Consider the following 144,179-nt stretch of genomic DNA (forward strand, 5'->3'; position numbering starts at 1 on the left):
CTAGGGTATGCTATACCATCACATCTCCAGTACGCTCCGTCAAACCCTGAGTTAGTTCCATCACAAGTGCAGGCACGCCCTGCCACACTCCAGGCATGCTCCAGCACTGGAGCACTGGAGGGCTACAGGATTTCCTTCTGATACACTCTTTCTGTTTCTGTTCTTTCCCAACACTGGTGCTCTGATGATAACCCGGTAGGGCCAGGCGCACAGAAAATTCAAATAACAAATGCATATTATGTAAAAAGTCTTTTTAAAAGTACCCTTGGAATATTTAGAGAATGTAGAGAGGTAAGTATCCCAGATTATTACACATCGTTTTTGACGTCTTAAAAGATGAAAATCTCATGAGATGAAACAAAAAAACCGTGGTGCTTCTAGAGACTCAGACTGGGGGGTGCTCAGAGCTAAGTCCAGGCTTCTTCATCTTATATATTCGTGTGTAATATAAGTAACTATAATAAATAAAAATAGGCTTCAACTTTAGAGTTGAGGGCATGGGAGGGGCAGGAGGAGAAAGAGAAAGGGGGTGATATATTTTAATTAAAGTGTATTTTAAAAATTAAAAAAAAATGAATCACTAACTCAGGTTAGGGAATAGCAAGAGACTAACAAAAGAACAAGAAATTTATTGAAATGGGAATCAATTAATGAAAAAGCAAATGTCACTGAACATATGACACAGCACACAAAAAGAAATAGGTAGACTTTCTAATGTATACCCCCACCCTACCCCACCCCCCTTTTTAAGGGCATGATTTTGTTATGTTGCTCAGGCTGACTCAAACTTATGAACTCAACTGACCCCGGAACTCGGTTTCCTGAGTAGATATGACTACAGGCATGTGGCCCAACCTAGAGAAGTAATTTACTCAGGAATGCAAGGATGGTTCACATTTGGACTGGAGGAGAGGAATTAGATGTGCTTCACTGAAACATGGATGTCGAAAGGCAGGTGATAAAGGTCAGCATGCATCCTTCAAACTGCTTTAAAATCGGGCTCAATGGGCACTTCTTCAATAGGATCACCTTTATCTAAACCAAGTTCAGGGCAGCCCTGTCACTTAACGCTAGTTTAGAGGTATTAAACCATTCAGTTAAAGAAGAGCTGTGTTAACTGGGAGAAAACTGCTTATCGATGTTTGTAGAGGATTCTGTAACCGAAACACACACACACACACACACACACACACACACACTTAACTGAACTACTGTGAGCTGTGAGGAAATAAAGACAAATGGTGGCTGGTAGGAGTCTGACCTAACAGATCATCAGCCAGTATGTGCATAAATAGGTTAAAAGGAGAGATGGAAAGGATGTCATTGATAACAGCAACCTGAAAAAAATCTGTAAACAATTCTTAACAAAATGTTCCTGTAAAGTAAAATGCAAAGTACATCAAAAAGACCTAACAAAGGCTGCCGATTTTTGGAGGGCACTAATTTAGATGAACAATTTAACATAATGATGCTGAACTGAAGTTAACTGCAAAATTAAAATAGTCTAGAAGGAGTAAAAAGAAACAAGTGAAAGTAAGCAAAGATAACTGCACTGTACAGAGGGCATTCTCAGACTTTAAAACTTTATCATTATTTTAAAGAAGTCAGAGAACGGTGTGCAGGCGGCTCATGCGTTGGCACGAAATAAAGAGAAAAATGGCAGTGACCACCACAGCAGGAACAACCACTGTCCCTTCTGCTGCCTCTGCTACTAAAGGTCATCTCAGGAGGCGAAGGGGAGGGTGGGGGAGAGGAGGAGAGGAAGGAGGGATTCTTGAACTGTGTTTTAAAATGGCAGTTGTCAAAAATAATGTAGTTAGTACTGGTTCAGAAAGGCAGGCAGACCAACTGGAGAGACAGTCTAGGAATGTACAGTGTGGCACTGTTCTTTATAAAAGTTCCATTTCAAATTAGTTAAGGGATGATGATTAGTAGCTGTGGGAAAAGGAGTAGCCTTAGGGAGGGGGATCAGTTGTGAACCCTTAAATTTAGGGTGGATCACTGATTTAAAGGTTAAAAAAAATCAAATAAAAGACATCCAACTTTTTGTATTACAACTCTAATGATGAGTTTGTACTTGAGGGAGGGCAAAGGATGTCCACACAGGGCAACATGCATTCTGATTGTTAGAAGTTAATATACAGGTGGGTACCTTATAATATTTCTGGAGAGATGCACAAGAAACTGGTACTGGTACGTATCTTTCTAAATAGAACTAAATGATGGGTGTCAGGGTAGAAGAGAGACTACTACATTGTTACTGCTTGAACCAGGAAGTCATGTAAGTCAATTAAAAAATAAAGTAAAACATATGCCAGCAGCATGGACAAGGCCTGATTCCCAGAACCACAAAACCAAACCAAACCTGAAGCAAAAAGAAAATCAGGAAACGAACCCTAGAGTTCCAGCTGCTAGTAGCATTATCAGGACCTAAAGAAGGTTAATTTGCTATGCCGAATTTTCAAATCAGTGGCCTGGACAAGAGTTACCAAGCAAGAGGCAGCTGTCTTAAAGGGGAAATGCTCCCAGCCGAGGGGAATTTTCCTGGAATACTGGGCATGAACTACCCAGTACCGTAGCTCCGGTGACTACAGCTTCGGCTGTATTACCTATGGCCTGAGTCGGTATATGAACTGAGGGTCAACACAAATAAAGAACAACTTTGGTTTAAAAAGTACCTCAAGGCAATAAAAAAATTATTTTAATTTTTGATACATATTAAAACATTTTAGTCAGGTCTTCCTGACTGCATAACAGGACAGATACACAAGACCCCAAACATGCTTTAAAATGACATTCAGCAAAGTATTCAAAAATGTAATAAATAGCAATAATCACATACAAACACGTCTTCATACTCAATCATTAAGCTACTAAAACAGACAGCTAAAGAATAAATAAACAAGAATTGACACTAAAAAAATGAGGTTTTGTGACTCACTCTACTAAAAGAGGGGGGTAATCCAAACAATTTCTTAATTTGCTTTTCAGTATTATACTGGTGACTCCCCCCACCCCGAGAATAAAATATACTGGAAAAAAAATCACTCTTACAATAATGTAGTTTTTAAATATAACAAATAAATATGAAACCAGCAAAGCAAGTTCAAGTTGTAATAAAAATGGTCCCCACCCCCAAAACTATGGAAATATATAGTCACTGTGGTAGCAAATGATAGCATCTGAAGTGATAGTGCCTGAGCACGAAGCTGTCTGAGAACCTGTAGGACTTTAGTGCAAACCCCTAGGGTCAACTCGAGCAAACCCCTGTACTAGAGAAAGACATTACCAGGTGGAACTTAGCACGTACAATTTCTGTACGTATTTTATAAAGTTCAAAATTTAATGCATAGTAGAGTATCTTCATCTGCTTACTTCTGTCCCTAAATCGAGATGAAAACAGAAATGTCTTGGGATTTTACCATTTGGTCTGTACCATGTTAGAGTATTAAAGTCAGCATTAGAAAATCTATAAAAGTTTGTTTTCTGACAGCAATCTATCTAACTCTACGTAAGTTTTACATCGTTGTGTGTTAAACGTAAGAGGAAGTTCTCTTCCCTCGGACAGGTCCGTATGATGAAATCCGGTAGCAGACATTGTTATGCAAATAGAGAGGTGATTACAAGGGTTTGTTTTCTTTTTGTACATTAACAACCTTAGCATCTAGTATAATAAATTACATGATGTCAAAGAGCATAAAGGATTCCATTAAAAGAAGGTGCTACTTTGTACAAACAAACCTTTTAACGTAAGATAGATAAAATGACAGTGAAATAAAGCAGCCATATTTCTACTATTAAACTAAAGTACCAGGATTTAAAATAAAGTGAGGAGAAACAAATGGAAGAACATGACCGAAGAATACAAATACATTTTTAGCTGCTAAACCAGTCAACTCTAGTTCATAGAGTTACATGTTGTTTCATTTAACCATGCAGGCTAACATATTAAAAAAAAAATCACCCTGCATCTTTTCATTTTAAACTAAAACTAGTTTAATTGTGAAGTTACAAAACAGTGAATGGATATTGCTCCAGCTTGTACACAGTCTCTCTGAGGAGTCCATTCTAACACAGCAGCAAAGCCTCGTCATCGCTCGGTTCGTTTTTCATTGTGGCTTCTAAGCAAGTGTCTGGAATCTGGGCGGTGTGCACAATGCCACAGCGCTCGCAGGGGCCATCGCGGTTACTTGTTCTGACTCCAGGGATGGGGGCACTGTGGGGCTGCCTAAACCCTTGGTCTGAGGCAAGATCAAGAAGGGGTCGCGAGCAGTCACTGGCGTCAATGTCTGAGGCCCCATCAGAAACTGGGATTAGCATTTCCACATCATCGTCGTCTTCTCGCCCACTCACCCCGCTATCGAGCTGTCTCAAAGGACTCTGGTGCTGGTTAGAGGAGCTCGCCCGACCTAGCGTGAACCGGACCCAGCGCAGGCCCTGAGTCATGCGACTGAAAGCACTGGTGAGCTGGTGCCGGGCCGGGCTCACACTCGGGGCTTCCACACTTGCCACATCCCTTCCGTCTCCATGGCCACCTCGGGCGCTCGGGGCCGAGGAATTCCCACCGGCCCCCACCGCGGCGGCTTCCACGGCGGTCGTGGGAGGGACTTTCTGGGGCAGGGGCGCTGCCACGCCCCCAGACGCTCCTGCCGCATCCCGTCTCTCACTCTCCGTGTCCGTGTCGTCCGACTCCACGGAAAACAAGCTTCTGTGCAGATGACTCCTTTCCGTTTCTCTGCTGCTGTTCTGACTCGGGACCACCTCGTCTCCATCTGCCGAGACCAGAGCCAGCGATCCGGAACGACGTGATCTTGCGAAATTAAAAATACGATTCCAAATGCTGCTGGATCTGCCTGTCATGGGAAGCCTGATGGATGTGAGTCCCAGCTGAGACCGGACAGCTAGCCTCAGGTTTTCTAAAACCGAAGCCTGCAAAGTTAAGAAAAAAAGGTAGACCACTAAGAACCAAGTATCAAGATGAAGACCAGTCTTTGACTGTTGTCAGTAGGGGCGGGGATGAAGTAATCCCCTCTGTTCTACAGGTCCACTCTGGAGAATCTAATCTAACTTAAGTTTCTACTTTACAGTGATACTTACGTAATTACAAGTTATTTTATTTCAAACCTCAATAATAATCCAATTCTAAACCTGTACCAAGTGTAGAAAGCAGATATCTTTACAACCAAAACGGCTGACAGATCTCTACTGTAGATCACTAAGTGACCTGGTATCTTTTATGTTTACGATCCTCTATCAAACTCTTACACAAATACAGTTAGCCTTGATTTACAAGGCTGAACTGTCCTGTCAATGTGGGAATTACATTTCACAGAGCTCCTTTCCAGAACTGGGTGAACGAATACTGAGGATTCAGTTATATTGTCATGTACAAAGGACTGAACATACTTGTAATACAGAAATCAAAAGTTTACATTGGGATTCCTTCTCAAGTTTAAGAATTAAGCTTTTGTTCAGTTTAGGATTAAACAAATCATATTAGCCTTTAAAAACTGGTAATTTGAACAAATTTACAGACTTTAAAGTATGGATTGCTTCATTAATTAATTAGCACATAATGAAAGTATCTTGCTCAACTAAAAGAAAACCTAGGGGCCAGCGAGACGGCTTATCATGTGAAGGAATGGGCCGCCAATCCTGGAGCCCAGCAGACTCACGCATGCTGTCCTCTGACCTTCCCAGGATGGCACACAGTAAGCATGCACCCTCTTCCAAATACAATAGCAAAGAAATGTAATTAAAGGTAAACTCTTGTTCTAGAAGGAAGTGTTAGGTTACTTTTTAAAATGTGCAGCATTTAAACAGTCTTTAAGCTCCACCTAGTGGTTATGGAGTTGGAACAAACAGCTCTAATGAACCCGGATTGAGCATTTAAAATAATACGTATCTTAGCAAAGATTAGCTGACCTACTCCTTACAGAACAGTCTCCCCTGCCAAGGCCCGGCTTCTGGCTCTTCCTCTCACAGAAACAAAAGGGAAGTGACCAGGGAAGATATGCTAGCTTCTGCTCTCCACCTGTGTCTGTCATGTCCATATAATTATACATGTATAGTCTGAAAACAGTTCAGCAAATGCTAGATGCCACCATTACAGGCGCACTTCCTAGCCTAGCTTTAGGAAAGAAAATACACGCCACCAGTAAGACGTTTGGCTATCAGCACACAGGGACTTTCAGTACAAAATGTGTAAGATTTTCTCACAATTGGTGAGAAAATTAAGTATCTAACTACAAAATTACAACAAATAAATAGTTCAGACCCAGTGTGTTCAAGCCACAGTCCAGGTTAAACGGCAGAGCGGTGAGCAGTGGCTGGCCGACCCTTGGCACGCTTTACAGCAACTTTATCTCTCTAGTCTGCACAGCCAATCAGGAGCCATTCTCTACTCAGTTAACAGCCTGCTAAGAAAGTTGCCAATTTAACATGACATTCTATAAGGAAATATCATGGGTGTTTGCTGGACAGCTGGCTACAGTTTAATTTGTGAAGCAGCAAAAACTCCCCAGAAAGCATTTCCTATTTTATACTAGGCGGCAAATTACAAAACTACTTTCTTTTAAAAACTTGTGGAAAGATGATAATTTGTTGCCAGAAATTTCAACTTGAGAGTCTGGCCTCATTAAGCAAAGTCTAGTTTACTGTTCAAGAACACATTTCATTTAAAAGGTTATTTAACCAGAATCCCCTCACAAAGGTAATTTACAGCTCTAGAGAATGGAGCTCTGTGGAGCAAAGAACTCAGCCTTACCTGAAGCCTCTGTCTGACCTTGACCCCTGAAGGTCATGACTGACAGAATAAGGCATCTCCCGGGACTGGCAGGCAGCTCCAATGCTGTGACTTAGGGTGGGGCTCTGGCAGGTCAGGGTGAGGTGATGGTTTCTGTGAGTCGGGGAAGGGGGCTGGGGAGGGAGTGTGCTGGGCTGGTAACAGGATGGAATACTGCCACACAGGTGTAAACAGAACTAAGTTCTGTCACCGGGCTGCCTGAACTCTGCCTCTTTTAATCTGTGCCCTCCACAGGCAAACAGCTCCCATCGAGCCCTTCAAATCCTTTTAGTGAGCTAGAAAACCAGAGGGAGCTGGGGAAGCCCAGCACTTGCAAATGGTCCCAGCAGTGGGCAGTCCCGTGGTCTGTGTTCCCACCACTTCACAGAGCACAGTGGGGAGGAGGGTGATGGGAGGGAGCAGTGGGCTGAGTCAACCATGGTCTGTCTCCTTCCTTCCAAGAAACTCTGACTGTGGCTGGGCCACCAATACAAAGAAAACTACAATTTAGTTTTTTCCATCTTACACCCCAAATTTTGGCCAGTATAAATTCAGAATTATAAATTACATCTGGAAAAATGTTCAAAACCTACAAATTCTCACCAAGGACTTGCTAAACACTTAAATGCGGTGACATGTGCCAGAAGTGAATTGGTGTTCTATTTTTAAAGAGTTAAGTCACTGAGAAAATACCATTTTTTTTAGTTCTAATTCTGAGAATCATTTTTATAAACATTTGTGAATACATTTGAAATCTAAATGCATATAATCCATCTGACTAAAATGAACCCTGGTATATTTTCACAGCTTGTAAAGTTTTAAAAACCTTACTGAGAAATTTGAAGAAAAAAGAAACATGAGTTACAACCCAAAGACAGTGGACCAAATTCTTAAACACTGTAAAACTCAGCTTGAAGTTGTTCCTCAAATGAGGGATAAACAACTTCTCTTCAGTTCCTTCTACTTCACACTGGTTAAGTAACAATGTCAGTACATTAATTTTAGTATTCATTCTTAAATCTCTAAGTGTTCAGTTCAATCAGAAAATTGGTCGAAGTTTTTAAATTTCATTGCACTCACTATTATCAAAAGCAAAATGTCTAATGACTATCATATAATCATAAAAATTAGAGTCTTACAGATTCTGTTTAAAATACAATAAAAACTTACAAATACAATTCTCTTTCTATTTAATATCTTCTTGACTGTGAACATTCCTAAAGTTAAGGGTTCCTGCTTTACCACACACAGACTTTGAAGACGGTGACACGGGTTGAATCCGCACTCTACCTGACTAGGCGAGCAGACAGGAAAGTCCTCCACGGGCGGGATCAAGCCCTGCGCGATCAGCTGTCCGTAAGAGGGAGGAGCTTCTCTGCGCAGCAGTTCGGCCTCCACTCGAGACAGCTGGGTCTCAAAGGATCTTTGTAAACGGGAAGAAAAGTCAGAAGAAGGCAAGTGGCAATGTTCTACCATCAAGCCACTAACTCAACTGGGAACCCACTCCACTCTGGGAACACTACTCTCAGCAAGGCTGAAGCAGACCGTGTGTCCAGGGGAGCTTTATGCCAGCAAGGACCTAGATTACTGTTTTAACAGACTGGAAACGTCTGTAAATAAAATAAATAAATCAATAAAACCCAAAGGCCCTACCCTCCAGGGGACAACTGTTGAAAGGTCTCAGAGACACGTTTTTTTTCCAGAAAGGACTCCCAGTACACCCCCTGCAGCAGTGGACGGCTGACTCTCCACTGTGTTCTTCTGCTGAAGTATGGTCAAGTTTTTCAACGAGTTACATTTGCTCAAAGAGAGGATGCAGCGATGGCTGATACGGCCTGTGCATCTGCGCACCATCTGTGATCTTTAGCTGTTTGGCTTGTTCTTTGTTAATTGATAATTAGTTAGGACTGAAGGCAGCTGTCCCCACAACAGCCTCTTGGGAGACGTCTCTACCATGAACTTCTTTCAATTTATCTTATACCACACTGAAAGCTGCTGTCCCTGTGCTCCACCCTCCTTGTGGCTAAACTGGGAACCTTAGTCCTTCGGGTGTTTCCACGGCTCCAGACCAAAGGAACTATGTCCTTATTCTTGGAGAAGGCTGGGCATCCCTACACTCTGCCCCAGAGAAAGCCCCTCTAGTATCTTCTCTACAGCCTATTCACATACTTCAAAAGGTGCCTCAGGAGTAAGGACTTCCGCACGCTGCCAGCATGAGGGCTTGCACACTGTTTCAGAGACTTTAGGTCACTCATGGTTCTCAGCTTACCCCACCCCCCAAGTCCCTCCTTGCTGTGAGCCTGCCTTGTGAAACTATGACTCATTTTCTTCTCACCTGCAGAATGCTAGAAACACTGGAGGCTCTCTGATATGTGGAATTATTGAATATTTATAAAAACAAGATAAAACTGTAACTGAGAATAACAGTTTTCAAAATCCTCTCAAGACAGGAACCTAGTAAATATATTTCTTATCTCATAAAGCTAAATAATATTCTGTACTACATTTATCTTTGATTATTGGGCTTTTCATCCTAATTTTATATATTCTGGACATTTACATATCTCTAAACCACACAGAAAGGACTTATGGCAAACATTTGGGCCACACTTTTAAATCTGTTCTCTTTTTACATTTGTACGTGTGCATGAGTTGAAGTTCCTGTGTGCAGGTGGCGGCCAGAGGTCAACCTTGGGTGTCCAGTAACCATCCACCATGTTTACGGAGACAAGGCCTCTCACCGAAACCTGGAGCTTCAAATTAGGCTAGGCCGGCCGGCCAGTGGACCCCAGGGGTCCTCGTGTCTCTACTAGCACTGGAAATACACGTGTGTTCACTACCATGTTTAATTCTGTGTGTGAGTACGGGCAGGTTTGTGTGGCAAGTGTCTTGCCGACCGAGCTACCTGACCGCAGGGACAGTTTGTCTCGATACTGACCTCCGTTCAAACATTCTCAGAGAATAAAGCTTGCACGTGCACCCCAAGGCGATGACGAGGAGCAGGCCACAGATGAGGCTCCCTATGACAGCTGCTGTTATGACTCTGGTGGGCACGATAACCGGGCAGTTCTCCTCATCACTGCCGTCACCGCAGTCATCCTGGGAGTCACACACCCAGCTTTCAAACACACAGCGGTTGTTTTTACAATGAAAATTCCCTGGCTGGCAAAAGAAGCAGTTTTTCTCATCGGACCCATTTGGGCAATGATTTTGGTAGTTACAGCGGTCAGAGCGAGGATAACAGACACCATTTCGGGAACACGGGAACTCTTCCTTTTGGCACATGGTACAGTTGATTTCATCCCTTCCATTCGGGCAATGCCAGTACCCATCACAGCGCTGCTGATCAGTGTAACAGCCCCAGTTCCCTCCACAGGGTATTTCCCACGGCAAGCAGAAGCCATCTACTTGGTAAGTGGCATTAAAGCCCCTGGCAGCATTGACTTTGTCAGCACAAAAATGCACTCTTATCTGCCCAGAGGAAGAAACGACCGTAAGAGGGGCGTGAGAATCGAAAGCGGTTAACACACGCAAAAGCTTGCGAGGATTCTCCTCTAGCCCGTCATATATTTTGACATAATCCCCGTAACCAGTACCATCAAGTTTAAAGTCGGTGAAGCGTAAAATGACTTTCCGATGATCACCAGTATCTATCAGCCAGGTGCAGTTACTTCCTGGAGGATAAAAGTCTGGGTAGTTCGGAGAACTGAAAGTACCGTAAAAGTATTTTAGCCACTGTCCACATGTTGGCACGTCACAGTCTATCTCGTCACCTAGGTCCAGGCAGTCAATGTTCCCATCACATTTTAAAGACTCGGGGAGGCAAGTGTAAACTTTGGTGTAGCGGGACAGACACTGGAACTGGCTGTAGGCGCAGGGCTGGAACGCAGCAGCTGTTGGGGGGTTAGCGTCCTTGGCACAGACCTCCTCGTCAGAACGATCTCCACACTCATCCATGCTATTACACTTCCAGGCTTCTGGAATACACTTTCCATTACCACAACGGAACTGGTCACAGGCACAGTTTGGCTCCTCAGATTTCCCTGGGAGAACGTGGGCAGGGGAAAAACGAAGAGGGAAAAAGAAAAATAAAACATCCACACCACAAAATACAGGGAGTGCATGTTTGTATAATAATGATAATTAAGCTCAAGTTAAGGCTTTTTACTGGCATTACACACTCAACAAGTCCATCTAGTGAATGTTTGCTCCTTTCCCACCAAGTCCCCTGCACTTCCACCTAAAGATGAAGGGATCATCTGTTTTGTGGATAACTATTTCTCTGCAGAACATTTCGTAAAGTGATTTACGACCCATGAGCCAAAGGATTTGCTGCCTAAGAATTTAACATTTTGTAAACTAAAACATGAGGCATGCTTAAAGCAAGAAAAGTCGCCCAGGCGACCACTCTGCAGGTATTTTCCACATTCTCCTATCCTTCCTGTCTCTGTCCTCATACTCAGCAGTATTTTGCTATGCACACTGTAGTGTATTTTACAATTTAGACTTGCTTTCGATAAACTGTCACCTTAAAGTTGTTTATGCTTCATGTAATCATGATGAAACACTTCCATTTTACACTTCTATGTTGAAAACAATTGCAAGTAGTTCACCAAGTGACTTCAAGACGAGCACCAGTGTCTGTTACCAGGTGCAGCTGCTGTCGGGAGCATGGAAATCTGGGGAGTTTGGAGAACTGTTCATTAAGGACAGGAAAAAGAGGGCTGGAGAGGTGGCTCAGAGGTTAAGAGCACTGGCTGTTCTTTCAGAGGTTCTGAGTTCAATTCCCAGTAACCACATGGTGGCTCACAACCATCTGTAATGAGATCTGGTGCCCTCTTCTGTACACATAATAAATGAATCTTTAAAAAAAGACAGGAAAAAGAGTGTTTAGGGAATTCTAATTATTTCAGTACACCATGTCAACTATTCCACAGGAGCAAGAGAAACGAAGCAGACCCTGGTGATCCTAGCAGACCCTAGCAATCCTAGGGCCACCGCTGGCAACAGGCTGAGCTGTTGGTGTCTGTCCACTGACAACTCACTTATGGGTAAGGAGGCGGCAGAAATACTCAAGCTGAGTGGATGCTACAAAGGTGCTGATGATAAGAAAAAGGCACCCCTAGTGCTCTAAATTGTCCACATGTGTATGACCTGGTCATGTTTGGAAACGGTTTAGGAAAAGAAAAATTAAGAAGTCCAAGACTGTAAACCGCGCTAGTGGAATGGGTTGTGTCTTTTGCTTAAGATGTAATGAAAACAGTAATTCACACACCGAAAACAGACTCTGATGTAACCTCTGAGACACGGGCAAAAGCTTCGAGAACAGCCTACTTTCAAAACAATTATATTGAAGATGTTTTAAAAGACGGGCCTTACTTCATGAAATTTATCATTTCATTATGGTTATATAAACATTGGATACTTAGTCTTAACACAGCTGACAGTCTCCACTCCTCATCTCAGTGGCCTGGAGGGCTGACACAGGCCTAAATGGACACTGTTCAGAAAACTTAGTAAAGGTGATCGGGCATTAACACCACAAGATGTGGTTCAGCACATTTCTTTTCAAACACACACCTGAAAAATACGCCAGTCTGAAGCCTTTCCTGGACACGCTATCATCCGAATGGAACCTGATCCAGACATGGTCTTGGGAGGAGATGTACGGGGGCGGGACTGTGGACCCACAAGCTCTGTAACTTTCAATATTCTTGTACGTTTCTATTGTCAGCCAGTCCAAACTGCACCTTCTGGAGCCCTGGATATCAAAGTCCTGAAAACTAAAGCAAGAGAACGTTGGAAGAGGCTGTTCATAAAAATGGGATGTAACCGAAGACAAACCTCCAAGTCCCCGCTCCTTCTGCCCCAGCAGACAGGCGCATCATCAGCAATCACACATCTGCTTCTCTGGTCCTTAGGCCTGCATCTGCCTGCGTTGCTCCCTGAGCTTCCAGGAGAGGATTTCTCTTCATAAGGTGATAGCAGACTCCAGAACCATGCTGAACGCCAGGAGCTAGCACTTGCTCCTTTGTTTATCTACTTAGGAAATCCCTTCCAATCCTGATCACCCTACAGTTCTTCATGCTTGAGTCAGAAACTCAAGCATGGAGGAAGCCTGAGAAAGGAACCCTTCTTCTCTCCAGTTAGACTGGGCCACCCACTTCCTTAAGGCAGCTCCAGCTAACATTTCCAGAACAGCAAATCAGAAACATAAAGGAGAGGGGGAGGGGAAGGAGGGGGAGAGGGAGGAGGGGGAGGAAGGGAAGGAGGGGGAAGGGAAGGAGGGGGAGGAGGGGGAGAAAGGGAAGGAGGGGGAAGGAAGGAGGGGGAAGGGAAGGAGGGGGAAGGGAAGGAGGGGGAGAAAGGGAAGGAGGGGAGGAGGGGAGGAAAGGGAAGGAGGGGGAAGGGAAGGAGGGGGAGAAAGGGAAGGAGGGGGAGGGAGAGGAGGGGGAGAAAGGGAAGGAGGGGGAAGGGGAGGAGGCAGAGGGGAAGGGAAGGGGGGGGAGGGGGAGAAAACAGGAGTGCCATCTTCTGTGAAAGGTCCTGAGTTTGGGAACACTCTTTCATATAGAGCACTGGATAGTTACATGATCAGGTAGTTCCTAAAATAGGGCACAAGTAAATGGTAAAAAGTCAAACACGAACAGGAGAGCAGCCACTGCTTAGTAGAAACGAGAAATCCAATTTTGCTTCCAACATCTCAACATGGCTTGTTAACAAATGAAAATTTGGCTTTGTCTCTTTGCCTTTGCTTTAAACCAAGTGACAAGGAAGTTAACTGCAAGGATTGTTAGGCTATTTTCTCTTTAAACACTCTGAATAACTAACTCAGGCTGGTACTTGTCTCTTGCCTTCCATTATGATGTACAACACTTTCAGAGATCTCTATGTATATGCATCTCTTATAAGAAGTCAGAGTTTCATATTACATTTAAGTTTTTAGTAGTCTAAAAATATTATTTGCACTGAAAGTACTTATATTTTAGTACTCTGTAATGTGATGTGTTTTATGAATTAAGAAACGTTTATAGATTGACCAGATTCCAGCTCTGGTGGTGTTTCTGTAGACCTCAGCAGTACATACCTGCTGTCAATCAGGAAGTCAGGCACATTTGAAAGTTCCAGGAAAGGTGCCCTGGAGAAGGGGAGACTAGAGAGAAAAGTATGTACCTCACAAGTGTGGTTTCGTCTCCACAGAAGAAACGTGGAATGGGAGGCAGTTACATTTCTCAAGAGACTGGTTCTCTTATTAGGTAAGAATATACAACAAGTAGACCAAGTTTACCCACTTTATTTTAAAAAATGTAAAAGGAGGGATTTGAGGCTGTATTCTAGAAAGCACCTTTTAAATCTAAAAGCTTGACATCTGCAAGGCTGTTCAAGAGTCTGGGTTCCAGCAGAACACCACCTCTGTGAAGGGAGGGTGCCCTCCCTGGGTTTCAGCTTCCACTGGTTCTCTGCTTAGGCACATTCTTTCCCCTTAGATAAAAGGAGTTTCCCCTAACAGTCCTGACACACTGTCAGTGAGACAGCATCAGCAGCTTACTCAACAGCCACCCTCTAATATCTTACTCTCACAGTTATTCTCTACAAATAGTTAAACACTTTAAGTTAATTTAACCTTTTTCTATAATATTTACATTAGACTACGAGGCTGATGGTGACTGTTCATAGAAATGTCTTATATGGGAACTATAGAGACGGCTCTGGAGTTACAAGCACTTACTGCTCTTGCAGAGAACTAGGTTTGTTTCTTAGCATCTACACGGTATCTCACAAGCACCTGTAACTCCAGCTTCAAGGGACTGATGACTTTTTCTGACCTCCCAGGGCACCAGGCACACACATGGCACACAGACATTTATGTAGGCAAAACACTCATACACATAAAAATTGCCTTCCATCCTCGTGTCTGTTTGTCTACAGTGCCAGGGTCAAGCCCATGACCTTACCTGAGCAAGCCCCTTACCCCGAACTGCACCTGTAGCCCTTGCTTTAGTCTTCTGCATTTTAGTTAGTGTAGTTATCCTACAAGTTTTCAATCACTTTCTAGATGCATGGGTCATGTGTGCAATGTACATGTTCCTGGGGGTGCATGTACACATACATGTACATGTGGCTAGAGGTCAACTTCATTTGGGGTTTGCTCTTCAGACTCTGCTCACCGTGATTTCTGAGAGTCTCCACCTGGATTGGAGTTTGTCAAATGGGTGGTCTGGCTATTCAAACTCGGGTTTTCATGCTTGTGTGACACACGCTTTTTCTGACTGGAGTCTCCCCAGCCCTCACTTTGTATTCTTCAACAATGTTACTTTGCTTCTAAACTATAAAAGGCGGCTGAGGAGATGTCTCTGTGAGCAAAGTGCTTCCTGTGCAAACATGAGGACCTGAGTTTGGATAACCAGAACCCATATGGCATGGTGGCACATGTCTGTAGGCCTAGTACTTAGAGGGGTCAGGGGTACAGGCTCATGCCCAAAGCTCACCGGCCACTAGTCTAGCTAAAAGGCAGCTAGCTCCAGGCTCAGTGAGAGACTCTTCTAAAAGAAAAAAAGTGCAAAGTAATAGAGGAATACATCTAACATTAGCCTCTGGCCTCCATATGTGCAAATATGGGTGAACACATCTGCAACACACACAAATCACACACCACAGAAAGCAAAAAAATGAAGATATGCTTAATAGCACGTTTACAGTTTTATGAGCACACACATGTCCACCTACAATTGTATTTAACTTCTGTAAAGTAGGGGAGTCAACGAATGAGGCTGAGGTTATGGCATGAATCTCTGAGGCTTTGTTTGTCTACACCCTGTAAAGGTCATTCTTGACCCTAATAAGCTATTGAGCAAATTACATTTTTGTTAAGAAGTAGTTACAATAGCTGGGTGTAGTGGATTATATTTTACATGATGTGTTTATCCTGGATACAGGAGAGGGAATCCAGCACTCTGGAGGCTGAGGCAAGAGGATTCCCAGCTCAGGACAGCATGCTGTCAGCAATAGAAAATACTGAAAACACAAGTTAGTTAGTAGGATGTTGCTTACTTTTAAAACTGTAACTTATGTTCTGCAGGATATTTTTATATTACTGTACCTATGGCAATGACAATTAGAAACTTTATATTTTAAATAAAAGACTAACAATGTGAAAAGTATCAGAATTACCTTATAGTAATGATTTCCCCTGGGTTTGCCCTTATGAGCCAGCTACAGTTGACTTTGGCAGGATACTCAGAAGGCCAGCCTGGACTCGTGATTATTCCACTCGGGGCTCGGATTTGTTCTGGAGTCTCTCCACAAGCTGGAAGATAGCCAAAGCGACCTTAGCTAATCACTACATCCCAATGAGAAAACAGCATTTCTTAAAACAAAAACAAAAACAAAAAGCAAACACTTCAGAAGTAAAATCGCATGCAGGAAGATGTGGTTCAGCTCAGAGAGCCTCTCTAGTCCACTCTGCTATTTTATTTTCTTCCCCTTTAGAAAAAGAAGCTTATCCGTACTTGGATATTACTGGCAGGCAAGGGAATTTTCCAATTAGATCACTCAGGCATCAGAGTTTTAGGTTTAAGTAGAGAGATCAATCAATTCCCCCATCGATCTTTTCTCAAATTTATCTTTTAAATTCATTTTATTGGTGAGCTACCTAAAGTCCAATACTTATTCAGTAAATGTACTTAGATCTTTAGGATCATCAAGTTGTTTTCTGTGAGCTTTAAATAACCATAAGATACTGAACTGCAGTTTTTGATACAGTAAGCCACTGGATAAAGACAGTAAGACATTAAAATACTGCACAACTGTCCCTGCACTTACTCCATTAATAATCTCGGGCATAATCACAGGGTTGTGATTTGAATGAGAATACCTCCACAGGCTCAGAGGTACCTGGTCCCCAGCCTGTGGCATTATTTGGGGAGGTTTAGGAAGTGTGCCTGTTGGAAGAGGAATATGTCAAAAGCTTCGTGCCAGTCCCAGCTCACCTTTCCCTCCTGTTTGTGGAGAGGTGAGCCCTCAGCTCTCAGCCTGCTGGTCTGGCCACCCTGCCTCCTGTGGCCTTACCATCCACCCTCACCACTCTGAACCACAGGTACCCCCAAACCCTTCCCTTCTCTAAGTTGCCTGGGTCATGGTGTTTTTAATCACAATAAGAGAAAAATAATGAAGACGAGGGTCTTGAAAGAGTCCTAAATGATTGAAAAATATCTGAACACCACAAAAGAAAACATTCATGCCCATACATGCTTTTACTTAACCAGAATCATGCTGATAACCTGACATTGTATTTTTTCCCACTAAAAATAAAAACACTTGGCTAGACAGGAAAAAGACAAAGAAAGAACAAAAGAAAGGTTTTAGTAGAACTGAAACCTTGTAAACTATTATTTCATACAATTTTAATCAATTATATTTGCTGATGTTTAAAGCAGTAGCTGACAAGGTCACATAAGGAGTTATTAGAAATCCTGGGACAATTTTCAGAAAAAAAAAATGATAAAAGGTATATATCAAATTACAAAAACCCCGACGAGCACTATGTTCCAATTAATTAATCAGTATATATACCTATAAAAAGCATAGGACGAAATGAGTGAGTATAAGCAATGCACTTGGTATCACATATAGCCTGAACTCTGACAGTTTAAAAGATCAGGTGGCCAGACTTGTAGACAGCCAAATACCCTCACTGCAGCTACAACTGGATAAAATCTTTCCTTTTAAACAGAGATTGATGTCCACTTAATTTAGGTCAAGGATGACAGGAAATAAACTGTAGTTAAAGAAATCTCATTGATGGTGTTCAAACTGTCAAATTCTTGTCTACAGAATTCACTGTCTGTAGAAAACCCACATCCATGTTTTAAAGTATGTTCTACTGCAGAGTACAGGCTCAAGCCTTGAGGAAACCAGAATGCACTGCCCAAGGGTCAGATGTAAACCACTTTTAGAACATGGGGAGTCATGGCTCAGAATACAGGCACTTACACCAAGGGCTCCCTCTGCCTTCATGCCCAGTCACAATCAAGTTCCTCTCTTACTGACTGATCAGCTAGTTCCAGACTGCCATCGCTAAGCTTCATTACTACTAAATTTCTTGAGTTGGGCATGGTGGACGCTCCTCCAGTCCCAGCGCTTGGGAGGCAGAGGCAAAGGATCAGGCATCTCTGATGACACCGAAGAATAAATGCCCTCCTTACAAGGAAAAAGACTGATTTTAATGAATGATGATTCAGAAAAAGACTCAATTTCTCCAATGTAATTCTATTATGAAAACTTATTGAAAATAAAGTACAGCTTTGTTTCCATTTCATTAAGACAACCACAACAATCTCATGGAAAAAAATTCTAAAGACCTTCTTGCTGTTACTTGTTACCAAAGCATTCTGGAACTCTGGATGGAGTCAATTGTGACACATCATTAAAACCTCCAACTTTGAAATAAACACCAGATTAACTTTAGGGAAGAACTAGAAGGATTAATTTATTATTAGTCTTTTTTTTTTTTAAATTAGATTTTAAGAAAAAGAAATCCAAGTACATGAGAAACCAATAGGTGGTGCTCACATACCAAAAAATTAAACTTTTGTGTGGACACAGGACACATGTAAATATGTATAAACACACACGAACATATATGAACATGCTTGATCACACCCGAATACACATGAACAACTGCACAAAGCTGAGCCACGCCGCTGATGACAGGGTTGATTATTTTAATACTTATTACACTTATACTTCTAGCCGTATTCTTAGTGACATTATTTTAAGGCATACATCATTGCCCTCAGTAAATACAAAACTAAATTACAGTATCAAAGATTTTCCTTGAATTCATTTTGGATACTCTGACTTTGTTTTGCACATTTGCAACATGCCAGAACTTGGCATTTTGTCACAGTGGCTTTTAAAGAACCTATGTTAATGAAATTCCACGTGAATACACATATCATTGTATAAACTTTAAGTCAGTGTTAAAATATCACCCCCTCAAACATTTACCATTCTTTTTGGTGACCCATGCCATTTTAGTCAAGTCGCTCAAGTGCAGTGTATTGGCTACATAGATAAACTCTAGCACAATCATAACATGGCCTCCTATACCTAAGAAAGAATGCATTAAATTGCTAAAACAAACTATTAAAATCTTCCTCTTTGGTTTCAGTGAAGAGTTTGTACTGCACTGACAAACTGAACCAGCTCTCTCTCATCTGCCATACTGGCTTGGCTACGGCATAAAGTACAGTATAAACTTACTTTTAATTCCTCCATGTTAACAAGGAGTTACTCCTCGACTGCCTCCAATATCTACTTCAGCCCTCTTGCCCCATCTCTTTTTCTGTGGTGCATTTCCAAACGCTACCCAGGATAAGCAAAGCTTTTCCTTGTGTCCCTCTGATCTATTAAAATCAGACTTTCAATCCTAACCTTGGCCATAGAAACGGCACTCACACACCACTCACTGCCAAGTCCAGTGGGTCCCCAGTTCCCAAGATTTTTCTAGAGCACCTGGCATTAACTTTTCTTTTTTGCTTCTTGTTAGGGTCTACTCCCTTGACTGGCTGACACACATCTTCTGTAGGTTTCTGGGATTCCTTCCCCTTCCCGGCCACTCTGGTCAGGCAGTGTTCGTGGTGTGTCCAGGGCCTCTCTTCTCTTCACTCTTCCACACACTCTTACAATCTCAGCTACAATCTACAGGTTAAGGCTTAAACTCTGGAGCCAGGGTCTCTGCATGGTCAAGGGCTCACTGGACGTTCCAAGCTCACATTCAGTATGGTCAGAACTGTGTGTTTCCCAAATCCTCTTTACTCTATATTCTACATCTTTACTTGGTTTCAGCATCATTTGGTCAAGAGAAAAGGCAGGTGAGTAAAATGGAAACTCAATTCAAGAATACCACAGGTCATCTCAAAAAATTCAAAAATAAGATTTGCTAATGAGAAATGGAGGGTTCAGTTGGAAGTCAAACTTGCTTTCACGACCTGTCACCAAAGCCCAGCCTTATAGTGTCTTTCAACCCCATTTCTTTCATTATGTTAGATTATGTTAGCACTTTATACATGCCCCCAATCCCTTCTCATCCCAACACTTCAGCACTGATGTTTAACATCAACTAATTTGAAGTGGTTTATTGTATTTAATGTAATCAAATTTAAGCTGCTATTTTCTTGCTTTTAAATGGGTATTTAAATAACTAACACCAAGCAAAGGGTACTGAAGGTATAAACATAATTATTTTGATAAAGGAATTCTAATGCTTTGATTGGCTATAGTATGGTCAGTGAATAATATCACACATGCCAACTCAGATTGGTGAACAGTAAAGCCTGGACTGCTCCAGGAGCTAGACTTGGCTCAGCAGGAAGGAGGGCAGAGGGAATGAAAAAGCACTTTGTAAACTGAGTTGCTGGATGAAAGTCGGGATGAGGATGGGGGTAGGACACATACCCCTCAAACTTCAGATTTGTAACTTTTTTAAAAAGTTTATTCATTTTTTAAAAAAAGTTCACATACATTGGTGTTTTGCCTGTATGTATATCTGTGTGAGGAGAGTGTTAGATCCCTTGGAACTGAAGTTACAGACAGTTGTGTTGCCATGTGAGTACTCAGAATTGAACCTGACTCCTCTGGAAGAGCAGCCAGTGCTCTTAACTGCTGAGCCATCTCTCTAGCCCCCACATTTATAACTTTTTTGTTTTAAAACAAAACGCTTGTATTTTTAGCTTGTTTAAACCTCACCTTTCTAGATTTTAACAGAACTCTCAATTTATATTTCAATCTTGATCTTCTTTTCCTATATTCATTCAATCCATGCCTTCTCTATTGCTTATACATAATTATTTTAGCTACAGTCTAGTTAATTCTTTGGTAAGAGTGTAATGAATTGGCATACAATAAGAATGTATGTAATTGACAATGGGAGGAATTTTGTCAGTATAATGTAAAGTGGTATGGAAAATTTCCCGGCATGCTAATGATCTGAAGTAGGAGTTTTAGTTAAGAAAAGTATTAAAAAAGGCTGAGAAGCACCCTCCTTTACGAATAGGAGCAGCACTTTGGCACCTACAGAGCTGTCTGTTTTCTTGTGGATGCTCACCCTGGGAAGCTGCAAAGCCACCCCTCTGTGAAAACAAACACCTTCCCAGAGAAGACTTTGTCTGAATCATGTTTGTTTGCTTTAGTGTATCAGACTGTGTAGTGGGTAGCCATCCCAGCATTGGCCTGGAAGTTCCAACCCCCACTGAGGCTTTGGTAATGGTCACGCCCACAAGGCGGGGCAGAGGAGGAAGCGGAAGACGAAGGATCGGGAAGTACTCACTCTCTTGGTTCCCGGACTCTGGACGCTGGAGGTAGACCGAGCAGAGTTCTCCAGAGAACAACGCCGGATTGTGCTATACCCTTGCCAGACCCTGTAACCTACCCCCTCATTTGTAAGTACCCCACAAAATAAACCTCCCTTTTAACTACGTGGAGTGGCCTTAATAATTTCACCAATAAGACTGTTTGAAACAAATGTCCTGAAGAGACAAGCACCCGAGTCTCGGCCTATGTGGCTGCCTCAAACAGACCACGTCTAGGTACAAAATGCCCTTGGATATTTGACCACTTTAGTATTCTGACTGGTATTTCATTTGTTTTTTCTATAATTATAAAGTTAAATAGTTCTAAAAGATCTGTACCAACACCACTTTTCTCAAAAGTCCTGCTATTTTAGTATGTGATTTGTAAAGCACGAGGTGTCCAAGAACACACACAGACACAGACACAGACACACACACACACACCATATCAAAAATTGCTATTATTTAGTCTTTGTTCATTTTGCTTTCTTAATTAGCAACATCAATTGTTTGTTCTTTGAACACAAACAACAACCCCTCCCCCCAATCCCAAATCTACTTAATTTACTTTGATGGGCACTGTTACCATAAATAAAATTCATGCACAAATGATGACACACATCTACAGTTTTTACAAATCTTGATTAACTCTAGGAATAGAACCCTGCCCCACATAAACGGCTCCTAACTGTTCATTAAAAAGACAGCAACTCGATAGGGTTGGTGGCCTTCACACTTGGGAGGTGGAGTCAGGAAGACTGGGATATGGAAGCCTACTTAGGCTGCATAGCAAGACCCAGCTCAGAAAGCTACACTAAAGTCAAGTAAACAAAAAGAAGAAATAAGCAACAAGAGTAACATGACGGCAGCTTCCAGCTCGGGCCACATCATCTTTGTAGGCACACAGAGTGACCAGGTCACAAGCCTTCAAAGTCTAGTGTTCATTCCAAGGATGAAAGACAATTGCTAGACGGTCTTATTAATAAAAACCCGGAGCCAGATATTGGGGTGAAAAACTGAGAGATCAGAGAAATTGGACAAGCCACAGCCAACCTCACCTCACCAACACCTGTCTCCAAAGGCAGCTACTTCCTGTCTACCCACGCCTATATGACTTTCTGTTCTGCCATCTCATTTCCTCTGTCCGCCCAGCTGTCACTTCCTGTCAGACTGAACAGACCTCCAGACCTTTATGGTTAGTGCTGGGATTAAAGGTATGTACCACCATGCCTGGCTCTGTTCTCGGTGTGGCCTTGAACTTACAGAGATCCAGATAGATCCCTGCTTCCCAAATGCTAGGATTAAAGGCGTGTGCTTCCATTGCCTGCCCTCTATGTTTACTACAGTGGCTGGCTTTTTCCTCTGATCCTCAGATAAACTTTATTAGGGTGCACAATATATTGAGGACATAATACATCACCACAAAATGGTATCTAGTATCAGGACATCTGCACTGACTCAGAGAAAACAATGACATGTTTCCAATCCTGGTGGCTAAGGTTCACCAGGCTTAACTATGAACTGCTTCTATTTATCATGCATGCATTGTTTCTCAGAAGAGAATTTACTGAAGAATGAGTAGGTTGAGAGGTCCTTTGATGGCTTTCTTACTAAGATTTTGATATTAGATTCCCAGTTTAAAATAAAGTTATCTTTTTATGACTTAAAAATTAAGCAAAACTAGTAAGAATACAAGATTTTAGGTTTCTATTGATATGTCAATAATCTTACAGTAAAAGCAGAGACCTGTGGTTGGAAAAGGAGATTAATATAGGTCTATTTTTTTTTTTTTTATAGAAGTCATTCAAAAGTGGAAGGTTCACATGACTTTTACTAAGATGAGGATGGGAGAGAAGAGATCATGTCAAAAAAAATCTTTCAATTTCAGATTTCAAAGTTTTTAAAGCTTGGAAAAAGAAGTTAGCAATGAAATTTATGATTAGACCTAAAGTACTTGTTCAAGAAAATGTACTATTCCCTGTTCAATGGATAAAAAACCAGGTTTCTTTTCAGAACTGACAAGCGTTGATACTTTATGGCAGTAAATAGTCGAGATTCAGAGGGACATGAAATGTATGTGGTTCTGGGTTTTATAAATCACAAAACTGAACTACAAGTTAGTAAATTACACTCACGGGCTACTAAATTTCACAAGACAAATATCAAGGGCATGAAAAAGAAATGATATTCCATGGAAATAATAGCTGGGAAGGATGTACAATTATTAGCTAAATCTAAGAAACACAACAGCTACTATAGGAAATATGTAATAAGGTGGGTATGGTGGTACACGCCTTTAATCCCAGCAGAGGATTAATCAGGAGGCAGAGGCAGGTGGGTCTCTGTAAATCCAAGGCTAACTTGGTCTACAAAGTGAGTTCCAGGACAGCCAGGGCTGTTACACAGAGAAACCCTGTTTTTGGGGCAAAATGTAATAAATACAGGGCTAAATGATGTCATATGTATTTGAAGTAACTTAAAGAAAATGCCATACATACTTAGAGAAAGATAAACAAACATGGTATAAAGCATGTCCAAATACTCTTGACAAGATAATCTGAGTGCATCCTTCCCTGTTTGTGAGTCTGTCTTGGCTAGTGTGGATGAAATGACATCACTGCGTTCTTCTAGCTGCTTCAGAACCTGCCTTTTCCTGTATCTACTTGCATATCCTTCTCTATACTTTCATAGTTCAGGAGGCTTTTGTAAAGTCCTTGCCGCCCCCCCCTCCGCCTCCCCGTTCAATAATACCATGTGTGTAACTCCATGTGTGGGAAGAAAAAAGATAAGCTGAAAAAGAAAACATGTAAGCAAATACTGTTTAGAGGGGTTGATTCCAAAAAAAGAGATACATTTTGAAAAAACAAACAAACAAACAAAAGCCATCCTTGGGGCTGGGGAGACAGCTCAGTTGGTCAAGTGGGTGCTTTGTGAGCACAGGCCCGGAGCTCACTCTCTAGTGCCCGTGTGAAGATAGGTGTGGAGGTGTGCAATTACTCAATCTCTTCGCTGCGGAGGCAGAGACGTGCACCCCTGATGCTCACTGGCTGGCCATCGGTCTATCTTCCTCCACAGACTCCAGGGCAACTAGAGATCCTATCTCCAATGGCAAATAAGCGCTGGTGGAGTGCTCAGTGACCGTATGTATCACAGGCCATCACGGTTCAAGGCACATCATGGACAACAGATCAGAAAGACTGTAGGGGCCAGAGGTTGTGGGGAATTGCTGTGGAACAGTGTCCTCTGGACAGGACAGAACACTCATGAGTTACAGTCATAAACTCATGCCTGCATAAGACCTGCACATCCTCAAGCCAGTGGACACTCCAGACTAGGTAGAGGAGAAGCTCCTGAACCTTAGCCCTAACTAGATGACAGCTGGGAGAGGCAGATTCTTTAAGGGTGTAGCTTCAAGTAGGTTACCCATGCTGTAGTGCATGGCCTCACACCCATGTGCATATGGGCTGTATTAACTTGACTCAGTGGGCAATTAAAAAAGGGAGGGAGGGGTTGGAGATTTAGCTCAGTGGTAGAGCGCTTGCCTAGCAAGTGCAAGGCCCTGGGTTCAGTCCTCAGCTGGGGGGGGCATGGAGTTGGGAGGGGGTATTTTGGGAAGAGATGAAGGCACACAATAGTAGATTAAATTACACTGCACACACACACACACACACACACACACACACACACACAATTTTCAAAGAATTAAATATTTTTTAAAAACCAAAGGGAATGGCTTCTGAGTATAGCTTACGCAAAATGACCTCTGGCTTCAAGATACAGGTATGCACAGGTATGTGAATCATTAAACACATGGCAAGTACTGTGACCATGCAAGTCAAAATCAATGAATGTGGAAAAACAGAACATACTGTTAAATAATTAGCATACAAATCAGATACCTACTGACCCACTGCCAATTTAGAACAGTAGCAGTATGAAAACTTAAAGCCATAGGCCCTTTGAGAAGCCATAAGGCAGCATACTACCGTAGAAGCTTCCTAAAACATATACATACATGAGAGGAATTTAAATGGAGTCACCATATAAAGGGACATAATGCCCCAACTAGATATCCAGTAAAACCTCCAGTGCCAGTAATGGGTTATAGCTTGGTAAGTTGTTGGCCAAAGGAGTCCCACAGACTCCCCTAAACACCACAGCTCTGGCCATGGAGTGACACTGGGTATATAAACCAGATACCAGGGCAGGCCTCATGCCCAGGAGGAAGTGGCCATCACAAAACCAACCCCACCTTGTTTGTTTGCACCTCTGTTTTATTATTGTCTGGTTATTACTTTCCTTTCCCTTCTTTCTTTCCTTCCTTAGTTTGTTTTGATTTTTCTTTTGTGGGGCTGGGTTCCTGGTTTTGTTTGTGGGGAAGAAGTTGGGGCAGAAAAATATGATAAAAATATTGCATGAAAAATCTTAAATAAAATTTTCTTTAAAAAAGTTAGTTTACAGTGCTGAGGATGAGACTTTTGTTCCAAGTCAGAAGTTTACAGTTCACAAGACCTTTGAAAATCATCAACATGAAAAGTAAGCTGACTTTAGCCTAGATCCCATAGCTATAATAGCATTAAAACCCGGGGAATATACGTAGTTTTACAGTTTCTAAAGAGTGAACCCTATTTGTAAAAACTCATCTAGAAGAAGCGATCAGCTCTAAATTATTTCCTTCAAAATTAACGATAGGGAACTCCCACCTGGACCAGAGGTGAGTGCCTGGGGTCACACCCAGAGAGGCTCGAACCTAGGTCCCAGCCCTGGACACCAGCCATCCCGGGGAAGACCTGCCCAACTTGACCTCAGTTTCTGGCCATCTGGTGGGCCCTGCAGGAAGGTTCCCCTTTTCTAAGACCACAGGCAGACCCTGCAATCTCCACACCTGGCCCCCACACCCATCTGCCCAAGACCCCAGCCACTTCCTGAGACTCAAAGACCAGCCCCTAGCTCCCATCCCGCCCGGAGCTCCCATCTGGACAAGATACTGAGACCCTAGCCACTTCCTGAGACTCAGAGACCACCCCAGCTCCCATCCAGCTTACAGCTTCCATCTGGACCAGAGAGAGGCTCCCTAAATCTGTCAGTTCTGTCTGGACCAAGTGTGCTGATAAGACCAAAAATGAATCCTTAAGGAGATGGGCAGACGTCAAGGCAGAAGAACATACAAGAAAATAAAGAGCAATACACCATCACCAGAACTTAGCCCTCCTCCAACAGCTAGACCTGAACATCACAGAATGGAAGAAGCAGAAGAAAACAACCTCATGTATAACATCATGAAGAGGCTAGAGCCATATATAGAAGAAATAAAAAATGAAGTGGAGGAACAGACAAACAAAAAATGGGAAGAACGTTATAAAAAACTAGAGGAAAGGACAATTAAAGCAGAAGAAAACAGTAAGTCCCTGAAAGAAAACCATGAAAAAGCAATGAAACAGATGAGGGAAACAGTCCAAGACCTGAAAAGGAAAATAGAAAAAATGAAGAAGACACAAGCAGAGGGAATGCTGGAAATAGAAAATCTGAGTAAACAAACAGGAACTTCAGATGCAAGTATAACCAACAGAATGCAAGAGATGGAAGAGAGGATCTCTGGTGTTGAAGATACGGTAGAAGAAATAGATTCATCAGTCAAAGAAAACACTAAAGCCAACAAAGTCATGACCCAAAATGTCCAAGAAATTTGGGACACCATGAAAAGACCAAACCTACGAATAATAGGGATAGAGGAAGGAGAAGAATACCAACTCAAAGGCACAGAAAATATATTTAACAAGATCATAGAAGAAAACTTTCCCAACTTAAAGAAGGAAATGCCTATGAAGATACAAGAAGCCTATAGAACACCAAACAGACTAGACTCCCCCAAAAAGTCCCCTCGCACATAATAATTAAACAACTAAATGTACAGAATAAAGAAAGAATATTAAGAGCAGCAAAGGAAAAAGGCCAAGTGACTTATAAAGGCAAACCCATCAGAATAACACCCGATTTCTCAATGGAGACTTTGAAAGCCAGAAGGACCTGGACAGATATAATGCAGACACTAAGAAACCATGGATGCCAGCCTAGACTAATATACCCAGAAAAACTTTCAATCATCATAGATAGACTGAACAAGACCTTCCAAGACAAAGCCAGATTTAAACAATACTTATCCACAAACCCAGTCCTACAGAAAGCACTAGAAGGAAAATTCCAACCTAAGGAAGTCAGATACACCCTCGAAAACACAGGCAACAGATAACACCACAGCAGTAAACCCCAAAGAAGAGAAGTACAGATATACTACCACCAACCCCCCCCCCCCAAAACAACAACAACCAGCAATGAACAATCACTGGTCATTAATATACCTTAATATCAATGGGCTTAATTCACCTATAAAAAGACAGACTAACAGAATGGATATGAAAGCAGGGCCCATCTTTCTGCTGCATACAAGAAACACACCTCAAATTCAAAGATTGACACTACCTAAGAACAAAAGGCTGGGAAAAGACTGTCCAATCAAATGGTCCTAAAAAGCAAGCTGGTGTAGCCAGCAAAATAGACTTCAAAAGAGATCAAGAAGGACATTACATACTCATCGCAGTAAAGACCCACCAAGATGAAGTTTCAATTCTGAACATTTATGCCCCAAACATAAGGGTACCCACATATGTAAAAGAAATATTACTAAAGCTTAAATCACATATAAAACCCCACACATTAATAGTGGGAGACTTCAACATCCCACTCTGGACAGATCTGCCAAATTGAAACTTAACAGAGAAATAAAGGACTTAACTGATGTTATGACTCAAATGGACTTAATTGATATCTACAGAACATTCCATCTGAACAAAAAAGAATATACCTTCTTTTCAGCATCCCATGGAACTCTAAAATCGACCACATACTTGGCCACAAAGCAAATCTCAACAGATACAAAACAATTGGAATAACCTCCTGCATTCTATCAGACCACCATGGTTTAAAGTTAGATTTCAACAACAACAAAAACTACAGAAAACCTACAATTTCATGGAAACTGAATAATGCTCAACTGAATCACCAATGGGTTAAGGAAGAAATTAAAGACTTCCTAGAGATCAACGAAAATGAATATTCCACATACCCAAACTTATGGGACACTATGAAAAGCAGTGCTAAGAGGGAAATTCATAGCACTAAATGCCCACATAAAGAAGTTGGAGAAATCTCACACTAGTGACTTAACAGCACACCTGAAAGCTCTAGAATAAGAAGAAGCAAAGTCTCCCAGGAAGAACAGACTCCAGGAAATTATCAAATTGAGAGCTGAAATCAATAAAATAGAAATAGAGAATACAAAGGATTAATGAAACAAAGAGTTGGTTCTTTGAGAAAATCAACAAGATAGACAAGCCCTTATCCAAACTAACCAAAAGACACAGAGAGAGCATCCAAATTAACAAAATCAGAAATGAAAAGGAGGACATAAGAACAGACAATGAGGAAATCCAGCGATTCACCAGGTCATATTTCAAAAACCTCTACTCCACAAAACTTGAAATTCTAAAAGAAATGGATAATTTTCTGGACAGGTACCATATACCTAAGTTAAATCAAGACCAGATAAACCATTTAAATAGTCCAATAACCCCTAAGGAAATAGAATCAGTCATTAAGTCTCCCAACCAAAAAAAGCCCAGGATCAGATGGTTTCACTGCAGAATTCTACCAGATCTTTACAGAAGACTTAATACCAATACTCTTTAAATTGTTCTACACAATAGAAACAGAAGGAATATTACCAAACTCCTTCTATGAGGCTACAATTACCCTGATTCCTAAACCAAACAAAGATGCAACAAATAAAGAGAACTACAGACCGATCTCCCTCATGAACATTGATGCAAAGATACTCAATAAAATACTGGCAAACAGACTCCAAGAACACATCAAAACAATTATCCACCATGATCAAGTAGGCTTCATCCCAGGGATACAAGGGTGGTTCAACATACAAAAGTCTGTAAATGTAATACACAATATAAACAAACTCAAAGGAAAAAAAAAAAAAACCACATGATCATCTCACTACACGCAGAAAAGGCATTTGACAAAATCCAACACCCCTTCATGATAAAGGTCTTGGAGTGATCAGGAATACAGGGAACATACCTAAACACAATAAAGGCAATTTACAGCAAGCCAACAGCCAACATTAAATGGAGAGAAACTTAAAGCAATACCACTAAAATCAGGAACAAGGCAAGGCTGTTCCCTCTCCCCATACTTATTCAATATAGTACTTGAAGTTCTAGGCAGAGCAATAAGACAACATAAGGAGATTAAGGGAATACAAATTGGAAAGGAAGAAGTCAAGCTTTCCTTATTTGCAGATGACATGATAGAATACATGAGTGACCCCAAAAATTCAACCAAGGAACTGATACAGCTAATAAAAACCTTCAACAACATAGCAGGATACAAGATCAACTCAAAAAAATCAGTAGCCCTTATATACACAATAGACAAACAGGCTGAGAAGGAAATCAGAGATACATCACCCTTTACAATAGCCACAAATGATATGAAATACCTTGGGGTTACTCTAACTAAGCAAGTGAAGGGCCTATATGACAAGAACTTTAAGTCCCTGAAAAAAGAAATTAAGGAAGACGCCAGAAAATGGAAAGATCTTCCATGCTCATGGATAGGCAGGATAGTAAAGCATAGTAAAAATGGCGCTCTTACCAAAAGCAATCTACAAATTCAATGCAATCTCCATCAAAATCCCAACACAATTCTTCACAGACCTGTAAAGAATAATACTCAACTTCATATGGAAAAACAAAAAACCCAGGATAGCCAAAAGAATCCTGTACAATAAAACAACCTCTGGAGGCATCACAATCCCTGACCTCAAGCTCTGCTATAGAGGTAACGTAATAAAAACAGCTTGGCACTGGCATAAAAACCAACATGTGGACCAATGAATCAAATTGAAGACCCTGACAATAATCCGCACACCTATGAACATATAATTTTTGAAAAAGAAGCAAAAACTGTACAATGGAAAAAAGAAAGCATCTTCAATAAATGGTGCTGGCATAACTGGATGCCAAAGTGTAGAAGGCTGTAAATAGATCCATATCTGTCACCGTGCACAAAACTTAAGTCCAAGTGGATCAAAGACCTCAACATAAATCCAGTTACTCTGAACCTGATAGAACAGAAAGTAGGAAGTAGTCTTGAATGCATTGGCACAGGAGATCACTTCCTAAATATAACACCAGTAGCACAGACACTGAGAGAAACAATCAATCAATGGGACCTGTTGAAACTGAGAAGCTTTTGTAGAGCAAAGGACACGGTCAACAAGACAAAGCCACAGCCTACAGAATGGGAAAAGGTCTTCACCAACAACACATCTGACAGAGGGCTGATATCCAGAATATATAAAGAACTCAAGAAATTAGACATCAAAATGCCCAACAGTACAATTAAGAAATGGGCTATAGAACTAAATAGAGGAAGCTCAAATGGCTGAAAGACATTTGAGGAATTGCTCAACATCCCTAATTATCTGGGAAATGCAAATCAAAATGACTCTGAGATACTACCTTATACCTGTCAGAATGGCTAAGATCAAAAATACTGAAGACAGCTTATGCTGGAGAGGATGTAGAGCAAGGGGAACTCTCCTCCATTGCTGGTGGGAATGCAAGCTTGTACAGCCACTTTGGAAATCAATACGGCACTTCCTTAGAAAATTGGGAATCAATTTTCCCCAAGTCCCAGCTGTAGCACTCTTGGGCATATACCCGAGAAATGCTCAATCATACCACAAGGGCATTTGCTCAGCTATGTTCGTATCAGCGTTGTTTGTAATAGCCAGAACCTGGAAACAACCTAGATGCCCTTCAACTGAAGAATGGATCAAGAAAATGTGGTACATATACACAATGGAGTAGTACTCAGCAGAGAAAAACAATGACATCATGAGGTTTGCAGGCAAATGGATGGATCTAGAAAAAAATCATCCTGAGTGAGGTAACCCAGACTCAGAAAGACAAACATGGTATGTACTCACTCATAGGAGGATACTAGATATTAAACAAAGATGACTAGACTGCTACTCACAACTCCAGGGAGGCTACCTAGAAAATAGGACCCTAAGAAAGATACAGGGATCGCCCAATGACAGAGAAATGGATGAGATCTACATGAACAACCTGGACGTGAGTGGGGGTAATGAAGGGCAAGGTTTGAGGGAAAGAGAGCTTAGTGGAGCAGATCCCAGCTGGATCAAGAACAGAAAGGGAGAACAAGGAATAACAGACCATGATAAATGAAGACCACATGAGAATAGGAAGAAGCAAAGTGCTAGAGAGGTCCCCAGAAATCCACAATGATATCTCCACTGTAGACTACTGGCAATGGTCAAGAGAAAGCCCCAACTGACCTAGTCTGGAGATCGGATGGCCAAACACCCTGTCGTGCTAGAACTCTCATCCAATAACTGATGGAAATGGATACAGAGATCCTCGGCCAGATCCCAGGTGGAGCTCCAGGAGTCCAATTGTTGAGAAAGAGGAGGGACTGTAAGAGTGTGAATTGTTGAGACCAAGATTGGAAAAGCACAGGGACAAATAGCCAAACTAATGGAAATGCATGAACTATGAACCAAAGCTGTGGAGCCCCCAACTGGATCAGGCCTGTAGTTGGAGAGCTTCTCTCCAGGTTCCACCAAGCCCCCGTGGTCCCACAACCCACGTATAAAATAATCACACAGACACTTATATTATTTAAACTGCTTGACCATTAGCTCAGGCCTACCATTGTCTAGCTCTTACTCTTATATTTAGCCCATTTCTGATAGTCTATACTTTGCCACATGGCTTGTGGCTTACTAGTGTCTTTACATGTTGCTTCTCATGGCAGCGGCTGGCAGTGTTTCCTCCCAGCCTTCCTGTTCCCAGCCTTCTCCTCTTCCTTGTCCCGCCTGCCCTATCCTTCCTGCCTGGCTACTAGCCAATCAGCACTTTATTTATAATTTATACAGAGTGATATCCACAGCACAGGCCCTCTGGATAAGTGAGACAATTGAATAGCTTGAACTGTTTGGGAGGCATCCAGGCAGTGGGACCCAGACCTGTCCTTAGTGCATGAGCTGGCTGTTTGGAACCTTGGGCTTACACAGGGACACTTTGCTCAGCCTGGAAGGAGGGGACTGGATCTGCCCGTACTGAATCCACCAGGTTTATCCCCAGGGGAGTCTTGGCCCTGGAGGAGGTGGGAATGGAGGGGAGGGGCTGGGGGTAAGGTGGGGTCGGGTTCGGGAGGGGGGAGGACAGGGGAACCCATGGCTGATACGTAAAATTTAATTAAATTAAAAAAAGAATTAATGATTGCATCATGCTTGGAACAGGTGTCCCCCGCTCTCCTGGCTTACCCTTTCAAGGCTCAGCCTGTGGCAGCACTGGGAAGCTGGGGGTCTCTAGGAAGGGAGGAGAAACTCTGCCTGCAGACCATCCCTTCTGCCCTCGTCCTGGCAGTCACAGTCACAGCTGAGCAGATTCCTCCACTGTGAAGTGCTGTCTTGCCACAGGCACAACTCAACAGGTCCAAGTGACTATCAAATGAAACCTTAAACCATGAGGCTAAGTAACTGTTTCTACCTGTGAGATGACGAACACAGTGAGAGAAGGCTGACCAAAACAACACCCGAGATTCTCCATTTGATGGTAAAGAGAACGTACATGCAGGTACCCATGGGTAAGATGCTGGCGGCATGGAGCAGAATAGCCGCAAGGAAGCTGAGGAGGTTCTCCAGATTCTCAAAACAACAACAAAAGAACAAAACATTCTTTTGAAGAGAAACAGAGGAGACAGCAGATAAGGCTGGAAGAATGAAGCATTCTCAAAGACGGGAACAGAGGATGGAGAGTCAATCTGGAGAGCAAACATGCTAAACCTATGGGCCACTGAGAACACAGGGCAAATGAGCTAACGTGTGGGAATCTGCATGGCATTGGAGTGGTCCTCTGTGAGATGTCATGTGAGGATGATGATGATGGTCCTCTGTGAGATGTCATGTGAGGATGATGATGATGGCCCTCTGTGAGATGTCATGTGAGGATGATGATGATGGTCCTCTGTGAGATGTCATGTGAGGATGATGATGATGGCCCTCTGTGAGAGGTCATGTGAGGAGGAGGATGGCTCTCTGTGAGATGTCATGTGAGGATGATGATGGTCCTCTGTGAGATGTCATGTGAGGATGATGATGATGGTCCTCTGTGAGATGTCATGTGAGGATGATGATGATGGCCCTCTGTGAGAGGTCATGTGAGGAGGAGGATGGCTCTCTGTGAGAGGTCATGTGAGGAGGAGGATGGCTCACTGTGAGATGTCCTGTGAGGATGATGATGGCCCTCTGTGAGAGGTCATGTGAGGAGGAGGATGGCTCTCTGTGAGATGTCATGTGAGGAAGAGGATGGCTTTCTGTGAGATATCATGTGAGGAGTAGGAGGATGGTACTGTGACATGTCATGTGAGGAGGAGGAGGAGACCCTCTCTGAGGAGGAAGGATGGTCTACAGCTGGAACTGGGAACACAAAAAGCTTCCAAACAGCAAAGAGCATGTTTCCAAGTACAGTTCTTCTACCTTCTCACTTTGCCATACACACTTAGTATCCACTGGAGGCTCTGCTGCCAGAGTCCTAAAGTGAGTTTCTGATCATGTGGCACCTCAGCAGAGCTGTAGTTAGATTTTTCCTGCCTGGCCCATAGTTAGGACAGATCTCTCTCACCGGTCAGTCCCATAGTCGTTCAGACCCAACCAAGTAAGCACACAGAGACTTATATTACTTACAAACTGTATGGCTGTGGCAGGCTTTTTGTTATCTACTTTTTTTTATCTTAAATTAACCCATTTCTATTAATCTATACTTTGCCACATGGCTCGTGGCTTACCAGTATCTTATCTCTTTCTTCTCATGGCAGTGGCTGGCAGCGTCTCCTCTCCTCCAGACTTCCACTTCCCAGAATTCTCTTCTCTCTTGTCTATGGGCCTGGCGGGTGAGAGAGATTTGTCCTGACTGTGGGCCAGGCAGGAAAACTCTAACTACATAGAGCCCTGCCCTAAGAGAACTGTCAACACTGAGGATGGACAGTAGGAAGGGAAGGAAAGAGGCTGAGCATGAGTTAGACTCCCTAAGAAGCACTCCAGAAATCACTCTTTTACTCTTTATATAATGTCAGAAGGAAGCTGGGGACTAGAGATGGCTACAATTGAGAGTCCTTCCTTTTCTTGTAGAGTACCCAAGTTCCCAGTACCCATGCCAGTTGGCTCACAGCTGCCTGTAACTCCGGCTCCAGAGGACTGGACACCTCTGGCCATGGGAACCTGCGCGTGCGCACGCGTACACACACACACACACACACACACACACACACACAAAGGCATCTAATTTAAAATAAAACATAAATCTTTTAAAAGGGAAATCAGCCGGGCGGTGGTTGCACCCCTTTAATCCCAGCACTCGGGAGGCAGAGGCAGGTGGGGCCAGCCTGGGCTACAGAGTGAGTTCCAGGAAAGGCGCAAAGCTACACAGAGAAACTGTCTCAAACAACAACAACAACAACAAAAGGGAAATCAGAAGCACCAAGAGAGAGCGTCTCTCATGGCAGAGCTGTTGCAGGCGGTTTAGAAGGCCCTGGGGTTCAATGGCCCTCCTCGACAGAAAACCAAACATTTCCTCCAGTGGAGAGGATTCCTAGCATTCAAACAGCATTGTCTACTAGTCTAAAATGGGAAAATCTTACTGTAATTTTAAAGGGAAGGATGAGCACAAGTAGGGAAATACAGTAATCTATCATTCCTACAAGGCTCTCATTCCTCACACCAATTATTAGAAACCCTGCATCCAGTGTTTATAGCTTACATAAATACTCTCCTGCATCAGCGCAGGTATGGAAGGATGGACATACTCTCCTGCATCAGCGCAGGTATGGAAGGATGGACATATCAACAGTCACTCCGGTTAGTCTAGGTGGCGTTCCTCAAGAGTCAAATTGTTTCACTTGGACATCAGATCTAGTCAAAGTAGGTAATTGCATGATTTCTTGAAGGTCACTAATGTCCTGACAAAGAATGAGAAAATGTTACATGGTGGTAAAATAAAACACCCAATAAAGTCAGAAGAGGAACTCTGGAAATATAGCAAAATATGGTGTGAGGGAAGTAGCGAAGCCGAATTTAATTACACTATAAGGAATTAGCCATTCCCTGGGACGTTCCTAAGCACTAGGAATAATTCTGAAATTGTTGGCGAAGCACAAGGTAAGACGAGCAGGGACGACCCAACCTTTCACACAGCTTTTAAAGCCATGGGGGTATTTTTTTTCCCTGCAAGGGCATAAAAACTCTTGTTATGGTGCCTACATTTTCTAATTTATACACTAGAGAATTACATGCTGAGCAAGTGATTATTCCTATTTCCTGAATGGGGAAAACTATTAATTTCTGAAGCTTATGACTCTTGTGGGAAGCCTAGAAGAGACAAGGCAGGAAGCAGTACCTGGCAAACAAACTGCCATAGAGTTCATGGTTTTCCAGACCATCTCGATCAGCGATGACACACTTTCACTCATATCTAAGTCACTGTGCCCTTTGTGAAGAGTGATAATCACAATGCATCTAACAGTCGGTGTGCTGAAGTGAGGCATTGTAGCGCGAATCCTAAGTGGTCTTAATAATAAAACCCGGAGCCAGATATTGGGGTAAATGATGAAAGATCAGAGAGACAAGCCACAGCCACCTCTCACCTCGCCAACTCCTCAGTCTGAAAGGGGCTAAGCTTCTGTCTCCATTCTCCTTATATTTCCCCGCCCAACCACATCACTTCTGGCTTCCTCCTCCCAAGTGCTGGGATTAAAGGTGTGTGCTACCACTGCCTGGCCTCTATGGTCAACTAGTGGCTAGCTTGGCACTCTGATCTCTAGGCAAGCTTTATTTGTTAGCGCACAAACAAAGTATCACCACAAGGAGTGATTAAAAACTATCATCTCTACCAGGCAGGACACAGGAAAACTTCCAGCTACAATCTCTTTTGTTCTGGATACCATAGCATACTTCTGTTCTTGAGACTGAAGATCAAAAGCTCCCTTATTTATCCTGGGCTCTGTTGGCAAGCTGACAAAGTCCAAGTCACCCACCTGCTGCTGGCTTGGCGCAAGAGTAACTGAGTGCCAGAGACAGTCAACTTACAAAGAAGAGATTCTTTTGGCTCAGTTTTGGAAGTTTGGTCACATGACTGGCTTCACTACTTTAGGTTTCCAGTGAGATAACATGGTAGGAGCCTGTGATGCCTTGTGATAAGCCAGACAACCAGAAAGTAAGAAGGGTCCAGGGCCCTCCAATTACCATGGAGGATCACAAGGCCTCCCACTGCCTGCAGCTCCCCAGTGCTCCACCACCTCCTAAGAGCACGCCTTGGGGCCTAAGCCTTTAAGACATGGACTTTTTTTTTTTTTTTTTTTTTTAAGAAATTTATTTATTTATTTTACATCCTGGTCGTAGGTCCCCTCCCTCCTCTCTCCCACACCCTCTTTGTTCCCACCCCCTAATCCACTTCTCTTTTTCTGTTCAGGAAAGGGCAGGTCTCCCATGAGTATCAACAAAACATGGCCTATCAAGTTGCAGTAAGACTAAGTAATCACCTTGTACTAAGGCTGGGCAAGGCGACCCAGTATGGGGAGTAGGGTCCCCAAAGCCTGTAAAAGAGTCGGAGACAGCCTCTGTTCTCACTGTTAGGAGTCCTACAAGAGGACCAAGCTACACAATTGTAATATATAATACATTGACCTTTAGGGAATGTCCAAACTAAAGTACCCACTAAGTACTGGCTTTGTACAGTTAGCTACACAGAAGATTTAGCAAAATTACAGATAACTAATATGGAACACACTTTGAAAAATTATTCTTAGCTGGGCAGTGGTGGTGCAAGCCTTTAATCCCAGCATTTGGGAGGAAGAGCCAGGCGGATCTCTGTGAGTTCGAGGCCAGCCTGGGCTATAGAATGAGTTCCAGGAAAGGTGCAAAGTTACACAGAGAAAACCTCGTCTCAACCCACCCCCCTAATTCTTCTCAAATGTCAGAGTAGAAAATAAAATATTACATATATGAAAATGTTTGTCTTATAGCTTCAAGGGGTCTTGCCCACTCAGTGCACTGGACCTGTTAATCTGGATGTCCTCCACTTCCATTGTCCAGCATCACAAACTCTCACAACACAACATGCTTCCACTATAGTCTAGGTATTCATCCAGTTGTTTTAATGCCGAGTTTACTCACTGTGCAATATGATAGTGCAACATGCAAACACATTATAATCTTATTAAAGCAGATATTTAATAGATAGTTGATAACATATAAATGTTAACAAGATGAAGTTATTCAGCGTAGGATATAAAAACGACAGCGTCTCCATACCTCCCTACAGCTCACAGGGCACTCTACTATGGCATCTGGAGCACTTTATGAAGAGGCTCCAAGGAGGTGGACAATTCAGAGGATTCTCTATTAATGTGTGTTGCTTTCCTCAAAATCCATTATCTTGCATCCCCACTCACTGTCTTTGTCTGAAGGGGTTTCCTGGGTTCTTATTAAGTTCCATTTTATATTCTCTAATTTTAAAAATCTTAGTGGATTTATTATTAACTAGAACATAGTAACTTCTCATATCTTATTTGAAACATAGACACAAGGCATCGGTCAAATGAAACAGTGAGATCCTTTTTGGTTGCTTCAGCAAAAGATCAAGTTATTTGATTGAAAAATGGTGAAATATTATTAAAATCCCACAGAAAAAGTACAAAAGACCACTGTTCATTCATGGAACTTTCTATATCAAAATTAACTATATCGCACTATCAAATAATTGCCATTTAAGTTTTATTTCCTTTTAGATTTCTTACTTATAAGCTCTTAAGAATTCTAGAATTACTGTTTCATCAGACTAAATGTTCTGCAGTGAAACTGTAAAATACTACATTATGATATTTAAAATTAAAGCAGTGGCTAAAAACATACCATAGTGCTGTCTACATACAGATCATTAACTCATGTGTGTCAACTGCAACTCAGACAGTAGTTAAGTCCATACACACACACCCACCCACCCCCGCCTCCTCTTTTTTAAGGCCACAACGAAATCACCGGTTGGAAAAGGCTTTGGGGTCAGCAGTGTGTTGAACCTCAAAGTGTCAAAATAGGCAGCTATAAAATGCAACAAAGGAGGATGATTTTGAAAGAATCAGTCCTGACAATTAAAAAAATAGTGCTTAAAAACTACTTGAAGTAAGTTCACACTTAGTTAATTTATATTTCAATGAAAAAAAGAAATAGGAAAGGAACATAATTGCTCCCAGGTTTGGAGGAGAAAAGGTTGACTGGAGACATGTGGGAGAGTATGGGCAGAGGCAGGGACATCTGGAAGAGCCCAGAGTGGACATGACCCTGGGCCATGTGGGGAGAGGGGGAGGGGTAGAGAGTGGGAGAGGGGGACAAGGTGCAGCAGCCAGCAGGCCCAAAGAGTAGGCGAAAAGGGCAGTGAACCAAAATGGCTGGAACATAGAGGGTAAGGTGGCTGGGGGAAGGGCAGCCCGGCCCCTGGGCTGGAGAGTTTAGGGTAGAGAGTGTGTGTGGGGGGGTGCCAGCCAGGAGGGCCCTGTAACAGGTAGAGATGGGGAAGCTGGAGGCCAGGGTCTGCTTGATATGTGAAATAGTCACTTTAGCCATTTGCTCCAGGTTTGAAACCTAACAATACTAACAAGGATTAAAGAACTTTGGAAGCAATATTCTTTTCTTAGCTCTCATATGTTTGTTCCATCTGATAAAAGATTTCATACCAAATGTAGAAAAGATTCCAGATAAACTAACCTCATTTAGAGTATTCAATTATTGATATTAAAAGGTAGGAACATAGAGTTATCTCATTGTTGAATTGAGTATGACATGCCAGTCCTAACATTAAAATAAAATGAAAAACAAAACAAACAAAAAACCCTTTCAGCTGTAAAAGGATTAAGCCCCCAAATGTGTTCTGATTAACAATCAGAATTTTAAAACAACCAGCATAGTTTTTGTCTAATTTATCAAGAGAAGTCAATCTTATTATTTTTTTTTTTTACAACATTACATTGTTAGGCTATGAATCAAAAGGAAGAGCAATTAATTTCTTTTTTTCTTTTCTTTGTTTTAAAAAACAAGAGCAGAGAAAGTAAAAGGCTAGGAGTTGATAGAAATACCACAAGGAAAAATATTAAGCAGGAAATGATGATGATACCCCATGTAAATGCTCACATATGCTGCAAACTGCTGGGTCCTGTGGTGTAACCCTTTGGTACAGTAATTCTACTAGAATTTTATACTATGAGCATAGTCTTAGAAATAAAAACATGTACACATAAGAATATATTATTAATAATATCTTTTGCAGCATGATCCACACTAGGGGGAAATCACTGGACAAAGCTAGTGGTATGCTCCACAACATTAATTCTAAGTCCTGGATGATGGGAATTTTATGCATTAAAGTAATGAACATAAACATGAATAAAAATAACAAGTAGTCTATAAAAATTTAAATGAAAAGGGCAGGAGCTAAGATTAGTTATAATTCAAGAGTAAATACAATTTTTAAGATATGCACAGAAAAGGCACAAATGAAATAAATCAAAGTATTACATATACTGTGACAATGCATCATGACAAAAATATCTCTTCCATTTTAAGAGACTGAACTTTGCTGGACTTCACAGCTAGAGTTATCAATACATCTTGATACTGAAGGCATGACTGCTAGCCTACTGTGTACTCAGCCTGCTTGCTTAAATTGCTCTTAAGAGAATAATGCAGCAGTCAACCTTGCTTGCCTTAGAGTTCCCATGTAATCAGTGTTAACAGCAAATACACAGCTGCAATCTTAAATTATGTACTCTTCCATGCCCAGTCCAGAGTAATGCAGGTGTATCATTGCTGAATGCAAAGGTTGAAAGTGATCATCTAAGAGAGTATCCACCAGAAATGTTGAATGCACCATTTGGATACTGTTTAATAAACAATGATTTTGCTATCTGGATCGGTTAAAGTAAGTGACTTAGTCCCTTGTAATGCTATTAAAGATTTCTGTAAAGTATTCCTCATTCCTTCCCCATGTGATTCTTCCCCAGCTTTCTGTGCTGTTCAACAAATACCAACAGGGTCCTTTGTTAGGGACAGACAAAATGACACAAGAGATAGACACATGAACAGACACAGGAACACAGCCACAAGATTCACAAGCCTTTGGGCAGGCACAATTCAGCCTCATGTAGCAGACAGAGAACACAGAGAAGATAAAGCAGAGCATTAAAATTTGGACTTATTCTTGGTTAAATGACCCCAAGGGGAAGTGCTTTTATTTCTCTCCTTAATGCAATGTACTAGGAGGCTAAGTGTAATAGGTGATTTTCTCTTTTTAAAAAAATTTAATTAATTAATTTACATTTTATGTATGAATGCTCTGCATGTATACATGCATGCCAGAAGAGGGCATTAGATCTTACTACAGATGGTTGTGAGCCACCATGTGATTACTGGGAATTGAACTCAGAATCCCTGGAAGAATAGCCAGTCCTCTTAACCCAAGTCATCTCTCCAGCCCATGGGTGATTTTCTTTATCTTAAAAAGAAAATAGCCAAAATATAGCTTCTTTACTCCATAGAATGGAACATGTTTTAGGTCAGGTTGATTATAACAAGCCCTTTGTATGTGTTAAATAAATGTATTTGATTTTTAAAGATGTGTTTAATTTAAACTAAATTTACTCTAACTTATGATACTGACTTGATTCAAATAAGTAATGTTTGATATTTCTTTCCTTACTTTTGATTGCTTCTAAATCAGATTGGTTTCAAAAATTCTATTTATTCATTAATTACAGTTTCATTAAACTTTAAAAAAGTGAAAAAGCAAAATGATAAAGAATAGGTCTAAATTAAAAGGAAAAATATAAAAATATTTAATATATTTTTCAAATCATAGTCATTAGACTTTATAAGTTAATATTTCTTATGCCAACCCATAGTCATAAAATGAGCAAAAGACAAATATACATCTCTTGTAAATGTTTTGAGGAAGAAAATTGCAGAAATGAATAGTCTATTAGAAACTCAGTGTTGCAAGCATGGAGACTCAAATCCTATCAGCAATCATAAATTAGCAATTCCCTCCAGAATGACATGAGTGAACAAACTAAGCAAGCCTTACCATTCTCACTCCGTAAACCACGGGAGTCAAGTCGTTTACTCTTCCCTAGACATCGTCTCTAGGCCTTTTGCACATTTATTACCTGGCCCAATATGCTAATGACTTAGATGCTAAGACGCCACAGGGGCAGTTTGCACTTGCTCCCTTCTCCCAGTAAGTAGGTTTCTTGAGCTCTACTACCTACTCTGAGGGTTTGCCTTAAGTGTAACTTGACACAACCTATAATCACCTGGAGACAAGCTCCAGACACGCCTGCAGGGGATGGTCTAGATTATACTAACTGAAGGGAGAAGAGAATCTGAATTGTGGGAGGGGTTGTTCCCCGGCAGAGGACCCTCCACTGTAAGTGGAGGAAGCCGGCTGATAGGCATTCACCCTTAGGTAGGCTGCCATGGCTTCCCTGCCATGATGCTGCACCTTGAACTGTGAGCTAAAATAAACACATTCTCTCCTAGTTCCCTTGTACAGGATATTTTATAAAGCAATGGAAAAGTAACTAAGGTACTTATTCCCGCTGTTACTGGGCACGGGGTCCATATCAGTGCTTTAACATATGCAGAATAAAACAAAGTCATTACAGATAAGGCGAATATGCATCCTGATTTGCCTAGGGTGGTCCTGATTTTTCCTGCGGTAAACAATTTTTTTAACAATTCATTTTAAAGTATGCTAACTGGACAAAGTATGACCTAATTAAAGATCTTTAGGAGACTTCACAGTGTGGGCAGCAGGAGCAGAGGCTGCAGAAGCAGAGTAGAAAGGCGTAAGGTGAATGAAGGCTGAGTGCAGAACACACAGCACCACAGAACCCTGAGCTTTGCTTCTTGAAGGGAAGACATGCTCACATCAGTCTGCTCAGGTGAAACATCTCAGCCTGTGACCAGCACCAAAGGAACCCTTTCTATTGCATGCAAGGATTTCAGAAACCTTTATAGCATGTATTTTGCTAACCTCTAAATATAAAATCCAGATGGTTCTAAAATCTTAAAGTTTTCTTGTTGCTATTATAGATTTGGAGCATTTTAATGCTCTACATAAATTTCAGAATGTCTACATAAACATTCCAGTCCCCAAACACTCCAAACCTGAAACACCTCACACGAGGGATAACAATGTATGTAGTTTCCCTCACTGGACAAAGACTTTGTGAAAACATCCATTTATTCTCTTTAATGTGTAATAGGGATAGGTCCTATATGCTGTTCTTCATAGAAGAATGATTTTTATAAGACTAACCTTCAGAAAAAATATTCTGTATTAATAAGGTTTTGCTATCTTCTGAAACAGAGTATTTATTGACGTATAAACCCACATAATTAAAATACACATTGTTATGGGATGAATTGTACTGTCTTCATTCATTGAAGTCCTAACACCAGTACTTCAGAGTGTCACAGAGAGACTTTTTGATGAGGTAATTAAGTTAAAAAGAGGTCACATGGGTGGGATATCATGATGTAACTTCAGAAGACATTAGAACAGACTCCAGGGCTGGATGCACTAAGATGGCATCTAAAAGCCACAGAGAGAACACAGCAGAAACTATTCTTGCCACATCTTGATTGTGGGCTTTTAGCCTCCAGACTCCTGAGAAAACACATTATGTTGTTTTGTGTGTGGTGCTTTGATAAGGCAGCCTTAGCAAACAATAAGTCTGTCTACACGTGTCTCCAATTCTAAGTGGGAAAGGCTTAGAGAGAGAACACATTTTCCTCCTTTTAAAGTGTGACTTTATGCTGTTTCTCAAACAGGAATTTCCTAAAAGCAATGGCAATACTAAGCAAGAGTCCAGCAGCCTAATCTCAAGCAAACAGACAAAAGTAAGAAGTGTAATTCAACCCTGATGCATTGATATTAACTTTACAATTTGATATTGGATATGTCCAAATTTCTGCAGCTTTCATACTCCATATGAATCTGTACAAAACAGTATTAAGCGACTGACATACTATAAAATCATACACGGTAATGAAATACACTCAGAGGCCAAAGCTAACCATACTGCACTGTCCCAGAGCACAAAAAACACACAAGAATTCAGATTCCAACTGCAGCTAACTTTTTACAAACTACCACCTGTTGGGTTTTTGTAACAAAGGATATTCACAATTGTCTGAAAAAGACTGTTAAAATACTCCTATATGCTTTCAGTTATATATCAATTAGATTATTTTCATGTGTTAAATAAAACATGCTGCAAAAGACTGAATGGAGAAACAGATGTTGAGAACCCAGCTACTTTAAATCCATCAATAAAGGCCTTATAATATTATAAAATAATGATACTGTTGACACTTTTTTTCTTGAAAAATATTTTTTTAATAAAACTATGCTATAGACACAATCTTACAATAAACTCATTCTTGCTATTTTAAATTGAATTGATGTTTTGAGGCAATTTCTCAGCTTTAATTTCTAATACAGTAAATACTAGTAGTGATCAAACACATAAACTCTTATTGGGCATGGTGCTGTGAACTGGCGATTCCAATACCAGCCTCACCTAAGGCAGGAGGACTGGAATTTTAGGACAACCTGGGCTACACAGTAAGACCCTGTCTCAAGAACAACAAAAGGGATTGATGGCAGACACAACAGCCTCCTAAGCTCAGCCTTGGAAAGGTGGAGGCAGGGTTAGTCACCTAGCCACAGCTAGGTGGAAGATGGTGTGGGCTACAGAGACCCCTCTTAACTGCTGCATCTCCCTACCTCAACAGCAGCAGTCACACAGAGTCAGGTGGGGCTCACTGGTGGGAAGGTCACCCCTGCTGTGCAGTCAGGACAGAGTCAGGTGGAGCTCACTGGTGGGAAGGTCACCCCAGCCATGCTCAAGGTCTCGGCTCTGCCCTCAGAACTTCTAACAAAGATCGACTCATCTTTTTACAACCTGACTGCTGTTTCCCCCCTTTCCTCTCCTCCCAGTCCCACCCTCCACCTCCCCTCTGCACCCCCATCCATTTCTCATCCATTTCTATTCAGAAGACTCCAATTCTTCAAATTTCTTAATATGCCCCACCACCCCCAACATCTCAGAATTCCTATGCTGAAGACCCACTCCCAATATGTGAGGACAGTATCATTTTTAAACATTTTTCTTTTCACATTTATTCATTTTGTGTCCAGGGGTTGGGGGGGCACAGAGCCCAAGAGCCCGTTTGGAATTCAGAGGAAGGACACACGCAGGGGCTGGTTCCCTCCCCGCACCCTGTGGATCTGGGGACTGAACCTGGAGCTAAGGGCGTTTACCTACTGAACCATGCAAGTGTCCTGGAGATAGTCTTAAAGAGTAACAGACTAAATGCAGGTGGCTTCCAACCCAATGTGACAGGCCAGAAGGCCCCAACTCCCACTAAGGGTAGGCTGGGGTTAACTTTGAAAAAGTTCACACCGGGCAGCTGTCCCAAACTAGACATGGCAAAGGCCTCCTGAGAACTACTGCTGTTGTCTTCCTGGCTCCTGAGTCCAGCAGGGTGGTGGGTGATGCTGCTCTTGTTCTTCAAGGTTTATCAGGACAGCAACCCCACTGAATCATCAGCTCTGCCAGATTCAAAGGCACGGCAGCCGCCTCCTCCATGGCTCTGTGTGCTCTTTTGATGACCTCCCCACAGCTCAAGGGAAGCTGGACCCAGCAGATGACGATGACAGGTGGCAACTTCAGAGCAACCACTAATGCCTAAGGGGACTGATTATAGCCTCAGGAGTTCCTGCAGTTGTCAAGGCCCCTGCTCTGCTTAAGAAGACTTGGCTGTGACAGCTCCCACGATGACAGACCTTAAATGACCCTGCCTACAGCTACTTCAGATGACCTGACACACAACTCTGCCCCCTCCCAGCAGGTCCACCAGGAGTACGTCCTGTCCCCCATTAACCACAGCTATGTTATCTGGTTCCATGAGCAGCATTCGGACTCTCTCCATCCTGTGTACTGTCCCTGAGCTGCAGTCTGCACTCCAACAGACTCCTTCAGCTTTATTATCTACGTCTGGTCTTCATCGAGGGAGAGTGGGGTGAGCTGGTTTTACAAAGACACAGCTCCCATGACTGCCAGTCTGAGGCACAAGCAGAGGCAGTAGTCTAAGAGTCCAAGGAGCAACAGAGCGGAACGCAGAGAGCTAAGACCGCAGAGGAGAGGCCAGACCCAGGCAACCGGAGGAGATCCCGGACTATCTGTCGTCTAGCAGTTTCCTCCTTTGTTATAACATTCTATGCTGCTCTTTAAGACAGAAGGTAAACATCTCAAAACAGCTTCCGGAAGTTCCGGAACTGACCGGAGTTACTAGGCACCCCCTCCTGAAAGTAAATTATAAGGATGGCTGAGGGATGCTCTCAGACAAGTAAGAAAGCTCAGATGAGCCAATCTGCAAAGAAGACTGCGAGCAGATCAGCTACATCAAAGAAACAGGAACCAGTCCAGCTGCTTGGAAGCAGCTTAGACCAACTGAACCACCTGGAAAGGAAACCCTCCAACCTGTTGCGTTGCCTGTAGGCTGTGCAGTGTGCTCCAGGATCCCAGCTTCTGTGAGCTGCCCCTCATGCTGGGGTAGGCCTTGGTGATGCAGCTGTTTTTGAGTCATTTCTGCTCCTGTAAGTGACCCCTCACTTATATCCCTGTAAGTAACCCCTATAAAACTCAACAGCTCACCAAGTTGGACTCTGGTGGTATCTGGTGTACTCTGGTCTGTTATGGGTGGGCTCGCTCTCTGGGGTGACTACGAGTAGACAGTATGTGTGTTGCATCTAACCAGGAGAAGTCTGTCACAGAGCACTATAAGGACTTGTAACACTAAGAGCTGAGGGTCCTGACACAAAGCTGGAAGAGCTGACACTAAAGGAGCTGTAGCTGGTGTGTTCACGACTTCCACAGGAACAGCGCGGCTGAGAGGTCACACGGTTCTGTAGTTAGTGTCCTATACAGGAAGAGAGGCTGTCTTTTCCTCTAAGCACCCCTGAAGAGTCAGTGACCCATAGGGAGATGCTCCAGTCGAACAGCAGGAGGGCTACCCCAGGAACCCGCCCCCGAGCACCTAACTTTGGACTTCAGCTTCTCGAACTTTGAGGAAACTGCTGTCACTTAAACCAGCTGCTGAACTGAAATTGCTCCGGCAGCCTCAAAGAACCAACGTTTGAAAGGAGCCCTGAGATAACAGTCTTGACAAACTTCTGAATTAGACAACAAGCCTTTGGTTGTAGAAATAAAATATTTGTAAACAACACTATTTCTTATTGTGAAGTGGGAATATAACCACAGTTCTCACTTGTTAGTAAACATGGGGAAAGGAGCCAAGATAGCCTTCAAACTTTGCTTTTGCTGAGCCAGAGATAGCGCGGTGGATAGAGCACTTGGTTCCGACCTGCAGCCTATTGTGGAAGGGAGCCTACTCCACCAAGCTGTTCTCTGACCTCCTCAAGTGTACCACTCACACAGCAATAAATAAGAGAAAACTTCAAACAAGTTTTTGTTTTTAGTTAGGTATAAAATCAACACATAATGAAAAGCCTATGAAAAAGTGAGAAAACGAACAAGATTACTGGGATTTCTAGGAGACCAGGTGTGTTTGTGCATTTATTGAGCACACAGACCAACCAGAGTGGATGGAAGTCCATTAACTTCCTGAATATAAAGTCAGGGACACAAAACCAGTAACAAACTTCTAACTTTTCTTTATGGGAGAAAAAAACAAAACAATTGTAAAATTTATAATTTAAACTCAGTAGACTGATAAATATTGCTGTGTAACTTTTAACTACCTAAATCTTATCAATAATGCAGAGAAATTAAGAATTATTAGCAGTTATTAGTAGTAAGAAACTATTTCCATACATGAAAATAATAAATTGAGTTTGATGTTGGTAACTACAGTTAACAGAGTAAATATAGTACCAAACTGGAAGTTATCCACCAATGACAGCTGTATGGTCATGGCCTTTGGTAACAAAGCTGTCGCTAAGGTGGATGAAGAATCTGGTTCATACTGACTTCTGAGTTCCACAGACCCAAGTTCACTAATGGATTGCTTTTGTAACAAATCGTGCACTCAAGTAAACAGGTTTTTGTGTAGTACTGCTCCAATCTAAAACATCTAACAAGACACCTCATTTCTAAGGCTGTAAATTCTAGAGATAACATTCAAAATGAATTTCATTTCACACAAGTCTGCATGGGGAGAAAATACCTAATTTCACTTAAGTTGACTTTTCTCTGGGTTTAACTTTCACATGAAAATAATTATGTAGCCTGTTTGGAAAAGTATAATCAACCCTCAGGCATGCAACATCACTTTATCTTAGGAGATTTCTCCATGTTCTGGTTACTTCCCTCCTTATTACATGCTGCGAAAGCAGCAATAATTTCTATAGCCAAATATCACCTTGTAAGATACCAGGTGGTTTTCAATATTTACCATATAAGTCATGCATGAAATTTAAACATTACAAAGGGAGACTTACCAGTTGACACTCCGGAAATATGCACATTTTCAGAAAGTTCTGCAAGAGCACCATTTCCTAAAATTAAACATAATAAATAAACTAATTTCCAAGGTAAAATTCAGAAAAATTTCACATTCTTAAGACTATACAGAATGATTTTCAATTATCAGAAACTCAATTTTACTCCAAAAAGGAGTAAGACAAAACATTTGGAAATGACAATACATTGCAATTTGCAGATCTCACAACTCCAGAGAGCTGACTAACCCCAGAAGGAATCATCAGCTCTAGATCAGCAGGCGGTGAGCAGGACTGTAGAGTAGAAGGTGCCTTAAAGACATCCTGTTCAGAGCCAGCTCATCAGCCACTGTCATAGTGGAGTCGCACACTACTCCACTTGAACCAAGGTCTTTCATTCTCTTGTGCATCTTCCACCCTTTTCTCCCGGTTGGAGTAGTTTTCTGAGAAGGGACAACATCTGTCACTCCGGAAGCCACCAACTTCTACACCTCCTTTCACAGAAGCACACAAGCAACTTTCCCCCCTTCTTTTATTTATTTATTTTTTAATTTACTTTTTAATTACATTCATGATATTAACTACATTTGTGGTATTCATTGATTACACACACAGTATTCATTCAATAATTATATTTATGATATTCATTAATTACACTTATTGTACTGGTTTACATTCATGATATCATATCCTGATACTTCTGTCCATTTGTGGGGTTTTTCCATCACACAAAACAGAGATTCTGTACTTAGGAAATCATTGCTCTATATTCCTTTCTTCTCTATCTTGAGATAATGTCTACTCTTTCTGTGTCTATGAATTTGTATATTTTATATATTTCATGTAACACAATTCTATAGTACACAATGGAGTACTACTCAGCAGAGAAAAACAATGACAGCATGAAATTTGCAGGCAAATGGATGGAACTAGAAAATGCCATCCTGAGTGAGATAACCCAAACCCAGAAAGACAAACATGGTATGTACTTACTCATAAGCGGATACTAGACATAAAGCAAAGAACAATCAGACTGCCACCCACAGATCCAGGGAGGCTACATAGCAGGGGGGACCCTAGGATGACCATGGCTTATAAGTTTTGGCTTTACTCCATCAGTGGGCAAGCTTCAGTGAAACATTTCACTATTAGGATAAGAATTTGTACTGTATCAAGCTGGTAATAGAAAAAAAAAAAAAAAAAAGACAGCTGGCTGGTGGTGGCGCACGCCTTTAATCACAGTACTTGGGAGGCAGAGCCAGGAGGATCTCTATAAGTTCGAGCGAGGCCAGCCTGGTCTACAGCGCGAGAGCCAGGACAGGCCACTGCCACCTAACAAGTGTAACTTCTGGAAAGTACTAAGGTGTCTGCTCCCTCAAATTAAAGCAATGGAGTCCCTTCAGATATTCATTTTTTAAAAGACATTTTTATTTTATTATACATTATTTCCCATCAAACATCACCCTCCCCAACACTGTTGCTGGTGCTGGAGACGAATCCAGGGTCCTGTACTTGCAGGGCAAATGCTCTACCACTAAGCTACATCCCCAGTTCTTTCTTTCTTGAAGCCAATTGAGTAAAACTTAGGAAGTGAAAGCAGAATACTTTCAGATAGAATATGAAGAAAACTGCAATACTGTAACTAACAACCTTACTTTTTTGAATGCTACACTACACTTCTATGATTAGGGATCACTGCTCAAACCACTGACAGGTGAATAAATGAGAGGTATCATGACACCTGAGCTGAAACTATGTTATGGCACGTAACACTAAATAGCTATTCACTTTTTCCAACTGGGTAAAACACAGAATTACTACTACAGAATAAAACAATACTAACAAAAGCACCTAGTTGACTACAGTGATATTGCTCCAATGCAAGGAACTCCTCTATTCCCCCAGTTAGAAACAATACAGCGGAAGGAGTGAAAGCAGGTGTGGAAGACACTAAACACACCAGCAAACCTGCTGCGCTTACTTTAATCATTGTGTGTTAACACCACATAAGCACCATTTATTTTTGCCCAGCAATGTAAATCATACATATGGAGAGCTAGAACCATTAGAAAGGTCCTGTCCACTTCTTGACAACACACAACTTACTTATTTTAAGGCAGAAGAAACAAACCAAGAAACACGTTCAATAAGCACTCCCACGTTTATCAAAGGGCAGTGTCTACGGCCCAAACCTCAACCTCCAAGCAGAGTAAGGCGAGTGCATGTGAAAGCCGGGGCAGCACTGTGGGTTGCGCTTTCTACACACTGCACATCTACATATTACAGCCATGCTTCTGATAGCCTTGAAGGAGCAACAAAACTGTGCATTAATGTTGGACATACGTTATGTTCAATCTTGCCCAGAACAGTAAATAAGAACAAGCTGAGGAAGAAGGCATATTGTGGATTGTAGACTAGGTGGCCAAACATCTCACACCAGCTCCAACACCTGCTGTGCAGGTTAGTGTGTTACATACATACATGTGTTATGTCTATATAAACTCTGAGAGGTCTAGGAGTGTGAACAACCGTAAACTCCGGGAACCGGTTAGACAGGCATATTCTATACATCCAAACAAGAACTGAATTTGTTATATACTGGCACAGATTTCTTTTAAAAGTGTTATTCACACTGCATAAAAAACCGAAAGACAAGTGAACAAATATTGTTCATGCCTGATCGTTCTAGGTGAACAGAAATGTGACACAGCTTAGTGTTGAAAACAGGATTTCAGGAAAGCATCAGTACTATTAGAAACTGATAACACCCTCAAATATAGAAACTGATACTGCTGATTTTCCATATACTAACTCTTACTTGAACATAGTCCTTTCCAGAAGTCAAAAAAATGATAATCTGTTAAAATCGAACATTTTGTCATTACCTTGGTTGTTTCTGACTCACACCAGTTGAACCAGATAACTTAATTGAGGTATACTGCTATCAAAAATATTTTAACAAACATATCACTTAAACTTCCATGTTATCAGTAACAAGCCAAAGAAAACAGTTCTCACCCCCCCACTTTAGGAACTGAACACCACAGGTGTACACACACACACACACACACACACACACACACTGCCTTCTCTACTGTGGCAACAGTACATGTGCAGTCCCTCCCGAGAGTCTCACAGAATGCTATCCTTACTGGGAGCAAATACTAGAAAAAGAAACCAGGGCAACAAACATCACTTCTCTAATTATACCTCAGTAGCTGGCTAGCTAAGACACCAGCCAACAGAGTGAGTAACACCTAAAAGGCTTTCACTAAAAACTTTCACTGGTACCTAAATCAAGGAATTGCTTCTTTTGATATATTTTGTTTCTAATATCATTAATTCACTACCATGAGGGGTTAATGGTCATTTCACTAAATAAATACTAAGAAGGGTTAACGGTCCCCACCTCACTGACAAACACTAAGAGGAGTTAATAGTCTCACTTTGTATGCTTCTGTGCTTCTGACAATCCACCAGGAGAAAAGTGGTGTGAGACTCAGTTAGACGGCATGAATCCAGTATGACCTGGGGATCTGACCTCAGCTCTGTGGCATTTAGACACTGACATTAACTGGACTATTTCTTGCAAGCCTGGGCTTGTTCCCTTGTATAAAGTGGTGGTATCATAATAACACTTATGGTTATGGTGGCTTCTTCTTTCTGTTCTCTTTTCATTCAGTAGCTACAGCTCTGGAGTAAAACCCACACTGGAGGTTGGGTTTAGCTCAGTGGTAGAGAGCCTGGGTTCAGTCCTCTGCTCTAAAGACAAAAAAAAAAAAGACATTCTTTGCCGGGCGGTGTGGTGGCGCACGCCTTTAATCCCAGCACTCGGGAGGAAGAGGCAGGCGGATCTTTGTGAGTTCTAGGCCAGCCTGGGCTACAGAGTGAGTTCCAGGAAGGCGCAAAGCTACACAGAGAAACCCTGTCTTGAAAAACCAAACCAAACAAACAAAAAACCACACTGGAGGTTTGGCAGATACGTCCCAGCTAACTCCTAAATGCCTTGCAAGCAAGCATCCAGTCCTTAACATTTAACAGTCATTTTACAAACCAAGAAACCAAAGCCTCTTAGGGCTTAGTAATTTTTTTTTTTTTTAGAGCAAGTAACTGGATGAGTAGAAACCTGAACACCAGTCATTAGTCACTAAGACATTTATATTGCTTACTTTAAAGAAGAATTTAGATTCTATATCAAATCCCATGATATAAAGAACTGCATATTTCTTACTTAGAAACAAAGGATTCAGACATGAGTGCATTTCCTGTTTATAAAAGAAATAGTGCCTAGCTCTTGGAGCTAAACCCATTTGAGACAGCTAATAACTGTAGCACGTTTGACATCCTAGAATTTCTTTTTCCACTATATAGAGCAGTTAATTATCAGACTTAAACACACACACACACACACACACACACACACACACACACACACACACACATTTGTAAAAAACAAAACCAACCAACCAATATAGTTTGTCTTTTATTATATGTAAGGAAAAGTTAAAAACCCTAGCTCGGCTTGCCAAGCTCTCCAGACTAGCTCTATCTAACGGCCTGTAAACTTTCCTCTCTGGTTCACATTCTCTCATTCTGCCTTTCGGTTGCAATAATAATAGATTTGCTTTAGAAATGTTATCAAATGTCTTGCTGCTCTACTTTGCACCTATGGAGGTGGCTCTGATTCCCTGCGCTGGGTTAGGCCACTCTGCATGGGCTTCTCTAGTGTCTTACACACTGCTGAAGTGTGTCACATCTGTGTTCGCTGTTAGTGTTTGTAATTCTCCACCAGGTCCCACTCTTGGGGGGAGGGGCTGGGGGAAGGGCTGCAGGCAGCAACCATAGTAAGCTGGGTTGTGCTATTTTTCAACCCTGGGGACTAGCACAGAACATGACGTAAATAGGGATCCAGTCTCTATCTACTCAAATAAAGAGCACTTGACATATAAATATGAGTTATGTCAAGGTCTGGCTCCCAAAGGGCTGACAATCTCTTGAGAAAATTACCTCAAAATACATGAAATAAAAGCAAAATAAATAAATAAATAAATAAAGCAGCAAGTGTTCTGCTCACGGAGGGAATGTTAGAGTTTCTGCCAAAAGTAAGACTCTGGGATGGGTGTCCACTCTGGTTTCCCACACCAGCTAATTCAACTGGAAAACCAGACACTGAGAACTGCAGGAGAAATGTCAGTGGTGTCTGTAGATTATGTGATTGCACATCTACTTGGAAAATGCAGGACAGTAAACAGAAAAACAACCACAGGAAAAACTGGGGAAGGACTGAGATTTAAAATGAGCATACACACACAGCAGAAAATAAGCAGAACTGGAATACTCCAGTGAGCCCATGTGGAAGAAAAAGCTGGGTAAAGGTGACCAGAACTCTGGAGCAGACACCAGCCTGTGCTGTAGGATGGCGCGTGTCGAGACGGAAGGGACAAACAGGGTGGATGCACAGGCTTTCTGCTCCAGAGCCTCTGGACCGGGAACATCCCAGCGGAGCGGGCAAATCTTGGTAGGCCAAGGGAACAGAAACTGCGTTAGGGAGGAGCAGTCATATCTGAGCATGAAGAGTGAAACCTGGCAAAAAATTACCCCCAAAATGTGTGTCAAGGTCCTCGTCTTAGATTAATTTGCCTATGTGTATGGTGAGTCTTCCCAAGGGACAGATCAAGAGCTGCTACAAGGCAGAGAGAGGTTAAAAACACTTTCAGCTCACCTAGGTGAAGAAGTTCTTCCAAGTGTGGACAAGTTCTCAGGCAGAGCATTCCAGATGGTTTCCCAGGTCTTACCAGCAATCAGAACAGGCTTGCTACCAGTCCCAAAGACCTGAATTCTATCCCTGGACCCCACATGGCAGAAAGAGAAAACTGACTCCTGTAAGTTATCTTCCGAACTCTACATGTGCACCGCAGTATGCACACATGCACATACACACACCCCAAAAAGATAAATTCACTACTTGAAAAAATTACAGTGAAAATATTTTTAAAAATTGCTGGCAGGAGTATAAAATTGCAGTCACTTTAGAAAAGTTTTTCACAATGAATATGCATAACCAAACACACACCCATGTAAGGGGAAACGAAAACATCAAAGAAGCAGCAAATCTAAAAATGCTACTAAAGTTCTAGAAGGAAATGTAAGAAATACTTAACATTTCTTCTGAAACAGCACCCAGCATCAAGTTCTCCTTTGCTGTGTGTCCGTCTCCTGTAAGTCTGAACAGGCTCAGGAGTCACCGCAGGAACACCCGACCTGTTATCTAGCCCCCTTGCAGGCTGAAGGCACTGGGATCCTCAGCAGCCCAGTGTGTGGAGCAGACATGGTCACCTCACACAAACCGGACTGCTCCCCTGGAGCAACGACATGGACAATTTCCTTAGACTACCATGTACAACCAGAGTGTGGAAGGCACCAGACGCCATCTTGGGTAGGCACCTAACTACCTATGTCTCATCAAGATGTGGTCTGGGCCTTCTTGTCTTTGTCCTAATTCTTCCTTCACTTAACACTAAAGCTCATGGCAGTACCCCAAATCTGTCCCGGGTCACTGGACCCTTCGTTTCTGTTCTCAATGCATCAACTGCATTTCCTTCCCACTCTTTGCCTTTCCTCTTCTCTTTAGTTGTGTACTGGCATGGGTGGCCAGCCTTGCCTGCTGGGGCTGCTGGAGGAAGGGCTTTAGTACAAAATCCCAGTTACTTCTCAAGAGTGACAGAAGACAGGTTACAAGTGCCTACGGTGGGGAGCAGGAGCAACTGACTTACTAAAAACAATAAAGTGAGCTGGAGATGATGGAACTTTTCTGTATTTTGGGAAGTGTTACATGTGCATTTACGTTAGGCAAAGTTCACCAAAATGTGTCCTCAAAATGAGCACATTTTACTGCAAGAAAACTTTACCTCAATAAAGCTAATTTTAAAAAAGAGGCATGCTGGACTCCAGACATGACTTGATTCAGAGATCTAGCTTCCTCCTGTAATCCTGCTGGCCACAAGTTGCTGCTCTTCCTCAGCCTAACAAAGCAGCTGCAGCAGCTCCAGACATCACACCCACAGGAAGACAGAATGCCAGTCCTCACTCTGTTTAGGCTGTTGAAGTCACATGACAAGCTTTTCACAAGCAAAGGATGCAATGAAGGTCCCACGCTGAGGGGTGAGGTGTTAATTTTTCCAAAGTACACCCAGGCCTTATTAAGAAGAGGAAAGGGACCTCTGGATGGCTGGCAAAGGGCAAGCCAAAAGTGCAGCATTTTTCTTTCAGATAGAATCTGATCCCTTACCTTTACCTAAGGATTCACATGGCTGAGGCTCATTTTCAATTTTAACTTCCTTTATTCCTTTATACAGCAGACGAGCTCTACTGTATCTTCACTTACCAATATTTCTGAGAAACAACATGGCCTAAGTATGTTAATGCAGCAGTGAAGCATTTGGGGATCATGCTAGTGAAAAGTGACTGTAAAACTATGGTTGGCATTCTGCATCCTTTAATGACATAATGGACTTGGGCGTTAGCCATGAAAGTCAGAAAAAAAAGAGGCATGGACACACTGCCTGCCTCCCAATAGATGAACACACCCCAAAAGGAAAGCAAATTTGAGCAAGCCTTTACTTAACATTGCTCCAACATGGAACTTTCTACAAAGATGAACATACACCACAGAGACACTATCTAACTTGGTAGCCATTTGGCACACGTGGACATTGGGCATTTGAAATGAGGGCATTGTACTGTAACAAATAAGTTAATTTGATTTAATTGTAATTACTTCAACCTTAGATTTAAAATAGCTCCTGAGGCCATGCAGGCTTGGTTCTAAATCTAATTCTAAATTATAGGAAAGACAGAGGACAGGGAGCATCTTTAATTGCATTACTGAGATATACTTGGCAAACTCTAGAGCGGAAATTGTAAAAATAGTTTCTTTAAAACATATTCCATTGCTTACAAAAACAACATTCAAAAGGCTGTGAGTGAACTTACAAACAGAACAAAAAAAACTTAAATGAATGTAAATTTGAACCTAGCTAGATTCTTTAATAAAACGGAGAGAGTTTTGTTTAAAACTAATAATAAATTAATAGCATTTAGTCATTAAAAATGAAAGCACTTTGTCCTTCAGAGGTGCATTTTAGAGTATTAAAATCAGGATAGGCGTCACCTTACGGTAAAAGGATGGAAAAGGAAATTCCAAGCAAATAGATCCAAGAAGCAAGCTGGTGGAGCCATTTTAATATCTGACAAAATAGGCTTCAAACCAAAACTAATCAGAAGAGATAGTGAAGGACAGTACAGACTCATCAAAGGAAAAATCCTCCAAGAGGACACTGCAATTCTTAACATCTGGGCACCCAACTTTGTAAAAGAAACAGTACTGAGCTTAAATGACATACTGAACCTCACACACTAATAGTGGCCACTCAATATCCCACTCTCAACAACAGACAGATCATCCAGACAAAAACTTAGGAGAGAAATGCTGGAGCTAGCCCAGATTATAAACCAAACAGACCTAACAGATATTTACAGAACATTTAACCCAAACACAAAAGAATGTACCTTTTTATCAGTACCTCGTGGAACTTTCTCCAAAATAGACTACATGCTTGCACACAAAGCAAGTCTCCACAGATACAAGAAAACTGAAATAACTCCCTGCATCCTACCAGCCCACCATGGATTGAAGATGGATTTCAACAACAGAAAGCTCACAAACTCATGGAAATGGAACCACTTACTACTGAATGAAAAAGGTCAAGACAGGAATTCAAAAAGAAATTAAGAACTTCCTAGAATCAAATGAAAAAGAAGACACAACATATCTAAACTTACGGGATTTTGCTGGGCAGTGGTGGTGCTTGCCTTTAATTCCAACACTCATGAGGCAGAGACACTTGGATCTCTGTGAGTTCAAGGCCAGCCTCATCTACAAAGTAAGTTCCAGGATAGCCAGGGCTACACAGAAAAACTCTGTCTCAAAAAAGCAAACAAAACAAACCAAACTTATGGGACACAATGAAGTTGGTTCTAAGAAGTAAGTTCATAGTACTAAATATCTACATAAAAACATTGGAGAGATTTCATGCCCTATGGAGATAGTTGGAACTAGAGACTTGATGGCAGTGAGAACAGGCTGTGAGTGGCTGGTATTGCCATCTGAGTTCATGGTGATGTCTGAATCCACACTGCTACTGAGGGCCATGTCCAGGTTCAAGGTCCTACTGCAGATGAGGTCTGTGTTGATGTCGGTGGCCTGTGTCACCAGCAAAGACCATCCAGATGGTAGGTATCGATAGATATCACTGCAAATGTCGTGGTTCAGGCTGTCTCTGAGGAACTTGTTTGGGTCTGTGGTCCTACTACAGCCAAGGGCTGTTTGTGGTCTGTGTTGTCACCAGAAACCATGTAGAAGCCCATGATCTGTGCCCACTGACTGTAAAGAGCAGGGAAGCTACTTTTGCAGGGATACCTATCGATGACTCCAGATGCACAGTTGAGAAAGAGAGACATGGAAGGCTTCGGTGACAACCCCTACCCTCCCAACAACCTAAACAGGCAGCTGTCCAAGAGAACTCTTCAAAAGGATGCTGATGCTAGTGCTCAGCACGGATGGCTTCTGGCGGGGTGCAGGAGGGAAGGCTCAGTTCTACTTAAGGGGCAGGCCACTGAAAGTTTGACCATGTTCTGGTGAGTGTATAGACAATGCAATAGCACTTGTTTTATTTAATTTTAATGTTTTATTTTTTGGGGGGGAGGTCAAAAGGTGGAGGAAGCAGACATGGAAGAATTGAGAAATGTGTGTGATCAGGGTACATGATGGGAAATTCTCAAAGAATCAATAAAATCATTTAAAAATTATTTCCTTTATTATTTTGAAATTATAGTTAAACCATTTTTCCCTTTCCCACTCCTAATCTTCCAGTACCAGGCACGGTTTCCTCATGTTGAGCATGTGTGTGCCAGAACCGCACTCCCAGGGTTTTCGTGCCATGCTGGTAACCATGTGGTTCACAGGCATCCTAACTGGGTAGGACTGTTGGTTGCTTCCCTATTGCACCTTCTGGTCCCATAAAAGCTAGCTGAGAGGAGACTTCAGATCAGTTCCGGCTCAGGCTGTGTGTCAGAAGTGCCTGGTGTCTTCAGCAATAGGGACTTCCCTCCACCTCTGGGGGAGACCAAGGGCAATAGCAATAGCCTATATTGTTTCAGGAGTTTCTCGGGCAAGTTAGACCAACAACTCAAAAGGGTTTTTTGTTTCATCACAAAGCAACCATCAAATTAGGAGTTTATTTGTACTCTAAAATAATTAAATATTAACATGCACTTTCCCATCAGGTGACCTCATGGGTCATGGGCAACACAGAACCTGGCTGGACAGGAAATCTTTTGACCTCAGTGTTTCTATTTCATGAAAAAACCGCATGTGTCGCTGCTATCTTTCCCTTAATGACCAGGAGATCCACATTCTGAGGGCTGTGACTGAGCATCCTTCATGAACATTTCTCAGACTTTATCCCATCCCTGTTTCATGGTGTTCTCCAGCTGGAATAGTGCACACTGCTCGGCACCTCCCCATATAAGTCAGGTAGAGCTCGCGCACCCTCCGCTTGGCCTCGTTCAGATCGTGACTGAAAATGGGCTTCGCTGAGGTACTGGCTGAGGCAGCAGCCTGCTGCAATCTTGCCAAGGAAACCTCCGGGTTGTTTTGTTTTGTAGTGTTAATGATAGTTGGCCCTTGGAGGAACCATTGTCAGTCTAGATGGGAAACTTTCATTTAAACTATTTGTATGTTTACATACCAAATCCTTGTATTATAGGTATTTTTAGGTAGCTAGTTTACAAAGTCCCATAGATAATTATGTCAGAATATGTAAGAAGAGAATCTCAGGGGGAAGTGCTCAAGCCCTGGTCCTAGAATCCCCAATTCTGACATGCTGTAGCCTGACCCATCCATTATCTTTTGTGAGTATATTATATATCAAACATATAACATATATATTGTATATCAAAACAGAAAGAAAAGGCAAAAACCACACTTACCTTTGCACTACTAATGAGTCTTTTATAACTAAACCTTTATATAGTCTGTGAGAAAGACCAGTCTGACAGTGAAACCTTCTTTTTGCCTGTGTTTCACAGGACAGGATATGTACAGAGTAGCCACATTATTTCTCATAACCACCCTGAATCTTCTGCTAAATGAAGTCCTATGACTGAGCCCCAATCTGGGCATCCTTTTAAGAGAAAGAAGTAGCAGAGAGCTCTCCCTTCACATCTGCACAGAGAAGAGGCATGAGGATACAGGACTTCAGTCTGACACCATAGAAATCTCCAACTTCCAGCATCCACAACTGCAACAAAACAATGTCTGTTGTTAAGTCCCAGTTGGAGGAATTTTGATGTGGAGGTTCAAACTAATGCATACAATTTCTCCAGGTATAATTTCACCTGTTTGTGAGTGCTTTGAAAATGTATAAAGAATGCAGTGCAATATTCTGAGGAAAGACTTCCTAGCATCAAAAAAAAAACAAAAAACAAAACAAAACAAAAAACCAAACTCAAACAACCAAAACCACAACCACAACCACAAAGAAAGATTATTCTATTTCTACAACCTTCTAATTTAAGTCATCCATGACAGATTTTTATGAACTGACTAGAATCTATCTGCCACCTAAACTAATAGTAATAGTTATTTATAATATTAATTTTATGAGAAAGATACTTTAGGTGTCCTATAGTACTATCTTAGTAAGATTTTGTTTGAAATATCTTAAAGATAAGTATCTGGGGGCTGAAGAAAAAAAATAGCAATCTTGCAGGAGACCTGAGTTCAATTCTCAGCACCCATGCTAGTGGCCTACAACTAACTGCCTGTAAGTTCAGCTCCAGGGAGACCCAGTGCTTCTGGTCGCCACAGGTACCTTCACTAACATGCATGCATGTGCGTGCACACCCACACTCATGATTGTAAAGGAGATCTTTATGATGACAACGAACTATTCAGTACAAAGGCTAAGCAACATAAGCTCTCAGGATCCAAAGAATGAATCACACCCCAGAGAGAACACACAAAGGCTCTGTGACTTCTGCTGCTAAGCATCTATCTTGGGGAGAGTTCGTGAAGATGGAAATAGTTTTCATTCTGAAATTAGCTTGAACTGCTGCTATAAGAACTCGTAATAAATAAGAAAAGGAATTTAAGATGGTACAAGTTCAATGACTCCTACCTGTCACTCCTATGATTTATAAACAGTGAGGTATTAAGGGAGTCAGAATTCCAAGACAGTCTTACAAATTATACACTTATATTACTTTCATTAACAGCTTTATTAGAACACATTTCATATATCATAAAATCATTTAAAAGTGTATAGTCTGTGATTTTGTTTAAGTATATTCGAGAAGTTACACAACCAGCTCTATCTTTTTAAGGCCTGAATATTTTCATCAGTTTCCCAAAGAAAGCTTGCATTCCCTCTCCTGTCCTAGACCGGCCCCCAGCAACACACATCTGTTTTCTGACTCTAGGGACTGCCTACCTGTTCTAGTCAGACACATGAAAGCTGTGTGTCCACTCTCTGCTTCATTTTCTTTTATGTCTCAGTAACATCCTGTTATTGGATATACACATTCCTGTTCATCAACTGAAAGATGGTGCAGTCCCCATCTTTGTGAGGGCATGTTCACAACTCTCCAGTGTATACACAGAGACTACAACTGATTGGATCTCCGGTAACCCAGTATTTCCTGTTCTGAGGTATGATCAAACTGTACATTCCCACCAGTCAAGTATGAAGAATCGGTACCTTTACATCTTCACTAGTTCTTGTGGTCACCCACCATTGTGAGTGTGTATGTGCTGCATGTATAGGACTGTGTCTGTGTGTGTGCCCATGGACATATATACGGAAGACATGGTGTCTCCCTCTATCCTTTTCTGCAGAATCAGATTTTCCCACTGAAGTGGAGGGTTGCCATTCTAGGTACACAGCTCTCAAAACTCTTGGTATCTGCCTGTTTCTGCCCCTCAATGCTGGGGCACAGCTATGCCTGGCTTTTTATGTTATATAACATAAACTTAGGTCCTTATGCTTACAAAACAAGTGCTCTTATCCCCCAAGCCATCTCCCCAACCCCTCAACTGCCTTTTTAAAATCATCCTACTGGGGGTGAAGTGGTATCCTCTTACTTGGCTTTGCATTTCTCTAGTGAATAATCCCAATCTCTCTCTCTCTCCCCCTCCTTCCCTCCCTCCCTCCCTCTCTCCCTCTACCTCACCCCCAACCCCAACCTAAGAGAAGCTTAGTGATAGTTCTGGGAAGGGCTTTTATAAACTATTTTACCAATCACTAATGAAACTGAAGTGCAGAGAAAATGATAAGTCACTTGTTAGAAATCAGCTGTGTGAGCATATCATTTATTTGAAAAAAACTTCACAGGTATACATATAGTGCTGTAGCCAAGACAAAACAATTCCATGACCCAGAAAAGCTCTCTGGTTGCCCTACGAAGCCAATGCCCATTCCACATCCCTCAAGTTCAACAGCCACTGACCATCAACATTTAAGCAGCATTATTCACTGTGCTGAACTTGCCATATACTATTAAATCTGCCTCCTGAAGTCGTAAGAATATCTTTACCCCCATATTATAGATGAGGAAAATGGCCCAAGGGAAGTAAGTCACCCACCCAAGAGTTTTCAGCTGGTATGTGGTAGGGCCAGATGAAATTCTAATCTATTTAATTTTAAAATTAAAAAGTTTTTCCTAAAATAAGCAATTTGCTTTTGCTGAAAAATTTCTAATGTCTGTCTACACGTATTTCTCATGTAGACCTGTCAAGCATTTGTGGCTGTCCTAAAAGAAAATGTTTAGGTGCTCAAACCCTAGTGCCTTGTATTGCTATTCTGACAGTGATCCAAGGCCTCTTTATTGATTTGTGGATTAGTTACTGCTTGCTGCTTTTAGTCAGTTTTACAGGGACTCTACTCTGCACTGAGACAATAAGAAAGGTTTCTGGATCAAGATCCCTCTCATCAAAAGCTCAGGGTATAAAAACACAAACTCATTTGAATGATGAATATCTGAAAATAGCTTTGAGGGCATCTTGCTGCTAAAGGATCACATAGGAGAAGTTCCCTATTGTGGAATATTTAACTATGGAAAGATGTGTTGTATTTGTTTATGTTGTGGAATATTTAACTACGTAAAGATGTGTTACATTTGTTTATGCTGCATTTGTTTAACTATGTGAAGATGTGTTGCTGTTTTACCTTGTCTGCCTAAAGTACCTGATTGGTCTAATAAACAGCTGAGTAGCCAATAGCAAAGAAGGAGGTACAGGTGGAACTTCTGGGCAGGGAGAGTAAGCAGGTGGAGGAATTGAGGCTCAGAGGAGAGAGACACCAGGGAGATGCCAGGGGCCAGACAGACAGACACAGAGGAAGCAGGATAGTAGAACATACAGAATGCAAGAAAGGTAAAAAGCTCCATGGCAAAACGTAGATGAATAGAAATAGGTTAAATTAAGTTAAAAGAGCTAGTGAGACAAGCCTAAGCTAAGGCTGAGCGTTCATAATGAATAATGAGTCTCCATGTCTTTATTTGGGAGCTGGTTGGCAGCCCAAAGAAAATTCCAACTATAGTTCTCCCAACACAAGGTCAACTGCTCAGACACTCAGAGACCACAGAAGTCATGGTAAAATCAGGCCCAGCTATTTCTCAAGCTGGCAGCAGAGCTTGGCCTTGTTTACCAAATGCTAGCTTTGCAGAAATATAGAGTGCAGAAGGGTCACCGATGTTTACATCAAGGTTCCAGAGAAAGACCAGACAAATGTGTAGAAGGGTCAGATTCTCTTAAGAGGTCCCCTAGGAAGCTAGCAGGATGCTTTAAGGGTGAACCTTAAGTTGCAAAGAAGACCTCAGGATGTTGGGAGATTCAGTAATAAGAACTCTTGCACTGGCTGAAGCCAACTTAAGAAAGAAGCCATGTCAACTACAGGTAGCAGGGCCACAGGGGCAGGGCTAGTCAAGCCCACTGGAGCTCAGATGATGCCCCCATATATCTGAGATGATGGATACGGGTTTGTAGGATTTTGTATTTGTCCTACTGGGTTTCAATTTTGCTTTGATCTAGTCTTTTCTTGCTATGCCCATTTCTCCCTTTGGAATGGGCAGGTTTACTCTGTGCCATTTTATATTATATTGTATATAACTTTCTTTTGATTTTATGCCTGTTCACAGCTAAAAGTTTGCCTCCAATCTCAGAGATACTTCAGTTTTTAATGTTGAGACTTGCCAGGCAGTGGTGGCACACACTTTTAATTCCAGCACTTGGGAGGCAGAGGCAGATGGATCTCTGTGAGTTTAAGGCCAGCCTGGTCTACAGAGTGAGTTCCAGGACAGTGAGGGCTACACAGGGAAACAACCAAATGTCTAAGGGTTCCTTTCCCTTGGTATTCCTGCCAAAACTTCTCACTGGAGCCTCTGATGATAGCCATTCTGACTGCAGAGAGGTAGAATCTTAGTGTACTTTTGATATGCATTTCTCTAATGTCTTAAGAGGTGGAACATTCTTTCTTGCATTTATTGGCTACTTGTATTGGTTCCTTTTAAAGTCATCTGCAGTTCATCTGTTGACTGGATTCTTCCTTCCACGGGGTGTATCTTCTTCTCACACTTTGGATACTGATCATCTGTCAGCCGAATAGCTGATGAGACCCCTGTTCTTTCCCTATGTCTTTTTTGCTGTGCTTTTCCTTCAGACCTTGCAGATGTCTGTCAATTTCAAGCAGCCTTGTGTCAATTCCAGTTATTTCCTGAGCTATAGGAGTTCTTCTTAGAAAGTCCTTGTTTATGCACACACTTGGACTATTTCCTCTACATTTCCTTTAGTTGTCTCAAATCAGATCTTGTATTAAATTATTGGGTCTAGTTTGAATTGATCTTTGTACAAGGTGAGGGCTAAGAATCCAGTTACAGTCAACATACGGATAATTAGTTTTCCCAGCACCACTTATCACATGTATGTTTCTGTCAAGAATGAGATGATTGTTGCTACATGTGTCTGATTCTGGATCTTCTAGTCTACTCCAATAATTAAGTCTCTGTGTCTGGGTTGGTGCTAGCAACATACTATTAACAGCTTTACCCTAAAGACTCTATTTTGCTACTGTACCACTGTGCCTTAACATTACCTCCATAAAACACTGAAGTTCACTGCACCCCTTGATCCTTCCTCTTACATCTCTTGATAAATGACACAACTATCTCTTATTAGTTAGTCCAAACAGAAACCCCTAAGTCACTCCATATTCTCAGAAGTTACTCCATGTTCAAAAGTCAGTACTGATCTGATATACTGTAGAAACAGAAAGATACGTCCCTATCCTAAACACAGACAGACATATCTTTCCTGAAGTGAGTGATGGGGCTGAACACACTGGCTGATGGCAGTCCAGTAGACTGCTGCAGACAGGGACATCATGCTGAAAACATCAGAGTTTCAGAAGCCGAATCCAGAGGTCTAATCTCTGCCTCCCCTCTATGCAGTATATGCTAAGTTCTCTTGATCTTTCATACCCTTCTTTCTAACTCTCCTGATATTTATTTCATGTCCCTAATACACTTCTCCCATCTTTTTGTATTGACTATAAACTCCACAAGGATAGAAACACAGAACAGTGGCTGCTCATAGTAGATGAGCACTTGCTAAGTGTCGGAATAAATGAGTCAACCCTATGCTGGCTTCCTACTTTTGATCTTGCAGTTCTCTGACCTTTGGCACTGCTCTCGTCCTCTCATTCTCTGAACTGCTACAAGACATTATTTTAAAGGCATAGCTCATATTAATCTTTAAAAATGTTTCAACTTCTTTATGCATAAGAACTTATAAGGCCCACATGATTTGGCTCATCGCTATCTTTTAACCTTTATCATTAGCTTCCCCTTTTCTGTTTTACCTTTGACATGTGGATTCGTCTTCTGAAACCCTGACATTTTCAGCATGATGTCCCTGTCTGCAGCAGTCTACTGGACTGCCATCAGCTAGTGTGTTCAGCCCTATCACTCAGCTCAGGAAAGGTATGTCTGTGTTTAGGATAGGGGAGTGTCTTTCTGTTTCTACAGTACATCAGATCAGTACTGACTTCTGAACATACACCACAGCCCGCATCATCTCTGGGGGTGAACAATCAACCACCATAATTTGTGTAATTAATTCAGCTAATTCAATTCAGCCAACCCTGAGTAGCTCAGGCACACTTCTGCCAGCCATGCTGTCACCTGGAGCACCTACCCCAGTTTCTGACACTAAGTTTTGCAAATGCTTACTGATTCAATATTCAAGGGCTCAAAATTACAGTTTTAAAATAAGGCATAAAATACCCTCAGGGTAATTAAAAATTTGGTTTTATGTTACAAGTTGCTAAGAGGGTAAACAAAGATAAGGAAAGGAATAGGAAAGCCTAAAAAGAAAGGAACACAGGTATTCCTTATGGGTGAAAACCACAAGGAAGAGAATTCAGATAACTGTCACCCTGGTTAGTGGCATTAGAGACTACTGTTTGGCAGCAGCCTTAGGGGTGTAAACTACTCGATAAAGGGCTTTGAGAGCTGCCTGAGGAAAGGCTCTGTCTCCGCACTGGCATTAAGGACCTGCTGGGGCGGAGCAGGAAGGAGGCGGCACCAGGGGAAGCACAGGGTCTAACACTGTCAATCTCCAGTGACTCCTGGACTCACCCTTAGTTTACCGACTATAATCTTAATAAGTACGACTGTTCCCTTTTCCCTCTCAGTGATCAGCTAGCTTCCCACTAACATATAAGAAGCTTATTGCACAACTCACCCACTTCATAAGACTAAAACCTTTATCATCTAGGGGTGGGCAAGATGGCTCAGTGGACAGAGGTGAGCACAGGCAGGCCTGACAACCTGCATTCAATCCCAGGGTTCCACAAGGTGGCAGGAGAGTGCCAACTCCTGAGAGCGAGCTTCTCATCTCCACCAGAGTGCTGTGGGCTGAGGATGCACACACATACACACATAATAAAATCCTACAGAGATACCACATGGGAAATTATCCTTTGTTATGTAACTTTAAAAAATGATCCCATGTAAATGTACTTATGTCTGTTATGTACGTGTGCTTCCTGGAATGAAAAAGAAAATATCTTATGTCTATCTGTACAGGTCTGTGTGTGCGCTTGTGTGTGTTTGTGTGTGTGTGTACACATGTGTGTGTGCACATGCACATGTGGAAGCCAGAGGAGCTTAGGTATCATTACGTGCTGCCCACCCTTTTACTTCTCGGGGGTGGGAGGGTGCTGTTACTGGATGGGAATACACCAAGTATGTCAGGCTGGTGAACCCTAAAGATTCACCCATGTCTTCACCTCCCTGGGGCTTGGCTCACATGTGTGCATTGTCACCCCTGGCTTTTTTGTTACATGGTTTCTAGGGATCAAACAGGTACAAGGCAGACACTTTACCAACTGAGCTACCATCTCAGCCTCACCAATATGGTCATTTGCTGATTTCAATTTTGCTGATTTACTTATTATGGTAAATATCTGAAATAGGTGTTGCCTCCAGTTCATACAAACAAAGAAATTAAAAAGTAGTAATTTGTTGACAGAACACAGCTAGAAAACATAATATGAAAGCTTAGGTCTATCCTATTACGAAAAGCATGCACTTAATTCTCTCCTGATAAACTCCTAGGATGTGAATGTGTCTTACTGCAGCCAATCATTTCTTCATCTGCACAACACTTTCCTATCATGTATCCATCTCAGAGCCATCTTGGGAATAACTCTAAGGTACAGGAGGTTCAAGTACAGCAATTAAACTGATAATGCTCATCTCCTGTTTACTGGGGTGGAGTCAGGTATGAAGCACTGGCTCCTGAGCCACCCAAACTAGGGGCTGTAGATTCATCCTGGGCCGAAGCTTCTCTGCAGATGACATCCGGATTCAGTGGGGCAAGAGAGATCTACTATGACTACACTGACGACGAACCCAGGGATGAAGGCATTTTCCCAGGTCAGACTGGTGCTAGGAGCTGCCAAAGCAAGCTACCCGAAAGCCTGCCACACTTAGGGAAGTGTGTAAGCCTTGTAGGCCTACGAGTCTTGCATTGGCTACTGCTTTTGTTACACCTTCTCCACTGTCTTTTTGTGAGGTAAGTTAAAAGTAAATCTAAGTATCATTGCCCTATGTGTCTCAAAGCACAGCTCTACTACCTGTAATGCTATTAACCAAGATCTTAAAGAGTCTTGATACCATTTAATATAACAAGGCCATAATCAGATTTGCCTGATTATCTCAGCTGTCTTTGCGGTGTGCTCATACACAGCCTTCTGCAAAGCCTCAATGTTGCATCTGGTTACTCTGCTCCAGTAGCTCCCAACCTGGACTGATCTGTCTCCCATCCACAGGCCTGACTTGTTACAGAAAGGAGACCAGCTGCTAGGTGTCCACATTCTGTGGCGTCACTTCCTTTTTAGCTCACTCAATTTTGTTCAAGGATCAGCAAGCACTTTCTGTACAAGGAGAGCCTCAATATTTTAGGCTCCGTGGTCGCAGCCTGCTGCAAGCACTCAGCTCTGTGACTGCAGTACAAAAGCAAGCAACAATATGCACATGAACGGGGCTGCGTTTCAATAAAACCCTTCCCTCTAAGGTATTTGCTTACCCTGAAACATGGTTTCATAAAGAGGAAACACATAAATGTTTAATTCTCTTCCCACAGTGGCTTGTTTTCAGAGGAGAGTGTACCAGCCATGTGTCTGTTACAGCAGTAGGTGTCTTACTGTAAGCGTACACACACTGCTGGGAGGAGGAACAGGTTTCTACACATCTGGTGCCTTCTCGTCACCTGTCTCCGCACTCCATCCTCACCTTCAGCCAATGGACCTCTTACATCAACTCATGCCTCTGTCCTGAGTTCTGACGTGAACTCCTAGTCTCTGGTGGTTTCCCTGCTTTGTAATGCAGAATGATCCAGTCATCTGTTGTTTTCTACACCACACTGGAACCAATCATCCATCCCATGACCCTGAATCCTTTCAGTGACAAATTGTACTTAGTGACCATAATTATGGCTCTGGCTGTGCTCACTGCTATGGTCCTATTACTGTAATAGTTCATGGGGAAGGCATTAGAAGACATGTAATCTTAAAGTCTATGAGCAAAGGCTTAATGTACTCAAATTCTTCTAGAAAACAAAGCTTGGCTGCAACTGAATAAAAAATTTCTCTGTGGCTCACTTACGGAGCTAAAATATATGATCCACTTTGAGTTTGGGGAAAAAGATTAGATAAGTTATATATAAAGCATTCAAAGTAATAATTAGTAAAAGAGAAGCATTCAATACAAATTGAGTATTGTTTTTAGTGAGAACTTTAAAAATATTCCAGCCTTTGACCCAGTAATTTTACTTTTATGGCTCAATCATAGAAACAACAAAAAGCAAAGGAAAATTAACAAAAGCTTATCAACTATAGTATTAGTAATTAATGTGAACAAAATTATAACTAATATAATGATAAACATCAAGAAAACAGTTTATGGAGAGAAGATCTGTCCAAGTTATAACAAATAATACCCAAAACACATAAGCCAAAGATTAGCATTTCTGTTAGATAAGCATGAATCCTCATTTCATTGAGCCCTAACCAGTCTTGTTTTGTCTTTATTAATGATTCTAAACATTTGATAGAACAGTTTGACTTTTACTTATTTCCTAAATTGGTTGGTGGTATTTTTAAATGCTTCTGAAGTTAATCTTTCTAACTTTATTAACTACCCAATTACTGTTCCTATCTATATGTTGTCATTTGTCTATCTACTAAAGAAAAAAAATTAACATTTGATGTAGAAAGTATTTGTGTGAGTAATTTAATAGCTTTACAACAAACCCTGAGGGAAGGTAGTATAAAAATCCAATAACCAAGCATCCTGCCACTTAGAAATTTCAATTAAGAGCAAACTGGAATAAATTCAGAAAACATTAATAATCTAGCATCTCTGGCTCATCTATCAGTAGGCTCCCAAGCAGATAAGTTCTAGTAATAAATTAAAATGGATACATGCAAGAAGAATTGAATCAGCTTGTTTACAAAGAGTCACTGACTTGAGGGAGGTCTCTAAGCAGCACTGAAGCAGCAACATGGTGTACTGAAGAGCAGAGATCCTACCACTGCACCAGTGGGAGACAATGCCAGAGCGGTCGTCACTGCAGCTTTAGGGTTCACAGCTGGTGAGGCTGTTGGTGACTTTTCTTCTCCAGTGGTGTATAAAGAACCCTCTAGCACAGGAATAAACTTTTAGGTAGGGACCAGCTTGATTTTGCCATGTTCTATGCCTCAAGTATGTGGTGTCTTCAGGAGTAGGGTCTTACCATCAAGTTCTAGAGGATCACCCAGAGCAACAACAGCCTGTAATGTTTGGGGGCATGTCTAGGGGACCCCACTGACCAACAAGTGGAGAAGAAATAACCCATACCTGGCACTGGGCTTTTTATTTGATAGCCTATGGTATATTGCTGGGGTAGACATTGTCTCTTAGAGTATAATCCTATTTTTATAACCACCTTTTATAAATGTGTTTGTATACATTTAAAGAAGCTTTGCTTTTTCAAAATATTAAATAAAAATAGGAGTGTGGCACAGAATCTGCAACTTTTATCTAGGTTCAAATCCTAGCCCTCCTATTTGTGATTATGTGGCCTATGCTAAGATGATGTGCTATGTGCCTTGGTTTCCTTATAGATACAATGTAAATAGTAAGTATTTAGGCTGACAGAACTGTAGTTAAGAGTTTTCCTGCCTGGCCCAGTCAGGACAAATCTTTCTTACCCGCCAGTCCCAGTCGCTCAGACCCAACCAAGTAAACACACAGAAACTTATATTGCTTACAAACTGGATAGCCATGGCAGGCTGCTTGTTATCTACTTCTTCTATCTTAAATTAACCCATTTTTGTTAGTCTATACTTTGCCACATGGCTTGTGGCTTACCAGTGTCTTTACATGTTGCTTCTCATGGCGGCAGCTGGTGGTGTCTCCTCCCAGCCTTCCTGTTCCCAGCCTTCTCCTCTTCCTTGTCCCACCTACCCTATCCTTTCGGTCTGGCTACTAGCCAATCAGCACTTTATTTCCACATGTTCAAGTGCCCCACTCTTCCTAATACCACCACCCCAGGGATTGGGATTTTAGGGTAATAATTTAAGGAGATACTAGCATTCAGATTACACATACAACACAAAATCATTTGATCACTGACAGTTCTGTAAGCCCAAATACTATTATGCTTATAAGGAACCCGATTTAAATACAAAACAAAACAAAAAAGTCACAGTGAATAGGGGAAGGGAAACCTAAGCAGGGAAGACAGGCATTGAGAATGCCGTTCATTTAAAGCAACTGGTCTGAACACGTTTAGTTTGTCATTGTTTTTCTTTTAATCATTTTTGGCAAAACAGAGTATAAATTCAGAACACTATCCTCCTCCCATCTTCTTAATAATAAAGTGTTTGCTACAATAATTTAAATGTTACTATAAGTAAAAAATAAGGCTGCTTATTATTGCTACTTCTATTCATTTTTTAAAAAATAACTGAAGGTTTTAGTTTGCTAAAGACAATTTGCTAAGGACACAAAAACAAAAAGTCATTTAGTAGACTAGCAAAGAAGAAATAAACCTTGCTGTTTTCAGGTATAACATGATCATGTATATAAAAATCTCAAGGAATTAAAAAAAAACCCGAGTCTATTAATGCTAATAAGTTCAATAAAGTCACGGAATGTCTGAAAAATATATTTGCTGTGCACTAATAATTTAAAAACCAAACCAAGATAATTCAATTTAAAAATAACATACTAATCCATTCAACAATAAGAATGTAAAACCTACACCCAAAGCATCACTAAAGAAACTAAAGAAAAAGGAAGAGGACCCTGCTCAGCTGTCCCCAGCCAAGCCGCTCTAGAGTCAATGTGACCCTATGACCATCCAGCTGCCATCCCCACAATGACTAGAAACTGATGAGCTAAGACAGGAAAATTTAAGGTATCCAGAATCACCAAAACAACATTGGAAAAGATGAACAATTGGAGAATTCATATTTCTTAATTTGAAAACATACTAGGAAGGTAATTAGCAGTGTACTGACATAGCAGTTAAATGTTAATTTGACAGGTGAGGGTTTATCTTGACTTCATTGAGACGGGAAGACCCTCCTCCTATGCGACGGCCCAGCCACTGCAGGTATGGTGTGTCCTGTACTGTGGGCAGCAGGATGCACTGATGTCCGTTCTTTGCTTCCGGACTGGAGATGCAATGTGAGCACACGCTCAAGTCTCTGCTGTCCGCCTTGGCTCCCCAGGCAGGACACACTGCCTTGGACTGAGAGATCAAATAACCCTTCTCTCGAGCGTCACATTGGTCAGGGTATTTCATCTCATCAACGGGAAAGAAAACTAAGACAGAGATGGACAGACGACACAAACGAATGAAGAATCAGGAAGTATGCTCCCAGTGTTAGGTCAGCTGACCTTTGACAGAGGGATCAAGAAAATTAAGTGTAGAAAAAGTCTTTTCAACAAATAATCTAAACAGAAAGCCACAAGCACAAAGAATGAGCTGACCTTACCCCACACCATATTAAAAAACAAACAAACAAAAACAAAAAGGCCCAAATGTATCAGAGATGTTAAAATAAGTGCTAAACCACACCTTTCCACAAAAATAACCAAAGAAAGCACAGGAGGAAAGCATGACCTTATACTAGGAAATGCACCGTTAAATACAACATGAGCCTACACAACAAAAGGAGACACAGATAAATCGCAATTGTTTAAAACTGAAAACACTTATACACTGAAGGACATGTTAGGAAAGTGAAAGATAACCTACAGAGCAGGAGAAATATTTCCAAACTCTCACACCACCACAAGAAGGAAAAGTAAGCTAACTAATTGGAAATGGTCACAGGATTTGAACAGACATTTCTCCAAAGAATATACACACAAACAGCATTAAACACAGGAAAAAACCAAATCAACCTCAACATTGTTATTTTAACCACAGTGACATCCACTTCACACCCACTTAGAGTAGCTATGATAAAAAGACAGAGAGCAAAGCATTGGTAAGGAGCAGAGAACGTCACGCTAGTGGGAACACGAAACAGCACTGCCATTTGGATAATAGTTTGGAGCTCTTCACAAAGGCAAAGAGTCCAATATGAATTACAATTCTTCTCCTCTTTAATACCCAAGTAAGGGAAAGCACAAGAAGTGACGACTCCTAAAATGCCACACAATGTGAATAAACAAAATTCGACATAGCTATGGAATAGAGGAGGTTTGAACAAAACCAGGAGTGAAGTACTGAGTCATGCTACAGCATGGATAAATCACAAAAACAACATATGCCAGGTAAAAGCCAGATTTAAAAGACCATGTATCGTATGACTATACTTCCAAGAAACATCTAGAACAGGTCAGTCCAGTGACAGAGTTGTTTCACGCTTTCCAGGTTGGCAGGAGAGCTGAACATCACTAATAGGTATAGGGTTTTTTGTTTGTTTGTTTGTTTGTGTTTCCTGGAGCTGAAGCAAATATTCTCAAGTTGGACAGGGGTGATGGTTGTTGCCAGTCTGTGAATATACTACAAACAACTGAATTGTACTCTAGAGGTTAAAGTTTAAAAAGGTTAATGTCCAAAGTACATATTTGGAAATAAAAAGCAGACAGGCAGGCACAGTGGCTCACCCTTCCAATCCCATCACTCTGGAGGTTGAGGCAGGCAGACTGCCATGCATCAATCCAAAGACAGCCTTACTACAGTAAGTTCCAGAATAGCCTGAGCTATAGAGTGTGAGTGAAATCCTGTCTCAAACAAAGACTGTAATACACAATGACTGAGCGGATTACAGTAAGAAAGAAAGGCTAGTGAAATAGTAAAACACTGGTTGCCTGGTATGGTGCATGCATGGAATCCCAGCATTCCAGAAGCAGGAACAGGTGGGTCATTAGTTCAAGGGCAGCTTGAGCCACACAGTGAGACCCTGTCTCAACTCTATACAGTTTGGAAAGATAAATACAACACTGTCTTTATTCCCAAATAAAATTAAAATGTGAAGGAAATCCCAGAAAAAATATACAGAAATACCCTGAAACTAGTACGAGAGCAATCACATTACACACATGAAAGTAACACCTCAAGCCAAATTCAGAAAAGTTATCACTTCCATTTCATTAAGAAATTTTCTATTCATTTTACATACCAACCACAGATCCCCTCTACTTCCTCCTCCCGCCCCCCCAGCCTTCCCCTCCCTGAGCCCACCCCCCCATTCCCACCTCCTCCAAGGCAAGGCCTCCCACAGGAGTCAGAAGAACCTGGTACATTCAGATGAGGTCCAAGTCCCCCTTCCCCTGCGCCAAGACTGTGTAAGGTGTCCCACCACAGGCACTGGGCTCCAAAACGCCCACTCATGCACCAGGGATGGATCCTGATCCCACTGCCAGGGGGCCCCATAAGCAGATCAAGCTACACAACTGTCTTGCCTATGCAGAGAGCCTAGTCCAGTCCCACGGAGGCTCCACAGCTATTGGTCCACAGTTCAAGAATTCCCATTCGTTTGGTTTGGTTGTCTCTGTATGTTTCCCCATGATCTTGATGCCCCTTGCTCACAGAATCCCTCTTCTCTCTCTTCAACTGGACTCCTGGAGCTCGGCCTGGTGCTTAGCTGTGGATCTCTATCTGCTTCCATCAGTTACTGGATTTGAAGGCTCTATGATGACTGTTAGGATAGTCACCAATCGGAGTACTGAGGTAGGCTAGTTCAGACATCCTCTCTACTATTGCTAGTAGTCTAAATTATCATTTTTATCTCTTAAAATTTATTTCTATGTGTATTCTGCGCATGTGTGCGTGTGTGGGGAAGAAGCACGCATGTGTGCGGATGCATGCCTGTATGCAAGCGCAGAGGCAGAGGAAGACATTGGGAGTCCTGCTCTTCCAGCATCTTACTTCTGGGAGACAGGGTCTCTCACTGAACCCTGAGTTAGGCTGGTGGTTAGAGCCCAACAATCCTCCTGTTTGCTTCCCAACAGTACTGTGCTTACAGGCTCAGGCATAGTCATTTCTAACTTTTACATGAGTGCTGGGGATTTGAACTCAGGTTCTCATGCTTGAGCTGCAAGTGCTTAGCCTCGCTGAGCCATTTTTCCAGGCTAATACTATCATTTTCAATAGCTGCCCTCAAATGAAATAGTAAAAAAAAAAAAAAAAAACAAAAAAAAAAACTGTATCTATAATAAAATCTAAAAAATACCAACAAAAGAAATTCATGACTTAAATAAATAGAAAGATTCCATGTTCATGGAGTAGAAATTAAGAGAGTGAAGATGGCAATTTTTTTCCCCCAGAAAGGTCTAGAAGTTTAATCCTATATGATTAAAAAAAAAAAAAATCTCATTAGGCTATTTCCCAGACAAAGATGAGCTAATTCTTCAACATGCATGGAAGGGAATGGGGATCAGAATATCAGAAAATTTTGATGGAGAATAAAAGTAAAGGATTATACTATCCCACTTATGATTAATCATAAAGCCACAGCAATCAAGTCAGTGTGACAGGAAGTGATCACACAGGGCAGACAGTGAAAGCGAATGGATATCCAGAACTGATGCAGCAATGTGGTGACAACCTACTAGAAGAGCAACTCAAATGGAAAAGGGCAATATTCTCAACAAATGATGGTGAAACCATTTGCAAAACCAAAACTTCACTCATAAAATGATAAATCAAAATGGATCACAATTTGCAACAAAAGGTTTTAGAAAAAGAGATCTGTAATTGGGTAAAGCCAATCATACCCAAAACTAATACATAAAATAAAATATTGATAAGCTCAACATCATCAGATGTAAAACTTTTGCTTTGTCAACTACACTTTCTGGAAGACAAGCTATACATGCAGGAGGGAAATAACATAGGAGACCCCTAAAAATTCAATAGTAAAATCAACGTTCCGAGTGACAAAAATAGACCCCAAGACCAAGACCTGGTGAAGGCCCACAGCAATGCAGTCATCACACACAGCTGGTCAAAGCAAGCTGTTAGGCACTGTGGAAGACAGCTTGGTGCTTCCTCCGAGATTTGAACACATGTATGAAACTTAAGACACAGGAACCCCATCCATAAATACTCACGCTAGAGAAATTAAACCTCTACGTAAAAACTGGAAGCAACTTCAGTGAACTGATAAAAGCTCAGGTACAGCCACACAATGACATACTGCTTAACAATAAAAAGGAACAAACTTTTGATAAATATGACAATGCCATGACTCTCAAAATTATGCTAATTAAAGGAACTAGTCTCAAATGGTTATGTTCAATTCCATTCATATGGCATTCTCAAAGACACATAAATATGGTGATGAGCACATGGGTGCTTATCAGGGGTCAGTACATGTGGGCAGCAGGCACAGCCATCAGGGAATAGTAGAAGGAAGAAGTCCAAAGTGATGCAACTGTTCTGTGTCCAGAATTCGATGCCAACTGCACAGATCTGCACACATGTTAACATTCACAAAACCTTACAACAGAGAAAGCAAGGTCAATTTTCTCCATAATGTTAAAGATTAAGAAGTGAGAATACAAGGAAATCAGTATACCATAAAACCAAACCAAGAGCTGGAGAACAAGTGAAATAGAGACACAGGTGTGCTAAGTCGATTCAAGAAAACAATGATATGGCGAAGAGACAGATGGGACTTACGAATGACAAGGGCGATAATCACAAATACAGAAAATGTTTTATGGGAATATATTTTTAGCTTTAAAGCAAGATAAACGTATAGATGAAATTACTATATCCTAGGAAAATACAAATTAGCAAATCTGACCTAAGGAAGAAATTGGAAAAAAACTAACCAAGGGGTTATCCCTCCAAGGGCATCATGCATGCTTACTATAGGATGCTAAGTAATTACCCTAGGAATGCTAAGAAACCTTTAGGACGTGCAAAGTCTGTTATTAAAATTAACTCCCTACTTGGATCCATTGTGTGTGTGTTTGGTTTCTGACAGGGTGTCAGGCTGGCCTTGAACTCCTTGCTCTCCCTGCCACCACCTCTTCTGTGCCACCACATTTGGCTATATTAGAGACTAAAAATAAAATAACAGAGTAAAACCGGGGACACATCCTGTATTCCAATTCTAAGTCTCTCCAGCATATCCACACATAAGCACAGCAGGCCGACTACAGTTCACAGTGTGTCTCATTTATAATAAATCAGAAGAGTTTAAAGGTTCCTAGCACAAAAAAAATAATGAGATGGAATGCTAATTACTCACTCACATCTGATCATTACACACGGTCTATATACATATATACACACACGGCATACACACATACGTATGTGTGTATGTGTGCATATATATCCGATTTTGATGCTACACTCCATAAATCTGTACAGTGTACGTCAATATAATTTAAAAAAATAAAAAACCACTCAGCCACTTACTGCAGTTTGGTAGAAAAGTAATGTGGCTTGAGTTCATTTAACAAGGCCATTTTAGCCGGGCGTTGGTGGCGCAAGCCTTTAATCCCAGCACTCGGGAGGCAGAGGCAGGTGGATCTCTGTGAGTTCGAGGCCAGCCTGGTCTACAGAGCGAGTTCCAGGAAAGGCGCAAAGCTACACAGAGAAACCCTGTCTCGGAAAAAAACAAACAAACAAACAAAAAAAACCCAACCAAACAAAAAGGGCCATTTTATATATACTCATTATGTTTGTCCTGTGGCCTATAATGATAGCCATCTCTTTTAGCTGGTACTCATAGAAACTGCTATAGCAGTGTTAAGGAGAAAACCGGCTGCTTTGTACCTTAACCTGTTACTCAGTGTCGAGTCTATAAAACAGGTGCACTGTACCTGAAGGAGACTGAAGAGACTCTCAACCCCCTGACTTGAGCTCAAGTCACATTTCTTGTTCTGGTAAAACGCCTGCCCGCCTGCCTGCTCCCTCCCCCACAGCTCCTGCCAAAGGCTTCAGCTCTCGAGGACACTCCATTTCCTCCAAGACCTAGTCCGAATAGGAATCTACTGCTTCCTACAGGCTCATCTCTATTATCTTGTTCAGTGAAATAAAGTTTAATCACAGTAAGAACAACAACATTCTCTTCAGCCATTCTTGTTAAGACAAAACCATTCATTTCTGCTCTTACCACAGGACCTATACTGCTCATAAACAAAACCCACTTTCCCAACCTTAAAAGGCAAAACAATTACAACTCAAACACTGGAAAAAACTTCCGTACTGCTCCATCCACTAAAATCAACAATGGAAAGAATGGACGAGCAGATATGAAAACCAGGCAGGGATGAGGAAAGGTTAGGTTACAAAAGTGAACCGGAAGGAAGAAAGAAAGCAAAGGGTGGCAGAAGACCGTACTTACAAATGCAAAGTCTAATAAATATTAGTCAATGTATTTCAGCATAAAATGTTGTCATTATCCTGCTATGGCACTCTCATGAATGTGTAAATACTTCAACATTAGAAATACCATGAATATAATTTGCTTCGGTTATGGGTAAATGAATTCATTTATTCAACAAGTATTGTCTGTTATTATACAAGTATGTTTCACACACAACTAGAGCTTCACCATAATTTGCACAAATGTAAAACAATTCCATTCTTCTCACTGGATTTTTTTGCTGTAAAAAATGTGACGTGCTGGGCTGTGGTGGCTCACGCCTGTAATCCCAGCACTCGGGAGGCAGAGGCAGGTAGATCTCTGTGAGTTTGAGACCAGCCTGGTCTACAGAGCTAGTCCAGGACAGGCTCCAAAGCTACAAAGAAACCCTGTCTCAAAAAACCAAAAAAAGTGTCATTTAACATATTTTTATTTATCAGTGTATATATGGCAATAACATGTTTCTTACTGCCATTTTAAATATATTACTATTAACAACATTTTCATTTCTATTTTGTGTTTAAACAAATATGTGGCTCCAATTTAAAAGTCTTCTTTGGACTCCCAGACAACTGGCTCTGGAGACTTTTAAGCTGGGAACTGCTGCCGCACTGCACTCCATACCCTACTTGCTTTCCACTGGCGCTGTCAGCATGGGTCGTTTCCAGTCTGGGACGACAACAATAAGGATACCATGAACCCTCGCAAGTGCCTCTGACACACAACTGTGTACTTGTGCTGAGTTTATACCTAAGAGTAAAGCCATTGGGCCACGGGAACATTATATTCCATTTTAATAGACACTGATTTTTTTCAAGTGGCTAGTGAGCATTTTAAGCATAGTTAGCCGAACTGAAATCAGCCTTAAGTATAAAACTGACACTGTATTTGAAGACTGCATGAAAAACTTCATTCAGAGTATCTCATTAATAATTATTTCCTCAGGGCTGGGGAATTAAAAAAAATTATTTCCTCTTGATTTTATGTACAAACAATAATGTTTTAGACATACTGGGTTAAGTATATTAACATTAATTTTGTTGTCTTCTTTTTACGCATGGCTACTGGTGAGTGTGTGTGTGTGTGTACATATATATGCTTTATATTGTAGACATATATCTGAGGTGTTGTAATAGCTTTTGAGAAGCCAAGAAAGACTCTCAGGGTAGCAGCTTCTAGGGAAGGCTGAAAGACAAGCAAGAGGCAGCCTAGTGCAGACAGTGAACAAGCAGGGGCTGCGCCAGACAGGAGGAGACAGACAAAGAGTGTGTGCAAAGGCCGGGAGATAAACACAACATGGAAGGGCTCAGCGGAGGAAGGGCAGGATGGAGATGCGGCGGCTATGCTTTCCCCTGACCGTTTATGTGTGTGTAGGTATGGATGTGTGCATGTGTGCTCCACCCTAGCTTGTGTGCAGAAGTCAGAGGACAACTTGTGGGGATTGTTTCTCTTCTTCCATCATGTGGTTCATGTCAGGTTGGTGGCAAGTGCCTTTACAGCTGAACCACCTCCCCGGCCAGATGGACAGATTTTATGCAAGTAAGTTACATAAACAAACCTGCATGTATCCCAGAAGTCGCCTGAGTTGTATGTGTGGCATGACTGAACCCATCCTGGACTAGCCGGCAGCTAGTGTGACAGTGTACAAGAATATTCCTGAGAATAAAGTGATGGGCCTCTGCACATAGAAAGCAGGAGGGGAGCGAGAAGAAATGGAGTACAATCACTAATCCTAGTTTGTCTTTCCTGAGGAAGCCACTTCACACCGACCACAACAATTAGTCTCGGCACTTTCTGTGTGTGCCTAAAGCTGTTTTATATTCTCCTCGTGAAAAAGGGTCTGGTGTCATGAGAACACGTGACAAAAACCTTGACTGTCTGAATCATACTTCAGAATGCATTAGGTATATGCACTCATTTTGCATGTATCTTCCTTGTATCTGAAAGGGCTAAGTCCCAACTGCTAAACACTCTACTGTCTCACTTCATCCTAACGCTGAAGGCTTGATACCATTTTTATTTCTCTAAAAACTGAAATTCACTTGAGCAAAGGAGGTATTAAGTTGGACTCCTTTAATTGTGAGAGCACAGTCTAAAACAATCTGACTTCGTCATACTGAGTCTAGGCAGGGCAGTGAGTTATCAAATATTTAAGAAGAAAACTAGAGACCTGTTCTGTCAGACTCATTTATGTTGATGTTTTGCAACCTGCTAAAACTCTATCTTCTAGAAATAAGACACAGGATCCGGTAAAAAGGTAAGAGGTCACTTTATTCTTCCCAATTTCTTCTGAAATCCACCAATCTACTAATATAGTCTTCACTTTTGCAATGACATAAAGCAATTTTTATTGATCTCTTACTTTTTAAATTTGAGCAAAATGATACTTAAAATCTAGCTTCTGTACTACCCTTGGATTCTTGCCTGAAACACTCCTAAGACCGAGAAAGTTACGTTCTATATTTAGTGGGGAAAAAGGAGCTTGAGAGCTGAGTTTTCCATGAGACCCTTAATTTTCTCCTGTAGTCCATCTCCTCAGATGCTCCTGTCATTGTAGAAACTCATCCCAGTACACCCTCCTGGTGGGCAGCATGGACAGCATCACTCTTCACACTGAATGGCTTTACTGCTGTCTTTTCTAGATGGAGTACCAGACATTTCCCAAGGGTCCAAACTGTTAGACTGAATGGGAGGAATGGAAATCACCCTCAGTGCATCTTTCCCCTCTTCGTTCCTAACTTGTGATTCATGTTACACAACTTCAAGAAACATATAGTAACAATCAGCTGCAATTACATCTTCCCACCCCAAACCTATGTACCCAAATACAAACACACCCAACTTCCCTCTCCTTCCTTCCCTCTCCCAGGGAAGAAAGAGGAAATACCCCTATCTATGTATCACCAAGACAACACCCATCTACCTCGGTTACCACCAGCTTGTTCCAACCACCTGTGTCTTCCACCAAGGCTTACAGCCTAAGCTGCCTGACCACTCTGCCTACTTCACATGTTCCACACTGTGTAGCAAAAGCGATTACTCCAAAATAAAAATTATATCACGTTAAACCTTTCCAAGCTAACTTTAAAAATAAAACTCAAACTTTACATGGTCTTCAAAGCTCTCAGTCCCTACTGATCATCCTTCTCTCCCCCACCTCCCCTGCCATAGACCACTACACTCTAGCTAAAGCAAGTGTATCCCTGTATCTGCCACACTCCAGTTCTTCCACACCAGGCTTTGCTGATTCTAGGCCTTTCATATATTGCTCCCACATACAAGGCTCTCTGACTATAACTCTCATAGTTCCCTAACATTTAGGTCTTATAAATGTCCCCTATAAGAGACATCCATCCCTAATCACGCCATCATTTATTATCTCCAAGCTTGTTAGTTTCTACCAGAGAACTTGCAACAATTCATTGACTAGAGTGTGAGCACCATGAGGGCAGAAGCTATGTCCAACAGGCCATACCTAAGGGTACCAGAGAGAAGCAGTCAAGAAAAGTGAGTAAAGAGGGCTAGGCTGCAACACTGACTGCTTTCTAGAGATATGATCTCAAGTCAATTCTCAGAACTTCAATTTCCTCTTTTATTAAAAAACAGGTGAGACCGACTGAAACTATCCATGAATAATGTTCAAGAACAGATTTTGTAACAATAATGCTGGAAGCTTAATATAGTAAATGTCAGTTTCCTTCTCTCTCTTCTAAGGGTTAGGTAGTGGGCCCTCACTAAGCTAATTCAGCATATAAATGTATATGTATATATGTATATATATACATATACATATATATATATATATATATATATATATATATGAATGATAGTAGTGCACATCTATCAAATGCTCTTTAAAATGGAGGAGGAAGTAGGACCGAGCAGAGGAGAAAAGAGAAGGAACCTTAGACTTCACAGAGATCAATTCTAGTTCAAGTCTTAAATGCAGAACAACCTTCATTTACTTATAAAGACTTGCAGCAAGAACATACTAATGCTCATTTTACAATTTCAAAGTCAAAGCATTTTATATTTGCTTAAATGTACACAGATCTCATCTGTACCCATCTCCTGTTTAACTTTCAATCTGTAGTTAATATTGCTGACAATATATTAAGAAAAACCACCAACTAAGTAACAACAAAATACCTGAGACCAGAAACAGAAATTCCCTTTACTTCTCCATAACTCTTAAATTTTCTATTCTCAAAAAAAAAAAAAAAAAGAAAGAAAGAAAAGAAAAGAAAAGAAAGAAAGAAGTCTCAGCCCAGGCCTGGGGGCTCCATTTGTACTCAGCAGCGAGGAGTGTGGAGCAGGAGGGTTGCTGTGAGTTTGAGGCCAGCCTGGGCTAGAGTGAGACCCTGGCTTTAAAACATTTAAAGTTTAAAACACCTTCTTCTAACTGCAGCTCGCTTTTCAGCTTACTGTCCCTCTTAGATTTTCTTCAGCAGAGATGATACTTTCTTGGAACCTTCTAGATCATTCACTACACATCATTCCAAGCTCTCCCAAGCTCTCCCTGGAATGTGGACAGCTATTCCTCTAAACACTGTCATTCCGTACATCCACCCAGAATTGTGTGGAATGCGGTGCCCATGTGGACAGTCCCCCTAGGACATAGACATCATGTGCATTCTGAACTCCAGCAAGGGTTTATGTTAAGCAATCAACTCCATTTTATTCAACATATTTTATGTGATCAAGCTTGACTTTCTCCCAAGTCACTGGTATCAGCTTACTCTCCCTTCTGTTCTGGTATTTCTCTTTTCTAAAGGTGGAGCTTCCAGTCTCTCCTTAACTGGAAAGCAGTGCTGCTGAGTGTTCCATGGGAAAAGGTTCATCCACTAAATATAAAATAATGAGGGAGAAGAACAGTATATGCTCCCACAACAGCTAGAACAGCAGGTCACAATGAAGACTCTTGGCCATTATCATTAGCTGACAGTTCAAATATGAATGTCACACAGGTCAGTCAGGATGCGTTTTTACTGCCACTGAATGCTTTAGCAGGAAGTTAACAAAAGCTGATCACCTGCAACCTTTCAAGGCAATTTAGAAAACCACAGACAAGCAAAGCAAATGTTCTAAATTACATGCTAAGGCTTTATCTAGGGTAGCAGTGCTCATCCAATGAAACAGCGCGTCCAGAGAAGAGTCCAGATCAGCAAACAGGGGAGGTAGGAAAGAGGGAGGAATAACGGACAACCGATGGGCATCACCTAAGAACTGTCTTTTCCCAGATCCAAGAAAGCAGTGTAAAATGGACTCAGGGGTCGATCTGAGTGGCAGTCAGCACACACCGGTCTAGGAGACAGACGGGAAAGGAGAGAGCAGTGGTGGATGCTGTTACTGCAGCCAAACCGGTTTGGGAAATAAGCAAGACTAAGATCTAATGACTGGAAGAGAGAGACTGTCAGAACTTCCAGTGTGGCAAGGCAGGCATCCCGAGAAGAGAAGCTGAGCAGGGCTGCCCTGCCAGTGGGCCCAGGGTAAACCCAGCTAAGCTCTGGTGTTCCATAAAGTTCTTACTCCTTCAAACTTCTAAAGAGAGCAGCTGTCGACCTTCACTTTCTCCTGCATAGTCAAACCTAGTCAGACAGGAGAACAGCTGGAGGGTAATTAGGGCTCCTAGGACAACTACCTCAGAAAACACTAACTGTAGGTTATTGGACTTCTACATTCATTGTATATGTTTACACAATTTAAAGGCAAAACAAGACCTTCCTTGGCCTCTAGAAAGAGAACCTGCAGCTACAATAGTCATATTTCATAGTTCACCAAAAATAAATGGGAGAAGAGGAAGGCAGGAGGGGACACTGCAGCGGCCGCCAGGACAAGGGAGATGGAAGGTACCGGTAAGCCACGAGGCAAAGTGTAGATTAACAGAAATGGGCTGAATATAAGAGTAAGAGCTAGACAATGGCAGGCCTGAGCTAATGGCCAAACAGTTTAAATAATATAAATGTCTGTGTGTTTATTTCATAAGTGGGCTGTCGGACTGCCAGGGCTTGGCGGGGGCTGGAGAGAAAGTCTCCAGCTACAGTAAATAAATAAATAAATAAAAGGTCATGTAAAGAATATAAACACCAAGTAAGGATTTTTAAAGTGATACGAAGTGTTTTAAAGGTTAGTATTTTGGTTAATAGCCAAGAATAACTGGAAAAAAAAAAAAACCCACCAAACAAACACATAAACAAAACAGCGTTGGAATTCCCTAAATGTAGGCTCAAAAGCCTTCCTTACCTGGTCAACATCAAGTTATTCAGAATATTCACTTGTTTTTAACGAACTAATTTTATTTATTCATTCCTCTACTTATGTAAGTGTGTGTGTGTGTGTGTGTGTGTGTGTGTGTACATGCACTGGTGTGGAGGCCAGAGGACAGCTTTGAGAAGCTGGTTCTCTCCTTCCACCTTGTGTGGGTTCCAGGGACTGGATTCCAGTCACCAGGCTTTACTATAGCAAACACCTTAACCCACTGAGCTATCTCAATCATTTGTATGTGGAGGTCAGAGGTCAGAGGCCAACCCCAGCTCTCTCCCTGGTCTGGAGCTTATCTAGGCTAGGCTGGCTGGCTAGCTAATGAGTCCCAGGGAATTCATCAGCTGTCTCTGCCTTCCCATGTGCATGACCCCCTGCCCAACTTTTCACATGGGTTCTAGGGATGGAATTTACGAGACAGTTTCCCAAATACTTTTTTAAACATTCAAATGGTTCTCTCAGAGTACATCTACTATACATCACAACTCTTATACAGTCCACCTACCCAAAGTCCACTATCCCAAGGTGAGTATGTACTTTACCTGTCACTACAGGTTTTTTTTCCATTAATAGAAACCCAAATCTGGGTGAAGAAGCAGAAACATACACACACACACACTCAGTTGTGTGTAAAAAGAATGCCCCTCGCTCCAGAGTGAAGGGTCCCTTTTAGCTCTGCCAATATAGTTCAATGTTTTGCCCATCTCACTGCCTCCTATTTTCTTGTCGTTTGAAACCCGAGGGGCTGGAAACATCGACCTTAATCACCGGCTAGTTTTATAAATATGATCCCATGATGCTGTTGAAAGGGGTTTTGGTCTCTGCCTTCAATTCCCCCACTGAAGACAAACACCCCAAAGATAACCCTTTGTAAAGTACCTACTACCAGAGGCCACTTTGTGTATTGGTCTAAAAGAGTACACCAAGGCCAATACTGCTTTACAGCCTCTAAAGGCAAAAGATTTTTAGTTCAAATACTAATGGTAAGGGTTTTATTGAAGCCTTCACTTACTTACCTAGTCTGATCAGACATCACGTAAATTCTATTCTGATTACAGTGCAGGACATACACAACTGGACATTCCTAATCACCCTAGATTAAAGATTCCGCTCACTTTCCTTTCTCCGGGGCCATTATACCAAACCTAGAGCAGGACTATACTCACCTCCAGGTTAGAAGAAACAACATAATAGCTTATTGATTGTTGGTGTAGACCCAAACCCACAAGTCATCAGCCAGGCAGGGATGGAGCTAACAATCAAAAGTCATACACTGGGTTTTCTGGTCCCACACAAACACATCACTGACAGTTACTATATCAGATGTGGAGGAACCCATCCTCCTGCCCAGAACAAAATGATACACCACTCAGGTAAGGGAGCAACACATCCTGAGTTATACCGAAAAGACTACTATTTCTTGGCTGCCAGTAAATGGCAATTTAAGTCCATTATATTTTTCATGTAATATGAATTATCAGGCTTTGAAAAGTTACCATCACATTCAATTCCACAGACAGATGCCTTCAAAAGAGACGCTACCATATGCTGGGGGAATTATATGTTGACAGAAACCACCACCATTATACTACTTGCGTCAGTATCTGTGGCAAATGACCTGGACTTTTTATAAGTAAAATTTATCAAAAAATGATAGCTTCAAACTGTTTTTTTTTTTCCTGGAGAAATCAAAGCAATACTCTAAATTATTAACCGTGTTCTCTGCAATACCCATTGAAGGAGTTAACTAATGAGAACTAAGAATGGTGAGCTCGGGTCTCAAGTGATGAACATTCCCCCTAATTTCTCTTATCTCTAGTTCATACAAAGCACAGTCCCGACATACCACCAGCCTTCTGTTATCCTTAAAGAAGTATCCCTAACCAGTTCACCGACTGGATTAGGCAACAGTGATAACAGTTGCAGAGGGCATGGATGAAATGAGAAGTGAACCGGGAGTCAGGGCAGACTCGTACGCCCCAAGAGGGGAAGACTGAGGTGGGGCTGGAAACTCTTTTCTGGCCTTCTCCGGCGTGCAGCTACCGTGAAAACAAGATCTTACATGCCCGGGACCCACAGAGCCCGGGGCGCCGAGGTGGAGGGGTGGGAAGAAAGCAAGCGAGGTTCTTTTCCAGGGAGTGAGGACCAAGCGGGATGGGCGCGACGGCAATTTCACCGAGCAGAGAACTTCCTGCCTCGGGAAGGATCTCGGGGGGTGGCGGCAGGACGGTCCCGGAGGCGACCTCCCCGTCGCAGTCTCACGGTCACATCTTTGTGCGAGAGAGGACTGTGCACACCCGGCGGCCGGCGGGCGCCAGAGGAGAGCGGCCGGGGCCCTGGCGCCGGGCGGGGAAGTGCGCCCGCGCGCCGTCGCTCTGCAGGGACCCCCGACCCGGACCGGCCCGCCTCCCTTGCCCGAGGGGTCGGCGGCGGCGAGCGGCCCCGAGCGTCCGCGAGGGCAGACAACCCTCCCCGCACACCCCGCGTGGGTCTTTGTCCCGCCGCGGCCGGGGTCTCCACGCTCGGGTCGCCCGGGCAAACCGTCCTGGAGGCCTGCTGCCCCCCACCCCCCACCCCGGGGTCGCCCCAGCTTTGTTCGGTCAGCGGGGCGCGGGGGAGGCGGACACTTACCGTACACCCCAGCGAGGAAAAGCAAGAGCCACGCCGACCCCCGCCGCGGAGACTCTTTTGTGCTCCAGCGACGGGCCATACCCACGGCAGATGGAGGGAGCGAGGCGATGGAGGAGGAGGAGGAGCTGGGGCCAGACGCCGCCGCCGCCGCCGCCGCCGAGCCCCTGGCTGCTCCCTGCGCGCTCCGCCGCGGCGGAGGGGGAGGGGCGGGGCCGTCCGCGCGCGCTCGCTCGCTCGCTCGCTCGCTCCCTCCTTCCCTCCCTCCCCGCCCGCCCCGCCTCAGCCAGCGAGTCCCCAAAGCGGGCCGGCCTTCCCGGGGAGGCGGGGGCGGCGGCGGGGGGTGCCCTGAGCGCGCGCGCCGAGCGCGGGCGCGCGGCTCTGGACACGGGAGGGCTGGCTGGGCGCGCGGCTCGGGCCTCGCGCCGCACGAGCCACCGGCGCCGCCACCCGCCACCCGCCAGACGGAGCGCGAGCCGGCCCCCGCGCTCATCCGTGCGCTCGGCAATCCCCTGGCCCGCCTGCCTTGGTTCCCGCCCCGCGCTCCGCCGGACTCGGCCGAGCTCGCGCCGATCCCACCCCCGCCTCCCCCCACCCCGCGCGCCTGGAGCCCGAGCCGCGAGGCAGTGCCAATCGATGGGCGAGCGCACGAACTCCGGCCGCTGGAGTCCCACCCCCGAGCCCGAGCCCGACCCCGGCTCCGGAGCCCGGGTTGCGGGGGTCGGGGAGTGGGGTAGGGTGGGTGCTCTGATGCAGCTCCGCGGTTTCAGACCTTGGCGTTGGGGCCCACCCGGGAGATCCTCGAGGCTGATGGTGGCCACCCGTGAAGGGAGAGTGGGTGGTCGGAGGCTGTGAACTTGGAAGTTCCTTACCGTGATCCCGACCCCTCAAGCTTCCCCTGGAATCTGCCCAGGGACCGCAGCGGGGTGGGGGTCACGGGTCCGCGTGGACAGCCGGATCCTGTGCTAGAAGCTCTGGGGGATACACCCTGCCCGGCTGCAGGGTCCTGCACTTCTACTCTGGCGGGGAAGCCAGGGAAGCCGCAGGGGTCCCTTCCACACTAGTGTGATGGGGTGGCTGCTGGACAGGTATGCCTGGCCGGAGTGGACCTGGGGTCGGGAAGTGGAAAGAGGGATATCCCAGACTTCTCCCAAGCCTCTTCTCACCTCCTAACAAGTATGACCCGTGGCGCTTCTGTCTATAGTGACACTGGCACACCAGCCCCTCCACCTGTTCTGCATGGTCTCATCTGCTATCCCTGCCCTTTACAGGCGCTGTCCGCTATTCGCTTGAAGACCTGCAATGCCCAATACTGTCCTCTTGGCACAGGCTGTATATCTTAGATTCCTGACAACCTCGTGAGATAAATACTATCTACGTTTTAGATAAGTTAATGAGACTTGAAGAAGTTAAGTTATCCCGAACGAGGTATCAAGTAAATCGCCAAAAACCTTCTTGTTTCCCCATTCCAAAGTCAAGACACTTACTTCCACAGTAACAGGAAACACAAGTAAAATGTTTAGTGCCTGTCAGTTATTGTTAAATTTTAATATATGCTTTGGGGGAGAGCATTAGGCTTTTTCCTGTATCAGTTGCTGACTTGACCTTTTAATAACCCCCCCCCCAATTGTATTACAGAAGATAAAAACTCTCTTGATAAAAACTCTATTATGAGTCTTTTACAAAGTGGCAACACAAGAATACTGAACTCTGGAATTTTTGTTCCATTGTCTTTGTTAAGAATGCAGCAGTTTTGGTGCTCTTGATTCTGCAATCTGCAGATATCATTCCTTGTTTTATGATACTACACTCTGATTGCTTGTTTTCTCAGAGCTCTTTCTGTTAATTGAGTTGCCACAGCAGCTGTGTTTGGGTCAGTCCACAAGCAAAGAGAAAAGAGTACTTTTAGTACTTTTAGTACTACTCCAGGAACTCTGTCTCAAGAGAAGGCACATGGTGCCCACGTAGGACCCCGACTAGCATTACAGCTGCACCCCTCCACCTCTGTTTGCTCATCTACTGAGCTGTCTCTTCGACTTGTTATCCAAGCCCCTTTAACGTTCTTAAATTTTAATGAGGACTCCAAGGAGCTCCAACTTAGAAATTAAAACAAAAGTTTTAACTATCTTTAACTCTTTTAAAATAAAACGTACAAATCTATATTAGCATCCTCAAAACAAATAATAGACATAAAATCATAGAAAATGTCATGTCTATCTTTGCAGACCTCCTTTGTGGCTGGCTGAAAACATCTGGATTCTCACATCTACTTTTGCAGCCATACTGTTGCAATATGTTGTTTTGGTTGAAGTATATTAAGAACGTCAGACAGAGATCTACATATTGGCAAAGAAAGAATCTCATACACTTCCTTGAAATAGTCTCAAGGGCACCTCCCACCAAATACAGGCTGTACATCTCCAATCTGAAAATCTGGAGTGAACCAAAGCAATGAGCAGTGAAACTCAAAAACAAACAAACAAAAAAGCAGACACATGACAACAAAACTCCCAAGAATTTGAGGTCCCAAACATTTCAGATAAAAGAACACACAACTTGTGAAACTTTAAAAACTATCACTCTAAGCCGGGCGGTGGTGGCGCACGCCTTTAATCCCAGCACTCGGGAGGCAGAGGCAGGCAGATCTCTGTGAGTTTGAGGCCAGCCTGGGCTACAGAGTGAGTTCTAGGAAAGGCGCAAAGCTACACAGAGAAATCCTGTCCCGGAAAAAACAAAAACAAAAAACAAAAAAACAAAACAAAACAAAAAACAAAACCCTGTCACTCTAGCTGTCTTAGAGGATTCAAAGAAAAGGACCTGTAAGGATAGGTATGAGGGAACATTTTCCTTATAGAAAATAATTCTAGTAGAATCTCCGGTGTTGTTAAGCAACATGTTGTAGAGTAGGCACTTTATCAGGCACAGGGCAGGATAACACCCTTTATGTTGCCTAGCCTACCTTCCTAGCTCTCTAGGTTATATTGTTCATATGAAGAAGCACTTAGAAATCCATTAAAACTTTGGCTATGAAGAGGTTTGTTTTGGTAACCATTCCATTGAGTGGAGTACTTACTATGCTTGGACAGTTCAAATTTGCATCCTAAAAAGCATAAGTCATGCCCAAAGAAACATCTTCTTCTTCTGGGTCCTTATATCCATAAATAGGCTTCAAGTGATCTGTTATGCCTTCTGAGATTGTTTGAAGCTTTTGTGTTCATGTACTTTTCATAGGGAGATTATTTCCACGGAGTCTTTAAGAACTCCATTGAACCATTAAAGTTTAGAAAATGTTATTAAAGCAATTCTGAGTTGCTTCTTAATGCTTTCCCAACTGAGTCTCATACTTCTCAAGAACAAATAATGAGTGGAGATGTATGGGGACTTCTTTTGCCGTTAGTGTATTTTGGAAAGGACCACAAAATCCCACAATTTATGGGAATATGCCCTTAAATAATCAAAATCATTTAAAAGATCATCTCCTTTGTTTATCATCATAATATAGTTTAATTTTTACTTTGGTTATGAATAAAATTCATTGTAAACTGAGTTGATTCAGTGTTCTACTTGGTGGCATTTGAGGATCTCTTCAAGACTGCGGTTCCTCTGGGAATTTAAATGTAGAACTCTGAGCATCATCTTTCTTAGAGAGAAAATTGATGATAGTGGATTTCTTCTTGGCACACTTCCAAACAAAGACGAATCATCTCTCCTTCACTGGATTATTATTTTTCAAAAGAAAAACAAACTTGGATAATACATATAAATACAAGGAAAATATTAAAGGTGGTAATTAAATAAATGATAACTCATCCTAAGAAAATTGTTTTTATTCGAGTTGAATAATACAGGGTTGCAAATGAGAGCTGTCAATCTAGGCAATTTGAATACTAGTTCCTCAGTATATTTATTGAGGTTATTTACTATGCCAATGTAGCTAAAGTTTTTCTGTATCCCACCTGGTCCTCAGCCACTCAGACCCAAGTAAACACAGAGAGGCTTATATTAATTAAAACTGCTTGGCCATTAGCTTAGGCCTACCATTGATTAGCTCCTACACTTAAACTCAGCCCATTTCTGTTAATCTATATGTTGCCACGTGTTCCATGGCTTTACCTGTGTGCCATTACATGCTGCTCCCTGGACTGGTTGCTGGCTTCTCCTCAGCTCTGCCTTTCTTCTTCCTCCTTTCTAGTCAGAATGTGCCGCCTAACCCTATTCTGCCTCACCATTGGTCAAATAGCTTTATTTATCAACCAATCAGAGCAACATTTTCACAGCATACCAAACACCCATCATGCCTGGTGTCTAACAGCCTACCATTGTACCTACTAGTCAAAGCATAGTACTGGTTCTACATCACATAGTCCAAATCTTTGCACATTTAGTTTTGTCTTCATAACTTCAGTTCTTGATTGTCAAGCCAGACCATTGCACCTACATTAAGCTTGTAATAGCAATAACATTTTTTTCTGTTGTAGACATTTTAAACCATTGCCTCTATCAAGGAAAATAACAAGTTATACACACTGTTAGGAATACCCTCAGGCTTTTGTTGTTGAACTGCAAGTTTCTAAACACATGCCTTTGTCTTCATATTTAAATTCTTCTCGTGACTGATTGAGGATATGATCTGGAAATTCTTGTTGCATGGGAGCTCATCCCAAGTCCCCATAAGCTCATTAGCAGTGCCCCTGGAAACTATGATGTCAAGTGAATGATGCTTTTTAGGGACATATTGCTAATTTCAGGCACATATAACTTATTTATATTCTGCCCAAGTAAAATAGAATTTGAGGTTACCAGTGTATTTAACCAATGTGGTATGCTGTAGGAGATAAAAGCAGAGATCTGAAGAGTTTTACAAGGCTGATTTGATCTAGGTGGTTAGCCTTGATAAAACCCTAAATTCTTGTATCTTATGTTCTCCCTGTTAAAATGGAAGTGAAATGTGGATTCTTTGATTACATGCCATCAGTGATATAATACCATTTCGTGTGTGGGTTCGTGTGTGTGTGTGTGTGTGTGTGTGTGTGTGTGTGTGTGTGTGCACATGAGTGAGCATTTATGCCATGGTTTTCGTTTAATCTTCAAACAATTCTCCGATGTCAATACTGTTATTATCCTCAGTGTTCAAGTGAACGAACAGGCAGAAAGGTTCCGTAGTTTGTTGAGATCACACAGATGGTAAATGATGGGCATTTAAACTCAGCCGCTGGAGTCTGCACGTGCCATCAGCCCAATACATTGTATGTAAAGCCAGGCACTAGGCATTAAATGACAGCTACTGTTATTTAACATATAAATGATAAGATCAGAGCAGTCCTTATTCTCTAATATGCAATTTAAAATAAAGGCTCTACAATTATTTTTCTAACTTTTGTTTCACCCAAGTGAGCAACAACATTACCTTGTGTTCAGTTTAAGTTAGATAGACATCTGCCTTTTTAGATTTATTGTGAAAAGGAAGAGTTGCTTTTTAAAACTTTTTTATTTCCTTCTACTTTGGAAAGCAGCGAGAATCAATCAGATGAAGCATCCATCCGGCTTTTTTGCTGCTTGTGCTAATTTCTTCCTGGTGACCTTGGAGTCATTTATAGCTCCCTTTGAAGATCAGAGAAACCTAGGTTGCTTATTGCCCTAATCTTCAGGAAAAAAAAATCTATGATGGATATTTCTGATCTCAAAAGAATACATCAACTCATATGAAACTGCTCAGTTATGAGGCCATGAAAACAGAGGTCATTTCTACTGAAGAATAGATTACTCCGGCTTCATCATGAAAAGAATATTCTTCTTGGAAATACCCAGGCGGGTTTGCATTTTGAATATACACCAGCTGTGATGGAAAGGAACAGCCTAAGCCTTTGGATTCCCGTAGTCTGCCGGCCTTGCTCACACAGCAGGGAATGGGAAGAAATTGTATCACAAGTATTTCAGCATAAAAAATTTATTCTTATATTCAGTGAAATGGATTAAGTAACCGAAAAAGAATGTTAAGCACTTTGGAGCATTAGTTCCAATGACTCTAACCACCAGGCACTTCAATCTAGTCACCCTACGTCCTGCTCCATGTTATTACTAGCCCTGCTGAAGTCCAAACATTCTTGACATGGTAACTCCAATTTATAAACTCATAAACACAAAACTGCATATAATACATTTTCCTTTGAAATGCATGGTTTAAGGCAATCAGTAGTAATTAGGAAGACACCACAGAGGCTTCATCAGCTGACATGTGACTGGGAGAAAAAGACGGCTGTTTTGACAGTCTTCTGGGATTTGAGTCCTACCAGCTCTGACTTCTGTTCTCTCGGGCCAGACCTCAAGGAATGAGGGAGGTTCCTGGGCACATTTGCCATTTTTCATAGCCTCACACAGGCAAAGAGCTGAGCTGCCCACCATGTGTACACTGCTCCATTCCTACCCAGTGTGTCTTAGGTAGGTTTCTTGATGCTGTGAGAAGACATGACCATGGCAACTCTTAACAGGGGCGGCTTGCTTACAATTTCAGAGGTCCAATCCATTATCATCATGATGGGGAGTACGGTGGTGTGCCGGCCGATGTGGTGCTGGAGCCGAGAGTGCTACATCTTGCAGGTGATAAGAAGTCCATTGACTCACTGGGTGATATTTCAAGCATAGGGAACCTCAAAGCCCTTCCTCCAGCAAGGCCATGCCCATTCCTAGCACCATCCCTTAAATGGTCATGGGGGCCAATTACATTTAAACCACCACATTCCATTCCCTGTCCCCCATAAGATAGTAACAATATCATAAGGCAAAATTCATTTAGTCCAATTTCAGAAGTCCCCGTAGTCTATCACAGTCCCAACAAGGTTTTAAAGTCCAAAGTTCAAAGTTTCTTCTGAGATTCATGCAATCTCTTAACTGTAATCACCTGTAAACATCAAAATCAAGATCACATACTACCAACATATATTGGCATGGGATTATACATTACCATTCTAAAACACAGGGAAGGGGCACAGCAAAGAAACACTGGACCAAAGCAAGACTGAAAACTAACTACAAACTCCAAACTCTGCAGCTCCATGTTTGGTGTCAAATTGCTCTTCTGATCTCCAATTCTACTCAGCTTTGTTGACTGCAACACACTTCTTTCTCTTGGTCTGTTTCTACTCCATTAGCAGAGCTAAACTCAGCAGGTATCCCATGACTCTGGCATCTCTAATAACATCTTGGATTATCCACGGCAATCCAGACTTCAGCTTCACAGCTTCACACAATGGCCTCTCTACTAGGTCTCCATTCGGGGACACCCCTGATACATGCCTGGCCTCAGCGGCTTTCTTTAGACATGAAGACAAATTCCATAATACTTTTCTTCTATCCTTAACACTAAAGCCAGAACCACATGGTTGAACCTACCAAGTTCTGCTGCTTGCTGGGGCTGGAACATGGTCCCGTGTTCAATCACATCTTCATCAGCTTTCCATCCTTTACTGCCTAAGCTCGGCTGTGCTGAACATGCTCTGTAGACCAGGTTGGCCTGGAACTCAGAGATTCACCTGCTTTTGCCTTCCCAGTGCTGGGATTAAAGGCATGCACCACCACACCTGACTCCAAGCTTTTCTCTAATTCCTTTTCACAAGCTGGAAATTTAGTTGGATGAGATCTTGCCCTTACTCCTTTTATTCCATTTCTTAATCTGTTTATCTCCTTGAACACAGGATTTAACTCCATTCCACTATCTGGTGCCCTTTATCTCCTTACATGTTTTTCCTTGCTCAGCTTGCTCCTTTTCATTATATAGCTTCATTAGAGTTAACCTTAGTAACCACAAAACAGAATATATACTAGGCTGTTTTGATATTTACTCTAGCAATGTAATTAATCCAAAATTCTTCACTTTAGCCTCAGGCAGACTCTTTGGACAAGGGCAAAAGGCAGTCATTTTCTTCACCAAAATATCACAAGAACGATCTCTACACAACATCGCAAAATTCTTCTTCTCTGTAACCTCTCGAGCAAGCCCCCACCATTCATCAAATCACATTCAGCACCACCATTGTCTCCCATGCTCCTACTAGTATGGCCTACTAAGCAGTACTTAAAACATTCCACTGCGCAGGGCAATTTTGACCCATGCCTTTAATCCCAGCACTCGGGAGGCAGAGGCAGATGGATCTCTATGGGTTTGAGGCCCGCATGGGTGACAGAATTAGTTCCAGGAAAGGTGCAAAGCTACACAGAGAAACCCTGTCTCCAAACAAACAAACAAACAAAACATTCCACTGCTTTTATAACCTAAAGTACCAAAGTCCAAGTTCATCCAAACAAACACATGGTCAGCCCTATCACAGCAATACCCTACTCCTTGTACCAACTTCTGTCTTAGTTAGGTTTCTTAATGCTATGAAGACCATGACCATGGCAACTCTTAAAAACGAAAACATTTAATTGGAGTGGCTCACTTACAGTTTCAGAGGTTCAATCCATTATCATCATGATGGGGAGCATGGTAGTGTGCAGGCTGATGTGGTGCTCCAGCTAAGAGTGCTGCATCTTGCAGGCAACAGGAAGTCGTCTGACTCACTGGGTGATATTCCAAGTACAGGAAACCTCAAAGCCCACCTCCACAGTGACACACTTCCTCCAACAAAGCCATACCTCCTAATAGTGCCACTCTGTATGAGATTATGAGGACCAATTACATTGAAACCATCACACAGTGAATAGTGACTTTGAAGAAATCCCTTCTCAGTTATTATTCATCCTCTGTAAGATGGCTAATCATTGCTTAAGGAACTCCTTCTAGGGAAGGCTTCAGACCTGTTCTGGCCAGCCCCTTGGTGGGTGTCACTCAGAAAGGACTAATTCACTAAGAATTGGGCTCTAGCTCACTCTTAAAACCAGAGCAGGCCTCTGTAGCCTATGACTGGTGCCTTTCCCTGGTCTAGAGAATGGAATTGACGTTTTTGGATTCTCTCATTTTCAATTAAGGAAGAATAATAAAGTAAAGAAAGTTCAGGTGAACAAGGACTTTAATCTGTTTTATTTAATACTGAATCTTCCTAGATAAGATTTTTTGCAGACAGGTGGATGTTCAGGAAACCCGTGATGAATGATGAGTTAAGGATCTGAGCAATTAAATGTTCCCCTGGGGAAAATGGGAAACAAAGTTGTTAGGCAGGATAAATGGGAAAGAGAGGGAGAGAGAAAGGCAAGGAGGGAGGGAGGGAGGAAACTTTTAGTTCGATCTTAGGAAGAGCCAATAAACACCACCTCAAGGCAAAGTCCACATAGCCCTGCATGATATTCAAGATGTTGCTTCATCAAGATTTTTTAAAAAATCATTCATTCTAGCATTGAAGACGGACTTCTATAATTTTATTACCAATATTTAGTATTTCCACTATACTAAGTAAAATGAACGTTTTATAGCCTCAGTTAGTTCTATAAGGTCTATGAGTTGTGCATCATTCTATTGACGGTTAAACAAATCCAACCATCGTTCTCTACCAAGCAGACTCTTCAACAGAGGACTTCTGGAGTGTCCTCCTTCAGCACACAGTGGACTGGTACCTTGTCTCACTTGTGGGGAGCAATCCCAACCCTCTTGTCTATGGCAAATGCTCTTGCTTGTGCCAGTTTCAAAGGTGGTGAGACTCGTGTCCAGGGTGAGGTAAAGACCAAGGAGCCTAGAGGGCATCCCAGGTGGGTATCTCCCTGTAGGACATATTCAAGTTACGCTCAATAGATCATAAATCTCTGCGTCTTTAGTCACGACCACAAATGCTAAATATACAGAGTAGTTCCCAATGTGAAAATACTCAGCAAATTATCTTTAGAACTCACCATGTTCTGTCACCAATATTGTTTTCTCTCTCTCCATGAATGTAGAGTTACTAAAGTTGATTGTTAAGCCAAATAAAATCAGTCTTCTAAAAACTAGCGACAGTTTTGAGATTTTATTTTTGAATATGAAAATAGGTTAAAGGTGGTGGAGACTGTAGCAGTTGGAGACTTCCCCTGGCAGAATCACTCGGCAGCAGAAGTTCTATTCTGTCAGGCAAGTTACTGTGAGTACAGAGAAGCTTACAGTCAGAGACACACACCAGGACAAACGTACAACACTTGTTCATACAAACAGTATTCACGGAGCAATTGCTATGTGGGAGTCAGCATTCTGCGGCTGTGATTGCTCAGTGAACAAATTAAGTGCCAAGGTAGATGTGAATACAGGTGATATGCTGGAACTGTTGGAGAGAATTAAAGAAGGCCTCATAGAGTAAAAGCTCCATTTGAGAACTGACTGGGAGATTGCCAGTAGAAAAGGGGATATGCACAGGAGATGGAAAAACACTTCAGCCTCAGGAATACCAAGTGGAGATGGGAAAGGAGAACAGCATTGTTCTGAGAACTAAAGAGGTGTGGGATTGAGGACTCAAATTGTGTGTGCGGGTGTACTGATATGTAATACATCATAGAAGATCAGAATTGATGTGCAACTTAGTGTTGTTTTCTTTTGTACCGTGCAGGTGACTGAGGGCCTTGTAAGACCCCGGAGAAGTCCTGTACTCTCTGTGATGAGACCCGGAGTGACGGGCAGTGTTGAAGAAACAGGCCGAGGAGCGCGTACAGCGATGGGAAGGGAGCGTGAGTACAATGATTGATCATTACTTGAAAGAACAGAAAATCGAGAGAGAACAAAGGAAGGGAAGAAGGATGGATCTAAAATTACAAGAGGGAAAAGAAAAGGATGCAGAAGAGACCCGGGAGAAAGAGAGGGTGGTGCAAAGGGGCACAACCCACATATTGTGGGAACCAATCGCAGTTTACAAGAAAATCAGATGTGTGTGTAGCTATCTAAAAGCTGCCGCAGAGATCTGCTTGGCCTTTAGTTCAGAACAGTGTGGAATTCTGAGTGATCTACGTATCATTTCTACTTTGTCACATTTTCTTTCCCTCACATCTCTTCCCTCTCATGCTATAGCATTGTCTATGATGAATTAAACTTCTGTATTTCTAAGCTTTGGGGCATGGACTCTAGGTATAACATTGAAGTCTATAAACTTCCTCCCCCATCCCGGCAGTCGCACTGAGTCCCGCCCTCAGACTTGCTCACATCTCCCCTCCCCGAGTGCAGTTTGTATTGTTCTCACTTTCAACTTTACTTCCTCCGCAATGATTCTCAGGGGGAAAGAATCTTCTACGTGAATCCATTTTGGAACCCAGTGTCTCTTTCCTCAAGGGTTCATCAGTGAGCAGGTGCTTAGGGAAAGGTGCAAGGTGGAATTTTAGCCAGTGTGAGGAAGACGTGGGATCATGGAAGGTTTCCCCACTTCTCCTCTAAGATGCCTTCTTGCTGTGAGTCAGTCCTTGCCCCAGGAAGAAGCTAAGTCAATGTAAAAACGTCTGGTTTTTCCTCCTACAACCACACTAAGCCCTTGGAAGATTTAAAGGTCACAAACATTTATTACATCGGTAATGTTCTTTTTGGAAATCATATTTTTGGCGGATTTCAACGTACTTAGTTGCTAACACAATAGCCAAAGAGCACATATCCTCTATCTTGTTTAATGCCTTATTCTGTCACTATTTTGCCTGGCGCTATTGGAATACCTTCAAATATGGTTCAGGACAGACCAGTTCAACTCTATAGAGGCCATATATCTCCATGCCTACTGAGTCAGCTGTTTCCTATTAAATTTTTAGGCAATATTAATGACGGACTTCTGTGCGGCCAAGTGGTTTGATCATGCTTTTGATTTAATTCAGCTTAGGAAAACAACCTCATTAATCATTTTTTAAGATCCACTTTCTGTATGTAGCAAAGATATTTTATTTCCTAAAATAGTCTCTGCTGAATTTCTCTGACTTAAAAAGAAAGACTGGCTCATTGGCTAAAAAAAATAAATAAATAAACAAAAAACAAAAAAACAAAAACTGTTATGAACTATAGTTCTAAAAGCAAAATAAATGCCAAGGGGATTTGTCTCTTCTGATATGCAACTGGAAACCATATTAATTTTTGTTCACTGTATCATTTATAATATGTTATGCTTTATGAATATGTTTTGTATCTCATGTAAATTAGTTATGCTCATAATCCTCTATTTACATATAAGCCTCAGGGAGCAAGTTTCCTAATAAATGAATTGTGAAAAAAAATCCTTTCACCATGAGAGAGGAGGAAGTGTGTCAGCCCAAAGATATCCTAACAGCAGAGACCCAGGGCCAGAGGCCTGCTTGGGTCCTGGCCCAAAACCTCACTGACAAGGTCTTGAAGACAGGAAGCAGCAATTGGTTAGCAAAGCTTCCCCTTTAAGTTCAAGTTGTGTTGTCCTTTTCAAGTTCAAGATATAATAAATGTGGAAGAAAAATCTTTAGCACATCTCTGAAATGAGCTGACTAGAAAAATGAAGTGAACCAACAATAACTACAGTGTTCACAGGAAAGCCCCCTCCGTGAAGCAGAAGCTTTGCTCCAAAATCAGGATGGAAAACCTAACAGAAAAGAGCTAGGCACAGAAACGGTGGAGTCGAAATCGCCTACTCCAGGCCTGATAAGACTTCATTTTCACTGAGTTACTGTCAAGGTCCATTAAGTAGAAGAGGCATTCATAGAATCATAAGACTGTCAGAGCAGAAGAGGTTATCTCTAGTCCAACCTCCTAATTTTATGAGGAACAAAATGGCCTGGGCCCATTAAAACAAGCTAACAATACTGTGTGGATTCTGGTGCAGGGCAGGTATTCTGACAGAAACAGACACCTAGAACTAGACCTGCAGATGTCAGAGGAGATGGTGGACCTTGCCTGGCCTCATAGGAACTCATGGGAAAGCATGGTATGTAAAGGGTTGAGGTGGCTGGCAAGAGTTACCCAAAAGAGGTGCAGATGGCATAAACCGGTAGTAGACCAGGGAGCTGGGACAATCTAAGTATGCAGTGAGTCCTGAAGGGGGAAATAGTTACTTATCTTCACTCCAGTGACAAATATTCTGTCCTGAAAAAGAATGGAACTCTAACAAAAGCCACACAGGGCTCCAACCCTGGAGAGATTGGAACGCTCACTAGTGAAAACTGGATGATCAACACCAAGTTAGAGCAAATGTTTGAGGTAGATATTGCAGCCTTAGAGGGAAAGACTCCGTTGCAGTCCAGCACAGTCAGAGCTGATCAGGACAAAACAGCAGCAGAAACATTGTCGATGGGCTAGAACACCCTCATTCCTTTGAAGGGAAGGATTTTTCTGAGCTACTCCAGTACTCGAAAAGTTAACTGGTTTAAGTCATTTCTAACATCCTAGACTCACTTGCTATAAAATGTTTCTGTGCATTATCAAGTTCCATCTCATGTATCAGATGTCTTAGTCTACTTAAGGTGCTATAATAAACATTCTATAGAAGAAACTTATAATCAACTTATTTTTCAAAGTTACAGAGGCTTGGAAAACCCAAGACCAAATGGATGGTAGATTCAGTGCTTGGCAAATTTGAAGACAGCCATCTTTTTATTATAATCTCTTATGAGATGGAGTAAGTATGATTCCTGGGGTCCCTTTTTATTAATTAATTCTTTATAATGAATTAATTACTTTTCTCATTCCTGTGACAAAGCAGTGTAAGGAACGACGGATTCTTTTGGCTCTAGGTCTGAGCGTACAGTCCATTGCTGAGTGAAACTCATGGAAGCCTGAGCTCAATCAGTCCATCACATTGTGTCCACAGTCAGGAAGTGAGGAGGTAGACGCCTATACTCAGCTTCCTAAGTCTTTTTATTTAGTCTGGGACTCCCAAGCTAAGGAATGATGCCACCCACAGGTAGGTCATCCCCCTCCTTCAGGTAACCCAATCAGAGACTCCCTTGTAGATGTGACTAGAGATTTGTCTCACAGGTGGCTCTAGATCCTGTCAAGTTGATTGGCAGTATTAACCACCCCATCCCCCAAAGCCTCACCTTCAAACAGAATCCCACGTGCATCAGTGTGATTTTTGAGAATGCGGAAGTATTTCGTCTGTAGCAATAGCTGAACTGAATCTAGGGATTTCCTAACAATTCTTAAATATCGCTTGCATTATCAAAGGTGATAGAGAAAGAAATAGAAGAAATTTGCCCTTTCTTTCCACATTAGTGTTCTCATGAGTTCTTATGCATTACAATACATGAATCTAATCAGAGGTCTTTGAATCATGGATCTCAGCTTTATTTCTGGGAAGAAGAGAAAAGTGAAGAATGATGAAAATATGATTGGAATAGAACACGGATTTTCAAATAAGTGGTGGACCTACATAACATGATGAACCTTGCCCAAAGGAGGTGTCCAAGAAGTGTAGGTAGGAACCTCTGCTTAAGTTTCCATTGTTCTGCCTTGTGGAATTTGTAATCAAGATGACAAAAGCCTAAATTTCCAGGTTGCTGATCTGTCTTACAGATTTTCAGACTTGCTAGACACACAATCATAGCCACAAGAGCTAACTCCTTACATGAATTTCTGTCATCTATCATCCTCCCGTTATATACCTATCATCTACATCGTTTGTCTGTCTTTTCAGTATATTCCTTGACAGTATATATACCCCAATTTCACTCTGAGCACCAATGCAGAAATACCTTTATTATTTGAGGCAGTTTTGCCTAAGTAGGCCAGCAGCATTTGGACTTCTTTTGTGAGTGCTATTGGGAAACATGTCTCAGCATGCTGTACTTAACTTCTCATGTCAGGGCTTGATTAGTTTTGCTTAAATTTGATTCACAATAAAACTTGCCTCTGCTGAATTCCTCGTATAACTCAAGAGAGCTCTCAGAGTGGGTTCAGAAGCCCCTGGACAGTTTTGAGTAGGTATGACACAACTTGACATGCTTTTTTAAAAACGTCAGTGTGCCAGCTGACTGAAACCAGCTGAATTCCTGTCATTTTTCCTTTCAGAAGGTCTTCAAGTTAAGTTTTAGTGAGCATGTGTGAAAGTAAGGGGCCATGGCAACTAGCAGTATCTGGGCATCTGACGGGCACTCTGATGAGTAGTACCTCACAAAGCAAGTACCATCAAGCACATTCATTGTTAAAAAAAAGTCAAGCAATTGATTTATCATAAACTATAAAATATTTAATTAAACTGGAGACTTAAAATCTTTTTCACTCATATTTTTATGACTTTTTAAGAGTTGTGTGCAACCTAAAAGGACCTCTAATTGAGCTTGTAAGTTTTACAAATAAAGTACAGAAAATGAAATGATTTCCAGTGCTGGTTTCAGTCAGCTGGCACACTGACGTTTTTAAAAAAGCATATCAAGTTGTGTCATACCTACTCAAAACTGTCCAGGGGCTTCTGAACCCACTCTGAGAGCTCTCTTGAGTTATATGAGGAACTCCTTGATCTGTGCTTACTTCTATTCCAACTGGTTACCACCTTAGCCTTATCTGCAACTCTAATTCTCTTAGCACGTGTGTGTGTGTGTGTGTGTGTGTGTGTGTGTGTGTGAAAAAGAAGATATTGGGACTTTTGAAGAATTGATTTGTTCAATTGTGGAGCTGGCAAGTCTGGATAGGATAAAGGTCAGAGAAGAGCAGGTATTTCAACCTAACAGTTGGGAGACAATGTTAGGCCCTCTTAGTTCCTAACTTTGTACCAGATTAATTTCTGTAACTTTTGCAGGACAGGTTACCAGGCTAGAGACCAAGGAAGAGTTGACTTTGAAATGGCAACTTGAAGATGGAACTCTTCCTCCCTGAGAGAGAGTCTGTTTTGCTTTTAAAGCTTCCAATTGATTGGATAAGACTTCCCCATACTATATTGGATATTCTGTTTTACATATTTAAATGTTAACCACATCCAAGAAACACCTTCAAAGCAACACCTAAACAGATAATTGACCAAATAACTAGATACCATGGTCTCAAAAAGTTAACACATAAAGTTTACAATCAAGGTGCCATGGTGTGAAGAAAGGAGCATCAGTACAAAGAGAAAGTGGAATAAAAGAGAAAAGAATAATGGAGAAATAGCAATGAAGAGGGAGGAAGGCCACTCCTCATGGCTAGCCTCACCTAACGCTGGTAGGAACTTCATTCTCCGGAAGCAGACTAGGGATGGGCCTGGGATCAGGAAGCAAGGAGAGTAAATTGGCACAGCACAGTCTTCAACTGTTAGAACAGGCTAAGGAATGGAAGCTAAGATAACTGTGTATTGTGGAATATATAGGAATATGTATATATATTCCACTATATATGCACACACATACACATACACATATATACAGACATATGTGCATGTGCATACATATATACATACACATATACATACATATACACATACACACATATATACATACACATATATATGCATACATATATACACATGTACATATATGTACATATATATACACATATACAGGCACACACACATATACATATATATACATACACACATACATATGTACATATACAAATACATACATATATACATACACACATACATACACACACACACACACACACACACACACACACACACGTATACAATCAGCCCCCCATCAGCAATATTGTATTTGTGGATTCCACCAACGGTGGGATGAAAAGAGTTTTTAAAATTACATCTATCCTGGAGAGATAGACCTTTTCACTGTTGTTAGTCCCTAGGCAACATTGTATAATGGCTATTTATACAGCATCTAATTGTATTAGGTATTACAAGCAATCTAAAAATGATTTGGGGTATATGGGAAAATGTGCTAGGTTATATGGAAATTTTAATCCATTTTATGGAAAAATACTTGTGCATTTGTGGGGTATGCACTCTGTAAGAAGTACATGAATCAATTTCCACTATTTCCTGAATGGTGACTGGGCTTTCTTTCTTTCTTCTCAGTTCAGTGATTATGTACTCTATATGCCTATGATTATTCAACATATATTTGTGCCATTCCTTATTTTCTGAAGTTATAAACAACTTCAGAAAAATGTCATGAGACTGTTGATACTGTTTAAACTTTTTTTTTACATTTTTATTTATGTATGTCTGTGTGCCTGTGTGTGTGTGTGCGCGCGCGCTTGTGTGTGTGTGTGTGTGTGTGTGTGTGTGTGTGTGTGTGTGTGTGTGAAGGACTGGTGCATACATACAATGGCATGTGTATGGAGATCAACGAGCCATTTGCAGGAGTTAGTTACTGCCTACCAGATGGGTTCTAGGGATTAATGTCAGCTTGGTGAATGGTGGCCATGATGAAGTGCTGCCCTTTGATACAGCCATGAATACCATCCAGACTGACCATGACGTGTGATTTCCAAAATGAGATCCAATGCTTGCCAATTCTGCTAAGGCATGTGCAAGAGTACATCTCACAATATAATCTCTGTAACAGCCTGGCGTGTATAAGAAGGTCAGCAAGAAGTCACCCTTCTGCCTCCTGATTTTGAAGTTACATTACACACACATATATATTGTGTGTATAGCCTTCTATACATCATAACCATTATACACACATGTGCACGCACATGTGTGCCACACACACACACATATATATTTATACATATACATATTTCCTTTTACTTTTTCAACTCTACATAGTTAATACATTTGTCGTGATAGTTACCAAGGCCACTTATGGGCAAGGCCTGGTTTTCTTAAGAGGAGATCTGTGTGTTTCTTACTAACAGCTCCTCTTTGACCATCTACCAGGCAGAAGATACAACTGTGAAGCCAATGAGCTTTCTCTTTATTCTGTGAAATTCCTGGTGTATTTCTTAGAATACTTTGCTATAGTGTTGTAGCTGTTCTGCTTCATTATTCTGCTGTTTTTCTCATTTGTCTAGCACATGCCTTCTTCCTGCTTTTCCTAACACAGTTTGAGCCAGAAGCCACTGGGAGATGAGGTTTTTGGAGTGATTTTTGCATGATACTAAAAATTACCATCATATATTGGATTCCTACTCTGTTCTTTGTACATGTTATTTTTAATATTGATAATTTTGACTTTAATACAGTTTAAGTGACTAAGGCTCAGAGAAGTTGAGCAACTTATATAAGATATCCTACCCCATAAATAACAGAGCATAATATGAACCCAAATGATTAAATGCTACTTCTACTCTATCATGCTCATTACAGCTCATGTTGTCCTTTTAGCAGTAACTACAGATGACATTTGGGAAATGTGCTGCTTTTACATGTTTAACACAGACTATCTCATTCAATCCTTAAATACCCTTACAGAGCAGCCCCTGCTGGTACTTTATTTTGTAAAAGAGGAAAACAGAGGCATAGAGAGTTCAGAAATGTAGCAAAGTTAAGCAACCCATGAGACTCGACCCAGAAGGGGAAGTTATAATGATTTCTATTTTATAGATGAAAAGCCAAGATTCCCAGAGATTAGTGATTTGGTGATGTTTGCACAGTGGCTTTCATGTCAGCACCAGGTCTCTCTGGGCTTCTGATGGCAAAGTTCATGGCCTTAACAAGAGTAGCATAAAATTATTTTTCAAATGTGCAGTTACTAATGATTCTTGAAGGATGCAAGAGCTGTGTAATAATAGCTCTAAGCATTTACTGCGTGTGAAACTTAAGGTGAATACAGGGGATGCAGAAGAAACATATTAAGAACACGAACCATTTCAAACCATGAAGGATAACTGTGGAGTACTGAGAAACTGCACTACAAGACAACTCAACCAAGCATGCAGAGATCAGAAATTGGATTGCTCTTTGGAGACAAATGCCATGGGCAATTGTAAAGGTATTATTTAATCTGTGCAGTAAGTGCACCCATTTAAGTTGACATATATTCTACTTCTTTTCCTCCAGGTGTAATGGCCAAATCTCTTGGGTCACTTTTCCTATCATTTTAAATGCGAGCAACCATGACCTTATCAATATAATACCATGGCTTTCTAATCTAAAGATTAAGAACCTAAGAAACTCCGTTTCTAAATTTGAAATTATTCCTGACTCTTTCCTTTTTTAATGAGTATAAATATTTACCACCGACAATAGTCTTTTTATTATCCGATCTGAATGTGGCACTGGCCTTGACAGTCCGGTCATGGCTACAGTCACTGGTCACCATGGTCTCATCTGGCAGCAGTTCCACTTTTTCATGTTCATGCCACATGGAGCAGTAGACTTTGAGACAAAGGAGAAATGGCAAAGAAATTAAGTTTATGTTCTTATGGAAAAATCAAATTTCAAATTTAAAACTCTATTATTTTTTCAAAGGGGAACACTATTGGTCTGAGAGTGCTCTAATATAGTTTCCTATCTAAAGGAACCTTTGCTGTTAAATTTATATTGAGTATTGCTGAACAGCTTTGTATACCATGGAGTGTATCTTAAAGATTACTGATCTCTACTTCTACATGGAATCAATTGGTTAAAATTAAAAAAATACAGACATGACAAAAGTGAAGGAAGTTCCTCGTGTGGATCTCTTCTAAACTTCTTTGAGATGTGCATTGTTTTCCTTGGTGTGAGTGGGATCACATTTTAAAGTAGGCTTTGTACCGTGTGTGCCTTCTTATAGGACACTTGTATTTGTAAAAAATAATTTATCCTGTAAATCTACTTATTTATGCGCTAATAAATATATTTAAAGATTTATTTATTTTCATTTTGTCAGCTTGCCTGCATGGATGTACGTGTACTTTGTGTGTACCTTATATTTGTAGAGGCCAGAAGTAGGGGCTGGATTCCCTGGAACTTGATCTCCATAGCTGGAACAGTTATGAGTGACCATGGAGATGCCAGGAATTGAACCCAGGTCTACTGTGGTAGCAGCCAGTTCTCATAGCTGCTGAGCCATCTCTTCATCTCATACAATATATTGAATGTGTTCTGTTTGTGTACATGTTTAGGGGACACAACATACCTATTATTACACCAGTGTGTTAGTGGGAAAACTGCTAAATGTTTCTATTGAAGGAATAATAATATTTATGAGTTCATCAAACTTCTGATGAGACATTAATTATATTTATCCCAACTCCCAGTGTAAAGAAGGTGAGTGTTGGAATTCTAAGAGCTGATGATCGAATGAAGGAAGAAGCCTGTTAAGGACATTGGAGAAGTACAACTAGAAGAAGAATTTACTATTAAAACAAATTGAAACAGAATCAGCAAATGAAGTCCACAGGTGAAATCACAGAGAAAGCATTTCACTACAATGAAGTTCTTTGTACAGGGAAAGGCTCACAGTGGACTGGCCTAAGAAAAAGTCACGATAGCACTCAATAAGCATCTTGTAAAAATTCCCATGAAAAGCAAGCATAATGGAGCTGTTGATTTGAAGTGTACACAAAGCTCCTTCAGACAGTGAAACAAAATAAGCCATAGTTTCAAAAAAGTGGCCGATGACCTTGTGAGATCAATCATAAGGCGACACCATTGTGAATGGTGACCACGGTCTATGCACCAGGTGTGAAGGCAGGTGTTTTATATTTCTCACTGACCACCACTAGCATTCTGAATGTTCAGGGTATTTCAGCATGTCAGAGCAGGCTTTGAAGGTTGACAATCTCAGTCAAATTCTTGCTGTGACTCTACTACTGTCTGTTCTTGGGAACCAGGCCAGTTTCTGATGTGCTCCATCTTTGATTTGAACAGATCTGTTTTCCATATCTCCATTTCTCAGTTTCTACCCAGTGTGTTCCTTGTTGGATGCAGTAGTCATTGATTTCAAAGGGCCAGATACAACTCTGGGCTATATCTGCAATCAGTTTCTTATAAATCTTGGTCTCTGACCTCTAGTACTGGGTACCCTCCTTGTTCTTTTCATTCCTGCCAACTTTCAGTGAATTTTCAATACCTCATCATTGTCTCCCTTTACTTCTACAACAAAGTCTGTGTTGTTCAGGAACTAATTCTGATAAAGAACTAAAGATAAGATTAAGTCATAGGTCAGGTTCAGATGGTCAAGTGAATTCAGGAAGCAAGACAAAGTTAAGTAAGGCAATGTCAGGAGTGTTGGGTAACAACTTCAGTAAGATGCCAGCGTAGGCATAGCCCAGACGTGGATCTTATGTAAAGCACAGATCCTTGAAACAAAGCATGTCTTCTCATCTTTTCTCACAGTACTTTAAGACACCTGGAGCATAAAGATTGCTGAGGGCTGAGGAATGTAACTGCAGTATGGGAAGCAGAGAAGTCAGCAAGGCACATGACTCTACAATTGGTAGGGGCAGAGGCCCTGCAGCAGATGCTAAATGAAAGGTCTAGATTATCATCAAACCCTTAGGCAATCCTGAAAAATCTATGCTTTCTTCTGTTACAGAAAATATTACTCAATAAATATTTAATATTCCATCAGGGCTACAGTTAAGATTGTCGTTTAAAGGCAAAACCAGATTTTGAGGTGAATGTTGGTGCAGTAAATTTTTAATGTGCTATATGACTGCTCCCAGACAAGAGGGACTACCTTTTGCGGTGGCATTTTTTCTGTCCCTTTGGCACTGTAAAGGCATCCTGAATCATTCAGCAAGCTTCTGAGAGTGTCAACAGGGAGCTCCCCACTGCGCTTGTGCAGAGTAGAAAGACTAGCAAGTCTCAGTTCTCAAAATCTAGGAAGTGAAAATAGAGCAAAGGAAACCCAGAATATAGTGGAACTATTTTTATGCACCGCAAAGTGTTTGGGGTGGCATAACAGATGTCTGTGTGCAATGTAATGAGAGATGAGGAGTGACTCATCCATGTTATGGGGTTGGAAGGCTTAAGAAGCCTCCACAGAGTTTAACCTTGAAATGTGACTGAACATCCAGCAAATGCTCTGTGAGTAAAATGAAGGTTAAGAAACTCTAGACCAAGGATGGGGATGAGCAGATATAGAAGGGTGAGAAATAGGACACAGAGAAAGAACTTAAGTGTAAGAAAAAAAAAGCACTTGGCCATGACATGGTGGATGGATGTTAAATTTGAAGGGAGGGAAGGCTTTCGAAGGTGGTCATCACAAGGCTGACAAGGAGACACACTGGAAAAATGATTTGAAAACAGGACTTGGTTGTGATTGGAATCAAGAAGAGGTGCGAGTCTGGCTGATTTGTAGAATCTTGTCTCAGATGATGGATGAAGTAACAGCCCATCAGTTAAGCTGTGGAATGTTTAGAAAAAGCTTGAACATAGAGATTGGAGATGGCAAATAATGCAAGTAGTAGAAGTGGCCCCACAGGTCACAGAAGACTTGTGTGGTCTAGTGACATGGTTAAACAGGTGTTAACTGAAGCGGCAGGAATGGACAAGATCAGTTAAGGGGACATTAGGAATAGAAGAAAATCCAGGTCTGATTCCAGTCCATTCCTAATGAATGACCAGAGGGGAAAAGAATATAGCCAATAAGTCTAGAAGGACTGGTAATATCAGCATGAGTTAACCAAAGGGAGAATTGTCCTAAGCAGAGAGGTGCCAGTATGGTCAGATGATACAGAGGGGTCAAGATGTTGATTGAAGGAAGACCAGAGAGTTAGGATGTCAAAGCTGACCTTACCAGCACAGTGTCAAGGAGATAGTAAGAATAGGCTCTTTATTGCAATTCATTACGGAAGGAAAGACTGTTCTACAGAGGAACTTGCTAGAAAGGAACAGAGACTGCTTATGGAGAATTAAAAACTGTATACTGTTTTCCCTCGGTATCCACAGGGTGACTGGATCCAGGAATACCTAACATTTGCAGGCTCCGGGCAGAGTATGCCCATATAACCTGTACCCACCCTCCCACATACCAACTCTACCTGAGGTCACCCATAACAGTCAAAACAGAGTCAATACTATGTGTGCTGTGCTCACATTATGTTATTCAGGAAATAATGGAGAGGGGAAAAGTATTTGTCCCCAAATATTCCCATACAGAGGTTTGTCGAATTGAGGATGTGGAGCCCATTGGTGTGGAGGACCAATTGTATTTTGAATAGGAAGCTGAATTTGTCTAGGCTTCAGAGAAGGAACCTGTGGAGAGATCCTGATGTTGACATCCAGGGAATGGAGAACATTGCCTTTGTAGCAGGGCACCAGAGGAGATAAAGAAATGGACTGTGGTAGAGAGGTTAGCCTGGAGAAAGAAGCATGCTTCTTTCTTTGAGACATGGAGCGGGGATGGGAACCATGGGCCTTCAAACATACAAGCCTTCCTGATCGTACTCTGGCTCATGTTTTCCTTCATGTTATACTAAGATGTGCTGAACATTTGAATGTTTTCTTCAGGGTTCTCTTCTTCCTCTGATGTTTAATCAAACAGAGGGTGCTTGTTTATTAGTTATGTTTTCTGTTTTTTTTTGAAGATGACATCTTTCTGGCACAAGCATTTGCAAATTAAGGGTTATTAAATCCAGAAGAGCTGAAAAACCCTGATTGCCAGCCTTAATTACCAGCTTTAATTCTCTCGGTTGTATGAGTGTTGGTATCACAAGGCAAATCCCAAATGTCTGCTTACAGAAGCTCTGCTGGTAATGTGTTTAAACAACAAAAGCTAAAGTTACTGTCCTTGGTAATGGCTCTAAAGTTTGTAACAACCATGCTCTCTTCCACCACTCTGACCCTCCCTCCCTCTCTCCTCCCCCCCTCCCTGCCTTTCTGCCTCTCCAGTGGTATTTCACTGTTGTCACCATGTGCCAGGCTCTGTGTTTAGTGCTAAACACACAGCAGAGGACAATCAGACATGATCGCCATCCAAGAGGAACTTAGACTCTAAAGGAGGAGATGGAGTGCCAACATGTAAACACACACACAAACGCGATGATTATACTGTTACAAAGTGCCATACAATAAATACAGTGTGTGATAAAGTGTGGTATGTATAAAGGCAAGGGTTCTTTCATTCTAGGGAAATGCCTCTTTAAGGAAGTTATGTTTACTCTCCACAGTAAGACTATTTTCACAATAAAGAACAAGGGAACGAGCCAGAGTCCAGGAATAACAGGAAGGTTAATATGACTGTAGACTAGGGAACCAGGGCTGAGGGGACTAAGAGTAATGATGGATGTCAGGTCATGTTGAGATTTAGAGAGTGTGGATTCGATCCAAAGGCTCTGAAAAGTAAAGGTTTTATTTTTTTTTTTATTTTTTTTTTGTGTGTGTGTTCTTTTTTTAGTATAGTTAGTTACATAATATGTTTATGTCTCTCTCTGTGTGTCTCTAAACAGCTGAGTTCTTGAGAAGACCCTCTTCTTGTCTTGCAGAGAGCATTCCATCTTCTTGTCTTGCAGAGATCATTCTTTACACTGAATGTGTCCTCACATGATGGAGAGACTCCATCTGTATATGCATTTAAATAATACTTAACTGGTAGGATGTTTGGAAAGAAGCATGTTGAAAAACAGAAGAATTGGCCAGAAATGGTGGGGTTTTAGAAGTAAAGATGGCAGGGAAGATGGAGGTAGAAGACATTCAAAGTACTGTACATTTTGGAGGAGGCTTTGATGGATGGATTGAGCACAGAAGGAGAGTGGAAGACTGAATGAAAAAGGCCCCTGTAGGCTCATATATTTGAATTTATTAGAGGAGGTGTGTCACTGGGGGTAGGATTTGAAGTTTAAAAAGCCCAGGCCATTCCCAGTACACTCTCCTCTCTCTTGGACTTGCTCTAGCTCTAGCTCTATCTGCCTCCTGCTTGTAGATCAGAGGTAAGCTCTTAGCTACTGTTCCAGCACCATGCTTGCCTACCTGTCTGCTGCCATGCTCCCATCAAGATGGCCATGGACTCCCTTTGAAAATTTTGATGCCCCAATAAATTATTCCTTCCAAATTGGTCATGGTGTCTCTTCATTGTGATAAAAGTTAACTAAGGCAGTGGGTAAGGAAAAGTCTGCGACTGGAAGATTAGATTTCTGGCTTGTGTGACTGAATTCCTGGGTCCTTTAGATGTAAATTTGAATGTTATAAAGAATTGAAAGACCTTGAAATCAATCACATGAACGGCTCAAAGGAAAATGCACCAAGATAAGAGAAACAAGCTTTGAAACTTAGGTCTGATGAGACACATTGTTTGGAGGTCAAACACTAGAGAAGGATCTGGCCATGGAGATTAAAATGGAGTATCCAGTGAGACAGAAAGCCAAGCCAGACCAGGCAAGAAGAATGTTCCAAGAAAGAGAAGCATTTCTCTGTGGAAGTCTAGGAGTGGTTGCTTAAGATGAGGGCAGAAAGTGTCTACTGCCCCTGCAACACAAGTGTTGGAGACCCGTGGCAGTGGAAGCCATGCTAGTGTGCTGATTGTTCCTATATACTCCCTCATTGAAAGTTTATTTGTCTTTTCAAATATCACAATCAGACATATATCAGAAGTACATTAACAAGTGTTTTTATTATTGAGGTCATAGTCATAAGAGCTTGTGACACGGCAACATTTACCATCTTTATTCTGACTACAGTGAGTAGTCCTGATGAGATCATAACCCTTTCATTGCATCCTGCCTCAGTGCTAAATTTTGTGAATGACTCAAATAAATTAGACTATAATGATCGCTGATGATAGCAAATTAGATACAGTCATACAATCCTTAAAAACAGGGTGCATTCTGAGAAATGTATCGTTAGGTAATTTCATTGTGTGGACACAATTTATACAAACCTTTGTGGTAAATGCCTCAAAAGATCAACTCTTTGCAAATGGGTAGGAGTATACTCTAAATAAGTGATTAAACAGTTGAGTATAATTAATAAAGAGTAACAATAATCTCAACCATTGGGTAGGGTACATAATTCATGCAACTGGTAGAAAAATGGATTTGCTTCCAGCCGCATCACAATCACATGATGACCCCCCTGTACTACATCACTATATTGTAATGCCATCAGGTGACAGGCATTCTTCAGCTGCCTTCTAGTCTTAGGACTCTGAGGTCTGTATGTAGTATGTGATCACACCTATGAGCATCCAGGTTAGAAAAAGAGTACAATTATAATGAAAGATCAATGATGGGCAAATTCAGAAATCCTCTATACCCATATCTCAAACCCATGTCTTACTTTAAACAACAGGCACGTTTCTGCTTTGAACCACCTTCCCAGGTGACCCAGAATCAACTCAAAGCCAATATAGCCAACCCTGGAAATTATCCTGAAATGAGTCAAACTATGACAGCAAAACGATCCTGGGTTCCTCACCAAGGCCCACAGACCTCTCCCTGTTCTATGTGCAAACCATCCTATTAAGCAATATGCTGGTGCCAGTTTCTTCTCTCAGTTCCCCATCGGTTTCTGCTTGACTTGTAACACTGTTGTCACAATCCTGGTCTTTTTTCCATCAGCGTTTTATACATCTCTCAGCATCACCTTCTAAAAGCACTTAATTTTAATGACACAATGCCTGTAAGAGTCAGGAAGGACTGGGTTGTGTCCGACAGTTCCTGGAGAACTCAGTGGGACCCTTGTTGACAACACAGAGACCACAGCATTGCAGGAATTTCGGACTCCAGCTCTGTCTTCACTTTTTGAGACTGGGCTCCCTACACTGTATTTCTCTTTCCCACATTTGTTTATAATTGAAATTCTACTTTTACTGAAGCACTTCCTTTTCCCAGGACATGCCATGTTCTCTTAACACATCTGTTTTACTGAAATAGTCTCTGTCATTTTTCTATATTAAAAGAAGAACTACTTACGTTGAAGGGCAGAGTTTAAATACACTCTTCTCTGTAGATGTCCCCGCCGTCCACTCTCACAATTTTTGTCCCATTGTGCTGTCTTCATAGGAGGTGTCAGTTGTTATTTCAAAGTAAATGAAGTCTGCTAAGGAAAGGGAGTCCTGTGGTTTCTAGTCTGCTTCAACCACAAGATGAAAGCCTTTGGCAACCTCATTGGAAAGAAGTGAGGTATAACTCAGGGCCCTGGCCTCCCTGTTTACCTATCTGCTTCCCTTGCTGTCAGAGTTTTTTATTGGCTAGGTCAATGTCTTGTTAAGTTTTGTATTCCAAGTACTTTCTTCATAGAACACACACACACACACACACACACACACACACACACACACACACCATGACATTTAACTTCATAAGCAGATAATCTTTAAAAATTGGCTTTGTTTACATGTGACAAGAGATTTAAAAAAGCAATCTTGTGTAGTTGTATTTTAAGATGGCAACATGCTTTCTTGTATGCAGACCTGAGTGTTTTCTCACACTGAAGCTTACCATTAGCCTAGCTTTGCAGGTGACATTTTATGGACCTGGACTCTAACTTAGGGCTGTGACTATTAGTAGACCAGGGCTCCACCAGTTCAGCCCATCCCTAGTTTCCGCTGCTGTGCCCATGTGGCTTTAGGGCTCTGATAAAGTTCCCAGAAGAGATGACTGAAGGGGGAGAGGTGTCTTTTGACTCATGTTGTGAGTGAGTGACTTTGTGGCTGTGGTGACAGAAGCAGTAGGCTGCTTACTCAGCTCTGATAGGATAGACAGCAAGGACGGACAGGAAGCAAGAGAGGCTATAGACATGCCGCCTGTCCCCAGAGACCCACTTCCTTCTGCTAGGCTCTGTGTCCCACAGGCTCCACATTGCCCCCAAACAGTGCAAGTGCACTAAGAACCATTACACGAGACAAGGAACTGAACATGCAAACACGTGACCCTGTGGGGATATTTCTCATTCAAACCTGATAGTCCACCCCTGTCCCCAGAGGCTCATGGTCCTCTCATAATGCAAGATACAGTCAATCCAGCTTTAAAGTCTGCAGCCTCCAACAGTCCCCACTCATCTCAAAAGCCCCAACTCTAAAACCTTTTCTGAGATTTAAGGCAATCTCTTAACTGTGAGCCCTTATAAAATAATAGAGTAAACCAAAATAAAATAATCATGTATTTCCAACATCCCATGGCACAGAGTCAGCACCGCCATTTCAAGAGGGACAAATGGAGTCAACAATGAAAGGACAGGCCGAAGCAAGACCAAGCAGGATGAATGCCAAACGCAGTAGCTCTGTGGCCAGCATCTCAGACACATGCTGGCACCATCTGTGCTCCAAAAGGCCTGGGTCCCAAGTCCTTTTGCCTCTAACACATGTGGCCTCTGTCCTGCAACAATTCCTCGGTGTCTGAGCTCTGCTTGGCGGATATCCCGTTTTTAGCATGGACAATATCTTGAAGTCTTTGTTATAATGTAAGCTTCACTTTCACAGCTCCACACACAGACATACCAGGGCCTCCATGCAGGAAGTATAACCCTACTATATATTGTCTGGCTTTAGTGGCATTCTGGAGCCTCATAATGAGCTTCCATGACCTGAGAAGTCTTGTATATTGCATTTCTACCAAGCTAACACCATATGGATGACATCAAGTTCAACCAGCAGCTTGATATGCAGCCTGGGCCCCTGAGGCCCACAGTTGCAATGCCTCTGTGTGCTTTCATAGCCAAAATTTGGGCAACATTTAAGTTGGCTCCTCTACAGAAGGAAGGCATCCTACAAGCTCTCTTTGCTCAGGCACTCTGTTTTCTGAGTTTGCATTGTTACACCCTGGGTGGGGGTGAGGGTGTCTTTCTTATCATCCCAATGTAATGTCTAAGGCTTCTCTTTAGAGATACTAAGAAGTTCTTTAACAACGACCTCATCTTTGTTTATCCTGTCTGCAACTTTTACAGGTTCAAACTCCTTTCTCTCCAAACTGCACCTTTACTTTATTTTGTTTTAATCTTTCTACTCTCTGTCACTGTAAGTCAGATAAACGCAGTGGGCAATAACTGCATCACGGTCTGAATGTTACACTCTCTTGGAATTTCCTTCTCCAAACAAATTAGTCTATCACCTTTCAATCCAGTTTCATTCAGGTTTTCAGGATGTGAACAAAGGAGAACAGATCCTTGGCCAGAAAGCGCCATGAATGACCTTTGCTAGTTCTGGGCAGAGTTCTCACGCTCTTCTCTGAAAGCTCAGCACTCCATTCTTCCACATTCCCACCAGAATACCTCATGAAATGGTTTATAGCATTCCTGGGTTCTTTAGCCCATAGCTCCAGACTCTTGACATTCATACCATAGACATTTTCAAAGACTTAAGAAGCACACGGCCGGATTTATTATAGCCATGGCCTTACTTCTTGGTATCAATATTCTTCATTAATTGTGTGGAAATTTCTGAAAGAAGCAAGAGATTCACATTGGCTCTTGGTTTGAGGGTACATACAACCTCACTATACGCCCACTAGGGAGGGGACGGGATGACAGGAGGGGCAGCTTGTCACCATGGCAGAAGGAGCATGAAGTAGTTTATTCACATTTGGGTAGGCCAGAAAGCTGTGACAGAGCCAACCCTAGGGCTGGGCTACAGAGCCACCATTAGACCCTGCCTCTCAAAGGTTCCGTGTCCTCCCCAAAGAGCATCACTACACCTCGCCTTTTCCAGCCTGTGCCGGCTACTGGTCTCCATCAACTTGTAGCTGCGGCCTTCCAATAAAGACGCATGTAACTGCACTGAGGGCCTGCCTTGATAATTTAGGGTACTCTTATCCTCTCAAGTTCTTTAATCAAATCACACCCACAATCCACACCCCTCCTTAACCCACAAGAAGACACAAATTCCATAGATTAGGACTTGGATATCTTTGGGGGAGCATTGGTTCAATTTATATCCGTTCATGTGCATTAATCCCTTCGCATGCCTGTGCCAGATGACGTGCAAGCTGTCAGAGCGGCGACAGAGATGCAGTCTATTCTATTTGAACGTACGGAGCTGAGGGTCTCATGGGAAAGCTAGAAGGTAAGTCAGTAATTGGAGCTTGTGATGAGAAGGAGGCCCACAATGCAAAGGGGATCTGCTTTCTAAAAAGCCAGGGGAGGGCAGAGAAGTATACCTTCTGACTCCAGTGACAAGTGGAAGTCGGCTGAGGATTCATTTACAGAACACTGTGGTTAACAGTACATTAATAGTTACTGACATTTGACTTCTCCTCAGGTACAACCCCACTCTTAGTTTGGGATCTTTTATTCTTTGGGGGCCTATTACCCCCTTTTGGAATACCTTGCCAACCCTTTTTCATCCTTCAGATTTTACCTTGTGGAGAACTGTTCTTTGTTCTAGAACTTCTTCCAAGTCCTTTGTGTTTGCACAGCCCCTCCCACTTCCTTGTTAGAACACTTGACATCTGACTTAACGGCCTGTTTGCTTGTGCCCTGCACTGCTCACTTGTCAGCTCTGTGAAGTCATGGCGCACACCAGAACTCTTCATTACTACAGTCTTGGTTTCCTGTCTTTTAGCAGAACACCTGGCACAGGGTTGACACCAAAGAGGATGTGTTGAGTAAGTGATAAAATGGATTTATCTGAAATTTCAAATGGAGTGACACTCATTTGGCAAGCCTGAGATTTTTATTGACCTTCGATTACATATGAAACTTACGGCGGTAAAACACACACACACACACACACACACACACACACACACACACACACACACACAATCTGACATAGGTCAGGCAGACGCATGTTCATGGGTTGTTTATCCATTCCTAGTCATGTGGCTGTCACTTAACATGCTTTGGTCTTATCTCTGTTGGCTTGCTTGCTTTTGGTTTATAAACCCCACAGTTTTCATGAAAATATTTCTGGAATCTCCATCTGTCTACAGTTCCATGATTTTTGCTATTCCCCAGTCAAACCATTTCATTGTTTCTGAATCTCTATCTGTTAAAAATGTCTTTCCTTCCCTTGTATCATTTGGAGGATGCTTAGCAACCCCTTAAGCCACAGCTCACCTATCTACTGCTCCCATGTCTACCCCAAAGCCACAGGACTAGTCATTGCTCCTCTATCTTCCCAGAATACTTGAAAGTATCACTACTGTAACATACGACCAAGTGTGCCACGTCTATCTGTGTGTTTCCACTTGCCTTCACATCCATTCTATCAGCTGGAATGTAGCTCTGTGAAGCCGCTATTATGTTTTCATACTTCACATTATTAGTATTGAACACAATTTTTCTGTCAATCAACAGTGATACAATTGAATTCACTACTTTTACCTCCCTCATCCCTATTGCATATAAGCGTTTTGGAATATGGGGTAAGAAGAGTGTTGTCAACATTACAGCAAGTTGGTTATTGCTAATATTAGAACACCACCACACTTTTTCAGTTTACAGGTTTTTTTTTTCAGCTATGTAAATTCAATCCTAATGGCTACTTAAACATAATTCTCAATATATGGCAAACAACAAATGGGTTTGGCTGGAAAGGGAGGGATAACTCACCTCCTAGTGGGAAGTAACAGGTATTAACCTTTTTGAGCTACCTGGACCATTTGGAATTTACTCTTAGTAAATTGCTTAAATAGAACTATAGTGGTCTACAAAGTTACCCTCACAAAGTTACATCTTCCTAAAGGTAAGCAATTTACTCTCCTCTCCCTTACTGGATTAGTCCTTAATGGCCTCTTTAAATCTTAATGACTTCCCCAGAATGTGGAATGGTTCAGTCTTTTATGGTATTCTATCTAAGCATTTCAAATCAAATCACATTTATTTATTGAGCTTTGTGCAAAGCATGGTGCTTAGCTGTTGGGCATACAAAGATGAGCAAGACATAGTTGCTATCATCAAAAGGGCCTATTTTACTAAGTACACAAGACAGATGCATGATAAATTAAATAATAATACATGATTTAAATAACAATTCAAGAGACTGCTGCAAAGATTTGACTAGGTGATTAATTGACAGATTAATTATTTAGACTACTTGTTCTAGGCATTCTAGAGATCAGAGAGCGTTGTGGAGGAGGAAGTATTTGAATTGGGCCTTCAAATATAACTGGTAAGTGAGAAGGAATTGCTTTTGCCTAGGACATGAGTGTTGCATATTTGTTACCTGGTGGGACATGTAATACTAAAAGGGCAGATTCATTAGAAGGAAGCTGGCAGCAGTAGAAGGTGACAGGATCTAGGAGTGCAGTCAACCTCAAGGAGAGATCCAGCTTTAAGGAGAAAGATGTCGGCACAATTGCTTGATCATAAGTAACAACAAATCAACAATGGAGTATAGCAGCTGCAGTATAACAATGGAGTATAACTAACCGCCAGGCACTTATATATTATCTTATTTCAAGTATTAATATTTCAAATCTTCCTTAATTTGTGGGCTAGAGATTGTATTTCCAATTTTGCAGGATATCAAGGTATCAATTCACAAACCATTAGAATCTTCTAGTCCAATGGCACAGGGAGTTCTACCCACAAAGACTACAGAATCTAGGAAGAGGCCCTATTGCCAACTTCCCATCCTCTAAGAATCTAAGAGTCGGATTGCAGTTGTTAGAAGAAGAATTGGTTCATAGGAACTTTTCAGCTGACATGAAATCCCGTGTGTCATCTCTCATTCAGCAGTTCTTGAACTAAACTGCAATACTAAATAGCGTTTGCATCATTTGACATCATAGAGTCTGATACCTTTCTCTTGGACTCTGTTTTGTTTTGTTTTTGCCTGCCCCATCCTTCCAGCTCTGAGATCTTGGTTTTGATTCCTGCCTCTAGTTTCTGTAATGGTCCTTAGATTTGTTTCCTCTAGCTTTAAAATGTGATATGCACCAGTAGACTTCGTTTTGGATCTTGTTTGGACTGTCTCTAATGAGTTCCTTATTTTTTTCTTTCCGAGATAGGGTTTCTCTGTGTAGCTTTGTGCCTTTCCTGGAACTCACTTTGTAGCCCAGGCTGGCCTCGAATTCACAGAGATCTGCCTGGCTCTGCCTCCCGAGTGCTGGGATTAAAGATGTGTGCCACCACCACCTGGCAGGAGTTCTAAGTTTTATTCCCACACCCAAACCAAGTATTGTAGGAGCCAGCTTGGTCATCACCCAATATTCTAGATATGTCTGTTTTGGAGTGCTTTCCTCACTATTCACTGGGGAAGGTTGGGCAGGTGGGTATGTATCTGTTACTTTTCTGTTGCTCTGATAAAATACCATGGCCAAAAAGAACTTACATAAGGGTCTATTTGGGCTCATGGTTCTAGAGGGAGAGAGTCCATCATAGTGGGGAATGGTGGGGCATGTTGGTAGGAGCAGGAAACAAAGGTCACATTTCATCTGCACACAGGAAGCTGAAGGAGTGAGAAGAAAGCAGGGCAAGGTTATAAACCTTCAAAGCCCACCCCCAGTGATATGCTTTCTTTAGTGAGGCTCCACCCTCTAAAGGTTCCCCAAGTTCCCCAAATGGCATCATCAAGTGGAGACCAAATGTTCAAACTATGAGCCTTTGGGGAACATTTCTCATTCAAAATGCCGTAGGATGCTGGGATGGGTTCAGACATAAGCATAATTAGCTCATTAGGGAATCAATGAGTTTGGCTGGAGCAGAGTAACCAGAAGATAAGCTTGCTGTATTTCACTGGGATCAGATACAGAAAGACTTTCATCTTGAAATATCTGAAATATGGAATTTTGAGAAATCATATTAATAGATATATAATTTTAAAACCAGTACCTGGACAATGCATGCAAAATTGAAGTCACACATGACCTCTCTGTTGGGTAGACATTTTGTCCAGTTTTGAGGAATGCATAACAACCACAGGATATTTTAGAACAGTGCTTTTTGAGAGATTTTTTTTGGGAGGATATCAAGCTTACATGTATACACTGAAGACGCCTAGGGCATGCCTCAGATCTACTGAATTGGAAATTCTCTGGCATTAGAGATAATTCACTTAGAATTCAAACTTCAGGTTTGATTCTCACACCAAAATTTAAAAAAAGAGGAAGACAATGAATGTTCATCATTTAACCATCTGTCAAAATCATAAAAACTCTTGTTATTCACTTGACTCTAGTAATATTTTTGTTAGCACTATTACTAATGTTAGCATCATTATTTTTTCTCATTATTATACAAATCCTGTGATTACATAATGACTTTACATTTATTCTAAGTCACAGCCTCTTCAGGTCACAGCTGCCATCCTTTGCTCTTCTGTTTGTTACCTCCTGAGTTTTGCTTTCTCTACAGCACAGACTGTTACCACATGTCTTCTACTGACTCGCTTTTCTCTGGATTTCTGCCCGCTCTGTGATTCAGTTGTCTGCATAGCAGCTGGTGCACAAGGGTTTAAATCACAGATTAGTAGATTGCTGCACAAGATAATTCTCATAGCTTTTATTTGTTTTTATTTTCTAGCCTCATGAATAATTTTAATATTTGTAGGATTACTGAAGAAATAAAACTGTGATTTGTATATCCCGAGTTTTATAGTTGAAACCACATATTCTATCATGTTTCCTTTATGTTCCCCAACTTTATTCTCGAATGCTGTTTATGCCCTGCATTTAGACCCCTGTGGGAGAGAACTTGACTTACTTAGTTACTTTTCTGAGGGGAGTAGTAGTGCTGGCAGAGATAACACCACACAGGCCATCACCAGATTCCAGTCAGACATGGGTCCCAGGTCCATCTAACTGAGCTCAGGTTGATAGTCACCTGCCCAGAACAATCACCTGCTGTGAACATCTACACCAGGCATTCAGCAAGTATGTGTTGGGAGCCTATTGTGTTCCGGATGAGCTCCTGGTCTTGTGCAAGAGGATGATCCTGCTTGCTTGGATCTCGCCTTCAGTTGGAAGAGCACAGTAACAAACACCTTGATATCAAATAGTGATCAGGGGCTTAAAGCAAATTGTTAAGAGCAGCAGACAGCTGCCCTTAAAACAAAGGAAACCATGGACCAGTCAAGAGGTTGGAACACTGAAAATCTCCATCCAATCTGTTGTCATATTATTATTCAGTAATTTGGGGCTTTGGGAAGTAGTAGTCATTGCCTGACTCGGATATTTAGATTCACTGGGAGCTTGGTCCTGTTCCTGCAAGGAGCTGACTTTCTGCTCCCTGACTGGGTGTTTGTCTCCGTGGCCTTGGAGTGAATGACAGGACTCAGCATATTCCCAGAGTCATGCACTACTGTTTTCTATTTTACAGAGACTGGATGTAGAATAAAAGTTCATGAATATTTATTCCAAGTGCTGGCTAAAATCAAGGCAATAAACTTGGCTGCAGGATTCCATAGATATCAAACAATCACTGGCCTGAGCTTCTTCAGACTAAATCATCAATTATGTGCTGGATTCCTTGAGAAGCCATGCATTATTATTTGTGGCAGGCATGTCAATTGATTGTCATGGGCTCTACTTTAAAAGACAAGAAGTCTTTATTCACAGGCACCTGTTTTCTCACACAGGATAGGCAATATTAGTGCTCCCATGTTCATGAGGCAGGGAAAATTATTTTACATGTGTCATGATGGTCATAGTACAGGATAATTTAAATGGGTAATTATTTTTGAATACTAACTGTTAAACATATTTTTTGGATCATGAAGTTCCTAGTCAAAAAGTATTGCTCCTTTCAACAGAATATTTAAAATTTATATTCTGTGACATCTTTTCTACTGGCATTATTGTGAACATCTATAGCAGGCACTCAACAAATACATGTTGGGAGCCTATTGTGTTCCGGATGAGCTCCTTGTCTTGGGCGAGATCCTGCTTGCTTGGATCTCACCTTCAGTTGGAAGAGCACAGTAACAAACACCTTGATATCAAATAGTGATCAGGGGCTTAAAGCAAATTGTTAAGAGCAGTAGACAAGATGGTACATGAAGAGTGGTGCTTGTATGTTCTCTAACTAGGATACTCACAGGACATAAAATTCAAGATGAGACCTGGATGAAGAACAGAAGAGAATTTATTTAATGGTAATAAGAATATATGTTAGTCTTATACTTTGGTATCATTTGTGGAAAGTTGAGGCCATATATACCCTGTGACTCTGGAACTCTTCACCCAGGTACACACTCAACAGATACATGCACAAAGACTTGCTAACATTTGCCTTATATTATACACAGGAATTATAATATGTATATTCTTAGCAATGGTTCGATATTTGCACTGTCATCAGGATGCGCAACACCAACTGAGTGGAATTTGGATGTGTTGTACAGTAGCTCTGACTAATACTGCTTTAGTGCTCCAAATACCCACACTGTTTCAGTTTTATGAATCTCAAACTGTGAAGTCCAAATGTCCAAAAAAATCAATGCATGTATAACTTTTGTTAGGTCACATATAGAACTTGCCAATTACAGTGAGCAACTTATATCTATATACTATTTAAAATACAATGTGAAGCAAGATGTAACAGAATACCTGGTATTTATACATGGTCCAAGAAGGAGGCAATTGGGTTGAAGGGAGCAAGTCTAGTAGGACATTTGAAAACAAGCAAGGTGGGGATTGCTAAGAGCTAGCTCTCCATCTCAGCATGTTCCACATCTGTAGATTCAATCAAATGTTGACTAAAAGTATTCTGAAAAAAAATTGAATAAAATATATTCCCCCTCGTCATTAGTCCCCAAACCATACAGTATAGCAACTATGTCACATTTACACGCTACCAGCTATTATAATCTAGAGATTCTTGAAGTATATAGGAAGATGGGGGTAGTTCATGTGTAAATGCTATGACATTTCATGGCAGAAGCTAGAGCTTGGCTTTAGATGTGTACCAGCGGCCCTGGGACACTCTCACTAAAACTAGAAACAACTGTTTTAGTGTTTGGCATGGACAGAGGAGAGGCTTTGGGGATGTTGACAGTGTCTATTTACCTATGTGGTAAGTTCCCATCCCTTCAACATCCGAGTTACACCTGAACAGAACTTCCCCTTGGGAGGCTGCACTGAGATCACATTGTTTATTTTGGGCCTTTAAGTATCTGTTGTATTTTCCAGAAGAGAAAGCACTTATACTAGCATGGTGGCACACGCCTACCTGTACGCCTAGCACTGGAAAAGTTGGAGCAGGAGGCTCATGAATTCCGAAAGTAGCCTTGATTATGTAATGAAACTTTTGTCAAAAAAAGGGAAATTCTTAAAAGCTCAATCCATGCATAAACTGTGGGACTTGTGCAATATCATGAAAACATCAAAGCTTACACTTGGGAACTTAAAATATGAAGAGAAACAGCTATCAATTAGATATTTTAAAAGTTAATGCTATTGTAATGTGCTTATTAAACACAAATGTGATTTTTATATACTTAGGCAAAAGTATTTCATTTTCTTATTTTTTTGTTCTCTCACTCAGTATTATTTACTTGTGAAAGATACTGGTGAGTAATTTTATTTTACCTTAAAGTACATGCAAAGGTGATCTACCTATATTAGTAACAGGAACAAAAATATAATTTTGATTTTTACAATATCCTTTATACTGAATGTGCCTTAAGGCACTTTACAGAGTAAATACTGGTAGTGAATACACTGAGCAAATTTTGCTATTGTTATACATTTAAAACTATACATATCAAATAAGGAAACATTGACCTGAATGTAAGTCTTCCATATTATTATTAATGTGCACTTTCCATGGTGACTGGGTATGCATATATAATAGAATTCCATGCTGAAATAATAAAGGTCACCGACCATAAAAAAGATTCACCTGTCTACTCACCTCCTTGTGATTATGATCACATTTATGCTAATACTGGAGCGCTCATGTCTAAGGCTGAGGGGTTGGAGATTTGTTGCATGCTGTGACTGACAGCTATTGATTTACTGAGTAACTTAATACTCACTCACACAGTATGCGGGGCACTGCACAGCAATCTCATTGCAAAGGAAAACCTTGTATTGCATCTCCTGCTGGAAGACTTGTAGTCTCAGTTTTTCCTGTGTGTGTGGACCTGGGTGCTCACATGTGCACATTTGTTCATATGCCCTGCATCTGTTAGTTATAGATCATCACCCAAAGTGATAAAATCTGTCAATAGTCCTTAGTCACACTTGGTCTCTTTATGGCATCTCAACTGTAGAATTTGAAGGTTGTCAAGACAATGCTGAAATCTATTGCATTAGGGACTGTATAGGGCAGAATAGACTATGATACTTTCAAATTAAATATTATACACATTTACTTAGGCCACTTGGCCTTCAGTAAGGCCATATCTAGGGCAGACATAAAAACTTCAATCATAAAATTATGATGTGAATTACCGTAAAGGGCAGAAAGAGCTAACACTGGACGAGTTGCTTGGACATAAGTTGGACGGCTAAAGGACAGTCTCTATGGTAGCAGACATGAGTAGTGCGGAGGTGTCTGAGGGACTGGACACAAACTGAAGGCAAGGACTATACGCCAGGGAACAGTCTTCTGACCTGTACTGACTTGTACTGTCTCCTGAACCTGTACTTCCCCCCACAGGGGTGGTCCAGATCAGCTCTCTTATTGGGGTTGGATGTGCAGGTTCTATTTGTGCCCTTAGAATAGCAGCACAGGAAACAAATGGGGCATTTCTCCACACAAGAAGAAATGCAAAGCGCCTTTTCCTAGGCTGCTGCGCTGGGGAAGCTCAGCCCTGGAAAGCGTGTAGGACATATTCTGACAGCCACTACACTAAATCTCTGCTGGGAAGAGCCGGCATTTGTCTTTCAACAGTTCCACCAGGACATTCTGCTTCAGGTGAAAGTTTGGGGCTATTGTTTTAGAAACGCCAGTTCCTTATAGAGGTGGTAGATGGCTCTACTTTAACAGTCTAGCAACAAGGTGAGAACCGGCAGCATTGGAACGCCAGTACTAACGGTAAGAGCAGTCTCTTAGTTACTTTTCTATCGCTATGAGACACCACAGATGATGCAGCTTAGAGAAGGGTTTGAGGGCTTCCAGTCTCAGCCGGCAGCCGGCAGTCAGGCATGGTACTAGAGCAGGAGCTGAGAGCTTGCATCTTGAGACACAGGCACAAAGGCGGGGAGAGAGAGAGACAGAGAGACAGACAGAGACATGGACAGAGACAGAGAATCGATAATGCCTTGGGCATTTCAAATCTCAAAGCCCACCCCCAGTGACTCCAGCAAGACCCTATCTCCTAATCCTTCCTAAACAGTTTCAACAACTGTGGGGACATTCAAATATCTGAGCCTATGGAGGCCATTCTATTACTAACCACCACAGCAGAACTTAGTGATGATTCAGGGATCAATGGACTGTCCTGTGGGATGGTAGCAAATGTAGCACTGTGCTAATATCTGGAGAGACTCAGTATTCATTACTGTCAGGATCCTGCCAGCCTCCAGGGAACAGCTGTGAGTTCTAATTTCAGTGTGATTTCCGAGTAGATCAGGTGAGATTTTGGAATTCAGAAAGCCATGTGGGAGCTTCCTGAACATTCAAAAGACGTAGACCCGAGAAGAGATTCTGAAGCCTTTTTTGTTTGTGATAATGGGGTCATAAAGTTGCCTAGGAAAGCTGGAGGGATGCTCATATCTCTAGAAGAGTATACAAAGCATAATACAGGACTGTAATTTATATTTTTGCTGAGCTTTGCTTTGAATATTAAAACCCTAAATATTTTTTATGGCCTGTTCAAGGAGCACTCTCCTGACTTGCAATGCCCCTGAAGTCATGCTGGCATCTCTTGGATGATCTGTCCAGTGGACCTGTCAAAGAAGGAACTGATCCTTCTGCCTGGAGGCAGCCAACTGGAGCCTACAAGCACACACTCAGCTGAAACACGCTGCTTTTCTTCTCTTATAAAAATAGAACTAAAGTCAATGTCACCTTTAGGAAGGACCCCTGTCATGCTTAGGCAGGACATATATTATGACTTAACGTTTTAGAAAAAGTGCCACATCTTAAGGGTGTTATTAAATCTGGTATAAAACAGTGCAAAGCTTGGGCCAGGAAAGATAGAAGAAATGAGGTGTATTTATACACAGTTTCAATTGCCTTTGTTTTTAAATAATCTTTAAAAATTTCTTTATCTTCTAAGGGAAAATTGGAGAGCAAAAATTAATTCTCATACTTCAATTATAAAGTCACAACAGATGTTCAAGGAAATGTTATTGAAAGGCTGGCACCGCTACATTGTGTTTTACATTCTCCTTAATTTCTTGCACTCCCCCACCCTCTCACTGAAGAATACATTACATCATCTCCATATTAAAGAACTGCAGGAGGATATAGAATTCTCAATAAAGTTTTTGAAACAGTGGAAACAGCTATACTCATAAATCTGTGGTGCTTAAAATGATCATGAGCTGTAAAATCTTCCTTTAATGGTTCTGAGCATGTAAATGAGAACAGAATTTGTTCTAAGCAAATTACCATTCTACTGGCACTTTCTCAGTGGGGCTGATGGGTATTCTGGCCATCTATAAGTGCCTTCATGCTACAGCATGGAATAAGATAGCTGTTTCTTTATCCAAAATCTAGATTACCTCACCAGCGCTAATATTAGCCTTCATCAGAATCACAGAATCACTAGGCCACAGCATATAACTGAATAGTTCTGATTTTAAGTGTGGCTGGGATCCCAAACCAACCTAATTTTAACTTTTAATGTGGAAAAAAGTTTGTTTATGTTTATGTACATATTACTGGAAATTTTGATTCAGTTTGTCTATGGAGATGTTTTGTTGTTAGCAGGATTAACAACCACTTATGTATTTTCCTTATGTATTATATATAACTATCAATGCATTGATTGGTCTGTGTATGTACATAGTTATATAAAATTAGATAATAAATATATTCTGAGGTAACTACACAAGCTGTACAATATTTGTCAAGGTAAGCAGGAATATTTTAAGGACCAATTATTAAATGTAAAAAAATGTCTCAAGTTGAGGGTGTCTGGGGTTGTGGTTAATAGGTATGGTGGTATGAATAAAAGTGGCCCCATAGGCCCACAGGGAGGGGCACTATTAGGAGGTGTGGCTTTGTTGGAGTAGGTATGGCCTTGTTGGAGGGAGTTTGTCACTGGGGGTGGGCTTTGAGATGCTCTCAGATGCTGAAGCCATTCCCAGTGTTGGAATCCCCTTTCTGCTGCCTGTGGATTCAGAAGTGGAACTCCCAGCTCCTTCTCCAGCACCATGTCTGCCTATGTGCTACCATACTTCCTACCATGATGATAATGGTTAAACCTCTGAACTGTAAGACATCCCAATTAAATGTTTTTCTTTATAAGAGTTGCCATAGGGGTTGGGGACTTAGGTCAGTGGTTAGAGTGCTTGCCTAGCAAGTGCAAGGCCCTGGGTTCAGTCCTCAGCTCCATTAAAAAAAAAGAGTTGCCATGATCTACACCAGATGAGGTCCTAGAGCTTCCTAGAGCTGAAGGAGAAGTAGACATAAGCGCCCATCTCCAAATCAGAAGCTATCTCCAATTGATAACCCCTTATAAATGAAAATTTAGTTTTCTCCAAGGGAATCCCATGGCAGAAACAGAGTCTCCTTGAGGGAAGGATGCATGTCCATCAGTAGATGGCCAATAGAAAATGAACTCAAAGGCATCTTTGGAGGTTCCTTGTCTCAGAATGTTGTGTCAGGTTGTTGGGTTTTTGTTGTTGTTTAATCTTATTTGTATTTATATATTTTCCTCTTTGTATATATATATTATGGTTTCCAGTTGAGTGTTTTTATGGGATTCCTGGGTGTGGAAAGGAGTGTCTCTGCATCTGTATCTGTTTCTTATCCCTTTTCTTGGGCTCTTTTCCTTCTGTTTTTTTTTTTTTGTTGTTGTTGTTATTTGGTTTTTTTTAATTTGGTTTGTCTTATTCTGATGTATTAGTTTTTGTTTTGTTTTATTATATTTTATTTTACTATTATCCCTTAGAAGCCTCTTTATTTTTTCATGAGAGACAGAAAGGGATTAGGTTTGGATGGGAGGGGAGGGGGAGGGACTGGAAGGAGTGGAGGGAGGGAACTGTTACCAGGATACATTATGTAAGGAAAAAAAATAAAAATAAAGGCCAAAAAAAAAAAAACCTCAAAAAAAACCAAAACAGTTGCTGTGGTCATGGTGCCTCTTCACAGCAATAGAAACACTAAGACAGTAGGAACTGGAGCCAACCTGGATCTTCTCATTTCAGCCTGTACTCCTCAAGCTGTGCCATAGCAAAAGCTGCCAGCCTTTGGGATCTTTCTTCTTTAGAAGAGTGTGAACAAGTTAATATCTTCAGACTGCTTCCAGTGAGAGTGGAAAGAGAGAGGAGCAAGCTCTTCCCTCCCTCCCTCCCTCCTTCTATCTCTTCCTTTCTTTCTTCTTTCCCTTTTCCAGAACAACCCAGTAGCCTAACAGTGAGTGAAGTAATAGCAAAGCTTACACAGAGGTTTGTTTAGACTAGGTGTTCCTGGCCTGATGGTGCACAGGAATCCCAGAGGATACATGTGTGGGATTCAGAGAGCCTGCAAAACCCTGGATGCTAACATTTGCACCAAGGATTGCCTTTCCGACATTTGTTTTTGGCAGACATTTATAAACCACAACAAAATCCTGATCTTTTTCTGAGGCAGAATAAGCTTACCCAAATTACCAAGCACAATACAATATGCTTTACTTAAAGTCTACTGATTGAAATATCAGCCCCATGCAACAAGACAAAACAGCAACAACAAAGTACATCCACAGTACATCTAGAATTGTGCCTGCATGGGGAAGATGCCAGCAAAGATAAGCATCATGTTTTCCACATGCTTTCCTAACTATTTTTATTGATATAAACCAAAAGTGATCCTGTAGCTTGCAACCAAAGAGCTCCAGAGAATGTGGCAAAATTTCTGGGGAAAAGATTCAAAAATACTCAAGTTGATGATGTCTTCTAGTTTTAAGAAACTGGGATGAGGTCTGGTAGTTTTAGGAGGTGCTGGTGAGCAGAGAGCTGCAGATTGCTGCTGCCATGGAGAAGTTGAGTGTTTAGAGCAACTCTTCACTGTTCTCCACTTGCTTCTGCCCTACATGTCCATTTTAAGGTGACGTTGATGGCCAGTAGTCCTAAGGTCCTTTCCCATTCCTTCTCATTCCCCATTTCATACTTGCTCGTGAATGAATCTCTTATCTTCCTTCCTATAAGACGTTTTATTTAAACTGGCCATTTTAAACACATGGTTAGGGATTTTCCAACACTGGCTCATTTAAGGGGTGTATGTCTATCCCTCCCTCCCTCTCTGTTACCATGGGTGAACTAGTCTCATTTCTAGGGAGAGCAATTCTTTATCAATTTGTAAAGGGCAGGGTAACTTATTGGCCTTGTGAGTGTAACACTGGAACATGTTATATGACATAACATCAATACTATTTTCTATCCCCTCTCACGTGTTTAAAAAATTCACCTCGCTGTTACCCTGCCCTCATCCTTGGCACTATCAAATTATCTCCATTGCATTATTCCCTTCAGTGTACAAAAGTGCTGTCTTATTTCTACTCTTAAAATAGTCTATCGAGCCTTTGTTCCTATCTAATGTTGCCCCCCACAACTCAGCTCCACTTTTAGCAAGATGCAAAAACTCTCTCTCCTCTCCTCTTTGCATCCTCCCCTAGCAGGCCTCAGACTATTTTGTCAGCACAATTCAGAGAGACTGCTATTTTAGAGATTACAGACAACCTCAGCTTTGTCAAACTTAACGGCCAACTTTTCCTTTCCCAGCATTCTTATAGCAAGTTGGCGACTTTTATTCTCTGAAAACTTTACTTGTCTTTAGAGAAAAGAACAATACTTTCTCCTGTCAGAGAAGCATTTTCCCCATGACATTTACCCTTCCTTCTTACTGTAGACTTTAGAGAACCAGAGGGCTAACTTTTCTGTTTTTTAAATAGATTTTCCTTTCCTAGGAGAACACATGTTCACCACCAATTAGTCTCCTTGATTTTCCCCCCACAACATCTACTTTTCCTTCAATTGCCTCCTCAACTTGGCCACCTGACTATGTAATATGCATTTCCAATTTAAAAATTTACAAGTCTGTAGCTTTCTTGGAATGTACTCCTTCTTCAGTGAAAGCCAGGAACAAAACTACATGTATGATTTCTCAGGTGCAAAACTTTAGTCTTCTGTAACTTTTCTCTTTTGCTGTGTTCATCATAACTTCTCCATCGGCAAAGTCATTGGCCTCTCCTTCCAGACCACATTTCCTCTCCAATGCCCACCGCCCTTGCTCACGGCCGTCTCCTGTCTATACCACCAAGATATTCCCCTGACTATTCTTGTTGCTTACCCTTTGCCCTCTCCTTCACCTTCCATACAGTTGCTAGAACAGCCATTCAGAAACCCTATTTAGCTGACATAGTCAGACTCAAAATCTTTAAAATAGTTTCCATCAAACTTAAGATTCAATTTCCACATGTTATGGTTTGAATCTAAAACTCCCTGCAGTCCTGTGTGCTTTAATGGTTGGTCCCTAACTGATGGCACTGCTTAGGAAGGCTGTGGAATTTTAGGCCTCATTGGAGAAACTGGGCTGCTGGGAGAGGTATGTTTGGGTCATCATAATCAAATCAAGGTCTTAGCTCTGTGCTTCCAGCTTGACCAGTTCCGAGAAAGCAATCTAGACTCTTGCAGCTGCCACAGATAGGAACTGGCCTTGCCATGACCTTACCATCCAACAAGGATGAACAACATTCTTTAAAAACTGTGAGCCAACACACTCTTCCTCCTTTAGGCGGCTTCTTTAAGATGTTTTTGATAAGTTTTAGGCCTCCAGAAGGCCTCTCTGCCCTTGTAACAAACTGAATCAGACCTAATTGGAAACCCTGGGTTTAATGGGTAAAACGCTCCCCGGAGATTCCCGGCCCCTCAGAGGAGACAGGGATGCAAGACAGGAAGAACCACACATCTGTTTTCGGGGATGCCACTTGTATACCCTGTGGGAGTGGTCTTGAGCCTCTCTGGGGGAGGAGCTGTGTTTGGCTGGCTTTGAAGGGGTGGGTTTAGGGAAAGAGATGGGGAGGGGAGTTGAGGTGGATGTTTCATCAGATTCCTTCCAAATAGTTTTGTTACAATGATGAGAGAAATAACCCATACAGTTTATTCTGGTCCTGTGACCTCCTCTGTGCCCATGTCCAACCTCATCTTCAGCCAGCATTGTCTCTTTCTGCCCCTCTGGGTCTTCAGGTTAATCTTGGAACATGTACAGGCTTTTCCTATTTTACAGATTCTACCATGATTACCTTTTCTGTCTAGAATGCCACAGATTGTTAAGTTTGGTTCATGTTTTTCTGTTCAGTGCCCTTTCTCATAGATGCATTCCATGGCTCACCTTTTTGAAGATTCTGGTATCTTGATGGAGTTCTAGCTATTTCTTTTTTTGAAAAGATGTATTTATTTTTATTTTTTACATGTATGTGTGATACCTGTATGTATGTATGTGTACTATACACATGCTTGATGCCTGTGGAAGTAGTCATAAGAGGGTGTCTGATCTCCTGATCTTGAGTTGTAGTGAGTTATGATCCACCACAGGGGTAATGGGAACTCAACCTGGGTCCTCTGGAAGGACAGGCAATGCTCTTAACTGCTGAGCCAACTCTCCATCCCCATTTCTAATTCTTTATTTAAGTGGAGGTGAAAGAGAGTGTTGTTTTATAAACATGTGATATGGTTTTCACTATGCCACATAGTAAATATATATGTAAAAAAGGTTTCTAGTGGCTAAAGATGTATCTCAGTAGTAATGGAATTTCCTAACATCTCCAAGTGATACTGAAAAAAAGCTTAAAAAAGATGTCCAATGATAAAATAAATGATAAATATTTAGGGAGCTGAAAATGTTTGTTACCATGATTTGATCATTATACATTTATCGAATTATTTTCTGTGCTGTATAGATGGAGTGAAAGTCTTATATGTCAGTTAAGAGTTTTGTTTTTAGTCTGGTCACAAATTTTTAGACTGGGAGAGTTGAGTGGGGAATTTGAAAGTTGTGTGAGCAAAGACCCCACAAAGGCATGCATTCAGTTCCAGATGTGGCAGGTGCAGAGGGGAAGACAGCATGGGAGTGCTATGGTGGAGGGAGGGAGGTACTGTAAGAGTGGATCAGAAGATGCCAAGAGATTTGCTCTCTAGCTATTTTTTAAATTCCTATCCTGTTGCTTTTCCATCAGTTTTCCCATTACAGTCAGTCAACATATTCCTTCCCCTAGACAGAACACTCCTACTTTCATGTCAGCCCCAAAGAGAGGACTTTCTGTCGGCATGGGGAGGCTGGGAGACTCACATGAAGCTACTTCCTTCTCTATGCTTTAAGTCATCTCTTAGTTCCCTGACCCTGCTTTTTCCCATTCTGTCCCTGGTGTAAAATTTCTATCCTTTTATTTCCAACAGCTATTTCCACTCTGAATTCCATTTATATATTATCATTTCTTCACCCAGATTTGGACATTATTCTCTCTTTGCTTAACTTTCTCCGTAGTATTTATTTCAGCCTGATAATATTCATTGATTTACAGCCCATTACAGACTGTCAGAATCAAGAGAAGAAGGTCCAGCTCTTGGACCAGTGGTTGGAATATAGTAGGTGTTCAATAAATAGCTGTTAAATGAATATATAAAGGGGATCTCTGTATGGTATTGTTCAAGGTGTTTCTCATTGTCTTTTTAAGAGAGAACTGGCACAATTGAATCCTTTTCTTTCTTTAGGGGCTTTGTTTTCCTTTTTCACCATGGTGTGCTGCTTTCTTCTTTGGGTGTGCACATTGTGAATGGGCAGTGAAGAGCCTTCTGCTTGATAAGTAACATAGTATACCGCACTGTTACCTCTGTCTGTTCAAAATCTTCCCTCCCTCCCTCCCTCCCTCCTTCCCTCCCTTTCTCCCTTTCTCCCTCCTTCGTTCCTTCCTTCTTTCTTTCCTTTTTTTAAGTGCTGGGGATTGAACTCAGGGTTTGCACATGGTAGGCAAATGCTCTACCACAGACCTGTATCCTCAGATGCTAGAATGTTCATTTTTCTGTTACAGCACTTTTTTGCATAAAACAATGCTTGTTTACTGTTAGTCCCTTTGTCTGGAATGTCAGCTATAAAGGTAGAGGCTGTATTTTATTCAAAGGTGCATCCTTTGTGCCAAGAACAGTGATGGGCTCACAGAAGATGGTCACCTTAACTTCAGTTTTCACCTTAAACCTCCTGCTGAATTGGAATCTTTGTGGTGTGAGAACCAGAAATTTGCATTCTTTTAATGATTTATTTATTCTTATTTTATGTCCGTTAGTGTTTTGCTTGCATGTATGTCTGTATGAAGGTATCAGATCCCCTGGAACTGGAATTACAGACAGTTGTGAGCTGCCTTGTGGGTGCTGGGAATTGAACCCAGGTCCTCTGAGAGAGCAGCCAGTGCTCTCAACCGTGGAGCCATCTCACCAGCCCCAAAACTGGCATTCTTAAATAAACGTTTTTTCCTTTCATCACATATGAACTCTAGCTCTCGTGTCCTTTTTACCAGACCAGCCATAGTGACTCACTTCTAAAGAGCAGACGTGGGTCTCTCACAGCTCACTCACTGTAGAATACTACAGTGTGTCTGGAGGAAGCCCAGACCACACAGAGGTCTAGTTGAAAACCCTCACTGAGGTCCCAACCAGCAGACAACAGTAGCCACCAAATATGACAGCAGAGTACTTTTGATTTTTGTGTGGGTTAAATTTGGAGAGCTACTCATTGAAATGATCACTATTAGGTCAGTAATTGTAGGGCTATGAAACACTGCCTTTGGGGAGTAGCCCCTGATCCTAATCTTTACCCTAAACTGCCTTACTAAAGAGCAGATAGGGAAGTCAGGTGATCTCTAAGGGGTGAGAATGCAGATGCTCCCTTCTTCTCTCCCAATAGCAGGTTCAACAGACAGAGCAGCTCCCTTTCCTGGCTTCTCTGCATTTATAACCGCTGGTCTCATTTCCCTCTCTGCTGATCAGGAAACTGTCACATAGATATTGTAAATGACATCAGTCTAACCTAGTTGTAAGGTATGTGAATTTCAAATGCTCTTCCTCTTGTAAGGCAGATGTGAAAAGCACATCACACCTGGACAGAAATAAATCTTGTTATAAGAAAGTTCTTTCACGAAAGTTTTTGTGTGGTTTTGTCATCCCTGGATCCAGGTATCTGTACACATAATAGCTGGATGCGTTCCTTATCACCTTTGGAAGATGTAGCGGAAGTTTTCCGCCTTGGAATTATCCCACTGATTCCCTGTGATGACAACTATTTACTACCACACACAGATTCCGCTGTGAGTCTTCAGATTCTTCCCACTTTGGACACTGACTGTTTGTCCCTCAAGCTGAGGGTGCAGTAGTCCTGTGCTCCCTTCTTACCTTCCTAGAGGCTGTTTCTTCTAACAGACTTCCACTGCCAAGTCTCAACTTTTGCATATGGATTTGTCCTCCAGTCTCTTAAGGTCTGGATGTTCATCTGAGAACATAGATTGGAAGTTCTGATATGTTCTAGAAGCTGTTGGCTATGGTGGTTTATTTGCCACTTCCTGCATCCTGAGCCAGAGTGAAAACATATCCCTTGAGTTGCTCAGAAACATGAGTAGATTCTGGCAGTGTCTAAAGAAATCTGCCTCTTTTTTTTTTTGACATTTTCCCTCATCAAATATGAACTCAACTGTCTTGTTGTTTTTAACAAACCAGACATAGTGACTCATTTCTAAAGAATAAACTTGGGTCTTTATAAAGTAAATCTTTATAAAATAGAGGCCTAGTTGAGAACCCTCACTGAGGTCCCAACCAGCAGACGGCAGTAGCCATCAAGTGTGCCAGCAGAGAGCTGAATGTTTCATATTCAGCCACAACGAGATAGACTAGAGCCACATAGCCGAATTCATTCAACACTTCAACAAAGAGCAACAGTGATAGTCCCTGCAGCTGAATGCCATGTTGATGATGGTTTAAGATGGTGTACAATGTGTAACCTCCACAGCAGTGAATTAATCATCTTATTTAAACTTCAATTCACCCTGGCCATCAGATCTTCTTGCTTTGCTAAGTGTTAGTCTCATTTCTTCCCTTAAGTTTATGATACAAAAATGACGACTCATGTTTACTCCTTTAAAAAAATGGAGAAAAAGGAGAGGAGGAAGAAGACCTAAAGGAGATTTATGGAGCAAGAAGACAGCAGATATATATATTTATTATTTAAATATATATATATATATATATATATATATATATATATATATATATATATATATATATATATATATATATATATATATTTAAAGAAGTCACTTGGTACCTGCAAAGAACTAAGATGTAGCCAGAACCCAGGAGCAAACAGTGATGGGTAGAGACTTGGGTTTACTGGGATGAGGTCACTGTCCCACGATTTTCCGCCTCCTTCTCATCGCACTGCAATCCAGGGTCGTCCATGTTCCTGCCCTAATCATCTTTCTGAAGCAGCAGCCCATTGCTCCCCGGTTTAAAAGTCTTCACTGCTCTCCAGTGCTCTGCCTTTAGTGTGAGCCCCAAACCCTTTGCACAGCACGGAAGCCCTGGCTCCTGCTCCACCACTGTCCCTACAGCCTCGGGACTCCCCACACTTCCTCTGTGCTTTAATATGAGCCACAAGGAGAGGAGATCTGGTCCTCACATAAGTTCCCACGTGTGAGATTTCTTCTTCAGGGAGTGCCCCTCTCCAGTCTTTCCATGACTGATGCCCACTCCTGCTTCAAGTCCAAACTCTAATGTTGGCCTCGTCGTTGCTGCCTGGTCGTGTTCATACACTACATGTTCTCTAGGTCACAATGATTGCCTACGTGTTCTGCCTGGAGCTGTCCTTGTTTCTCTTCAGACCCAACTGTGCGCTCCTTTGAGTCTAGGGGTTGCGTCGGCCTGAATCTCCAGAGGGCATCAGCCCTGTTAGTGGCTCATGGTGACAATTCTGTGTGATCTAAATGAGTGGATAATAGTTGTGAGTGACTTGGTGAGCTTTTCAGTAATCAGGAGGAAAACACTATGATAGTAGTTAATACCTTTGTTCCCTCTGAGGACTTCGGAGTTTGCAGTAAAGTGACTTGGATGGGGTCTGAGCAGAGAAACGGCTTTGGGGTAGATTCTGGACTGCAACAGGAAGAAGGGCTCCGCTGATGGTAAAATAAACTTCCTCGCAGTAAAGTAGTGTGAATTCGTTCTTTGCATTTATTATTTTCACTTTTTCTGTTATATATATGTTTTTTTCTCTTATATATATGTATTGTTTTTTTGAGACAGATTTTCTCTGTATAACAACCCTGGCTGCCCTGGAACTCCCTCTGTAGACCAGGCTGGCCTCACACTCACAGAGATCCACCTGCCTCTGCCTCCCGAGTGCTGGGATTACAGGCGTGCGCCATTCTGTTCCACATTTTATTGTAACTGTATACATTATTTTGAAGTGATTTTTATTAATTTTCATACCCCACGTAATTGTAAGCAATGCAAATCTGTAAACTTGTTTTTATAAAATTATGTAGCCAATGAATTACTAGAGATGTTCATGGAGTTTTGTAAAGGCAGATTGTTCCATTTTGAGGGATTTTGTACGCTGGACATTAACGACGGCTTAGCACTGGCTGTGGTGGGATACTTCTACCAGAAGAAGTGGCAGATACCACAGGCCGAACACTTACCCCAGTGCTCAGTAGACTGTAAACATGGCTGCCACATCATGGGATACAGTCTTTTCCCTCAGAAGAATGTCTTTCATAACCTGGTAAGAAATGGAAGGGAATCTCCGGGGACTCTATCGGGCATGGGATTTGATAATGGTGAGAACCAGACAACCTCCTTAGGACATGTCTAAAGCTGGAAGCTTTCAAGTGTAGTATAAACATCATCCTGGCTTTGTGGCACGAACTTACTCTGTATTTATTGTCAATTTTGCTCTGGCTCTTTCATCTCAGTTGATAGAAAAGGAAAAAATGGTACGATTTCCTGAAACGAACCTCTTGTTACTACTACAATGAAAGCAATATTTTCTTCTTTTGTTATATAAAATCTGCAGAAAATTGCTGCCTGATTCAGAAGTAAGCTTTTTATGAAAAAACCTTATTTACTCATTTATTTTCTCATTCTGTAAGCATTTCCTGAAAATCTGTGACTTATACCAGAGGCCACAGGCGTGAGCATGACAAATTCAGGCCTGCCCCCAAGGAACTCACAAAAATGGGGGATGGCAAACAATGACTTACTTGTGGTAAGTGTTCTGAAGGGTTTAGCAGGAAGAAGAGGAAGTTAATGTAAGGCTGATGGCGCCCAAGCTTCCGATACAGCTGCTATTTGTCATGAATGTGCAAAGACCTTTAAGCCAAATGAATGTTGTCATCTTTGAGATGCTAAAATAGAGCTATGGCTTCTAGGGTGGGAAATGAAAAAGAAGCCAGTGCAACCAAGGGCCTGGGGTCATTAGGACGAGCTCATGGAAGGTCCCTGGTGGGAATTAGCAGTGTGCACTTGCCCCCTCGGTCTGATGGGAGGATAATGAAGGATTTGATGCGGAGGAGTGATGCATTAGAAGGATTCGGAACTGCTGTGTGATGAACAGATTGGAAAGGGACAAAGGCACATAAACCATAATGAAAGATGGTTCTGTTTTAAACTGAGCAAGAAGGAGGCTGTCTAGCAGAATGTCGGTTGGGTTATTATTATGAGGCCACTTACACTGGATATCCTTTTTAATAACCTGGAAGAAGAGATTAAAAATAATTTGATTACCCTTGCAGGCAGTCATAGGGAATTACTCATGAAAGTGGAAAAAGACATAATTTTAAAAGGTCTGGGGAAATTACATCATGAAGAAATAAAACCACAATAATCCTGAAGATCTGTGTGCATCCACACAGATCCAGGATGGTTCTTGGGTCTTGTTCTTGTGTGGAAGAATACATTAGCAGCAGCACTGCATCTCGTCCACTTTTGTTTTTATTCTGAAAGCTTTATGCTGTTTGGTTTGGCAAAGCAGCTGTTCGCAGTTAGCACCTAATGCTTTTAGGTTCCGTTATTACCAGAATGCTCCTAACAGCTCATTTGAAGAGCTCGCAGGGGGCTGACCACTCTTGTTAAGTCCCGATAGAAGCTTTAAGTCTTGCTATGAAAGAATCAAGAAATCCTTTAATGCCTCTGCAGCTGGAAGCTTTATAAAGATGCCATCGGTAGTCTGTACGCATAGAAATCGAAAATAATCATTGAAGAACCTAATTGGCCTTGAAATCTTTACATAATGTTTGCAGCTTTTTCTCACGGAGAAGTGTGAAAGAGTGATAAAACAATTCAATGTTGGGGCTACAGGAATGTGTAAATATTTAGCACATATTAAGTCCATTCGAGGCAAAACTCTCCAAATGAAGTCTCACCTTGTATTGTGACAGAACAAGAATTAATTCAAGTAACATTCTTGGAGGATATTCTGTCCAGTGTCTCCAATGAAATGTTGTTTACCTTCTGCTATGTAAGTTAAGTTGTACTGGCTAGAAACCTGCTGTCTCCTGCCTTAGTTCCAATCATCAAATCAAACAGAACAGATGGTTGTCTTAATGTAGCCCATTTTATCCAGAGTCACCAAGAGTAAACAGCATGGCTGGTTCTACACAGAGGGAAATTAATGTGCTGATGACTAGCTATTAGATGTGCAGCTACAGTTTATTAATTTTGATTTTTACGATTATTGCGTTTGTCACTGGGTGGCTTAGTCATCTGGGGCTGCTGTAACAAAATACTGTAGGGTGGGCAGTTTAAACAACAGGAATTTATTTCCCACAGTCCTAACTGTGGGCCACTGTCTTCGTGTTGTAGGCTTGCTTGGCTTTTCTTAGTTGTGCATGGGGTTGGGCATAAGGGGGGGGGGTTCTACTTCATTGTCTAAGGACATTAACCTTCATGCAAAGGTCTGACCTTCATGATCAAATCTAAGTTCAACTCCTAAAGGCCTCATAATCGCTTGCATCACACATACATACATTGGGAGTAAATGCTTCTGTCTTTGTATTTGTAGGTGTTGGGGAGTGGGGATGGGGTAGCCAACATAAACATGAGCTCCCATAATGCTGGCAGAGTAGACTAATTGCTAATATGGGGATTTACCAAGGCAACTCCATGTAGTTAAAAAGGGAGTTTATTTTGGGGTAATTTACAGCTAGTAAAGGGGTTGGTTACAGGATCTGGGAGAGGTGAGGTGCAGTTCAGCAGGGTTTTCTGGAGAACTCTGATTCAGTCTGTCTTCCAGCATTCAGGATCACGAGGAACCCAGAGCGCCTGCACATCTGGATCTCGAGTCTTAAGGGCACCTGTCTCAGTCCCGCTCCAGGGGCAGGTCGTAGGTAGGCATGGCAGTTATCAGAAGCCTCATTAGGAGTAGTACTTCCAGGTCAAAGCTGGAACAGCTGCCCACTACAAATTGCCCTGGTGGACAGAGTTCATCTCAGTTCCATCTAAATTAAAAATGCTATTGCTCTTGCCACATTTTTTGTTCCCCAAGCAGGGAGCTGTGAAACACTGGGGATTTTAAAATGGAGTTCTATATATCAAGATAGCGATGTAAGTAGTTTGTGATGCTGATGGTGTGTGTGTGTGATGTAGTATGATCAGATGCTTGATTAGGAACATGTCTATTCCTGTGCAGATTCACAAATGGAGATGGGTGGTAGGTTTTTCAAGTGGCATAGTGAATTAACATTTATTTATTTACTTACATTTACTTATTTTTATTTGTAAATGAGATCTTGTAGCTTAAATTGGCCTCAAAGCCATGATCTTCCTGACCTCACCTCCCCAGTGATGGAGCTATAGACATATATCACCATCTCTGGCTATGAATTAATCTCTTTTAAAGGATGGTTTTATTCAGGCTTGGTGGGTGAGAGGTCATGAAGTGACTAATGAGTCCCTCTCCTACCAGCTGTCTCATCCCATCCTGGTGCTTAATAATATTGTGTGGCTTCAAGAGAAGTTGTGTGACTTCAGTACTACAGGGGGACATTCTCAGATATTGCTCACTTTGAATTCTTTACAATCCCTGGGTAACGTGTCTGAAGCATTGAAAGGGAACTGACGATAGAAAGTGGGACAGAGGGGCCAGAAGATGGGGTGAGAGAATTCCTAGTAAGAGCAGCAGCAGGCAACTTTGGAAAAGGAACGTTAAAGGAGAATGGAGCCACTTTCAACCACATATTGCCAAGATCTGAGTGGTTGCAGATATATAGGCATAGTTATGAAAATAATCCAAGAGACAGTAAATGGAAATGCACACAGGAGACACAAGTCACATAAATGTAACCAGAGACCAAGAAGGTCCCATAAAAGTGTGAAGCATCTACAAGTAAGATACCGGTGTCTTTACTGCCTCCAATCACAAGACCCATTGAGTTATGATACCTTTTAAGATACAACTGGAGCTTAAGGAACAACGATCCTATAAAACACACTGTGGTTGATTTGTGCTTCATAAGGTACTGTGTGAAAGTTTTAACTTTGAGCAATCACATGCAGGGAGAGAATTTTCCACAATGATGGTAAATGCCACAAAACTAGGAATTGTTGCTTCTAATGGGGACAAGCAAGATACACGATGTATACCTCAGACACCGTAAAGGCACGCATGAGTAAGGGTCCCCCCACTAGCTCTCCAAGTATGGAGGGATTAAAAAATAAACAGCAAAATTTAATTTATGTTGATTTTTATTCTATGTGTATTGAGGTATGTATTTGCTTCTGGATAGAACTGGTCATTGTCAGGTCCGCTCCTTTTAACATGGAGCTTCTTTGTCGTCTCTGGCCTGAATCCTTGCCATTTTGCTCTCATTGGATTTCTACTCCCCTCTTCTCCCACTGCCTTTACTATTTCTAACATATGTTTTGATTGTTTTCTTGGGAAGGGACTTGGATTAAGCAAGTTGGTCACGGTGGGTGGGTGTTGAGGGTTAGAAGGAAGGACCAGCATCGACTCTCTTGTCCCAGGTGACATGGAGAGAGAGTCTGTCTCTAGGTATGTTGACATCATTCCTTAGAGATCAGAGAATTAACTGTCATAGGATCAAAATACAAAAGACCCAAGTGACAAAAATAGATTCACGGTTTGGGGATGCACCAAGAATTAGAGATGGGAGCCTCGGGATGGTGGACTGCACATGTCTGTCAGCTGGTTAGCAGGTGCACGGTGGTTAAAATGCCAGGCTGGAGAGGGGGCAGGGCAGATGGTCCCTCTTACTATTGGTAATATGAGCTTTCCACACTACACCTTTCACATGGACACACTTAAAATTCTACATAGAACCCCATTACTCGTAAGGCTCTCCGGGATTGAGTTAGAGGGTCCTGTGTTGTGATTAATGAGGTTTGTGCAATCACATTTTGGTGTGACTCATGTATTGAAGCTTATGAAGACTTATTTTCTTGTGAATTAGAGTAGATTGCTTCTCCCATTCATACCTTGTTAGTCTTTCCTGTATTTGAGGTGCGCCCTTGGTTGAAAATGAAAGGTACAGTGTTGCAAGTACTTCTTGGGGAGCGGCCTTTAACTTGAGGCTTATTTTTCTTATACTGAAATCCTTTGAGGACTCCCATCATTCCTGATGTGCTGATAGTTACTATGAAAAGGAGATAGTAGATTATAATGCCATAGTTATACATACATAACTTATGTATATGGTATGTGTATATCATATATATACCATCGTTGATAGTGGATTTATCAAACTGTGGCGTGCCCACTGAATTGTGTTGCAAACAAGGTTGTCCATCATGTCACTTCTGGAGGAAAACATGCTGAGATCGGCAGGTGAATTCCAAGCCAAATGTCTGTGCTGTTCCTCATGCCCACGTCGGCACCTGCCCCTTCCAGGTGTGGTAGACTCTCCAGACCTCATGCAGATTCACTTCCTGCCCTTTCTCTTTGATGATCTTTTTGCCAGGAAAGGCTTATATGAGATGCTGACACTGTAACTCCAGACAGTGCCATGTATTCTTGGGTTGTTTCCTAAGGGGGCAGGAGGAATGTGGCAGTCGTACAGGAATGGCATCCTTGAGGTTATATGACATAATGCTTTCACTATTGCCCCCATAGGCATAAGTAGGGATGGAGTCTTTCTTCTGTAAAAGTCTTTTATTCAAATCGTCTCCTAAAATCATGCTATTGGTATGGAGAATTGGCTCAGTCAATAAAGGGTCCACTGCCAAACCTGATGACTGAAGTTTGATCTCCCTGACATGGTAGGAGAGAGTCGGCTCTCACAAGTTATCCTCCAGGCTCCACACATAGGCACCCACATGTATAAACACACACAATAAATAAATAGAAAAATTTAAAAATAAATAAATTATCTTAATTATATGTGGTGACTTCACTATAGAAATAAACCAAAAGCTTTGTAATTTAAAAATATTTCTTTATTTAAATACAATAATCCTGTCTCTGTTCCCATCCTAATTATCTTATGTTGTCAATAAAAACTGTTTGGTGAAAGAAAAATCAGCAGCCTTACTCAAGTTCATATAAATATCTATAAAAACTCTTTATAGTTTTACCTGTCTGATTTTTAGATTTTATTTACTTTAAAAAGATAACAACCTATTATGTAACTTCTCTACAAAACTCTGGACTTTGCTGTAGCCCTATACATCTAGATCGAACTCATTCTTTTAAAGGGCTTCCCTAGGCAACCCTAGAGTTAAATTTTAGAATGACTGGCACCAAAGGTCACAGGGACAAACTGTAAAACTTAAAGGGAGGCTGTGACTCAGGAATTTAGAGCATGCTTCAGCTAGAACAGGATCAGTGAGGAATGTACACTAACGGTCCTGGCTTGTGGTTATTAGTCAGTGAGTGTGGGCATGGTGAGTGGATGGTCAGATTGGTCCAAGGAAGCAGACATTCCCATAGGTTATTATTGATCTAGCTTACTTCTTTAAAGGGCGGCATTCTTTGCTTGAGTGTGCAGAGATTTCTTCAACCTCTGTCAGAAGTAGCTTTTCTACTATAGAAGTAACTTATCCAATGCTGTATCAAACATATGTATACTCCTAAGCTTTGCAGCGTTTGTGTACTAGCATCCCAGAAGCAAATCTGTGAGGTTAGAGTCCATGTATGTAGATATAATTCCATTTACTTGTATTGCCATTTTATTTTCCAGAGTAGCTGCAGGAATCCTTATCTCTTAAAGATTTTCTCAATTACAGAATACGCTTTTAAATTATATGGGCCACAATCTCATCTTTTATGTAGCACTCATTCTTAGAGTTTGTGGGTCAAAAGATTCAAGTGGAAGATTTTACTGGGAAAGATCCTAAAGACTCCCCCCCACTCCCTATTTACAAATCTAGTAAGTCAACAGAAGGATGGTCGCTGGAACTTTGCAAAGGTTATTTTATTAACTTCAGCCACACAGGGTCAAGAGATATTAGAATCTGGAAGAAATGAACAAGAAATTGTACCAAACTGCTTAGTCAGGTGGTGGGGCGTAGAATGAGGAGGCTCGTTCAATGGAACAGTTGGATTTAGGGAAGGACTGCACTGGAGGAGTTAAGAACAAGATACAGGCTGGTGAGATGGCCTAACAAAAATGCACTTGCTTCCAAGGCTGATGAATGACCTGAGTTAAAATACCCCAGACCCACATGGTAAGAGAACTGATTCATACAAGATGTCTGACCTCCTCATGCACACTGTGGCATGGGCCCCATTCCCACAAACAAATCAAAACAAATGAAAGGGAAACATAGAATACTAGAGGTTGAGGAAGGCTGTGGGCAGAGGTTGGCATCAGAAAAATTTCTGGAAAGCAACAAGGAGACAATGCCTGACTGCACAGGAAGGAATCATGGATACCTGGGAGGAACCCAGGCTATTTGGACTACATAGGGCTGCTTTTAAAGTCTTACCATAATACAGACACACATTTGACCTTCAGCAAACTATTGGGTCTTCCTGGGCCTCAATATCTGTGCTGTTTTCATGTCAAGGACATATCTGAATGTACAATTCACATGACACACACACAGTGTTTGTTGTCAAACAAATAAATTCTAGGGCTTCTAGGGCTACAGAAACTGCCCCGTGACCAAGCACACCTCAGCAGGTGAAATGGGAAAAAAGCTGGCAGCGTAAATCCACTCTCTGCTTTCCAGGCTTGCCTTGTCTTCCCGAATAGTACTATAAATGCCCCAGCAGAGTTAGAGTTATTTCATATCCTCCTTTTCTAGAATCTTCTCTGTGTCCTTAGAAAAACTGTAGAAAACTTTGATATTGCCACTGGCTTAACAGCATACAGC

The 144,179-nt window shown here is 41.7% G+C and overlaps 1 protein-coding gene and 1 pseudogene across 2 annotated transcripts; both read right to left on the reverse strand.

The window, feature by feature from the left end:
- Positions 1-2,666: 2,666 nt before the first annotated feature.
- On the reverse strand, positions 2,667-86,770 carry Lrp12 (LDL receptor related protein 12). 2 transcript variants are annotated; one of them, XM_036208376.1, is made up of 7 exons: positions 86,270-86,770; positions 47,874-47,930; positions 15,956-16,091; positions 12,365-12,567; positions 9,723-10,827; positions 8,075-8,207; positions 2,684-4,929 (listed from the first exon to the last, which is right to left on the reverse strand). In XM_036208376.1, exons 1-7 carry the CDS (start codon positions 86,757-86,759, stop codon positions 4,069-4,071), a joined length of 2,985 nt encoding a protein of 994 aa, XP_036064269.1. In that variant the 5' UTR covers positions 86,760-86,770; the 3' UTR covers positions 2,684-4,068. The 2 variants fall into 2 exon arrangements, with proteins under 2 accessions (XP_036064270.1, XP_036064269.1); XM_036208377.1 differs by lacking the exon at positions 47,874-47,930 and having other exon boundaries at positions 2,667-4,929.
- LOC118597049 lies at positions 58,224-64,892 on the reverse strand (annotated as a pseudogene).
- Positions 86,771-144,179: the final 57,409 nt, after the last annotated feature.

The sequence above is a fragment of the Onychomys torridus genome, chromosome 16 (assembly GCF_903995425.1).
Source record: "Onychomys torridus chromosome 16, mOncTor1.1, whole genome shotgun sequence".
Lineage (NCBI taxonomy): Eukaryota > Metazoa > Chordata > Mammalia > Rodentia > Cricetidae > Onychomys > Onychomys torridus.

Coding starts and splice junctions, on each gene's coding strand:
- Lrp12 (XM_036208376.1), bottom strand. CDS start 86,759: ATGAGCGCGGGGGCCGGCTCGCGCTCCGTCTGGCGGGTGGCGGGTGGC. Junction 47,931..86,269: donor TTTCCTCGCTGGGGTGTACG/GTAAGTGTCCGC, acceptor GTTTAATTTTAG/GAAATGGTGCTCTTGCAGAA. Junction 4,930..8,074: donor CTGTCTGCTCGCCTAGTCAG/GTAGAGTGCGGA, acceptor TTAACTTTGCAG/GCTTCGGTTTTAGAAAACCT.